This window comes from Eretmochelys imbricata, chromosome 1 (assembly GCF_965152235.1).
Source record: "Eretmochelys imbricata isolate rEreImb1 chromosome 1, rEreImb1.hap1, whole genome shotgun sequence".
NCBI classification, from domain to species: Eukaryota; Metazoa; Chordata; order Testudines; family Cheloniidae; genus Eretmochelys; species Eretmochelys imbricata.
The window spans coordinates 237,797,461-237,933,931 of NC_135572.1; the positions used below are offsets into that span (position 1 = coordinate 237,797,461).

Here is a 136,471-nt window from a genome sequence, read left to right on the forward strand (position 1 = left end):
TAAGAGCCATGTCTGTCACAGGGCCTCTGCCTGCTGTGAGCTTAATCGTTGTATCTGCTCCCAGAGGCACATTGTAGCAGCACACCTGTGCTTTTCACAGCTTCAAAGGCTGTGCTGGAATATATGTTAAGTGCCCTGTTCCGGCTTCCTCCTGTGTTTCCAGCAATGCTGGTCTGAGGGGGGGGGGCTGGCTGTCTGGCTACACTTTGTCCTCACCTATAACTATTTCACATTTGGGGACAATGTATACCTTCAAATCAGCGGCACTGCTATGGGTACCCATATGGCCCCACAGTATGCCAACATTTTTATGGCTGACTTAGAACAACGCTTCCTCAGCTCTCGTCCCCTAACGCCCCTACTCTACTTGCGCTACATTGATGACATCTTCATCATCTGGACCCATGGAAAAGAAGCCCTTGAGGAATTCCACTCTGATTTCAACAATTTCCATTCCACCATCAAGCTCAGCCTAGACCAGTTCACACAAGAGATCCACTTCCTGGACACTACTGTGCTAATAAGCGATGGTCACATAAACAGTCTCTATGCAAAAGAATAAATGGACACAAATCTGACCTCAGGAATCCATAACATTCAAAAACCGGTAGGAGAACACTTCAACCTCTCTGGCCACTCAGTAAAAGACTTAAGGGTGGCAATTCTGCAACAGAAAAGCTTCAAAAATAGACTCCACCGAGAAATTGCGGCGCTTGAATTAATATGCAAACTAGACACCATTAATTTGGGTTTGAATAGACTGGGAGTGGCTGAGTCATTATACAAATTTAATCTATTTCCCTATGTTAAGTATCCTCACACCTTCTTGTCAACTGTCTAAGTGGGCCATCTTCATTATCACTACAAAAGTTTTTTTTTCCTCCTGCTGATAATAGCTCATCTTAACTAATTAGCCTCTTACAGTTTGTATGGCAAATTCCACCTTCTCTGTATGTGCATGTATTTCTTCTTACTATATGTTCCATTCAATGCATCCGATGAAGAGGGCTGTAGCTCACGAAAACTTATGGTGTAATAAATTTGTTAGCCTCTAAGGTGCCGCAAGTACTCCTGATTTTTTTGCGGATGTAGACTAACACGGCTGCTATTCTGAAACCATACATAATCAGGTTTGGCGGAATTCAATTTTTAAAATAATTTTGATCCATTTAAATTTTCATAGGGGGGTGAAATTATGGGGTGGGGGAATCACCCTTATGTAAAATATACAAAGTAAATATCCCTCAATGAAATCTTAGTATCAGCTCCGCCCGCCTTTTTTCTTTGCCTCTCTGTAAATTCTGAGGGTGGGGGATGAGAATATTTTTCCATGGGGCGGTGTGTGTACGATGACACGGACGTTAACTGACAGCTCTCGCGTCCTTCCACGGGGCCGTGTGTGCGGTGTTAAAGCCGCTGCTGGCAGCGGGCTGCAGGGGAGTCAGGAAGGCTTTGCGGAGCGTGAGGGTCTCTTCGCAGTGGCCCGGGAACGCGGAGATGGGGCGGGATAGATGCTGCAGACGGGGCGACGGAAGCAGCCTGAGACGAAGGGACTTGCCCCCCCACCACACTCAGCGGCTGCGGGGTGGGCGCCTGACGCCTCGGGTCTCCAGCTCCGAGCGGTGCTATGGCTGGTTCGGGGGGCGGCGGCTACTACGAGCGCAAAGCGAAGGCGAGCGGGGCGCCACAGCGCTGCGTGGGCGCGGGGGGCAGCGGCCACTAACGGCTGTCAAGCCCCCAGGACCCACGACGGCCAGTCGGGACGCGGCGCGGCGGCTCCGGCAGGCTCCGGCTGAGGCCTCTCAGCCTCCCCCAGGAAGCGCCAAAAGGTTTGGGGGGCGGGGTTTCCATCTCCCTCTGCTCCATCGTCTCGTGGTGTAGCCCGAAGTCCCCTGGCTCCGCCTTCGCTCGGCCGCAGGGTAAAGTGGCGGTTAGCGGGCCTTGAGACGGGGGCTAGGCGCGCGCGAGCAACTCCGGCCCCCCGCCCAGGAGGAACGTGGACGGCGCTTTCCCGCGCAGCGCCCCGCCCCCTCGCTCTCGCGCGCTCAGGCCCCGCCCCTCGCGGGCCGGCCCGCTCAGCGCCCGCCCCATCCGTCTGTGCTGCGTGCGTGGGGTGTGGGTGCGGGCGGCCGGCTCCTTCGCTCTCCTGCCCTGCCGCCGCCGAGAGCGGCCCGCCGCGCGGCCCGGCCATGTGCGAGCCCCGCAAGCAGGACATTGTCGCCATCTTCAAGCGGCTCCGCGCCGTCCCCACCAACAAGGTAACGGGGCCGCGGTTGGGCGGGAGCCGGCGCTGAGGGGCGGGGGGAGCTGAACTTTGTTAGTGACACGTCGCACTGTTGGGAGCGGGAGGGGGCGGTGCCAGCGGATACCTTCTCCCCCCCCCCCCATCGCTGTGACTGACCAGTGGGATCATGGGGGGGCCCCTCTCCCCCCTCTGGCACCGATCCACCATTGCTTCCCCCTACCTGCTGTGGGCAGCCCTTGCAGGACCCGTGCTCGGGGAGCGGGGGGGTCTGTCATCACGGAGGAACAGCCTTTTGTTTAGCCTGGCGGGGGCGGAGGGATGGTTGCTCTCTACAGGGGAAACACAAGGGAGGGCGAGGGGCTGTATAAGCTAAAGGATGATGTTGGCATAAGAACAAATGAGTGTAAACTAGCCCTGAACAAACTCAGGTTGGACGTTAGAAGAAGGTTTCTAACCACCGGGGGCGTGAGGTTCTGGAACAGCCTCCCAAAGGGAGTAGTGGGGGAGGCGGAGGCGGGGAGGGGGAACCATTTGATTAGTTTTAAGTGGGAGCCGGGCACTAATAAATTGGATTGTGTGGTGGGGGGCAGGGTTCACTTCCGGTTTATGTCTTATGTTCCTAAAGCTCATACTTCAGGGTTTCAGTCAGCCTCTGGCTGGTGTCAAAAAGGGATGTCGCTGGCCTCCCCCAATTCAATGTGTGTGTATGTTCAGTCGAACCTCCGAGTTACCAACACCTCAGGAATTGAGGTTGTTCCTGACTCTGAAATGTTTGTAACTCTGAATAAAAGGTTGTGATTGTTCTTTCAAAAGTTTACAACTGAATATTGACTTAATACAGCTTTGAAACTTTACTATGCAGAAGAAAAATGCTGCTTTTAACCATCTTAATTTAAATTAAACAAGCACAGAAACAGTTTCCTTACCTTGTCAAATTAATTTTTTTAAATGTTCCCTTTACTTTTTTTTAATAGTTTGTTTAAAACTGTGTATTGCTTTATTTTTGGTCTGTGCTGCTGCCTGATTGTGTACTTCCAATTCCAAATGAGGTGTGTGGGCTGACTGGTCAGTTCATAACTCTGGTTCATAACTCTGAAGTTCTACTGTGTGTGTGTGTGTATATATAATATATATATATATTTAATCTCCTTCCTCTGAAGGATGAGGGATGGCCACGGCTGCAGATGGGACATTAGACTGGGAGGATCAGAGCTCTGAGGTGGCACCGAACATGCTCTATCTCTTTCTCTCCCGCCTCGGGTTCTTGGCTGGCTGGTTCTTACTCACATGCTTAAAGTCTAAGTGATTACCACATGTGGGGTCCGGAAGGAATTTTCCCCCAGCCTAGCTTGGCAGTTGACCTTGGAGTTCTTTTTTTTCCCTTCATCTGCAGCATATGGTGCAGGTCACCTGCCAGGATTTTCTGGGTATGTCTCAATCATTTCCCTGTTATTGCAGGGCTGTCTGGCACTGGTGCACCTAGGTCCCTCCTAATCTTTCCCTGTGGCACCTAATAATCTAGTCTACTGTGGGCTGTAATAGTTTGGTCTAATTTTGGTTGTATTTAGTACCCAGACACTGGGTGGTATTGGTGGTCTGTGATGTACAAGAGTTCAGACTAGATGACCTGGTGGTCCCTTTTGGCCTTAAAAGCTAGGACTTGATAGTGTGACTGAGCTCAGCGTATGTCCAGAAGACACCCATCTCATTCCACCTGTAAATTGTTGTTGTTATTATTGCTAGGTCTGTGACACTCTCCTCTCCCCCATGCACAAACCTCCCCTGAGTGACTCACCCCCAGCAGGGCTCTTGTCAAAGCCTCCCCCTGCTTCACTGCCCCTACTCCACCCTCCTGCCCCCCAGTATGAGGAGACTTAGGATCTAGCCCACATCCTTTCCCCCCATCTCTCCTTCTGGGAAGGGGCAGGCAATACAGGCTCCATCATTATGTTTTCAACCCAATTTACCACGAAGGAGTGTTGCCTCTCCTAGGGAGGGAAACCAGCATGCAGCCTGGGAGAGGTGAGTATGGGGAGCAGGGTGCTCTAACCTCTTGCACCCCAATCTTCCCCTGCTTCCAAACAGCTGTTACTTTATGGATAGAGCTTCCCATGTTCAGGACAATCACAAATGAAACCTCTCAATCCCTGTGTGAGGTGGGTAAGTAGCATCATCCCTATTTTACAGGTGAGGAATGGAAGCAAAGAAAGTTTCAAAACAGAAGCTATGGTTAGACTGCAGTGGATTTAACATCTGGTCTCTTTCCTGAAACTACTTGAAATTAATAAAAGTGGCATCATTCTTTTTGTAGTCCATAAATTGTGCTGTTGTCTTATTGCAAATTACTTGGACCATTGTCCAATCGGCACTTTGTTTCCTCAGTGTTCTGAAGCATTGTTTCATTTTGTTGATGCCTTTGCACTAAGATGTTCAATTAGCTTTTATAAACTATGAAGAAAACTTTATTCACTAAGAATCCCTTCAAAACTATGACAACTAATTTCATTGGCCTTCATTTGCACCTAATGAAAGGAAAAATCCAAATATGAAAGATGTATGATTTGTAGTATAATCTCAGAATATTCTTCACAGTTTTCTCATCAAGTATTGTTTTATGCTTTGGCCCTACCAAAATAGACCAGTGGTTTTCAAACTTTTTTTTCTGTGGACCCAGTTGAAGAAAATTGTTGATGCCCATGACCCAACAGAGTTGGCAATGAGGGGTTTGGCGTGTGGGAGGGGCTCAAGGCTAGGGCAGAGGGTTGAGATGCAGGGGTAAGGGCTGTGGGGTGGGGCTGGAGATGAAGGGTTTGAGGTGCAGGAAGGGGTTCTAGGTTGGGGGGGGTTCAGGGCTGAAGCTGGGGTTCAGGTCTGGGGTGGGGCTGGGTATGAGGGGTTTGGGGTGCAGAAAGAGGTTCCAGTTTGGGGGGGGGCACATGGTCAAGGTGCGGATTTACCTCTGGCGGCTCCCAGTCAGTGGCGCAGCCGGGGTGCAGAGGCAGGCCTCCTGCCTGTCCTGGCACCGCAGTCCATACTGTGCCCCAGAAGTGGCCAGCAGCAGGTCCACACAGCTGTCGCCCGCATGCACCCCACGCCTCCTCCAGCATGCAGAGACCGTGCTCAGGGCAGGGGCAGGATGTGGAGCCCTGTGGCCCCCCCGCCTAGAAGCCGGACCCACTGCTGGCCGCTTCCGGGGTGCAGCGCAGTGTTGGAGCAGCTAGGCACTAGCCTGCATTAGCTGGGCAGCACCGCCGATGGGACTTTTAACATCCCGGTTGGCATTGCTGACCAGAGCTGCTGGGTCGCTGAGCAAGGCGACCCAGTGCCTTTTGAGTCGCGGCCTGAACTTTGAAGAATGCTGAAATAGGTAAAATTAAATGCATATGTATCCTGGAACTGTCTGAGGCATGGATTCTGTCTTGTTACTGTTTGTAAAGTGCCTAATAACATTTTAATTCTATATGAAAAACAGTAGTAACATGTTGAGGCCTATATGATTCAACATTTTGGCCTAATAGTCACCCTAACTGGTATGCGCTGAGGAGGGTGAGGCCTTGTCTTCGAGGCCTTGCCCTACAAGTCGAGTCCCATCCACAAACGCTTCCTCAACTTGTATATTGTGGTGCTTTTAACTCAGGTTGGCTGGTCTGTCAGGCATAGACTAAAGCTTGAATTAGCACAATTTGTTAGCTGCTGACACAACTATTCTGTCATGTGGACGCAGACTAGCTCCACTCAAATGCAGCTAGTCCTCCAATACCTACCCTCAGTTCCCCCCATGTGCCCAGAAAGGACAAACAAAATCTAACCCAATACATTGGGAAAAAGTTTATAGAGCAGCTCAACTTACTTTGGTGCAAAGAACTTTCAGAAATATGCCTGTAGAAGAAGTCTTAGGGCTACATGAAAGTGAGGGCAGTAGCTGAAATGTTATTTTCTTGTATCGCCTCAATTACTCAAGTTAGGCTAACTCAAGAGGAGTATCTCAAGTTTTGTTAACTCAGGTGACGTTGCATCTCATTCACTTCCAAAGACAGAGAGAAGAAGGGGGAGAGGGGAGGAAGAATGACAATTCATTGTCCGAACAACTTTCCTCTGTGTGTGTGTGTGTGTGTGTGTGTTGAAGTGCATAATGTTTCAGTCTTCAAAGGTAACATAATTTTGTTCATTTATTCTTTTATTTTTTGTTACAACTTGTCCTGTGTCCTCTTTTTCTAGGCATTTCCTTATCTGTTCTCTCTCCCTCCCCCCCGCCCCCCCCCAAGCTTTCCCTACTTTCTTTCTTGTTGATTTTTTTGCTGACATGAGGAGGAAGCGCAAGACTTGGAAAAGCTGCGTATTTTCATATTTCTTACTAATGTCCTTTGGCTGTACTGCTGCTGTAAATATTAAAATATGCAATTTGGGAAGAACTTGGGTATTGTTGGCATAATTTATTACAGCCCTCCCAACCCTGAGCAAAATAAGCTGTACTGGGAAAACTGCATCTACACTAGAGGCTTTTGCTGATAGTTATGTTGGTCATAGATCACATCTCATCATTCCCCTGACCAGCACAGCTATGGCACCATGTCTGCACTACCATTTATGTCGCTCAGGGGTGTGAAAAAACACTCCCCTACATTTTGCTGGCATAAGTGATAGTGTGCATAGTGCTAATAGCTACTGCCACTGTTTGGGGGTGGTTTATGTCGATGGGAGAGCTCTCTCCTGTCAGCATAGAACAGCTACATGAGAAATCTTACAGTGGTACAGCTGCATTGGCACAGTTGTGCCGCTGTAATTTTTCTAGTGTAGCCCTAAGTCTTATTTACTTAAAATTTTTGTATAATTAAGTAATCCTTTCAGCTAAATATTTGATTTAATTTACTGACCTTTCAAAAATTATAAAAACCTCAAAGCAGCTGGTGTTTGTGTTGTCAATTTTTGTGTCCCTGTTCAGTGCTACAAATTAGGGAATAACTAATCTCTTTAAACTGTAAGTTTTTCAGGGCATGGTCTGTCTTTACTTTTGTGTATAATGCAGTTCCCATTGTCAATGCGTCACTAAAAGATCAGAATAATTAATTGCCTATATTTGAAGAGAGCAAAAGTTTTGTAACAGTCAAAATAGATTATTTATCAACACTATATGTAGTTTGATATATAAGTTAATTGTATTGTTTTAAAATTAATATATCTAGAGAAGATATTACTCGGAGGGATGAGTGCCGAATTCAGTTACTCTGCTCAACTCCTTAAGTGCCACACCCACCAAAATCTCTTAGGGCTACGTTTAGTGTATTTCCATATCAGGTAGTGGTATATATCATTATATATACAGAGATGGTACTATGTAAGTACTGGTTTAATAAATGTGTGTTGCAAGACACTAAAGAGTTTATCTGAGTTATCTGTTCTCTGGTGCAAACATGCTGATTATCTGATGTTTGCTTTTTCAGAAATGACTATTAAGCTGATGAACAGAAAAGCTTCCTTTAAAAAACATTTTAACATCCAAAATCAGTGCAGTAGAAACAGGATTACAAGCAAAACTTGAAATAAAGTAACTGAGAATGATGTTATGCTTTAATTACCTGCTAGAATCTAGATTCAGGGTTCTGCTTTCCTTGCGAGAGTTGACAAATGTCTGCCCCTAAAACGGTGTAGGGAATACTCTGCTCTATTTTTAGGTGGAAATGATTCCATAAACTAGTTCAGAAATGCTAGTTCTAATTAAAATTTATATTTATTTCCTGTCGCAGTCCATGCAAGTTGAGAATAAAAAAGAGTTCAGAATGCTGAGCAAAATGAATGTGAATATTGTTTTAATGAGGAGGATGATTCTACTTCTGCAACAACAGTGGTGTGCACAGTGCCTAATACCTAAGATGCAGTGTCTACAAAATAGTAGACTTCACAAAAAGCCTTCAGAGGCTTTTATACATTGTTTCTGTATACCCAACTATTTCCAAATTATACATGAATTTTCACAGAGGACACAGTAAAATGGCCTGTTCATTTAGAGCTAGACCCTGCACCAGCAAAGACAATGAACTTGAATGCACTGCAATAGTCAAATTTACAAGATGATGCAATCAGTTTTAAGATGATGCAATCAAGAAAGCTATAAGGGAACAAATATTTATAAATCACATAGAAAAATGGAATATTTTGGACTACGTATTATGTTGAACTTTTAAAACACTTTGTTTAAACATAACTGCTTACTGACATTCAGATATTTTTCTCCTATGTTCACTGGGGTAGGTTGTTAGAGATTAGGACCCAGAATAGAGCTATAAATCTATTCTGGTGTCTCATGTTTAGAAATAAGCAGGTTGGTCTTATTAGCTTCAGCCCAAGAGTATAAACTTTTTCTTTCCTTCCGTTAGAAGGAATTGGGGGTGGTGAAACAGGAGATCTTACAAGAAAAAGTCTGGAAATAGCCAATTTAAAAGGAAGTCCAGGCTAATATTTGAAATTTTTATGATAATTTTGAATTATTAAAAAAAAAGAAAGGGGATGAGTTTTGGATATTAAGTCTGTGTTGATAGCAAGATTTTTTTTATAATGTGGCATAATTAAGGGCATGACTGCACTACAGCCTCTATAGCAGAACAGCTACAGTGCTGCAGCTGTGCTGCTATAGTGCTGTAGATTAGACAGTTCCTACATCAACAAAAGGGATTTTTACACTGATGTAGTTAATCCATCTCTCCAAGAGGCAGTACTGTAGCTAGGTTGAGGGAAGAATTCCTCTGTCTAGTTAGTTGCTTCTAGAGCAAGGCTTAGGTTGACCTAACTTTGGCACTCAGGGTGCGAAATTTTTCATAGCCCCAAGCAAAGTATTTAGGTTGGTCTGATTTTTAAGTGTATTTTAGGACTTAGTCTATTTGCAGTAAATGTTTTAAAGGAAAAAGATCTGTAAACTTCGTCGCTTCTGTAGGCTGAGAGCATTGCACACATCAAGGGCTTTTTGTGTTCCTCCATTTAGTCCTCCCACAAGTTCTTTGTGTGCTACTCTCCCATCTCCCTCTGTTTCAGGGACTCCCTGCAATCCTCCTCCCCTAAAGCCAGGGTCTGTGCCTGCCCCCTCATTATCTCCTTCCTCACCATGCCAGGGGCTCTGTGTTTTCCCTATGTCTCATTCCCCCTGCCATTGTCTCCCATCCCCTCCCCCCCCAATGCAAAGGGCTTTTTGTGACTCCACATTCCCCTATGCTAAGGACTCTCTGTGCCTCCACATTTCCCTCCTTTCCCTCCATGGCAGGAGCTCTGTGTTTTCCCAGGGTCTCCTCTCTCCATACCATTGTCCCCCATTCTCCTCATTATAATAAGGGCCCTAAGTTCCTCTCTCCCCCCCCCCCCCCCGCCCCATTTCCTCCTCCTGTCCATGCCAGGGGCTCTGCGTACCCCTTTTCCCCCCCATGCCAGAGTCCCCAGTTATTATTCCCTTGTAATGAGCTTTTTGTGCACCCCTGTCACCCCTGTCCCCTCCACCATTCTTACAACGTTCTGTCTCGGAGACAAGTCATTCAGGTTGTGTTACTGTAAACTCTGTTGGAAGGATGGGCCAAGCTGAGGTGTGGGGTATTATGCTGAATGTTTGTGGCTGCTATTAACCAGTTCTTTATCTATAGACATACTCCTGAGCTGGTAGGAGCTGCTGCTTTTGCTAACCAGATGCAAAGGGCTCTGTTTGTGTCCCATATTCCTCTTCTGTTTTTCACCAAAATCTGTACAGAGTTATGCCCACTGGTGCTTAGAACATTCCCTGTAATCTTAGAATTGAGGTTCAAAAGTTATGTTACAGACAGAGAAATGCCATCAAGTTGAGTGTGAGGGTTCACTTCCTTCAGCCACCAAAAAATAAAAGTCAGGATTACTGAAACAAAACATGAAAGCTGAAATATGAAACTGAACTAATTTTTACATGCAAATCCTGAAAAGATGCACAGGCCCAAATCCTGCGTAACTTGGACGGAAGCAAAGGAATTCTCCCTTCAGGCAAGAGAGTGGCTGTATGGCACTTCTGCCTGCTCACTTCTATGTTATGGGGAACCAGAGGATAAGTGCAACAACAGATCCTCTGGCTCTATTCCCAAACAAACACATTAGGAGCCACAGTGAGCTGGGTTATGCAATACATGGGGAGAATGCTCCCTATGTTCAGCAGAACCATACTGGTTTTGCTGTCAGGAACCCTTTGCATCTACAGGGGAAAAGGAAAGCATGCAGGACATAGTTACCAGCAATATTAACTGATGGTATATAAACTAATTGAGAAGAGAATAGACCTAGTTGGTATTAAACACGTTATCTGAATCACTTATTACCATGAAGAGAGAGAATGTCCTTGAAATGCTATTCCTTAAACACTTGTTTTTAGTAACATAGAAAGAGTTGTAACAGACTTATTCTTGGGCTATTTTGATATGGATTCTCTTAAACACGCATGTCGCTTGTCTCTTTTAAACACAAAAGCTTCAGAATATAAAAACTAAATGGTTGATAGGATAAGTTGATTGCAAGGAAGTGTGTTACACTTTTCACAAATATTTTTAACAAATAGAACATGATGATGTTTAAGATTCTATAATATATGTATTTGTATGTTGCCAGCAGTGTGCTAGATGCACTGCAGGTATGCATAAAGACAAATTCTCATCCCCAAGTATTTTACAATCTATGTAGCTGCTTACATTCTAAATAGATGGAATGAGTAAGTGTTCGTATGAGTGGAAGTGACTACTTTATCATTAAATATATTGAATTTAGGGGTTCCTTAGAAGACAGTGGATTGAACAGACTAGGAGCCAGGAGTTTCAGAATTCTAATTCTGCCTGCTCTTGATTAGTTGTGAGAGTTGGGCAAGTTGCTTAACCTCAGTTTGTTTCCCCATCTATAAAATAGGGATAATATAAAATAAACTAGTCAACCTGTGATCTGGGGATTAATTAGTTTTAAAATGCTAAGCACTACATAGGTATTGATAATTAGTCAAAAAGTATCTTTTAGTGGGAATTGATTAATTTATTTGTTTATCTTTTTTAGGTGTGTTTTGACTGTGGAGCCAAAAATCCTAGCTGGGCAAGCATAACATACGGTGTTTTTCTTTGTATCGATTGCTCAGGGACCCATCGATCACTTGGTGTTCACTTGAGTTTCATTCGGTAAGTAGTTAGCATGATTCTATGCTAAATAAGTGGTAAGATTTGTTTCTAGTATTTCTGTCACGACATTGTGGTTCTTCAGAGGCTTTTATTGTGGACACTTATTAATGAGGGAATGAGCTTTTCATTCTAAGTTACTGGTTCACATCCATCTCATGATGCTACTGGCTGAAAATTATCTTTGTGTTTGTTCAGGCAACTGGTATAAGCTATGCTAGCAAGAGCACTCTTTTGCCTGTATAAACTGCATCTTACACTAGGGTAGTTTGCAGGTGCAGCTGTGACTAGACCTTTGACACTGAAGAGTTAATTACAGTCTTGGGAGAAATTCTTTGCTAACCCTGCCTTACCTAAGGCTAACATGAGTTTTATGGACAGCCAAAGAGGTACTTTGATTCTTGGTACTTGGTACTCCTGGTGACCACCGACAGAAGGTGGGTAGTGTGGGCATGAAAAACCGCAGTAATTGCTATAGTGGCAGTATGTCAACTTAACTTAAGTTTGTAGTGTAGACATGCCTTGAGTTAGTGGATTATTGTACACAAAACCCCTCCAAGTTTTGAACTGTAATATTTATTACAAACTGGTAGTTTTTTCTTAAAACAACTTTTAAAAGATGTTTAAAATTGTTTTTGAAAATAACATTTAAAATGTTTCCTCTGCTTAGATCTACGGAATTAGATTCCAACTGGTCTTGGTTTCAGTTGAGATGCATGCAAATAGGAGGAAATGCTAATGCCGTAAGTATATCTTAGAAATGTTTTTCTTATTTCAAGTATTTGCTTTTCATGTTTAACAGCTTCACACTTAGCTTCATTGCTCATTTTATGTGTTAGTGAAGCATTCAGGGATGAAGGAGTTAACTCCATAGCCCCCTAGAATATTTGTATATTTTTTGTGCGTTTCAAGTTTAAAATAATGAATTAACTGCTGCACTCCTAAAACTTTATACATCGTGTTGGGAAAAAACTAGTTTATATTGAAATGGGGTCATGACAATACGTATGCTGTTTCAAGAGATTTGCACAGACTTCAAAGGCATAAGATCAATAAATGTGTCTCTCTTAGAATTCTAGCAAAACACAGAAAAGATATCCTCATGCTTAAAATAAGCCCTGGCAAAAACTCTCCAAGAGCAGAGAGGCAGTTCACAACTCATCAGGGTGTGTATGGGACAAGCCCAGCCCAGCCTCACAGGAACAAAGGACACTGGCCTAGGCAGCAACAAAAGAATCTGTTAGACTCTCGAGGGAGTCACCCAGCTTCCTTTGGTCAGTTTGGAACTGCAATGAGGTAATGCTCACCTGACTATGAAGTGGGGTGCAAAACCAAGAGGGAAGAAAGGACATGATAAAAGTGAGAGACATTTGCCATGCGCTCTCTCTCTCTCTGTCTCCTACCTGCATCTACAGACATCACACCAAGTGCTGATCAGACAGGAGAGCCTGGCTGAAGAGCAACCAGCCAGGCTGTGGTGAGAAGCATCTAAGTTTGTAAGGACATTGAAAGTGTTAAGATAAGCTTAGAATGCATTTTGCTTTTATTTCATTTGACCAAATCTGACTTACGTTTTGACTTATAATCACTTAAAATTTATCTTGATAGTTAATAAATCTGTTTGTTTGTTCTACCGGTGCGTTTGGTTTGAAGCAGCTCAGAGTTTCCCCTTGGGATAACAAGCCTGGTACATATCAATTTCTTCACTGAATTGACAAACTAATATAAGCTTGCAGCGTCCAGCGGGCATAACTAGACACTGCAAGATGGAGGTTCCTAGGGTTCTGCCTGAGACCAGAGATATTAGCTAGTGTCATTTGGTTACACAATCCAAGGAGCAGCTTACATGCCAGAGGCTGTGCGTGAACAGCCCAGGAGTGGGGGTTCTCACAGCAGAGCAGGGGAAGGCTGGCTCCCAGAGTCAAGGATTGAAGAGATCTAGCAGATCACCGGTCCAGATGCCACCAGAGGAGAACGTCATACTATATATGTGTGCAATAAAAGTCCATGTCTTGAAAACAAAATAATCTTTATTAATTCAAAGTAGGGGGGAGGGGGGAGAAGAGGAGGAGGGACAGGGAAACTGAGGCACCAGGTTGGGAGATGTGCATGAGAGAGAGAAACAGCGGTCTCAGCAGGGTTCAGACTATGGGGAGGCACAATACAGAAAAGCAGGACACGTTACTGTGGGTCATTACTAAAATGAGTTTTCAAAGCCTCCCTGAGACACATTGCTCCACGCTGAGCTCTTCTTATAGCCCTGATATCTGGCTACTCAAAATTAGCAGACAGCCTGTCCACCTCCAGGCCCCACCCCTGTGGAAACTTCTCTCCGGTTGCTTCACAGAGCAAGCAGCTATAACCATGGGGATATATTTTTCACTGAGGTCTAACCTAGTGAGCAAACTGCACCAGCGGCCCTTCAAATAGCCAAAGGCACATTCAACCACCATTCTGCACTTGCTGAGCATATTGTTGAATATCCAGTTGTCCGATTTCATGAGCCATGGGAGTAAGGGGTAGACTGGGTCTCCCAGGTTCACTGTTGGCATTTCAATGTTACCAGTGGTGATTTTGTGGCCCAGAAAGAAAATCCCTGCTTGCAGCTTTCTGAAGAGACCTGTGTTCTTCAAGACACACATGTCATACACCTTCCTGGATCATCTCATGTTGATGTCGGTAACAAACCCCCGGTGATCCACCAGTGGATGCAACACCACATAAAAACATCTCTTTCTGTTTATGTACTCTTTGGTAAGGTGATCTGGTGCCCAGATAGGGATACGCATGCCATCTATCGCCCAACAGCAGTTATGGAACCCCACTGCGGCAAAACCATCCAATATGTCCTGCACATTGCCCAGAGTCACTACCTTTCTTAGCAGAAGGTGATTAATGGCCCTACATACTTGGATCACCACAACCCCCACAACAGAATTACCAGCTCCAAATTGATTTACCACTGACCGGTAGCAGTCTGGCGTTGCAAGCTTCCACACAGCAATCGTCACTGACTTATCCACCGTCAGAGAAGGTCTCATTGTAGTGTTGCTGCACTGCAGGGCTGGGGAAAGCTCTGCACACAATTCCTAGAAAGTGGCCTTGCGCATAGGAAAGTTCTGCAGCCACTGCTCATCATCCCATACCTTCATAATGATGGGATCCCATCAATCAGTGCATGTTTTCTGGGACCAGAACCTGCACTCCAATGTGTTCAGCTGCTACATGACAGCCAACAGCAACTGGGAATTGTTTAGTTCCATGACTACCCTCAGGGCTACTTGAAGGACATTGCCATGTTCCATGCGGAAGTTCTTGCAGCTCTGGAAAAACCACAGGATAAGGCATGTAGTGTTTGCAACGCTCGCCACAGTAGTGCACAGCTGAGCGGTGTCCATGCTTCTCTGCATATGGCGTATGCACGGCTAGACCATCCTTTTGAAAAAAGGCGTGAAATATTATGGATTGCAGATGAAATCAGAGGAGGGAGAAAACTGCGTTATGGGACCTGGAAATTATGTTTCCAGTCACCCCTGCGAGAATGTTTTGGTCCCATAAGGCACTGCAAACCCTTCCCAAAACTCCCCTGTGACAAGTTGCACTGTGGGATAGCTACTCACGGTGCACTGCTCTCTACATAGATGCAAGTGCTGCTAGTGAGGATGCACTCCATTGACAGAGTGTGGTGTGGACATGTACAGCTGACTTAATTACTGCGGTGATGGGATGTCGACTTAAATCTGTAGTGTAGACATGCCCGTAGGTTTAAAGCATTTTCAACTACACATGATTTTTCCTAGAGAAGTTTTTAGACTAATTATAAAATTTCAACAAGGATATTTTCTCAGTTCTTTGCATAGGTTTACTTAGAAATTTTTGCTGCTGTTCTGGTTTTGTTTGTTTGTTTTGGACAGGTGGAAGGGAGGTGAAAAAGATCACCTTACACTTAGATTTATTGCTCTGCTAATACAACCCTACATTCTTCTTTACAATGTAGGTGTTTTCCTAAAACATGAATCTTTTACATAGTTGGTTTTCTTGAGATAAGAATTACATTTGTACCAAACTGGTATGTTATACAAAGGGAGGTTTCTTGGTCTAGATAAGACAGTCTTTTGGTTTCTGTTTCCATGGTTACAAAAAGCAGAAACCTCTTGGAATTCCTTTAACCGTCCTGAACATTTTGTCATATAACTAAAACAAACAGGTGTTATATTTTCCAGCATTTTGGCTATAACCTACTTGTATCCATATCTTTATACTCACTAAAGGTACAAACAAGTTTTAATAAGTTAAAAAGTTACAATATATTAATATCAGTTTTGCATTAATAATGAGGTCTGTTCAACACACACTAATTAATTTAAACAGTTTTAACATTAAAGGTTCCCTGATTGCAGCAAGACAATCCCTGTTGAAATCTGGTCTCTTTTCTGGTCTTACTCCAGAATAAAAATAGAACTAGTCCACTAAACTAGCTGTGCAACAGTGCAAAATCTATGAAACACTATGACAACTGCAAACGTGCTAACAGGAGATTTTAATTTGAAAAAATATTCCGAAAAATCTCTTCACGCATGTTGCAAAGAACCCTAGTCCTGCAAGTAACTATGGAAAGAAAGGAATTGAGAAAGCTTGGGACCAGACAGCCTCTTACAACCATGACTGAATGTTCTTGGCTATACAGGACACTCATAATCCAATAGGCACTGCTCTTCCTCATGCTCTCCAGCCCAGTTGAACTTATCTCCATACGTGGGAATATGCAAACACCATCTCAACAAACAAATCTGATTACAGAATATCTTACTAAAATAAAAGCTTAAAGGAAAGAAAAAAATCGTTATTCATTCAGACTTCATGAATGGTGACAGTGGAGCTCTTCTAATATGAAAACTAATCTATCAACCTACGTAAATTATAGTGGTGCATTCCAAAACTGCTTGAAAGATCTTGGTTTGGTGAATCTGAAGCTTTGAGACTTTCTTCAGAGCACAGTTATGGATGATAAATAATGCAATATTAGTAACAGGTAGAAATGTTTGCCAACCTACTATAGCTGAAGGCTGGATACAGAGTGTAAGAGTTTCTAGATGGGCTAACAAATCCGGCAACTGTGCTTCAGTCTTAACTGTAATCGGCTCTAAGCCCAAGATTTTCAAAACTGTGCCCCTAAAGTTAGACTCCTAAATACATATTTAAATGTCCAAATTGCCTGATTTTTGAAAGTGCTGATCACTCATCACTTAGCAGCTGCCAGTGACTTTAATGGAAATTTCTGGGTGCTCAGCTCTTTGAAAAACGTGGCCATTTATTCAGGCCTCTAAATATACAGTTACAAGCATGACTTTAGGCACACAGTTTTGAAAAAGCTATTCCAGGAAAAAGAACCTCAGAAGACTATACTGATTTTCTAACTACCCTAGATATTTCTAGGGAGCAAATCACTGTGGTAGCTGAGGTTCAAGATTAAACTGCAACTACAGTAAAGAAATAGCAAAAATTAATCATAGTCCAAAACAGGAGTTGGTAAAAAACAAAACAAACTTCATATGAAATATGACAATGCAATTTAACAGAATTTGAGTGCAGCTATTACAGAAACCAAGTTACCCGAAAAAATTTTAGTTCATTAGCTACGGTATTGCAAATTTCAGACAGTAACTCATATTAACTCATAGATAATGAATTTACAAGGGCCCTGTTGGTACCAATTGAATTGCATAGAAGAGTTCTTGGCATTGCGTATTAGATGACAAAACACAAATTTTGAAGAGATAATTTTTAATATTTTCCCTTTACCACATCTGTATTCATTTAACTTTAAAAACTGAGCTTTAACCAACAAAAGTAAAGCACATAGAAGCAAAAGTAAAAACTAACCTAATTCTTTTGGGTATTTGCCATTTCTTTAAAAAAGACCTGCATTTTTGTCTTTTGATTTTCTTAGAATATTAGGATAGCATGAAATGTTTTTGGTTATTTTCTATCATTTGTGTAATCTTTGAGCACAGCTGATTCTTCCCTTCACTAAGGCCAAAACATATGGAAAATTCAAAGTTCTGCTTTGCTGGTACAGCCACTGGAAAGCAGATAGCTACTTTACCTCAACTAGTTTTTTTAAAATAAAAAATAGCATATTAGAACATGTGACCCCCAAAATATTAATTGGAATTGCATACTCACCAGAGGTTCCTTCCCTGGCATCATGCTTGTCCCTGCTGCTGTGCTGTGACTGGCTGCACTGCTCTGGGATTAAAAACAGCTCCTAGTTCTTTGGGACAATGGATCCCTCTGCTTGCCTTTCTCCCATTCTCCTCCTCTTCTTCCTTATCCAAGACCACCTCCTCAGTGTTGCTTGCAGTGGCCCTGGACTCCGACTCCTCCAAAGTTTTGATGCAGCTCTTGGGTGTCGTGGTGTGGTTGCCACTGAGAATAGCATGCAGCTCCGTGTAAAAACAGCATGCCTGCAGTGCTGCACCAGAGTGACTGTTCACCTCCCTTGCCTTCTGATATGCCTGCTGCAATTCCTTGATTTTCATGTGACACTGCTGCGTGTTCCTGGTGTGTTCCTGGTGTAGCCCTTCTCCCCCTGTCCTGAGCAATCTGCTCATATATGTCTACATTTCTATGGTGGAATCGGAGCTGTACCTGTACAGTCTCTTCTCCCCGCAGACTCAGAAAATACATCACTTCCTGTGTACTCCCAACGTGGAGCCAGCATGGTCAGCTGGGCAGGCGGGCTCTCTGCGCCAAACAAACAGGAAATGGAAATTCAAAAGTTCACGGTCCTTTAACAGGGGAGGCGCTGTTCCCTGTGTAGCTGACTGTGGGCAGCAGAGTTGAGAATGGTGACTAGAGCGGTCACAGCGGAGCATTGTGGGACATCTTCTGGAGGCCAGTTAAGTCAATGTAAGCAACGCAGTGCCTATATTGCCACCATGTCGATCTATATTGAATTAAGCACTACGCCTCTTGTGGAGATGGAATAATTAAGTTGACGTACCAGGTGAGTTACTTCGGAAGAAGAGACCTGGTAGTGTAGATACAGGCATTTTTAGGTTGACATAAGGCAGCTTACATTGATCTAACAGTGTAGTGTAGATTAGGCCTATGTTTATTTCTTATATGTTGCAGTGGCAGATTGTTTTGTTTAGTTAAAATACTTGCAAATATGCCAGTGTCTAATGTAATTTCTTAATATCCTTGCTATAAATGGTAACATGCTTTAAATATCAACATAGAATTAACGATTTTACTAAACTAATTACTAATGTAAGAAATCATTTAAGAATAGAATGTTTATATTAACAGGGAATTAATTAATTATTAGTAATGCTCAAGCAACTCCCTCATGCAACTCAGGAAGACAAGAATAAATCTTCAAAAATTGTTACAAAGGATCAACAACTTGTTTAAATAACTCTCTTAGAAAGACTTTACATAAATAATTACTAATTTCAAAAAACTATTTTGAAACAAAAAAAATTTATATAAAAGAACAGGAGCGTTTGGGCTTTCTGAAAGCATTGTATTTTCTGTTGAACTGTAATAAAACTGAAGTGCTAGCTCCAGAAAATGGATTGAACAAAAAGGAAGAGTTAAAACTCAAAGATGTTGTGAGACCCTCCTGCCCCAAAGACAAAAGAGATACAACTGTCAAGAAAGAATTATAATTGTAATGCATATATCATTAACAAACTACATCTTCATAAGATGAAGAGGCTCTTAAGGACAGCTCAGGAAAGTACTGAGCCAGTGAAAGAATGACAGCAACCAACTCTGAATCTAAACATGCATGAAAGAGATGTTTTCCCATAATTTTCATGAAAATAGGAAGGAAAGGGTATAAAACTGTGAAGTGAGCACCTCCTCCATCTCACACATACTGCTACCCTGCTTAAACGGCAAGCATTCCACAACTCATCCTGTCCGTCTCTAAAAGTAAGCTAATACAGACAGCTAAGAACAGAAAAGACTCAAGAAGAAACCATACCCAAGGAAAACCTACCCAAGACTTCAATGTGGATTGGTGAGAAGTTAATAAAAAAACACTGCAAAGGGATTATATTTGAAATTCTTGTAATGATTTTATTGGGCTATGGAAATGCTATTGTAACTCAAGATACTAACATTTTCTCCTGTTAATCACCTAATGGTTAGACTATGTCTAACTCAGCGCACAGTCAGCCTGTGGAACTCCTTGCCTGAGGAGGTTGTGAAGGCTAGGACTATAACAGGGTTGAAAAGAGAACCTCCATGAATTTATCCAGTTAAGTCCATTAATGGCTATTAGCCAGGACGGGTAAGGAATGATGTCCCTACCTCTGTTTGTCAGAGGGTGGAGATGGATGGCAAGAGAGAGATCACTTGATCATTACCCGTTAGATTCACTCCCTCTGGGGCTCCTGGCATTGGCCATTGTTGGTAGACAGGATACTGGGCTGGATGGACCTTTGGTCTGACCCAGTATGACCGTTCTTATGTGTTCCTGGAGAGAAGGACCAGTCTAACACTGGTAAACAGAGAAATAGTAGGATTTAACTGGATTTGAGATTCTTAATATTTGTAATTGACCTGTCTCAAGACAGGTGCTTAAAGTAACAAATTTCAATATTTCTTTTGGTTTCATAGGATTTAATTGAGATTGTTTGCTTTGCCCATCTATAAGCTTGCTGGCTATTAATAAAACCTAGACAACCTTCCCATAAACCAATTATGTCCTTATACAAATAGTTTTTAAGCATCTAAGGTACTAAGTCTGGTTTCACAATAATTTTGGGAAACAATATACCTTGGTCTTAATTAACTAAATGAAGAATACTCCACAGATAGTATTGTCAAAGGTGTAATCTCTGCTAAAAGCTCTCCACAGAGAGACACAGAGAAAGTGGTTACTTCGGTTAAAATCTCTGATCATTTGGGTTGTTTTGTTTAATATTTTCTTTTCTATTTTTTAATAATAAAATAGCCATGGTTAATAACTGCCATTACGTTGCTTGGTTTTTAATCATAGTGTTCTGCAGGAGTTCTTTTACAAATCTTATGTCTATCTATGGGGATGTGACTCCATTTTAATCTCATGAATAGCCTTTATCAATAATTCCATGTTTTGATTTTTGGTTTTCCATGATTTGGCAATAAAAGAAATAAGTAATGAGAGCTGGCTTATAATTTCTTGTTTCTTTGAACTAAATATTTTTGTATGTAGTGATGTTGTAGCCATGTTGGTCCCAAGATATTAGAGAATCAAAGTGGGTGAGGTAATATCTTTTATTGGACCAACTTCTGTTGTCTCTTACCAACAGAAGCTGGTCCAATAAAAGATATAAATAATTTCAATAATTTTTAAAATAAAATTATTTGGAATCTAACCATTTAAAATTACCTCGTTCTGTCCCACAAATATTTAATTCTGTTTCTCATAATATGCATGTTTTTGTTTATTTTTATAGTCTGCATTTTTTCAACAACATGGGTGTATAACAAATGACACCAATGCCAAGTACAATAGTCGTGGTGCGCAACTTTACAGGGAAAAGATTAAATATCTTGCAACACAAGCAACAAGGAAGCATGGTACTGATGTAAGTAATGCATTAGATCATTCATTTTAATATAAAATAATTGATTTTCTGGCTCCAAAGTAATTTTAGATTTCTAAACAGTAGCCAAAATGTAATGTGAAAAGTGGTGTTTGTTTTTGTAGCTAAGTAAATACAAATTGCAATGAATCTGTGGGGCTAGGAGATGAAGTACTGAAACTAATCTTGTTAGTTGGGGAGGGACGGAAATGCTAAAAAGTCAAGTGTGAGCTAATATTGTCCCACAGTTTTGGATTAATTAGGTGAGTACTAACTACCGTGTTAATAGTTATCAATGCTAGAAAAAACCTTACAGATTTAATTAAAAAGATGTAATTTTTATTGTTTTTAATTACAATTATTGTAGTTACGAAGTAGCACATTTATGAATTTATGTAACTTTAATGGGAAAAGTGCCAGTATTTTTTTTGTAAAGTGTATGTCTGTTGCTTCTTCTGGAGTTGAACCCTTATCAGTTAATAGAGCAGGTGAAAATAGTACAAAAAGGGATGGTCAGCAAGGGTTATGGAATGCATACTTAAAAAAAATACATTTTGGCTTTGGTAATGATATGGGGACTTTCTTTCTCTGGGTCACTTGTTCAAATCCTGCCTAAGCTAGTATAGGAGTAAAGTTATTAACTTATTATTCTGTGACCTTTATGGAATAGACTGCTAGTTTTAGTTTTCTAGTCCACAAAATTCAAACTGCCATGAGAAATGACTTTCTTATCAGTTGTCCCAGGGTGTAGGCAAAGGTTTAAAGTTCTGACTTGCAAGGTCCTGCAATGTGCCAAAAGCCTTCAGCCTTCTTTCAAAATCAGTGGGGAGTTAAATATCAGAACCGTGCCGATTGAGCCCTTAAATGTGATGGAAACTTTGGCACCCTCTTGTTCTTGGGAGTGAGTGGGATGATTCCTTCAAAGTAGGGCTAAGCCATATTGAGAAAGTTTGGAAGGCTTTTTGCAGTTGTCCAACAGTCTTGTGTTTTGATTGTTATACTCTGATTCAGAATAGGAATATTAGGGAGGGAAATGTAGATAGCTGTGAGATTTGGAAAAAAATAGTGGGTTTATCTTATTGCATCAAGCTCCAGGGCTGTTAAATGTTGTTTGAACTGTTGCCCACAAAGGTCGTAGAGAGGCATTTTCCCCAGGAGGAATTCAACAGTCTGGAGGGAAACTGCTTTTCACAGTGGGAAAAGAAAGATTCATTTAAAAATCAAGTGGGCTTAAAAGACAACAACAACCACCTCCCTCCCCATGTATTTATCTGGGAAAATCAGTAGGTATCCAGCCTGAAAGTTATTTCTTAAACATTACCTTATGCTTTCCTGTAATCATCTTAGATTGCTACTTAAGGTACTTGGTGGCTTTTTAAAATTGCATATAGCATAGCTACACCTGCACAATGATAAATAATTTTTTGGGATTCTGAATTCTTTAAGGAAAACAATGTATCTCTGAACCTTTGAACAATTCAGTTTAAAATTGTACATATAATTATGCAGAAGTGTATGGCATATATAATAGGTATGTGATGTAAGATATGTTGAATATGAACAAATTGTTGAAACTCTAGAACCTATTTTTATTATTTAGTTCAAAGTATGTTTGTTCATCTCAGTCAAATGCTACACTTTCATTACATTATAATTAGCACATTAGGTTTTGAAAGCACTGTATCAACACTTAAAAGACCATTTTTTCAATTCTTGTTTTTATTAAAAAGGTTCAGGGGATAGCTCAGTGGTTTGAGCATTGGCCTGCTAAACCCAGGGTTGTGAGTTCAATCCTTGAGGGGGCCATTTAGGGATCTGGGGCAAAAATTGGGGATTGGTCCTGCTTTGAGCAGGGGGTTGGACTAGATGACCTCCTAAGGTCCCTTCCAACCCTGATATTCTATGATTAGCCACTCATGCACCAGCAATAGAGTGGCTCCAGCCAGTCCCATCCATCTCCCCAACCTAGGGTCCCAGGACTGTATCGTCCTGCCCCAGTCAAAAGTGTAAGTTTATTACCCTGTCCGCTCCTTCCTCAATTTGAAGAGAATATGCACAGTTTTGGGGAAGGGATAGCTCAATGGTTTGCGCATTGGCCTGCTAAACCCAGGGTAGTGAGTTCAATCCTTGAGGGGGCCATTTAGGGATCTGGGGCAAAAATTGAGGATAAGTCCTGCTTTGAGCAGGGGGTTGGACTAGATGACCTCCTGAGGTCCCTTCCAACCCTGGTGTTCTATGATATAAGGTAACGGGTAGGAAAAGAGAACCAGCCTTGGACAGTTATTGGAGTGGGACAGCAGACAATGTGGAAAATGAAATGTTGCCTTTGGGATAAAAGGCTGTGTCATGAATCTCTCATTGTCCGTGTGCCTAAGATCAATTTAAGTCCCAGTTTTAAAAAAAAGTTTCATTTTTGTCCTGTATATTTGGAAGAAATTTTAAATATATTTGTGTAATGTCAGATGGAAACTGAAGTTCTTATCATATAATTTTTTTTTCTAGTTGTGGATAGATGGCTGTGGAATTCCGCCTGTGTCACCCCAACACAAAGAGGAGGATTTTTTTGCATCACATGCTTCTCTGAAGGTATGGAATATGCTGTACATAATTCTTACATTAGTCTTTTCAATTGCTTATTGTCTCAGTGTTGTTAAATGTATACTTTGTGATAGTTAGACACTAATATGTGAAATACAACTCTTTTATAGGAAGGATGCTAGTCTGACAACAGTTTGGGTTGAAGCTACTTTCCTATTTATTTTGTGATCCATAGATGCTGTACTTTTAGTCACAGTAAATTTGTCAGATGAGATCAAAACATTATAACTGATTAAATTTCCCATAAATTTATGGTAAATCAATAAGAGCGCAATAGCTCCTAGCAAATATTTAGAAGTGGAAATTTTCCTGAAAAAATAGAATCTCCAGAATACTTATTTGATCTTTATAAGAGCTAAAGTATTGTACTTCACACTAAAAGAAAAGGAGTACTTGTGGCACCTTAGAGACTAACCAATTTATTTGAGCATAAGCTTTCGTGAGCTACAGCTCACTTCATCGGATGCATACTGTGGAAAGTTTAGAAGATCTTATTATACACACACAAAGCATGAAAAAATACCTCCTCCCACCCCACTCTCCTGCTGGTAATAGCTTAGCTAAAGTGATCACTCTCCTTACAATGTGTATGATAATCAAGTTGGGCCATTTCCAGCACAAATCTAGGTTTTCTCCCCCCCCCCACACACACACACAAAGCAGGAGAGTGAGTTTGTGTGGGGGGGGAGAAAACCTGGATTTGTGCTGGAAATGGCCCAACTTAATTATCATACACATTGTAAGGAGAGTGATCACTTTAGCTAAGCTATTACCAGCAGGAGAGTGGGGTGGGAGGAGGTATTTTTTCATGCTTTGTGTGTGTATAATAAGATCTTCTAAACTTTCCACAGTATGCATCCGATGAAGTGAGCTGTAGCTCACGAAAGCTTATGCTCAAATAAATTGGTTAGTCTCTAAGGTGCCACAAGTACTCCTTTTCTTTTTGCGAATACAGACTAACACGGCTGTTACTCTGAGTACTTCATGCTGTCACTATTCTCTTTTAATTTTAGTTCAGTTTTCAGCTGAATCTTAGTCTGCCTCACTTCTTCTGTGCCCGATGCACCTTTCTACAGTTTCACATAGAAGTGATAGAGGCAACATTCAGTTCAGTTGTTACAGCTTCAGTAGCGTGGGCAGTATGGTAACAGAAAAATCCAGATGCCTGGACTAGAAAGCAGTTTTAGCAGCTATGATCTTAAATTTGTAGTAATTTGATATTATTACAAACGACATCAAGTATTGCCATAGTAGAATGCCCAAAGAGACAAAGAACCTTTCAGAAGGTTCAAGCATATTTCTCAATGGGGAGAGAAAGATGATAAGAGAAACACAGCAATGGTCAGTTTCAGTTTTCCACAGAAAAGTTAGCAGTGACTGGATGACTACCATAGCAAATATCAGTGTAAGTGGGGTAGGATCTCAGGCTAAAACAGGAAAAGAACAACTTAAGAATCATTTAAACAAGTTAGATGTGCTCAAGTCAGCAAGGCCTGATGAAATACATCCTCGAATACTTAAGGAACTGGCTGAGGAGAACTCTGAGCCATCAGAGAACTTGTAGAAGATCAGAGAGATTCCAGAGGACTGGAAAGGGGCAAATATCGTACCTAGCTATAAAAAGGATAAGGACAAACCAGGAAATTATAGACATCAGCTTGACTTCTGTATGGCAAGATAATGGAGCAAATAATGAGTTTGTAAAAACCTAGAAGAAAATAAGGTCATAATTAACAGTCAACATGGACTTGTCAGAACAAATCATGTCAGACCAGCCTAATATCATTCTTTGACAGGGTAACAAACCTTGTGGGTAGGATAAGAAGAAGCAATGGGTGTGATATCTCAACTTTAGTAAGGTTTTTGATATTGTCCTACATGATCTTCTCATAAACAAATTAGAGAAGTATAGCCTACATGAACATTCTATAAGGTGGTTGGATAAGGGTACTCAGAGAGCAGTTATCAGTGGTTCACAGTCAAGCTGGAAGGTCATGTAGAGTGGGGTCCTGCAGGGATCTATCCTGGGTTCAGTTCTATTCAATATCTTCAAAAATGATTTGGATAATGGCATAGAGAGTACATTTATAAAGTTTGCAGAGGATATCAAGCTGGGAGGGGTTGCAAGCATTTTGGAGGAGAAGATTAGAAGTCAAAAAGATCTTGACAAACTGGAGAAATGATCTGAAATAAATAGGATTAAATTCAATAAGGACAAATACAAAGTACTATACTTAGGAAGGAATAATTAATTGCACAAATACAAAATGGGAAATGACTGGCTAGGAAAGGCAGAAATGACCTGGAGGTTATAGTGGATCACAAACTAAGTATGAGTCAACAAGGTAATACTGTTGCAAGAAAAGCGAACATCATTCTGGGACCTATTAGCAGAAGTGTCGGAAGCAAGACCCGAGAAGTAATTCTTTCACTCTGCTCAGCCCTGATAAGGCCTCACCTGGAGTTTTACTCCAGCTCTGGGCACAACACTTTGGGAAAGATGTGGACAAATTTGGGGAAAGTCCAGAGGAGAGCAACAAGAATGATTAAAGGTCTAGACAACATGATATACGAGGAAAGATTGAAAACAATTTGGTTTGGTTTGTCTGGAGAAGAAAAGACTGAGTGTAGGGATGTGGTAGCAGTCTTCAAGTACATAGAAGTTGGTTATTAAGAGGAGGGTGATAAGTTCTCCTTATCGACTGAGGACAGGACAAGAAGTAATGGGCTTCACTTGCAGCAAAGGAGATTTAGGCTAGACATTAGGAAACAATTCCTAACTGTAAGGGCACTGGCACAAATTACCTAGTGAGGTTGTGAAATCTCCGTCACTGGAGGTTTTTAGGAATAGATCAGTGCAGCGGACTGGACTAGATGACCTGCCAAGGGTTCTTCCAGTCCTATATTTCTGTGATTCTCTATTGACAGACTAGCCCTTGGTATGCAAAATACCCATTCCTTATCAGTTTGCTAACGTTGGTATTAAAGTTGTTATAGTATAATAGCGTGCACAGTGCTTTACAGGCAAATAAAAAGTTACCCTCGGGTGCTTACTAGCTACATTAGCTAAAAAATGACAATGAAAATGACAAGACTACACTGGGTATAATTTTGGGGGGAATTTAAGGAGAGGGAGATGTCAGCAGTTAGTAATGGGTAGGGCTCAGTGTCTATCACGGAGGTCGCTGATTCCGTGACTTTCCGCGACCACTGTGACTTCTGCAGGGGCCTGTGTGCCTGATCCCAGGGCTGCCCAAGCAGCTGACTGCGGGGCCAGCTGCTCAGGTGGCCCCCCAGGGACAGCCACACCAGCCACTGCTCCGGCCCCCAGAAGCTGTTGCCGCTGGCCCTGGCCAATCCCACCCCAGCAGCACCCCTCTCCTCCCCCCCGTCACTCCCCCAAGATTTAATCACAGGTATTTTTAGTATAAGTCATGGACAAGTTATGGGCCATGATTTTTTGTTTATTGCCCATGACATGACCGTGACTTTTACTAAAAATATCTGAGACTAAATCGTAACCTTAGGAATGGGGCAGTACTGCTCTTAGAGTGCAGTTTCAATGAAAAGCAATTCTTTTACATTTTTTCTCAATTTTCACTTGAAATTATTTTTTAAATTAATTCTTACTGTATTTATAAGGCTTTGCAGAAGTTGTGAATTTTTTAAGATGGGATTCAAATGTATCTGGCTGCATGATTTTGTGGTTCTTATCACCATTAGTACCTGAGTGTCTCACAAACATTAATACATTTATCCTTATAATATCTCTGAGAGGTAGGGAAGTATATCCTCATTTCATAGATGGAGAACTAGGGCAGAGTTTAAGTTGCTTTCCCAACACCACCCAGGAATTCTGTGGCAAAGCCAAGAATTTAACCTAGCTATCCTGAATTCTGATTCAGTATCTTAGTGACAAGACTTCCTGGGGCTGCAAAATAAGTGGAAGAATTCTAAGCATAAAAGTTATCATGGAAGATGATGTGAAAACAAGAGTGGAAGAAAGGGGCTAAGGAATACTTGGGCAGAACCAAAGAAGAGAGCAAGAAATGAAGTAGAGTTGTAGATGGGAGTAGAGTTGTAGAGATCCTTGAAGCTTAGGACCAGAACCTGGAATTTGACGTGGAAGCCAGTAAAATAATTTAAATAGAGAAGTGACATGGTCTGAACAGGAGAAAGAGATGCTTTTCACAGAATGTTTTTGGATGGCCTGTAAAGGAGGGACTCCAGAGAGGAGCAGGTTGGCAGTAGTCCTTGCAAGAGATAATCAGGGCATTGACAACGATTTTGACAATAGGGTTGTAGGAAAGCATTAATTTGAATTGTAAAGGAAGAAAAAGCAGGAGTTGGTGACAGGTGCATTTTGGGGAGAGAGCATAATAAATTATGCCAAAGTTGCAAGCCTTGCTGGTGGGTAGGATAGTGAAATTTTCTATCACGAAGAAGAAGAGAGTGTTGCCAGGAAAAGATGAGATGGCAGCTCAATGTCCAAAATGAAACATTAAGAGAGTTTGAGATGCAAGACTACAGAGAAGGGAAGAGTTTGGGAGTAGAGCAGTAAATAAACTGTGCAGCTTTTCTGTAGCATATAATCTTGGTCAAAATGGAATAACCAGTGTGGAATAACGACAGACGTACTGTAAAATATAATAAAACAATTATACCCTAATCTTTAAGTGCTGAGCCCCCTCACCTCCCCGCCCCCCATCCCTTTGAAATAAATGGGAGATTGCAGATGCCCAGCACCTTACGGAAAAATCAGGCCATTAGTGTTTATCTTCATTAGAAGCAGCTGTTTCTGGTAAATTTAATTGCTCCCCTATGTGGCTTGCATATTATGGTTGTACCTATTTAACAAAAAAAAGTCATTACTAATTGAGGGCAATTTTTTAAACAAAAACTGTAGCGACGATATGAGAAATCAAATCCAACAGTTACCCCAAAATGTGTCGTACTGAAAGTGCTAAGATCAGTCACTGCCTTACTTAGTCAATGCAGATACTATTTGTATTTTACTTAATGCATTTTATTTTCTGTACATTTTTATTCAGTAACTTCCTTTTCCTCTTGCAGGTGAGTAGCACAGAATGGGCATCATCGGAGCCAGTTTTTCAAAAGGAGGTTTCTTCAGAAATCATTCCAGAATCTAATGAAGGTATGGTTCATCCTCCATTAACAATAAACTAAGTTTACCTCTGTGTTGATTTTAGTTTCTAATGCTACTTATTATAACAGTAACAGCTACTCACCATGTAATTGTGTTCTGCTGGAAATAATTTAAGAAGCCTTTGGGTAGGTAGGGAACACTGTGTAGAGGGGTCATGCTGTGCTGTACAGGACTGTACAGTGTTAGAGGCACTTAAATTTAATTTGAAACTCCTTGGGCCAGATTTTACTCTTTGATCCATTAGACTTGGTCAGGTTGGGAATTACTGAAATCATAATGTAAGTCTTACACCAGAAAGTCATTGTAATAATGTATTTAAACATTTAAAGATATTTTATTATTAGTTAGCAGTTCATAGGCTACTAGTAGATTAAAATTTGATGTTGCTAGGATACTCGAGGGCTTTTTATCATAAATCAAGTAGCAGATTAATTGTCTAAGATTTTATTTTTATTTTACTTCACATTTGTTAAGTGAAATATATGGATAGATTTTTTTTTCCAGTATAGTTTTGTATGTGGATTCACAAAACTATTCTGCTTATGTAAATAAAAAGTATATTGATTTTTGTTCTGTACCATTACAAATCTGAATTCTGTATTTTAAGAATGCAGACAATGACCTGAAACTCAGCCAGAGACTTAAGCACTATTTATATTGAGAACTAAACCTTGTTAGCAGAACTGGCTTTAAATATGATTTAGAAGTGGCTCAGGCTAACTCAGTTTGTCTGGTCTCTGTGAACCAGCCATTACATTTTCTGTTTTCCTACTAAGAGCTGTAAACAGGGAAGGGATTGTTATGCCATGTCCTGCTGCCCAAGAAAAACATGTTAACTTGAATCAGTTTTAAATAGGTTTTTAAAATCAATTCTGTTCAAATGCATTTTTCCTGATTGTATCATTCTGGTTTTCCCATATTTGGTTACATCCTTGCGATAACACACGTGAGCCAAAATTTTCAACCTCTGGTCCCTGGAATTTGCTAATTTTTACTTCTGTATCTTCCAAACATATTTCAGACTTCTAGTTTTCAGGTTTTGTAGTCCAAGACAGACACTGGAATTTTGAGCAGTTACAATCACATACAAATTATCTCAATATCACTAAAATGTCCCTTCTACCTGCTGTTTTGTGAGTCACTGGTAATGTTACTACAGGAGAAATGTAAATTTAACTGCACATCAAGCACTATCATGGCTCTGTGCAAATACAGAAAATTGCAGGGAAATGAAGGGAGAACCAGGTTTAAGAATGTGGGCAGGGAAGTTACCTTAAAAAAAATCTTTTCTGAATACACGACCTGTTCAAAACATCCTAATAAACATACTTCTCTTGTTCTCAATTTTTTTTTACATTTTTAGGTGAACCAGACCACGGACCAAGTGTTGATTGCCTTAGTGTCTCACCAAAAGCTGCATTAGGTAATGGCCCTAAACAGATAGATGAACAATATATTTTATTCCAGTACATGTTGTTAAAGAAAATGTTGGGTTGGGAAGAAATGTGCAAGTCTTACTTTAATATTTATGCACATGGGCTACTGAAACAGATTAACTTGTAATATAACATGTTAATACAGCTGTTTCTGTTAAACAATGTATGACACTTAAAAAGTGATTTTTACTCAGTGCTTTTTGTTTTTATTTCTCATTTTAGCCGAGTTGCTGAATTTAAATGCTGCAGGCATCGCACCTAACAAAGGTGATCATTAATGTTTTAGACCTCCTGTTGGGCTGCTTCAGGTTCCACACTTAAGCACACAGGTGGAATAGAGCATTGTACTGTGATTCATGGCCTGCTATTTACATTAAGCAAACACATGTTTCACTAATAGGCTTGTCTGTCTGTCTTGAACATAATTTTTGCTCTCTTTCCAGCAATAATTTTTAGTTTAAAATAATTTTCTAATTTATTGCAGAAAAAGTAATATACATTTTTATCAAGTAGAGTTCATAATTTAAGCAACATTGCAGAGCTGTATCTTACAGCATAAATGAAATAGTTGTAGGGTAATTACTTGAGGTAAACATAAGAAATTCAGTTTTTCAGAAATGGAAGAAAATATTCTCAGAAATATATTATAGTTTTTATGATGATTTTAGTATGTCATTATAAAAATGATGGTATTCACATAGGGGAAAGTGTCTGTCCCTTCATGCTGAGTGAAAATGGCATTCTGATGTCAAGAGTAGAGCAATTATTATTATATAAAATTTTTAATACTATATTTACATGGCACTTCACAAGTATAAAGACATAGTCCTTGTACCAAGGAATTTAAAAGCTAAATAAGTCAGTAATAACAGAAAAGTTACTAGTCGAAATGGACCGTCTTGAAATGGAAAATTTCATTCAGTATATATTTACAGAAAACTTGTATTGCAGTGGAAAGCTATAGTACAAGAGCAAGTGACTCAAACAAATTCTAGCCCAAATCATTCCTCCTAGGTTCACCCATGGAGAGGACTCTGCATACACAGGTCTTTGTGTGTCGTCCCCCCCGCATGTCTCTCTCTGCCCTCCCCCCCGACTCCCATCTCTCTCTCCATTAAAATCTCTCTGTATTTCCGGGGTGCATGTGGAGAGAGAGTGTATGCTGAGAGGGTTGGGGCTGGGGAAGAATGGGGCCCAACCAGAGGCATACACATTGTCCAGCCCCATGTAGCTTAGGCAAAAAAGATAATATAGACCATGCTACCAGGGAGAGAGAGAAGAGGATGCTGGAGGCTTGAGCTAGTGCGGAAGCACTAGGTTTTGTGTGGATGGATTGGCTCTTGTGGATCACTGAGTCTGCCACGTTTACAGGAGTTGTTCCTGTGACTTATCCCCCCAGCAGAAACAATATTCTCTTCCCCCAACCCTGGAAGGGATGATCCAGGCTAGTATCTTTAAAGTTGGGTTTGTTTATGAATTGGAAATTAGTCTAGAGTATAGGAAAGGCATATTCATCCTCCCATCCAAATATATCTGAGTGTCCTCATTATTGAGTGATGCAGATTCTGCTGCAGATTTATACATAGAAAAATACTAGGCAAAAATAACTTCATTAAAAAAAATCTTCACAGCATTATTTGGAGCTGGAGATAGGTCTGTAGCTAATAAAACGTTGAAACAGCAACTATGTAATAAAACATGGCACACCTTCCAAAAGTTAAATCTTTTGGGTACGTATAACTGGAGCTAGAGAGATCATACCTGCACTTGTTCTGATTGAACTAGTGCACTAAAAATAGCAGCATAGCCACGGCTGCATGAGCAGCAGGACAGGCTAGCTGGTCCGAGTGCATACCTAGAGTTTCAGACATCTACACAAGCAGTAAATTACACCTCCAGCTCCAATGTCCTTATAGTAAATGCAAGTTATTATGAAGGTACTATTATTATACTGAGATTTGAAGTCTTTGGTCAAAGTGAGTTTCAGTTCGTACTTGGAAATTATTTGTTAGTACTTAGTTAAGTTTAAGGAAGAGTAGTATGCCTTAGGGTACATGTTTTTCATATTTCAAGGAATATGTGCCACAGAATTAAAATAAATGCCTTTACATTTATATTGAACACTGAAAGACCACCTGTTGCCTATAATTCTCTGTCATGTAAGATGGCTTCCAATTAATTTAGAGCTTAAACAAATTTCACAGTGTACACAAACATTCATTGGAAATTCAGATTATTATAGTGAGAATAATCTGAAATTTCCTATTATGAAAGTTATATGCTTTGGCTTAATGTGTCAGTCACTGTGAAAGAGTACAAAATTTTCTTCACTCTGTTTTATTAAAGTCTTATGAACAAAAATCTACTTTTTAGGGATTTGATGGACGTTATGCAAAGTAACTTCACTTCATTTCCACACCTCAAAATTTAGTATTAACACTATGGTTGAAGTTTTCAAACCTTAGGTGCCTAAAGTTAGATTCCTAAATTGATATTTATGCACTTAAATAAAAACAGTTAAATGAGCACTCTAAAAAAGTAAGTTTAAAAAGGCGTTTAAATATAGATTATAAATCACCTAATTTTCAGAAAGGTTGAGCATCCACAAAACCCGGTGATGTCCACAGGAGTTATATATGTATGGCCACTGTTAGAGACAAGATACTGAACTAGGTGAACCTTGAGTCTGATCCGGTTTGACAAATCCTTTGCTCCTATTTAGGAGTCTGATTTTAGGCACCCAGGTTTGAAAATTTAACCATAAATTGTAAACACTTACAAACAGGAAAACAAGATACATCAAACATTAAAGTATAGTGATTCAGCTAATTTCTTCATATAGAAACTGCAGTATTCTAAACCAGCAGAATGAACTGCAAAACTTATCATTCAAGACTTAAATTGTGGAAATATGCATCTGCAAGTATTGGATAAATGTAAAGTTATATGCCAAAGTAATGGTTGTTAATTTTTGCAGAGGGCACCTCCATTATAAAAAAGAAGCAAAATCAAGCGAAAAAGGGGGTAAGTTTTGTAATTAATACATATTTTGGCCTATATCATTTTTTAGAATTTTAAAAGTATTTAAGCAGCAATACAGAATTTTTTTATCTAAGTGGTTTGTGCAATGACTGTTTTGTATCAGCAACAATATGCATCACTAAAACAAATAAGAAAATCTGAACTATGACAAAATATCCAACAACCTTATAAACAAAATGGTCTTCTAAACTCTTGTTCAGATGCATTTGTTTCAATGTTTACTAGTAGTAGTATTATAGGGTGGAGTACTTTATCATCTATAAGTCATTTTCTGATTTCATACTATAATACTGAGCACTTACTGAATCTGGATGTACATATGCAATTAACTGAATTCAGTAGACATTTCGTATACATACCCAAGAGCAGAATTTACTTTGTGTATGTATTTTATCATGTTCATGGTTTCAATTACATTTAACATTTGCCCCAAATCCTGCAAATCGCTGTACGCAAGTGCACCGCCATTGAAGCCAGTAGAGCTGTACTTCGGCTCATAGGTATATCTGCATTAAGTGAATTAGATGAGCAGGGCCTAAGACTTTTTATGACAGTACTTTTTATGTTAAAAATAGCTTTACCTCCCCTCCCCTCCCCCCCCCCCCAAAAAAAAAAAAAAAAGCCTTCTGTTCTGTGTACTTCAGGGTTTTTTTTTAATGGATACAGATAAATTTAATGCAAAAACTAACAATGAAATGTTAAGGTTGAGAAATTAAATATATGAGAGCTAGGAAATTGCATGTAAGCTCCTATCCCAATAACAGCTGAGTCTCCTTTATATTTTATGGTGTTCAGTATAGAATTTATCACAATAGTAACAAGGTCTGACAAACTGCAGGATGTTCACCAGGCTGTAATTGCTGTTTGGGAGACTAAATAAGTTCCTGAAAATCAAAGGGGGGCCGAGAGCAGCTTTTAGGAACATATTGTATGGTCTTCTCCACTCTGAATTTTTATTACTGATACCAGATTCTGTGGAATCAGGTACAGTACTTGATTCTTTTATCAAAAATATACTAAACCATAGGACAGTTAATATAGTTACCTATAGATATAAAGCCTTTCTTTTTTTTTTTCTTTTTAAAATAAAGCTTGGTGCCAAAAAAGGTGGCTTGGGAGCCCAGAAGGTGAGCAGCAAGAGTTTTAATGAGATTGAAAAGCAAGCACAAGCTGTAGATAAAATGAAGGAACAGGAAGATCTACATGTCAGTAAGAGAACTGAGAGGGAAGAACCATTGTAAGTATGAATTACTTATGAAATACTTATACAAGATAAAACACAACAGTTACTTTGTTAGATTTATCTATTAACATTTTGAATAACACCAAGTACTATTTGGTGCAAATAAAGCTTCAGTTGATGTTTGTATTTTACTGAAATAATGTAGCTTATATGAGTTGAAAAGTAACTTGCAGAAAGCTGTGTTTAAAAATAATACCAACAACATGAGAAACTTTTTTTGGCAATAGTGAAGAAATACAATGAAACACCATTTCCTGTTTCATCTTCTATTAAAAGCAAGGAATAGTTTGAGTACTGTTACCTGTACAAATCCATGATCGAGTGTGTCAGGCACATCCTATATCTTTATCAGAACCTTCTAAAATACTTTTGCCTGTGGGTTGCCTCATGTGTATTCCATAGGTAATGATCATTGAGACCCAAAGCTATATAAGGAGTTATGTACCCATCCTGTCCCTTGGTTCTTTCCAGTTGAAACCTCTGTAGCTTCTTCCTGCAGATTTCAGATGGCTATATGTTTTTCTTTCATTATTTCTAGTTTTATGGTCATTCTCAACAAAGTTAAATATATTTAGCAGTTGACTTGTATATTTAGCAGTAAACATGTACTGTTGCAAAATGAAGTCCTCCTTTTCCTGGAGCCAAGGGCGCCCTCCTTCAAAAACCCATTGGGAGTTCCCCAGGTTGTTTGTAGCCTATGGGGGTCATCCAGAATTCAAATTACCACTTACATAGGGCTTGTCTTTGCTGCAGTGTAGCCCAAGATATATCTCAAGTGTTATCCCTAACCCCGTTCCCATCCGCACGCAGAAATCTCTAGCTCAAGTTTAGTGGTGCTTTAAACTCAGATTTTGCTGTCCCATCAGGGTATGTTTACACTGCAGCTAGAAACAAACCTCCCAGTGTGGATAGATAGACAGGAATTACTATTTATCTATGGAGCTTGAGTTAGCACACTAAAAATAGCAGTATAATTGTTGTGGCTTGGGCTTTCAAGTCCACTTGACTCCCTGAGTCTGAGCTCGAGAGGCTAGCCCAAGTTGCTGCAGGAGCTGTGATGTCCACAGTGCTATTTTTAGTGTGCAGCTCACACCACTAGCATAGGTCTACCCTGGCCGGGGTGGATTTGATTTAAATCACTAGTCAGGAAGACTTGATTTAATCATGGATTTCTTCATAAAAGTGCATTCTTGTTGGATGTTATAACCTTGATACATATTCTTCACAACTCAGAGATAGATATAGATGTAGGTTTCAATTTTAGAAGGTACACACTATACATTTTTAAGTGATTTATTTTGAAAACTTTTCAGATTAGTTTTACAGCTATATCAGGAAAATGAATGATTTTTTTTGGTTATTTAATTTACCAAAGGTAATTGAAGCAGATATTTATGAAGTCATTGGGAGGTGAACTATCTCCAATTCAACAGGTTAATCATTAATATTTGAAGGATTTTCTTGTCATGCTGTATTAGGAGGAGAACATCACCAGACAGACATTTAAATTGTTTTATTTAACTAAAACAACATTATGTATTCTGGATTTTTTTTTTCAACAGCAAACATAGAATATTTTAACAAAACAAGCATTTGAATTTAGTTAAACATTCAAGTTTTTTAAAATCAGGTTTGTTTTTGTTAAAATTGTTTAAGTAAAATAGTGAAATGAAATATATTTTAAAAAAAAATTAAATCGACAATGTCAGCCAGGTGAACATGAGAAACTTAAAATATTGGCTTCTGCAGCTAACTCAGTCATCTTCATCTTCATTTTCCTGTTTGTTCATAATCTGGAAAAGAAAAAAAGCTTTCCTGCTTTTTCAGGTCCCAAATGATTTCTCAGTTTGGAATAAATTAGTCCAAAGGAAGAAAATATCTTTCTATGCCGGCAAAAGACGCTACTGCTGTTAAAAGTGAGATTATCACTTCAACAGTCTCTGAATCCAAGTGCTTACGTGACTTTCACCAGTTCATTGGTGTGACTTTCTTTAAAACATCATCAACAAACATATTTCTTGAATGGTTCACCCTTAGCTCTGAAGTTTATTATAGTTGGCATTGTGGAGGGATGATTGCTGGATGTCCATGTCCTAGCCAACTCCTCTTCTTGAGCAGTTAAGGTTTGACCTTGGTACCGAGTATTGAGAATATTTGCAAGAAAATGAGCTGGAGATAGTGCTTGTCCCATTCGTTTTTTTTAATGCTTGTATTTTAAGATCTCACTCAGTTCCTTCCAAATTTCAACAGCGTCAGCAATAAAACAGCTATTTCTCTGCATTTTGTTCAAGGCTACAGAAATAGGCTTCAGGGTACTCGGCATGTGTTCAACATTTCTCTTTAGCACAGTGTTGAGAACTTTGTGAAAGTGCCATCTATTTTTTCACGATTTTGTTCACAAACTGTCATGCGGTTAGTCCAGTTCTTGATATAGTGCTCAAAACAGTTCACTACTGAGTTTCATGGCACATCTTGTGGGAGAGTTAGCTTGATTCCTCCCACTTTTTTCAGAGCAGCTGCTCCAAAGTGGTTGTTATGGAAGTATTTTGCAATTTCAACAACGTTAGCCTTTATTTCTGGAACACTGAAATCTTTGGCTAGGAGGTGCATCAAATGAGCACTGCAACCGTATGTTATTAGCTTGGGACTCTTCTAAATTTCTTTTTATCTTGGTTACATTTGCAACATTGTCTGTGACCAAGTTGCGTACTAGACATTTGAATTTTTTTTTCACAGTTTGTTATAACTTTTTTCTTGTAAGTATTCTGCTGTGTGCATTTCCTGATGTATCAATTGTTTCTGTAAGGGAGACGTTCCCTTCTTCTGTTGTCACACAAGCACATCCAACAGGATCATTGTGGACATTGCTCCACCCATCAAGACTCAGGTTAACAATTTCACCCTCTAGACCTTTTGCACACTGCTCAATTTCTCTTTCATACACTTTATCCATACAATTTGCCTGTGACATCTGCTCTATTGTATGGACCGTATCCTGGTCTTAATGACTGAACCATGTTAATTAAGTGTGGGTTCTCAATCATACGGAAAGGAGAGTTTGTTGCATAAACAAACCGGGCAATTTTTTATCAATTACCTCTCTATGTAATCTGCTGGTTCTTATCACAAACTTATCTATGGCAGTTTCTGGATGATGGAATTGTTTTTCTTTTTGCTAAAGGTGATAGCCACAGTATATGTGACATACATGATGTGACTGAAATACTATCATTGGCAGCTAACTCTGAAACTATAGAAAATGATGGTGATCTTGAAGGTGGATAGTCTTCAGAATCCCGTGTGTTGAGGATGGATTCTCCTAAACAAAATAAGTCAATGCAGTTATTTAATTATTATTACCATACTGCTCATTTAGTATTACTCATTGCATTCACAGACACTCAGTACTACTTTAAAGGTGAAATTGTAAAAGGAAGTTCTGCCTGTTTCGGCTATTTATTTTTAATCACAACTGCATCTAAAGTGATAGTATATAGAATAACCACTATATTCTTTGGTCAAACATGAAAATTCAAGAATAGTCCAGAAGGAAGACAGGCAGTCCTTAAGAAAGAATTATGAAATAAAAAAGTTTACCAACCTGCAGATCTTGCATGTTCAGACATGTTCCTTTCATCATCTTCAACGCAGCTTCCTCCTGAAAAGGAACACTTCTCATGATGATGTTTCATGGGTTGTTTTGGGCAACCGGGCCTTGCATTTCTTTGTTGCACTCTTTTCATTTTACGTGCATGCCTGTCTTACCCACAGGTAGAGGAACTTCATTAAAATAATGCCAAACTGGGTCTCTTTTACGGCCTGCTGCCATTATAGGTTTTCCCTTCTAGCAACAGAATGGTATGGTAGATCTCAAATCAATGAAGGCCATGCTCAGAAAGACCTCAAGACTTCTGGAATATTCTGCTCAAACAGGTTTCAGAGTAGCAGCCGTGTTAGTCTGTATTTGCAAAAAGAAAAGGAATACTTGTGGCACCTTAGAGACTAACAAATTTATTTGAGCATAAGCTTTCTTGAGGTACAGCTGCATCCAGTGAAGTGAGCTGTAGCTCACGAAAGCTTATGCTCAAATAAATTTGTTAGTCTCTAAGGTGCCACAAGTACTCCTTTTTTTTCTGCTCAGTTTCACTTTTGTTTCTACTGCCTGTCCCTCCCTTCTCACATTTCTCTCCAGACTTCTTCTCCTTGTCCAGAACTTTTCCGCCCCCAACAATCTTGTATTCATTGAACTTTCTGAAACTTTGCACTTTTAGAGAGAGGTAAGGGATTGACTCTGTGTACACAAATTTGCAGAGGGACAATAGCGTTATTTCTTACCTTTATATACTGTCTGTCTATCAACACACACACACATTTTTGCTGTTATAACAAGCATGTTGTTTCTGGAGACACAAATCCACAGTTTGAGAACTGCAAAACTAAGCATCTCTGATAGTATCTTCTAGACCGGGGTGGGCAAACTTAACATCTGAGTGGGGAAATTGCATGCAGGACCATGAATGTAGGGCTGGGGTAGGGGATTGGAGTGTGGGAGGTGGTGTGGTGTGCAGGAAGGGGCTCAGGGTAGGGCAAGGGGTTGGGGTGGAAGAGGGGTGTGGAGTGCTGGAGGGGACTTAGGACAGAGGTGTAGGGAAGGGTGTGGAGTGCAGGAGGGGGCTCAGGGCAAGGGGTTGGGTGCGGGGTGCAGGAGGGGTTTGGGCTGTGGGCTCCAGCCCGGCGCCCCTTACCTGGAGCGGCTCCAGGGTGGCAGTGATGCGCACCGTTGCTAAAGCAGGCTTCCTGCCTGCCCTGGCCCCGTGCTGCTTCCGGAAGCAGCTGGCACAACGTCCCTGTGGCCCCGGGTGGGGGCAGAGAGCTCCTTGTGCTGCCCTCACCTGCGGGTATCTCCCTCGAAGCTCCCATTGGCTACAGTTCCCCATTCCTGAACGGGAGCTGTAGGGGGGGCAGTGCCTGCAGGCGAGGACGGCGTGCGGAGCCCTCTGCTGCCCCCCTCACTCCCTCCAGGGACTGCAGGGACGTGGTGCTGGCTGCTTCTGGAAATGGCGTGGGGCCAAAGCTGGCCTCAAGGTGTAGTTTGCCCACCCCTGTTTTAGACTGAGCACTGAGTCCAATTGTGTAGATAGAAAGATTAACCTAAATAATCTATGCAGAAGCCCCTGGAATCCCATAAAATTGGGTCCCTTATCCATGAACTATTGGAACTCATTTGCAAAACTTTTCTTAAACATTATATGAATATATTGTCTCATACTATAGAATTAGAATTTATAATCCCTTATTCCATAATGAGATATCTTTGAGCTATAATGTATCTTTATCTTTAGATAGGTTTTTTCCTCAAAAAGCATTTTGTCAAAAAAATCTGATTTAAATAAAAAATATCCAATTTTTTTTTTTTTAAATCATTGATTTTTATCCATCCTGACCCTGGCTGGGAGGCTTACTACTGGCTGCAATATAAACATACCTTCAGAGGGTATTTGTTGTGAAGCTCATGTAATGCTGATGCTTGAGCTAGTAATGCATTGGGGATGCAGCTACAGGCTACAAGCTTGAGTTAGCACAACTTGTTAGATGCCAATCCAATCACTCGGTGTCGCTCAAGTATTATGCCACAGTGTGCCAGCTCGGACTTGAGCTTTGTTAACTTGAGTGTAATAACTTGAGCTAACCGTTTTAGTGAAGACAGACACACAGTGTTATCACTTTGTTTCCAAACTTATAATCTTGCACTGGATCTTCGCTCCCATGGGCTTTAGGGCACATTCTACTATCTTTAAGGCAACTACTGAATTTTGTCTCAGAAACATCCCTATGATAGATAATAGAGCTGCTACCTGGTGCTCTGTCCATAACTAAGAAGCATGAATCTCTGTATATGTCTTCTAGTTTTGATAATGAATTTGGAAGACTCATTATATTTTTATTTAGTTATCTCTTCCTCAGGGCCAGTATTACTGCTTGCCAATCTCCAAGTGTGACTCTGTGAAGATGGTACTTAATGAAGGAAAACAGGCTACACATCTGTTAATGAGGTTCTTTAGATGATTGCCTTCACAGATCTGTAGGACCCATGCTGAGTTTCTACTTCTGTGGAGTCTAGGTAATGGAAGGATTGGAGGGACAGGGCTGAGGCTTTGGCCCAAAGAGCTTGAAACAGTGAGGAAGCATACATGTGACCCTCGTGGCCAGAACCCCCTAGAAACTTGTGGCAAAAAGTGTGGGGTGCACACACATGCCCCAAATATGTGGATCTTTGTAGGCAATCTTGTCTCACCCAGTTATAGGCAAGTCTTCTGTTTTTTTTCCTTAAAATGCTTACTCTTTGATTTGTAACCTCTAGGTGGCAGTGCATACAAAATTTAGAGAAGCATGAATATACTTTAACTCACACGGGGCTCCAAACAATATCTCTGCTGAGTTTAATTTAAAAATTTGGAAAAATTCAATAGGACTTCATAAAATAGCTACAATGTAAACATTGCTTTCAACTCACAAAAGTTTTGAGGAAAAACCTGTACTCTTTTTTAAATGTAGTGCATAATTTAAAACTCTTGTGTACAAGATTTCTAGGGTTTTAATCCTTTCTGTCCTTCTGTTCTTATTGCCCTCTGCAATAGAGTGGATAAGTGGACTTATTCAGAGCCATCAACATGCTATTTATTTTAACCAGAAGCAGATCTGAAGGTTTGATGTTGCTAAAATATCCTTGATAAACTGTGCTCTTCAGCTCAGTCCTTAAAATCTTGGTTGGTTGGTCTTTTAAAAATTAAAGTCTAGTAGAAGTTTCAAATTGAACTTGGCACAACCAGTTTCAGTTGCCCTATAATAGAGCCTGCTGTAAATGGGGGAATTAATAAGAACTTAATATACTTGCCTGAAAGATATGCCCTGGTTTGAAGACACGTATTTTTCTTATTTTCTTGGTTTCATTAATGCTGTCACAGAGATGTAACAGTAAGTCTTTTTTATTTATAATTGCAAAAGTCAAAATGCATGTTTTTAAAAGTGAAAGTTTTCTCAGCATGTAAAAACATGCATGGCTTCAGAATGGATAATTCCAAGAAAAAGCTCCCTTCGGTTACGTTTACTTCTAATGCAGTTTTTTTATTTCTTTTGTTATATATCCATTTGCCTAACTATCATAACTGCTTTAATTTCTATTGACTGTTATTTATACACCTTTTTCATGTCTTCCATTATGGAACACTTTATTCAGTGAATTGTAGACTTAAAGGAGTACATGAAGGCTTAAGAAACTTGCTTTCCTTTATAGATCACCTTCAACTTAGTGATTTTTGGCCATTTTTTCAGATTTACTTTTGTGCATATTGACTTTTCTGGGATATATATGTCCATATACAGTTTTAAAAAGAGTTAAATTTAAATGTTAAAATGTTAAGGTAAGGTTGACTTTTTAGTTTTAGCTAATGTACTTGTGGAGAGAAAGTGACAGTAATCAAATGTTTAAGATTGTTTTCTCTCTGAGAGATGTATGTAAATATCTCACTGTTAGAACTAGTAGGTTTTATATATTTGTTGAGAAAATATACTTCAAAGATTTCATTCTGTAATTTTCTTGTCACAATCATAATTTTAAATGTAGTTTGACGTTTTCACTCTTTATTATTTGAAGAAATATATCCATCTGTGTAAGATTATAAGTCGTATAAAGATCAGACCTTTGCCCCTTTGTGTTTTTAGGTGATGCAGTATAACTATATTCAGGGATATGTACATTTATGCCTTAAAAATGTACATAGTAAGGAGTACACTATTACTGTAGCTAACCTCATTGCCACAGGAATACAATTTCCCTGATGTACCTTAATAATTTTTAAGGGGGCCACTAATATGTTTTAAAAGTATTTGCATTTATTTTAAGTGTACCTGTGCTACAAGATTTTAAATGTTACCTTCGTGGCTGAGGCAAGATATTGCATACTTCTGCATTTTGGCACTCTTTAACAGCACTGTATTGCTTTAGGGAATGTCCTAATCAACTAATTATGGTTTATTTAAATCAGCAGTAAGGGTTTAAATTGAATACATAACATGGAGTATTGTAATGGCTTGTCAGCATTCTTTAGCATCTGACTGGCTGGTATGCATTTATATTAAAAACCTCTTTGAAATTGAAAACACTTAATGTGCACGTACAGTATCTAACCCTCATGCTGAAATATCTGATTAAAACTTTGTAATTCATTTCCATTCTAAGATCTTCTGTGTAGGGTTTGTCTTAGTTGGTTTTTATTATAAACTTCTAAGCACTGGGATTTGAAACAGAGGCTGATCACATTCTTAACTGCCGATGGTATAACAGTACTTGCTATCCTGCTACTTCGTTTGTATAATCCAAAAATGTGGAGGCAGCATGATTATGTGTGGAAATAAGAGAGCCAGAAGGCAGAACCAAGTAAAGGAATCAGCGTTTAGAAGATGGCTTTTGAACACATACTGGAGAGACAGTACTCTTTTAAAAATTCTGTGTATATGCCAATTACCAGGAAGTCATATCAGAATACATCATCACAAAAGTGACACTAGATAGTTGAGAAGACGTATTGATTCTGAGCCCTGACTTGAATTTAGTTGGACTAAAATTCCATCAGTCACTTTGAGTATGAAAAATGTATATTTTTCATCACATAATATCCAGATTTTCAAAAGGATGGCTGGCTGTCTTCTTTGTGGGTGAAGTTCACACTGGTGTTTTACATGTGCAATTGATTTGTGGTTGTGAATCAGTTAGAGAGGCAGGTACCCTAATTGACACCTATAAATCATTTTGTGGGTACAAAAATACAGGAGAAATTTTTGAAACTTTATTCTTAGTTCAAATACCTTTGTTCTGGAAAAAATAAAAAAGGTTTAATTTTAAAAGTTCTACTTGATTTACATGTATACTAAAACAAGTTTGTATAAATGTGATCTTGCGTATATTAGGATGTGCACTTGCTTGAATCTCACTTTGCATGCTTAAGTAGACATATGCACACACTTCCCCATTTACATAATTCCTCCTCCCAGGAAATGCAAAAAGTACATTAAGATAACCTTATCGTTGAGATTTTACATGAAAAAGTTTGGACTCGTGGGAGAATTATCACAGCAACCCTAACTTTCATATGTTGCTTAGGTTAAAGGGTTAGTCAGTAGCAAATACTGTTGTTAAGGTAGCACAATTGTTCCCACTACAACACCCTTTTCTGCAGCCCAGCATCTCCCACAATTCCTGATATCTGGGCTGCTCTCCTCTCCGCTGCTCACAGAAGCAAATCAGAGTTTTGGAGCTGCATGGACTGGCCATGCCCCCTCCGTTCCTGCCTACTGTACATTTCTCTGCCTCTGTGGCAGCACAGCAAGCAGATGGCGGTTTTTACAGCTCCTGCCTTCACATCTGGGAGGGGGGGACCTCTTTGTCAAAACTTGTGGCAGTGGTGAGCAATGACCCCTTCTCCCTTCAGGCCAGTTTTTTTAGCTGGGCAGTGGAACCCCCGTCATCTCAGCTGCAGTGCCTGCCTCCTGGCTCCTTTTGACCTTCCAAGTATGCTAGAGCAGCCTAAAAAGCACTAAATGACATCCAAGTGGTGTTCCATCAGTAAAACTGCCCTTCCAGGCTCAGCAGATGGTGAGTTGTGCTCAGACTGCACCAGTGTTATGTCCCTAAGTCTATGTCCTGGGGCTATGGGTGGCACAGGTATGTAGGATCCCATACCCTTTGGAGCAACTGCGACTCTGATGTGGGAAAAAATGGATTAGGAGACTATGGGCAGAGTGGGGACAGGCTTCAAGGATGACAAGGGGGACCCCAGTCAGCTGATTCAGGGGGTAAGTCCCAAGGGGCCTCTGGAGAACAGAGAGAGCAGACTTACAGGGTCACAAATCCTGTCCTTCACAAGTCCTAAAATGGGTCCTGAGTCCCCTGATAAAAGAAGTAGGGGTTGTAGGAACACCCCATCCTTCCCAGTTTGTCCAGAAGGGGTCTGGAAGTTGTTCCTCTCCTGGGGGAATGGGATCCAGCAGGGGTGGACTTGGAAAGAGATCTCCCGAGAGGATTTAGGGCCCTCAGCAAGGCTAGCTGCAAAAGGCCTCACAGAAGGTGCAATGGAGTTTGTACGCTCTCTAAGGAAGCTAAAAAAGCTAAAAAATCAAAGAAAGCAAAAACAGGGAACAAAAAGTGTCGAAGATCTAGGACTCTGAGTCTGTTGACTCCTCTTCCACTTCATCCTTCACAGAGAATGGTGAATTGTCAGGCTGTGACTCCAATCAGAATTGGGGAAAGACTCAGTAAAGGTTGTTTTTTTCCCCTGAGAAATTCAAGGCCAGGTGCAGCAAGGTTGTATCCACTATTCAGATTCAGTCTTAGAAATAATCTGGAGAGTAAGCCTCTGAGCAAATTTCTCCCCTCTAAATCCTCCCCTGAAGCTGCAATTTCCCTACACTCCTTCAAGGATATAGTCAGGGATGAATGGGATAATGAGATTAACAGAAATTCTCTCAACTTCTATAGGATTCATAAACCAAAAATCCCAATTACTGAGATACTAAAGGTTGACACTGACTTGGCATCCCTGGCTAAAGGTATGTTTATCCCCTCAGAAGGGGAGTTCTCTCCTGATGATTCCCACAGATAGAAAAATGAGGGCCAGAGTTTATAACAGACTGATCACATTCTTAATTACAGATAGCATAACCAGCTACTTTAAAGTCTTTGAGGCCTCCTCTGCTTCTTTCAGGGCATCCCTGGCAGCTGCTTGATTTGCAAGGACATCTCTCTACTGTCTGGAAGATCTCAGAGCCCTCAAGGATAGCTGTCACCCTGACTTTCCCTGATAAATGCATTCATTGCTGACGCCTCAATGGAGGCAATGAGATTCTCTGCCAAAGCCATGGCCTCCAACTCAGTGACCAGGTTCCATCTATGGCTCCATCACTGGAAGGTAGATAGCTGTGCGAAGCAGGTGTGGTGCTCTACCAAATTCACGGGAGCCCTGACTTTTTGAGAGAAGCTAGACAAGGTAGTGGCAGGCAGTGCTAAAAGATCTAAAGAGTACCTTCCATGCCTTTAAAAGAAAGGACAGACTGGCCTTCATCCTCTCAGAAATAGCCGTGAAGAGACAGCAGGTTCTCCAGAGGAAAGCTGTGGAACCGTGGCTCAGAAGGAAAGGCCTGAGGGAATCCGGTCACTCCCAAAGCCTCTTTATGTCAAAGACCACATTGGTCTCTGCCTGAAGCTGAAGATTGGAGGCAAGATTTCCAGTGTCCTGGAGGTATGGGTTGCTTCAATCATGGACCAGTAGGTCACGTAGACAGTGAGTCAGGGATACTCCCAAGTCACGGGCTCCACTCCATGTGTTTTTCATCCAGTCTGCCATATCGAATGACCCTGCAAAGAATGGTCTAATCCAAAATGAGATTTCTGTCCCCTGGGTATGGGAGAAAGAGCGCGTGTTCCCTCTGAAGAAAGATTCTCAAGGCTCTTTATAATTCAGAAGCATACAGGGGGAATCTGAGCCATTCTACAGCTCAAAGGGTTCAACAGGTTGATGAAGAAACCAGCGTTTCAGCCTGTTTGGTGTCATCCCTGTCCCTAGGGATTTTCTGACATAAGTGGATTTGACAGATGCATACCTCTGCATCCTGATCAAACTGTGCCATTGCTAAGGTTTGCCTATGGCAGGAAGCATTTTCAATAATAGACTTTCTTGTTGTTGGTCCCCAGGTATCTTTACAAAGCTCTTGGTGGTAATCATAGCCAGACTCAAGTCACAGGAGATTCACCTGTACCACTTCCTGGATGACATTTTTAATCAGAGTTCGATCCTCAGCAACAGCACACACAGCTATATCCTGCAGAATTGTGGCTTTATTATCAACACCAAGAAAAGCTCCTTGATTTGGTCCACCCGTATAACTCATTTGGGAATGGACATACACCTTAGTAGCCAAGGATATAGCCATCTCTCGAGAAGTATCAGAAGAGTCAAGATCTCACGTTGTTTTGGAACTGCAAGAGGCCCACTACTACACTGAGCCTTCAGCTACTAGGCCTCCTAGTATTGTGCACAGAGATCACTCCATGGGTGCATTCACACATCACTTGACTTCAAGGCTTTATCTTAAAGATATGGGACAACTCCCCAGAGTGCATGAAAGATCAACTGAGGGTTCTGACACAGGTGCTCAACTCCTTAAAATGGTGGTCTGCCCAGTGTCCACCTGTATCCCTTCCAGATCCTATGATCCTCACAACCAATGCCATTGCAAAGGGATGGGCTGCACACCTGGCATTCCAAATGTTGCAAGGCATCTGGAATTTTGGAGGAAAGGTCCCCAGATAAACCTTCTAGAACTAAGAGCATTCAAGCTGGTGCTGTGAAAGTTCCCATCCAGCCTTGAGGGCTACCATGTTCATCTTCGAGTGCTTGCTCATATAGATTCCATTCAAGGTGTGTGCGGACCCACGTGGTGTTGGAGATTTTTGCCTTAGAAATATCCATAAGATCGGCAGCGGCACTCTCTGGTATATTAGGTGCTGCCGGCCTTACTCCCTCTCCTTTCCTTCTTACCGCCCGTGACTGTTGGTCAGAGCGCCTCATCTTTCATTGCAAGAACATTAGAGGTTAACAGCCCATTGTTGATCTTCCTGGTATATAGTTCTTAGGTAGTTAGCCATTTAGTTAAGTGTTAGTTCTTAGTTTAGTTATTAGAGTCACGGCTAGGACTTTGCCCCAGAGTGGGGCATGCCCTGTTCTCTGGGCTTCAAACCATATTCATCATGCATATTTATTAGTGACCCCCACAGCAGCTGTTTGAAGTGCTTGGGGGAATCCCATATACAGGACAAATGCAGGATTTGCAAGGAGCGGGATATCCACTTGAAAGCCCTCCTCATGGAGGCTGCACTTTGGCCGGTGTCGGAGCCACTCCCAGCACCTCGGCATCAGTGTGGAGCATCCCCGCAGGCACCAGGCTCCGCCCAGCACCATTCCCCGTCTCCAGTGCCCAAAAAGTGGCAAAAGAAAAGAGGCTCCCCGGCACCCATCTAAGGAGGGGAAGGGGGCTCTGGGCAAAGGACCTAGATCAGGCCACGTGCCGCCCCAGAGCTGCAAGGGGATATTGCTACGGTTGGACCCCCTAGCCCAATCAGGGATCCACTTCCAACTCCTGGGAGCAACAGGGGACCCTGGCTGCTACTGGGACCTTTGACGCCTGAAGACCTTATGGACCTGCGAGTAATACAGACGCTGCACCAGGTGCCGGACATGGCTAAGGCCCTGCAATCCAAGGGCAGGCCTGCCATGAGACTCCCCTCAAAGAGCAGTGGAGTGCCATCAGCCCCTGGATCATAGGCGTATTTCCCTGTCCCTGCAACCTAGAACCCCGGCCGCGCAACCTCGGTCTCCGTCACCGCACTCTCCTTCCATGAGGCATAGAACGCTGGAATTGAGGCACCAGTCTCTGTACTCTCAGTACTACCCAGCCTCTTGCCAGAGACTGCCCCAGTGCAGGTCCCTATCGCATGGATGATCTCCCAGGCATTGGTCCCACCAGCGCAGGACTGCTTGTCATCACGGCACTGATCTCCCATCGCCCTGGTACCATTCAATGGACAGACACTGATCTCTGCCCTCTAGGCATTGGTCTCCGACAATGGTCAGCTGGTGAACACAGGCTTCCACAGCCCCACCTTGGTCACTGGAAGGGGTCCAAGTCGGAGCTGGAGTTCAGCCCCTTGCCAAGAAGGCATGGATCTCCATTGGCACCAGAAACTGGCACAACATCCATGGCAGTGGTGTGGCAGCAAGGCCAATGGCCTGCTCAATGGCCTTGTTGGAACCTTTGGGACATGCTGATGATGCTGGTTCTGTATTCCCACCACTCCGACAAACCACCACCACCGGCACCGGGTTCAGAGCACCGTGCAGAGGAAAAAGGACAGAGACAAGGGGTTTAAGGAACACTGCCCCTTGACTTCCTGTTCGCCTGCTCAACCTGGCCCTTCAAGACACCAGGTGGGCCAGAGACAGGCATTTTGAGGGTGTAGCCCAAAGATATTATGTTGAGTACCCAACGGTCTGAGGTTATTCGCAACCATGCGGACCACGTAATCAGGATACTGAACAACACCTTACAGTTCTCGGCTGCCTCCCATCCCCCTTCCCCATCCCTCTTCAAGGACCCTTCTCATGAGCAACTCCTCGCCCAAGAGGTAGAGAACCTCTTACGTCTGGGGGCAGTAGAGAAGGTCTCTCAGGAAATGAGGGGGAAAGGAAATATCGGGAGTAGAACCCTAAGACTGGGATGCTGCCCTCGACTTGAAGGACCCATATTTCCATATCTCCATCTTCCAAGAACACAGATGATTACTCCGTTTTGCACTGGGCTAGTGCCATTTCCAATTCACAGCACTGCCCTTTGGTCTCTCATCAGCCCCGAGAGAGTTTACGAAGTGCATGGAGCCAGTTGTCACTTACCTGAGGCGTCGGGTTGTCTGAATTTATCCGTACCTTGACTATTGGCTCAGTGAGGGCTGTTCCCGGGATCAGGTGCAACAGCACCTCGATCTGGTTCCTCTACCTGTCACGATCTAGGTCCTTTAATAAACGAGGAAAAATATACTTTAATTCCAGTGCATCACATAGAGTTCATTGGGGCAGTCCTCGACCCCACTTGGACCAGAGCCTTCCTCCCCAAGGTCTGATTCCAAGCCATGACAGACCTGATCTCTTACGTCCGAGCCCATCCTCTCACCACTGCTCACGCATGCCTGAGGTTGGGGGGCCACATGGCAGCCTGTACTTATGTGGTCTGGTATGCTCAGCTTCATCTCATGCCTCTACAGGCGTGGCTGGCATTGGTCTACATCCCCAACAGACACAATATAAACCATGTAATCATGGTAATCACTGCACCACATCCTGTTGTCCCTCGCATGGTCGTTGAATCCCGTATTGGTGTTGGAGGGGGTCCCATTTGCGGCCCTATACCCATTGGTGACCTTGGTCTCCGATGCCTCAGACCTGTGGTGAGGGGCCCACCTGGGTGATCTCAGTATGCAGTGGTGTTGATTGAGTCACAATCACCCCCTCCACATAAACGTCAGAAAGCTCAGAGCAGCTCGCTTGGCCTGCCAGGATTTCCTGCCTCATCTGAGGGGCCGGGTGGTTCAGATTCTGACAGACAAAACCACTGCTACATTCCAAGTCAACAAGCAAGGTGGAGCCCGCTTGTCATTCCTTTGCCAAGAAGCTCTCTGGCTATGGGACTTCTGTGTTCAGCATGCTATTCACCTTGCAGCTGCGCACCTCCCCAAGGCCAGGAACATGCTGGCAGATCACCTCAGAAGGACCTTTTGGTCTTGCCACAAATTGCCTCTCCATCTGGATGTTGTCAGCATCCTCTTCCAGAGGTGGGGGACTCCCTGGGTGGACTTGTCGCGTCCAGGCAGAACAGGAAGTGCCACGTGTTCTGCTTGATTCTGGGGATTGACGGAGGCTCCCTGTCAGATGCCTTTCTGCTCCCATGGTCGGGGGCCCTCATATATGCTTTTCGTCCAGTGCCATTAATCCACAGAGTCCTCATGAAAATCGTGAGGCGAAGGTTATCCTCATAGTGCTGGCTTGGCTGTGCCAGCACTGGTTCGGCATGCTCTTGCGGGCCACTGGCTGGACCTGGTGTCCCAGAATCACGGCAGTCTTCTGCACCCGAACCTGGCAGCATTGCACTTGATGACTTGGCTGCTTCATTGTTGAATGCGGAGGAACAGGAATGCTTGGCCCGTGCCCAACAAGTCTTGTTGGGCAGCAGAAAGCCCTCCACCAGGGTGACCTACATGGCCAAATGAAAGCAGTTTACGTGCTGGACCTCGGACCAAGGTATTTGTCCCGAGCAGGCCACATTGCAGTTGAACCTGGACTACCTTCTGTATCTCAAGCTCCAGGATCTGTCTCTTTCATCTGTTAAGGTCCATTGGGCCGCAATTTTGGCCTTCCATCTTCCTCTCCAAGGCAGGTCGGTTTTTGCTCAGTACATGACAGTCAGGTTTCTGAAGGGTCTGGAGTGACTTTACCCCCACGTCCGGGATCCTGTCCTTCCTTAGGACCTGAATCTTGTGCTGTCATGGCTCATGGGTAAGGCTTCGTTTTAGTCACGGGTATTTTTAGTATAAGTCATGGACAGGTCATGGGCGATAAACAAAAATTCATGGCCCATGACCTGTCCGTGACTTGTGCTATATATCCCTGACTAAATCTTGGGAGAGGGGTGGCCCGGGAGGTGCTGTGGGTACTGGGGGGCAGGTGGTGGCCCTGAACCCCCAGCTGGTGTTGAGGGGGGTAGTTGGCGGGGCTGGCAGGCTCCTTATCTGGCTCCATGGCAACATCCCCCTCGCTCAGCTCCTTGGCGGAGGTATCCCAGGTAGCTCTGTGTGCTGCCCCCTCTGCCCGGGAGCTGCAGCCAATGGGAGCTGCAAGTGGAGGCAGCATGCAAAGCTGCCTGGCCCCGCCTCCAACTAGGAGCAGAGCGATGTCACTGCTCCTGGGGAGCACCTCCCCCCCAAGTAAGCACCACCCAGAGCCCTAACCCCCTCCCGCACCCCAGCCCTGAGCTCCATCCCATACCCAAATTCCTCCTGGTGTTGGGGGGGGTGGGGGACACGGTGGCCTGAGATTGCCCCAGCATCAGTCGGTGCGGCTGGCCCTGGGGGTCACCCGAGCTGCTCAGGCAGCCCCCAGGGTCCACCATCTGGCTTCTGCAGAAGTCACGGAGGTTATGGAAAGTCACAGAATCTGTGACTTCCATGACCTCTGTGACAAACTCTCAGCCTTACTCATGGGTCCCCCCTTCAAGCCTCTGGCTTCCTGCTCCCTTCTCCTCCTCTCCTGGAAGGTTACATTCCTGGTCACTATAATGTCTGCCCTCAGGGTCTCTGAGATTAGGGCGCTTACCTTGGAGCTGCCCTATATAGTGTTCTACAAAGACAAGATTCAGCTGCATCTGCACCTGGCTTTCCTGCCCATGGTAGTTTCACAGTTTCATATGGGCCAGGACATGAATTTGCCAGTCTTCTTTCCAAAACCTTATAGGTGGGAGGAGGAGTGCAGATTGCACTCTAGACATCAAGAGGGCGCTAGCCTTCTACATCAAAAGGACCAAGCCGTTTCATAAGTCAATGTAGCTGCTTGTCACGGTGGCAGACAGGATGAAATGTCGTCCAGTATCCACTCAGAGAATTCCATCCTGGATCACTGCCTGTATCTGCTGCTGCTATGATCTGGCGAAAGGGCCTCCACCAGCAATTGTGACCTCCCATTTGACTAGGGTGCAAGCCTCATCGGCGGCTTTCCTGGCCCAGGTGCTGTTCCAAATATCTGCAGGGCCGCTCACCTGGTCTTCTCTCCACATGTTTACGTCTCATTACACACTTACCCAGCAGGCCCAAGACTATGCTGGCTTCGGTAGAGCAATGTTACAAGCCACACAATTATGAACTCGGAGCCCACCTCCGGGGATACTGCTTGTGAGTAACCTAGAATGGAATCGACATGAGCAAGCTCTCAAAGAAGAAAAAACGGTTACCTACCTTTTATAATGGTTGTTCTTCAAGATGTGTTGCTCATGTCCATTCCATTACCCGCCCTCCTACCCCTCTGTCAGAGTTGCCGGCAAGAAGGAACTGAGAGGGCGTAGGGTCAGCAGTGCCTAATATACCGATGCATGAGTGCAGCACTCCAAAGGGCGCCACAGCCAACCCTATAGATACTGCTAAGGCAAAAATCTCCGACAACTGTGCATGTGGGCATACACACACCTAGAATGGAATGGACATGAGCAACACATCTCAAAGAACAACAGTTATGAAAAGTAGGTAACCATTTTTTCTGATTAAGTTGGACAGTGCAGCCACGGTCTCATATGTGAACAACCAACAGGGAACAAGAAGCGCAGGGCTACACACCAAAGTAATGAAAATCGTGCCGTGGGCAGAGCATTCTCTCCCTCAGGCCAGTTCACATAAAGGAAGACCTAAACCAGAAGGCAGACTGGCTCAGCAGATGCAAGGTGAACAGTTTGAAGTGGTGCCTGAATCATGAAGTCTTAGAGTTAATTGTCCAATAGTTTGGCCTGCCCTCAACTGACCTTTTTGCAAAGTACATGGCTGCCAAGAGATCCAAAGTAGTTCACCAGAGAAGTTGGACCCAAGATCCATGGGGACAGATGCCATATCACACACATGGCTACAGCACCTCCTCAGTGCGTTTCCACCCTTCCCATTATTAGGGAAGGTGGTCCAGAAAATAACAACAAGAACAGGCAACAGTAATACTGGAAACCTCATAATGGCCTAGGAGACCCTGGTTTTTGGGACCTGATAGAGCTGAAATTGGGACCACCATTACAGCTGTGAGAGAGACAAGATGTCCTCTCACAAGGTCCTCTGCTTCATCCGGACCCAAACTGGCTGCATCTAACAGCCTGGCTATTGAAAGTGAAGCACTAGTATTGTTGAGTCTGTCCACCAGTCATCAGAATGCTTCTTTCTTCTAGAAGAGTATCGACCTTGAAAGCACTCCTCCATCTAGGCCAAATTTTGCAGCTGGTGCCAGGAACATGAGGCACACCCTAGAAGTCCTGGAATTCCAGCTTTCTTGAATTTTCTGCAAGAAGGTTTTGACAAAGGTCTCCAGCCCGGCACCATTGCACATGAAATGTCTGTTCTTAGCAGTGTGATGTTCAGTTAGCCACACTGGCAACTGAACCTCTTTTTCTCAAGTGGGACTTATACTGAGAGCTGTGACAGACCATCCCTTCAAACCACTTACATCAATGTCATCATTTTATTTGTCTATGAAAACTTGTCTTCTGAAATTCATCATGTCTGCCAGATGAGTGTCAGAATTGGCAGTGCTCTCTATGCAGTAACCTTACTGCATGTGTCATGAGCACAAAGCGGTGCTCAGAACTCCAGTATCGTTTATTCTAAAGGTGACCTTTTCTTTCCAAGTTTCCCAAGGAGTGCTTCTACATTCATTCTGTCCAAGGACACAGCATCCCACATTGGAGAGGTGACCGTCCTCAGGTATCAGAAGGGCTATGAAAATTTACCTCAAATGGAAAGAGTCCACAAGGAGATCAGGTACCCTATTTGTATCCTTCCATCTGAAATGCCAGAGACTCGGAGCCTCCAAGTCCTCTATTGCTAGGTGTTGTAGAAACGTACAAGGCATCAGAGATTCTGGTTCCGTGAGGGGTCAGGCACAGTCCACATGATCCCTGGCAACCTCATGGGCAGAAAGAGCTAATGCATCCACAGTGGAAATTTGTAAGGCGGCCACCTGGTCAAATGCTGTCACATTTATGAAGTGCTACAAGGTAGACTTTGTATCCTCTGCAGAGGCATACTTCTGGCAGGAAGGTTCTGCACACGATGGCCTGGATTATGATTTTGCTTTTTGAACAAATATTATAGATGGGGAGGGATACCATTTTCTTATTTCTGACCTTTTTGTAACCCTCCCTACATCTGTTTGCTGCTCACTACTTTCTAGACTTCAAGAATTGTGGGAGACGCTGAGCTGCAGAATGGAAAATTTCTTTCTGATAATTTCCTTTCTGCTAGCATTGTCTCCCACAGTTCTACCCACTCTGGATGGTGTATGAGTCGAGTCAAATATTAAGTGGAATCATTATCAGGCAATTATCATCTCTGGAATATTTGTTATTAATGATGTTATGCAGGTGTTACAGTTTGGGAATAATTCTATAAAGCGGCCTCAGGGGGACATGGCCCCATGGCTCCAACACTGATTTGCCTCCATGAGCTGCAGAGAGAGGAGAGTAGCCAAGATGTCAAGAATTGTGGGAAACGCTGCTAGCGGAAAGGAAATTATCTGTAAACAATTTTTTTTTCTGTTTTACCTATAACGTCCTGAAAAATTCCTTCATTATGGCTGAAACTTTCTCTAATTGGTCTGCTTAAAACTGAGTTTGTTGATCAGGACACAGTGGTGAATGAAAAACAGACACGGGGTAGATATCTTTATTAACTTAACAGTGGGGAGGGGCACTGTACTTCCACCCTCTCTCTCATACCAGGCATTTGAGTGGATCCAGTGTGGAGTCACAGGGCTCTCACCATGTAAGCAGTAACTTGTGGTAGATCCTCTTCTGCCTAACCCCTAGGACTCATCTCACTTCTGAATCCTGTTGCCACCCCCCCATCCCTCCCATGTGGGATAGAGGGTACCAAAAGGGACCTCAGTTTGACTTCATGTCTCCCCATCTCCTTACAGCAAAAGGTCCATCAGACATATCCCAGTTCTCATTTACTTCTTTCATTTTAGCCTTTATCCATACTGGACATCGCCTGCAAGTTTTGATGAACTAAACACTTCTGCATTACCTCCTAATATTTAAATTTCTGTTCTTACTCCTTTTAACCTAAACTGTATGTCCACAATTCTGCGAGGGGGACAAAAAACTTTCCAGATTCTGTCAATTTACCGTCTTGGGGGAATTTTTTTTTCTTGATCCTAAAAACAGGTAATCCTTTGGACACAGCATCCTGGAAATACAACTTGATATATACCTCAAAGGGAGGGAGGGTGCGGCAGCAATCACAGCAAGATGGCTCCTGGCTGCCTGGGAAAGCTTTAAATGGGGGGAGGGCAGTCGTGAGATCCAATTAGCCCCCTTAATTGCTTTCAGGTGGCCAATGGGAGGCAGAGAAGCCCCTACCCCAGGCACACTCCCACATGCAGTTTGAGGCGCAAGGAGTGGCAAAGCTAAAGTCTGGGTGTGAGCTCTCCCCCTTCCTGGTTCAACCAAGGCCACCCATCCTCCACACCCACTATGATGTGGGAGGAGCAATTTTTTTCCTTTTTATGTAGAGGAAAAAATTTTCACCCGTCTATTTCAGAGGATAAAGAATACTTGTGGCTACACTTTTTCGAACATGTTCAAACGCTGGTATATTTGGATGCTTGAAACTTGGCATACAAACACTCCTTAATGAGAGCATATGGTAAAAAAAAAAAAAAATTTGGGGTGGGAACACATATGGGCAGACGTAACAGAGGAGAACTGTAGATCGAATTTTCACAATACAACAGTCTAAAGCAGTGGTTTTAAAAAAGATTTCTGGCAACCCAGTTGAAGAAAATTGATGCCTGCGACCCAACGGAACTGGGGATGAGGGCTTTGGGGGACGTGAGGGACTCAGGGCTGGGGTAGAGGGTTGTGGTGCAGGGGTGAGGGCTGCAGCGTGGGGCTCCAGGTTTGGTGGGGGGCTCAGGGCTGGGGCAGGGGGTTGGTGTGCGGGCTTACCTCACGCGGCTCCTGGTCAGTGGCACAACGGAGGTGGTAAGGCAGGCTTCCTGCCTGTCTTGGCACTGCGGACTGTGCTGCGCCCCAGAAGTGGCCAGCAGCAGGTCTGGCTCCTAGGCGGAGGCGCTCAAGCAGCTCTGTGTGGCTCTTGCCTGCAGGCACCAGCTCCCATTGGCTGGGAACTGGCTAATGGAAGTGCAGTGCCAGTGCTTGGGGCGGGCAGCGCGCAGAGTCCTGTGGCCCCTCTGCCTAAGAGCTGGACCTGCTGCTCGGCACTTCCGGGGCACAGCACGTTGTTGGAACAGGTAAGGACTAGCCTTCATTAGCCAGGCAGCACCGCCAATGGGACTTTTCATGGCCCAGTTGGTGGTGCTGACCAGAATCCCTGCAAACCAGTGCCTTACATTCCGCGACCCAGTACTGGGTTGGGACCCGCAGTTTGAAAACCACTGGTCTAAAGGTGTGCAATTCGAAACAGTCCACAATTGCCTACTTTCTGACCTGTACATCTATGTTTAAACACAGGTTGAGGCACTGGCTGTTCATGCTGACCCTTCTGTCCCCTGGCTTTCTCCTCTAGCCACCTTATCTACCCAAAAATAGTATGTTTGCAATGATTGTAAAAACTGAATGCATTAATACTGAGCACTTAAAATAAATCAGGAAATGCAAAAGTAAAGGTTCCTACAGCAGTGTTAATTTGGCCATATTATCTTTATTATCAAATGGAGTTTTCTGTTGCTTTCCTACTAACGTTACTGGATGGGGAACAAAGGGTTAAGAAGTAATTTACATTTATTATACATCTTTGTATTTTTGTTTTAGTGTATCATCTTTACGATTGGCCTACAAGGATCTTGAAATTCAAATGAAAGAAGAAAAGTTAAATATAGCTGGTAAAAAGAAAACTGAGGTAGAAAGACTTGGCATGGGATTTGGCAGCAACAGAAGGTATGTGAAATTCTGTAAACTGTATTAAAATGCTTTTATATAGCCCTATAAATTTACCCTTGACTTTATGCATGTTTTGATGAGGGTAATATAATTAATATCACAGGGATCAGAAAGGAAATAGAAAATACATAATTGACCAGAGCTATTTTTAAATCTATTGCCGAAGAATCTGGTATTTGCCATTCTTAAAAGCAGGATACTGGACTTTATGGCCTGCTGGTATGGTAAATCCTATATTGTGTACAGTGCATCTCACATTAACCAAAACAGTCAGCTAACTGAAGTTTGACTTTATGTTCCCAAAGGTTATTGTATTGTGCCTCTCCACCAAATTTCTTCTCAAGTTAGCTGACTGTCCGGGAGCTAGCTGGTATGCTTTTACTGAGCTCCAAATCCTGTAAGCTTAGAACACAGCTCCTGTTCAGAGCTCCGAGTCATTAAAAAAGCAGGCTTAGCAAGCTTTAAAATCAGAAGAGATGGCCGGCATGTTCACAAGCTTGCTTGACAGTGTTAGAAAATATACAGTGCAGACTTCAAAGCTTCCCCCTCTGTCCCCAAATCTTCATAGATTTTGGATGTCCTATATTGGTAAGCTTTCTAATTCGTACACATTTTAAAATATTTTACAATTCAAAAGTATGGTTTTTGGATGTTACCTGAGATCTTCAAAAAATGAGGGTTGCAATTTGCTTGAGTTAGAATCATAGAATATCAGGGTTGGAAGGGACCTCAGGAGATCATCTAGTCCAACCCCCTGCTCAAAGCAGGACCAATCCCCAACTAAATCATCCCAGACAGGGCTTTGTCAAGCCTGACATTAAAAACTTCAAAGGAAGGAGATTCCACCACCTCTCTAGGTAACCCATTCCAGTGCTTCACCACCCTCCTAGTGAAAAAGTCTTCCCTAATATCCAACCTAAACCTCCCCCACTGCAACTTGAGACCATTACTCCTTGTTCTCTCATCTGCTACCACTGAGAACAGTCTAGATCCATCCTCTTTGGAACCCCTGTTCAGGTAGTTGAAAGCAGCTATCAAATCCCCGCTCATTCTTCTCTTCTGCAGACTGAACAATCCCAGTTCCCTCAGCTTCTCCTCATAAGCTCCAGCCCCCTAATCATTTTTGTTGCCCTCCGCGGGACTCTTTTTTTCCAATTTTTCCACATCCTTCTTGTAGTGTGGGGCCCAAAACTGGACACAGTACTCCAGATGAGGCCTCACCAATGCCGAATAGAGGGGAATAATCACGTCCCTTGGTCTGCTGGCAATCTGCTGCTCCGACTTATAGAGCCCAAAATGCGGTTAGCCTTCTTGGCAACAAGGGCACACTGTTGACTCATATCCAGCTTCTCATCCACTGTAACCCCTAGATCCTTTTCTGCAGAACTGCTGCCTAGCCACTCGGCCCCTAGTCTGTAGCAGTCTATGGGATTTTTCCGTCCTAAGTGCAGGACTCTGCACTTGTCCTTGTTGAACCTCTTCAGATTTCTTTTGGCCCAGTCCTCTAATTTGTCTTGATACCGGCTGCCAACTAGACATGGAGCCATTGATCACTACCCATTGAGCCCAATGATCTAGCTAGTTTTCTATCCACCTTGTTGTCCATTCATCCAGCCCATACTTCTTTAATTTGCTGGCAAGAATACTGTGGGAGACCATATCAAAAGCTCTGCCAAAGTCAAGGAATATCACGTCCACTGCTTTCCCCTCATCCACAGAGCCAGTTATCTCATCATAGAAGGCAAGTAAGTTAGTCAGGCATGACTTGCCCTTGGTGAATCCATGCTGACTGTTCCTGATCGCTTTCCTCTCCTCTAAGTGCTTCACAATAGATTCCTTAAGGACCTGCTCCATGATTTTTTCCAGGGACTGTGGTGAGGCTGACTGGCCTGTAGTTCCCCGGATTCTCCTCCTTCCCTTTTTTAAAGATTGACACTACATTAGCCTTTTTCCAGCCAGCCGGGACCTCCCCCGATCGCCATGAGTTTTCAAAGATAATGGCCAATGGCTCTGCAATCACATCCGCCAACTCCTTTAGCACCTTTGGGTGTAGTGCATCCGGCCCCATGGACTTTTGCTCGTCCAGCTTTTCTAAATAGTCGTGAATCACTTCTTTCTCCACAGAGTGTTGGTCACCTCCTCCCCATGCTGTGCTGCCCAGTGCAGTAGTCTGGGAGCTGACCTTGTTCAGTGTTGTACTTAGTTAATGCTTTTTTTTATTTGTTTATTTTTTTATTGATACAGTGGCATTTCCCATTCAGTAATCTCAGACATGCAAACGATAGAACAAGAAACACCCACAACTACAAAACCAAGAAAAAAATACGATGAAGATGATTCATATTTTTCTTCCCCTAGTTCAAGGTAATGTATTAAAGTTTTTGTTTTGATGTGGTAAAAATATTGATATAAAATCAAGACAAGGCAGTGTTGCACACAACTCTGCATCTGTTATGGTTTAGAGTGAACTCATTTAAATGGAAAATTTGCAAAACAGTTGATTTTAATATCTCAGTGACAAATGTTTATCAATAGTACTTTCATTTTTGAACCTTTCTACCATTTTAATAAGTGAAGAGTTTTGGGCGGGAAGGTAGGAACCGTTGATATTTGTTTCTGCTGATTGGTGCTGTGGTTTTTTGGGTTTTTTTCCCATCTATTTTAACTTGGGCTTGCTGATGGGTCTATTTTATATGTTGCATTATTTTTTAATTTGTGTGTGTTTATTTGCAAAGCCAGTTGACATATGTAGGGGATGGGAAAGTCTGATTTGGTACCATTTGGGTCCAGTGGGTTCTGCATCATGTTAGCTTATTTTCTTTCTTCACTTATTGGTCCTCTTAGCATGTGTAAACTAACTCTCAAACCTAACAATAGGCTTCATATTAAAGTCTGACACTAGAATGCTGAGATTGGTTGGAATAAATCTAATTATATATCTGGGTTGTCAAACATGGAAAACTTACAAATATTTCAGATGTATCGCTTTCATATATTGGTAAGCTTTCCGATTTGTTCACATTTTAAAATATTTTACCATTCAAAAGTACGTTTAAAAAAAAAAGTAAAGTATTGTTACATTTTTGTTCAAAGCACGTATTTAGTGTGTTAGATATTGCTGTCACTGGAGAGAAAAAAAGAGCAAGTCCTAAAGGCCTTAATTGCTATGAAACAGTTCATAAATTGAGGTAGGAGCAGATAGTGCTTTTATAAATCTTAAATATTGGGTTGCTGCCAAAGAAACAGGAAAAAATAGGCTTTGAAAAATTGTACCTAGTTACCTGCAGACTGTCAAATTAAAACACAAAGACTTTAACGTCACTTCTTTGTAATGTAATCACTAGTGGTAGAAATGCAGGCATGGTGCCAAATACACTGGCAACAATGCTGTAAAATAAAACATGACCCATTTGAATACTTCTGTTTGTCCCATGAAAAGAGCTCTAATTGCTCTCAAATTATTCATTAGTTCCCTGGCAGTCAAATTATGAATTATGGAAGAGGTTTTTATATCTTTGTTCAATAATTAGAAGATAAATCATGACCTAGCTGTTTGTTTTTTGTATTAGTCATGGTAATAGCAAAATTTAATTGAAATTGGTGTACAAACTCTCTCACTTCAAAGAGAATATAGCCAGTCAGTTAGACTTTGAGGTTTCTACCACAGTAAATCTCCTTCGTTTTTAGCTATAGCTATGAAAAAGAGGAAGATTATTTTAATGTTGTCTTAATATACATCAGAAGACAAAATAATTTAGCTGGAGATCAGGTCGACAATACATATCTGTAATATAAGGGTAAAATCCTTTCAAAAATTGTAGTCTTCAAAAAAGAAACAAATCTAAACAGTTGAAAGTCTAGAAATTAAGTTAAGGTACCAAACAACATGGGCATTCCCTTAGTCTTTTTTTTGTTTTATTCATTAAATATTTGGCATTCATTGGGAGTTGAGGAGCAGAATACTTTGCACAGTTGTGAAGCTCCACAGGGCAGGAGACTAAGGGTGCAAGGAAATGGGACTTAGGAACTCTGTCATCCTTGGCTCCTCGCTCCCAAGCCAGTCTCTGAGTCATCTTCTCTGTTCTCCCTAATCTTTTTGTTGCAGCCCCTCACTGCTTCACATTGTTCCTTGTACCCTGTCCCTACCAAGCCTCTAAAAGCTAGAGAATTGGCTGATAGCCTCAGTAGGGAAGAAGAAATGATGGACTTGATGTGGCCTCTACTGTTGTCTACTACAGTTCTTGCAGTTATATGCTTCCCCCTATCCTGGGGGAGCAGGACAATAGGATGCATATAACTCAGAAGCTGATGTGGTAAACCAGAAGGGCTGCAAGATACACTGATATTAAGCCCGTGGAGCTTGGAGCTCTGCTGTCACTCTAAACTGGTGGTGGGTAGAAACTTAGAGTTTTGTAGGAGTGACATAGATTAGGAGACGTGGGAGTCAAGCTACTCGTTGGGCTCTGTTGTGCTGCTGAGGATTGCTGCCTTCCCGCAATTTACTTTATATATGATACTGCATTGTAAATCCTAAACGCTAGTGCAACATTTCTCAAATGCGGCCACCTGTGGATTTTTTTTTGCATTCATGACAGCCTCCAAAGCATGGGTGGAGATTGGGGACGGGGGCAAAGCAGCACCCCCTCCCTGCAGCGCCTAGCTGTTGCTCCTGAATAGCTGTTACCAAGGGCAGTGAGATGCACTGCTTTGATGTTTGTGCTGGTGCTGAAGCAGGGATCAGCACCCTGTACCACGCAGCCTCCCTGAGGGTTCTGGGAAACACCTCTGGAGACATGTGGGGCTGGTGTGCATGGTGCCAGAGGCAACTCTTGTCAGTGGAGGCGGCTGCTCCCCTGGGCAGCTTCCCCACTCCCACCCAGCTGGGACACAGAGAACTTGGGTCTCTGCAGGCCCACCTTCCCCAGAGTGTGCTCTTGCTGAAGGGCTGCGGGAGGCAGGGGCAGAGAGATGGGTTTGTGAGAATGGTCACCAGCAAGAGTTGGCTTCTTACAGTTCTCATCTGTGTTTAGCGGTGGTAATCTATACAGCAGAGAATCTGCTCTGGTTTAGTTTTTAACATTTCTGAAAACACCTAACTGGTATTCTAATCTCTGCCCTGCAAAATACCCATTATTTTAAGTTTTTTAGAATTAGATGTCAGTGTGAATCCCACTGTAGACGTGTGTGCATACGAGAGAGGGTTGTGGGGTGTTTTTTGGTCCGTCCCGCCCCAATAGCAGTGTCTGTTGGGGCCGTGCATGTGCCCTGTATCTCCTTGTGCTCCTGTACAAGGGTATAAATGGTAGGGTGATTGTGATCCTACCTCAGTTCCCTCTTACCTGGTGTGACAGCAAGCTAGCACCTGATGATTGTCCGACTTGCTAGCTCTTAGCTCAGGCTAAATTCCTGCACATCTTCAAGAAAACCTTCAGAACTACTTTCAGTCTTCTACATCAACTGCCATGAACTCTTCATCTATCCGAACTGAACTCTGCAGGCAAATTCCCTGTAGGCCACTCCCTGCAGACAGACTCCCTGTACAGGGCTTCTTAAACCTTCAGGCTTTAAACCCTGTTCATCCTACACGAACATGTAAATAGCAAGGTGTGAGACTAAAGCTCCATCGTTTGGAACAGTCCATACAGGTCTCATCAGACCCTGAGGAGACAAGCTTCAAAGTTCTGCTAGCAGGTCAAGCCGGTTTCATCCAGTGCCCTGTCAAGCAGACAAGTGACCCCAAAGCCTACCACAGGGAAGACTGCGCTGAGTAAAGACCTGGCGCTGAGGGGGCCTGCACTGAACACAGAGGCAGAGACTGCATGTAGACCTCAGTGTCTTCCCATAAGGACAGGCATTTCAAAGCCTCTGAAGGTAAATCCACCAAGTCATGGACGGTTAGGAGGCTTGGGGAGAAGGAGCAGCGTATGGTGCAACAGAATCCTCCAGCTATGATGATGCAACCCTCTACATCAATACTTGCTGGAGAGGATACGCCTAGACGAGAACTAAGACAGACATTAATGCAGAGACTCATACTGGTACAGATTTTGTTACTGAAAACACGATATACTTCAGTGCCACCCATGGAGGAGCTCTACTCCACTTCATCATCTTCAGGGCATGCATTCACCTTGTCTTCCAGTGGGATAGCCCTTTCTCCTGAGGTCATTGGTTTCAATTTACTTTATAGAGTTCAGTATCCACCAGCTCATCAAGAAGGGCATTAGACTGTCCAGTACCTAGCAAGCTAGCCAGCCATATTCCTGTTGCATGCCACCGAGGCCCTATTGGGGATACTTGGGCCCACCATTTCAGGCATCCAGAAATTGGTCTCCACCAGATTTGAGGAAGAGGTCATTCCCATCAACGTCCCTGGCCAGACTACCTATGCTAGAATACCAGGGAGAGCCAGATTCAAGGATGGAGCAGCACCAACACTCTGTATCACTGCCAAAGGATCCTTTGTCTTCATCACATGACAAGGCAGTATTGTTAGCATTGGTACTATCACCGGATGACTTTAAAGCATTCCAGGAGCTCTTTGTGAGGATTGCTGAAATTCTAGAAATTGAGATGTCAGTCATATTTGAGAAATCCCAGAAGCTATTTAACATATTGTCAGCTTGTTCAGCCAGAATTGCTTTCCCTATAATGAAGGACCTGGCTAAGGTCATGTGGCAGACGCTGTTCAGGATAAAGCCCACTGGGAAACAAGTTAAGAGGAGGTACCTCCCACAGGGTTTGAGTTTTTCTATACTCTTCCCAGTCTGGACTCTTTTTAATCATGTTGGTAGTATAAGCAGAGTATTCCCAAAGGATAAGGGCTACAAGGCATGTCCTGGTACTCCTGTGCTTGCGTATAGCAGCATGTGGCTAATTGCGGGGTGGGAGGGTCTTAGAGCCTGGGCTCCAGCCCAAGCCCAGAGGTCTACATTGCAATTAAACAGCCCCACTGCCTGAGCCCAAGAGATCTGGCATGGGCCAGCCGCAGGTGTCTAATTAAATTTTAGACATACCCTCAGTGGCCAAGATGACCATACAGACAGCAATTGATGCTTCTGATGCCACAGCCACATCTGGATGCCAAGTATTGGAGAGCAGTACTTCAGTCTCTGTTTGATACAGCTGAAACTACTCAATCCCACTGTCCAAGGAAGACACTGCTTGCCAGTCGTCTTCAGTGGTATCCACGCCGATCACATAGTGAAAGAAGAAAGAACAGTTACTTGCCCTACAGTAGTTGTCATTCTTTGACATGTTGTAGTCGGTGTGGATCTCACAACTCACTCTCTGTCCCTGATTTTTTGGAGTCCTCAACAGCAAAAGCTTTGCATTTCAAGCCAACTGAGGGAGGGTTGCTGCTGCTCCACCCTTTGTGTCCTTTCATGGGAGCACAAGGTGGCACAGGGCACACATGTAGACCTGATGGACACTGCTCTTCAAACTCCATTCCTCCCTCAATCCCCCTCCCCCTCAAAAAAACCCCACTCCGGTCTTAAGCATGAGCAACTACGATGGGATCCACAGAGATTACATCTCAAAGAACCACAGTTACTGTAGAGCAAGTAATAGTTCTTTTCATATCGTACCGGTATTTATATATACATTTCACACATATGAGTAATAATTTTGCAAAACCTTCTTAGATGAAGATGTATTCTTCCATAAGGAGAAGCACTTACAAAACATATTTAGCTTAAGTTTCAAAACCATTTGTAACCATTTGTAGGAGTTTTGCCTAGTTTAATCTGTTAGCTCTTGCAGTCATTAGTAATTACGGAATAGCTGGAGTGCTTTGAGTTAGTGAAATAAAATTGAAATCGGACATTTTATTCAATACTTTTCTTTTTTCATTCAGGTACTTTGATTCTGCAGAGTTGAGGAGCAGCACTTTTTCTAAATGGGATGACAATTCAGATGCTTTTTGGAAGAAAGAGAGTAGTAACAGAGACACTGACACATTTCTAACTTCAAAAATTACAGACTATGCAGACAGGTATACAGAGATAACTTGTACTAACTTCAGTACAAAGAGCTAAACGTGCTCATTTAATTTATGAGACTAGTCCTGATGACTTAAATGGTACTGCCTGTGAGACTAAGACTAGCAGGATTTGGCCAAAACTTTGATCGTTAGTATTGAGGTTTCCTTACATATGTAGCATGAGTTTCTTCTGTTTCCCTGTGTAATTTTTTGTCATTGATTACTACTTATTATATGTTGACTATTTATTAAGTGTTCAGCATTGTGTACAAGACAGTCATTCCCCCAAAGAGTTTATAATCCAAAAGACATGCACAGAAGAGAAGCTGCAATGTAAGACGAAGTAAACCTACATTGTTTCTATTTTTTTAGTTTTTTCTATTTTCTGATCCTGCCCATTTTTCTTCTGTAGACCTTCTGCCTCATTCTTTATTTAAGTTGGACACTAAATGAATGAATTAGTGATGCACTTGTACAATTGGGACTAGAATTTATTTAATATATTTACAAGTAACAGATTTGTTTTTGTTTTTTTTTAAATTGGTCTAAAATAAGTGTTTGTTTTCCACAGGGAAATATTTTCAGTTTTATAGTCAACGACAACTGTAGTCTGCAGCCTTCTTTTTCACTTTTGATTTTAAGTTTATTTAAAAGTTAATTTTGCACGTCTTCATTTATTGACACATCTAACCTGCATACTAAATGAATAACCATTCTTAGAAAATAACAGAATGTGATCCTATAACTGAGGACTGTAGCAAAATGCAATCTTAACATTGACATTTTCTTACTTTAGAGTGTTTGTTTGTGAAACCTTGACATTCTTTTAATGTTATATTTTGTAGAGAATTCAGAAATTTAGTTGCCAGTGAGATGTGGGAAGGTAATGATGGTTCAAAGGATTATGAACGTCTGTACTACCACTAGGCTACACCTGCTGTAAACAGTCTCTCATTTTGAACATTATTTTTTTACATGTTCGCTTTGGGCAGAGCTTAACATAAATGTGGGTTACAATGTAACTTTTGAATTAATTAATCTAATCCTTCTTGACACCAGTTTTGCTTGCTTTTGAATAAATCTCTTTTGAATTAGTTCTTCTAATTCAAGCCAACAAAACTCATTCAGTTCAAGTTATAATCAAGTAGTATTTACCTATCTACCTATAAAATTATCACTGAAATATTATGGTTCTGCCACTATATCAATTTTTTTAAAGAAAAGTTCTTTATATTTCTTGTTGTCCTTGTTTCATATTGACTTGCATTTAAAAAAAATATAAAAAACTAAGTACTCTTTTTTTTGTTTTTGTTAAAAAGAGATCTTGCTTTCTGTTCAATCATGTTATACTAGATATAATTTATAGGCATTAATGCATTTTTTTTAACTTTTAGGCCTACATCTCGTCGTAAACCTGAATATGAGCCACCTTTAAGCACAGATGAGGCACAAAAAAAATTTGGCAATGTCAAAGCTATTTCATCAGATATGTATTTTGGAAAGCAAGACCATACTGACGTAAGTACAAAAATTTCTATGCAAAATAAACATATTTTTGGATGCTCAAATATTCTGTGATGACTTTAGAAAATTGTGTTACAGTTACTAATAATGGGGAGGGTAGGTAGCTCTGATTGGCTAACGGTCAGAGAGTAGCTTGTCTTTGGGGAGTTTGCAGAGACATATGGATTTTTATCTGTGTAAACGAGCAAGACGTCAATATACTGTTAGTGATGTTTTATTTTTAATTCTTTTCTAGTATGAAGCTAGGGCTCGTCTAGAGAGACTTTCTGCAAGTTCCTCCATAAGTTCAGCCGACTTGTTCGAAGAGCAAAAGAAGCAACCAGCAGGTATTAAAGGAAGGCAATGAGAAAAACTAAAACTCCATTGTATAAATGTACTAAGAGTATTAGTTTCCAGTTGCACTGTGTCAGCAATCTAGCTCTCCCAGTTTCCTACAAGATAAAGTATATATAAACTGCATTCTGTGCTTAGCATTTATTACAATTCACTCACAGAACTAGAGGGGCAAGTTTAATTATAAAAATACAAAGAAACTCACAATTAAGATTTTTATAACCTTCGTGAAGGCAAGTAACTTAATATTATTTGAAGCTGATTTTATGCCATGTGTCTATGCAAACAATAGGCTATGACTTGTAAAGATTAAATCCTTTTATCAATGGAAAATGATAATGTATACAAAATAACATTAGGAAGTCAAGTGGTCCAGTATTTTCTGATATCAGGTAGATTTATATGGCACCTTAATCATACTAAATAGATTTTTATCTCTACATTTGATAAAAGTCATAAAATCATTATTGAGGGAGTAAAAGCAATCATAAGTGACTCAGGAAGACCCAGAACGCTTAGATAGAGTAGTTACTAGATTTGAAATTGTTCTTCCTTAAATGCCTTAGGGCATATGTGTGTTTAACAAGATACTTACTACTAGGCAATATTACTTGCTTAGTTGGGCTTCTGTGAAGAAAGTTATGCAATAGCCCAGTCCATATTATCTCAGCCCTGCCCTGCTTGCATTAGCAAGGTGCAGTAGCAGGTGGTGTTAGTCATAGGTAGGGTTGGGGGAGAAGGCGAGAGATTAAAAGGGAAGGTATTGGATTGGCTGAAATTTAGGCTGAGACATAGTTGCAGCCTTAGTACATGGTCATTCTAGTCCAGTTATGTATTTGACCAGTCAGTAGCATGGCATGAAGCTATAAAAGACAATGAGACATCAGAGCATTTTAGTGCTCTAATTAGTTGGGTTTCAATTCTGTAGCCAGTGGGGAAAGGGAGGTAATTTTTAAAAAAATTGTTTGAAGAATAGTTAAAAATCTATAAGTAATTATAAATATAGTCTAGAAAAGTGAATGATACCCAACATCCCAATTTTACTTTAAAAAACAGCCACACAATTCAGTTTCAATATCTTAGTAAATTGTAGAAAATTTAAAAAAAAATCAATTTGTCTTCATTTTGGCTCCAGTGAAAACACATTTGATATTACAATGGCCTCACTGAGTAAGGTATGCACTGTTAATTTACTGGCTAATGCAGCAGTGTCACTTAGCACAAATTCCCAAATTGAATTTTAGTCAAAAGCATCTAAATTCAAGCAACTTTGAAGACTCTTGATAGGAAGGAAGCCATAGTGCCTAACTTAGAACTATGGCAGTTTACTAATATCCTCAGTATAGTGTGTGTATCTGTATGTATGTGTGTGTGTGTGTGTCTGTGTGTGTGTGTATATATACATATATATATAAAGAAAAATTAAAGGGACACTAGCTTAAAAACCATTTTTCCCCTGAATTTTTAACCTACAGTATTAGTGTTAGTTTGTCTACAATTACTATAGCAATTAGAAGGGGAAATATTTTTTTCAGTTTGTTTTTGTGCATTTAACCACACTTTTTGTGGAGACAATTTCATGTTTCCCCCTCTAATCAGTTCTCTGTGTGGTTTATGTGAGGGTCTTATACAGCAATGGAGGGAGGGGATGGGAAGACAATAGAAAAATATGATTGTAAAACAAGGATTGGGTTAGGTGTACTGTCTGAAACTACTTTTAACTTACGCTTTAAAAATAGATTCAAATTCAGGTTGAAGCAATCCTTTTAAATATACTATCTTGTTTTAAAATGTCTTGTAGATACCAGTATTTGAGTACAGTACAAACTATTACATCTCATGAAGATGCTATAGCATACATGTGCTGTGAGTGCATTCATTACTGACCACTTGAAAAATTCATATGGATTAGGGCGCTCAAGGAAGTGCATCAGATAAAGATGAAATTTTGTTGCCAAAGATGATAGGCTTTTACAGATTCTTTTCGGCTGGTATCACTAAGAAAATAATAAAAGGAGGAAGATACTGGAACAAGGTAGTAGCTTCGCCTCTGCCAACAATGGATCCCTTGCCATGCCCACAGTCTCTGAGGCAGCTTTATTGTAGAAACTTATGCAACAACAAAACAGTTCCGGTACCCACCCTGGGTTACAGTTCCTGGGGAATTTTCCCCTTTTCCTTTCAGGTGCCCATTATCTTCCCTCCTAGGGGACTCTGGCAGTCTTGCTGTGCCCGATTACTGCTTCCCTGAACAGTGCCATCCAGGCTTTTCTACCTGGAGGCCCCTTTTCAGAACAGTTCCTCCCAGGTTCCCACTTCCTCCCCTCCTAGGGGACTCTGGCAGTCCTAGCTCTCCAGGGGTCCCTATTCCCATGGAGCAGGCAGTGTGAGAGCCCTGTGTCTGTACTCTCTGCCTCTTTCCTGGCTGGCATTCAGCCTGACACACTCAGTCTCCCCTTCACTGGGTTTCTCCTTCTCTCTAGTCCCAGATACTCTCTTTTAAAGCTCATTTGGGTCAGCAGATGAGGCAGAGTGCACCCGCTTAAAGGGCCAGTATCACCGTGTGATATACTGTAGTGATTTGTACTGCCATTTTTAATTCACACAATAGTCAGTCTGTTACACATGCATCCCTCAACTATGGTGGAGAGGTAGTGTCCTTATCCTTTGAAAATTGCCTAACTTTGAGAAGCACGCAGACAGTGATTCTCTATAAAATGAAGGTAGTATGAAGTTCAGAAATTGGCAAAAAAAAGCTACAGAAATTCTGGAGTCCTTGCCAGAATAAAGCACCATTTTTTAAACTCAAACATTCACTTTCATGAATAGCACTTAGGGTTTATCGTAAAACACTTTCAAAGTGTTTGTTCTTGTAAAAAAAATCTCAGGTTAAATGTCTACATCTTTTACAAAACAAAAATAAGAGCTAGGAAAGGCTACAAGAACAGCCTCTAGTGTAATTAATTTCAAAGTTATTGATTGTCAATGGCACTAAATGGTGAAGTTTTACTGACAAAAATGCAAGATGCTTCCCAGAAAGCCATGGGAAAAATTAAGTTGCTTAAGATATTAATTTACATTATATCTGGATTATTTATATTCTTTGGGATTTTCATTTTTATTCATTTGGTTTTCAAAATTAGAAGACCAAAGGATATCTGAAGTGACAAAGTTCATAAGAAAGTAAAAATGGCAGTTCAGAAATTTGGTTATGTCTTTGCTACTGTTGTTTCAGATGGGTCTCACAGGTATAAGTGAAACTTGAATTCATATCACAATGTTGGTTTGATTAAAGAATCTGCAGAATTCAGGTCTGGTGATACCACTGTAGAAACAGCCAGTGCTGACCTTAACGGCAGTACAGAAAGCTGATTATTGAAAATGACTTTGCATCTTTCACTGCAAATAAGTTCTGCTATCCTGAACAATTTTTAATATTAAATACCAACCTGCATCACTAGTGTCTTAGAAATTATGGGTGGGAAGATACCAATTCAGATTATGGTTGGTCCCTAAAACAGCTATGGTGTAGACTTGCCATTAGAGATAATGAGGGTGTAGTTTTAATAGAAAGTTTGGCATCTTTTGCCTTTTGAGAGTCTAAAATAGTGACAAATTCATGCTGAATAAAAGGAGCAAGAATTTTTGCAAGCAGTCAAAATAGTTGTAGGGAAAAAGCTCTTCTCTTGAGGAAAGAATAAAAAAAATTGGAGGGATGATATCTGACCACATTACTCGTAATGGTCTGAAAGTTTCTCTTATAGGACTGCATCTTTTTCCTTGCTGCCCATAAGGTATCATTTCACTGTAGTGAAAAAGTGAGAAAAGAGTGTGTTTTGCAGCCATAGGAAAAGGATAAGGAATGATGATGAGGCATGATCCACAGATAAGGAAATTTGAAATTGCACTTTGGCATATAACTTATTTAATGTGCATTTACCTTATAAGTTACATGCCACAGTAGCAAGCAACTTTGTTTTGTATTTTGAGCTATGTTAGTGTAATGTGAAGCCCATAACTGAAGTACCATAAAAATATTTGAGTTTGATATTGTTATGCACTGAATTTACAGATTGTTCAAAAGTTTTATGAGTGTTCGCCCACAGTGTTTCTGAAGTATGTTTCTGCCACTCCCTTTGTTTAATCACTACGAGTCTCAGTGTGGCCTTTTGTAACACTTTGGGCCAGACCACTGGGTTGTCTATACCAGCATCAACCCATTAATTTCTGATTGAGCTACCTGATTGTCTTGTTCCTATCACTTCTGACTTTTCCTGTAAAAGAAACAGTTGAAAAACTATGCCTTTTGAAGAAGCGGAGTTCAGCTGTTTTGTATTGAGCACCATGTGGAGCTACCAACAACTAGAAAAGTCTTGGAATGGATGTCACATTCTGAGGTGCAGTCCAGACCAATTAAGAATTGTCACATTTTACCATGTAACCCCAAGAGCCTCACAATGCCTTGCTACTGTGGTTTTCTGCCTGGGACGCTCACAGTCAGCAACAAGTATGCACTCTATGTATTGGACAACCCTGGTCCAACACTTTGGATCCTGGAGCCTGCCTACAATACCACAGATTTCTACTGGTCTCTGCCAGTCTTGGTTAACAACTGGTAAGGAAATGCCACACTCTCTCCAGCCCCAGTTTTCCCCCAAAATGTGTGTTCTGAAATGTCCAACCTTATCTTGGAACAACCAGAAGAATGTTAAGGTCCATTGCTCCTTTAAAGAGCCAGTATTCAACAGTTTGTTACTTTAACTGGAGTTAACAAAGAGTTGAGTTTAAACACAGCACTGAAGTGGTTGGCATTAAAAATAAAACAAGTTTGGTTACAGAGATAGATCTTAAGTGAGTATAAGAATTAAAGTGAGAAATGATTACAAGAGAAATCAAGATAAAATGCTTTCTAGTAACTAAAATTTAAGCTAGATTAGGTACAAGGTAAAATTCTCGTCATGTTTCCATCAAGATGGCTGACCAAATTCCTGGGTCACGATCTGTCCTCCAAAGTCAAAGGGCTGGCACCTTTGTTGTCTTAGGGGAAAGATAGATAACGTGGGGTTCTTCTTCAAGGAGCGCCCGTCTAGGTCGTAAAATTGCTTATATTCCCATCTCTGTTTATCCCTTTTGACGGTTTTCTTTTGTCTTCCTGTCCTTAATTTTTTTTAATCGGTAAATATTATTTTGTCACCCCCCCCCCCCACAAATGGTGACTGAACAGCAACCTTCACCTCAGGCATGCCTGGTTCCCCTGGCTTTAAACGTTGCCTGACCTGCAGGCTATCTATTGCTGTATCGGATGGTCATGCTGTCTCAGGGAAACCCATATACCACAGAAGTGTGCACCCTGCAAGAAATTATATGCCAGGACACTGAAAGCCAGGGACCTCCAACGAAAACTATTAATGATGGAGAAATCCCTCAGGCCAGCCTCCGACCCAGAGTCCAGGACTCCTCCTGGCCAACGGTCTCCAGCAACAGCCTCAGACAAGAGCTCCACACAGTGTCTAAGGACCCTGCATCTAACAAGGCGACCAAACATTGGTCACAGTCATCGCCTCAGAAAGATCCCCTTAAGAAGAAGCGATCTCCTGGCAAGAAGTCTGCCCCGCTACCGACGTCACCGAGAACCTCGGATGAGAGGCACCAGGAATGTCTGGTACCGAGACATCCCGAGGAGCCAAGGCGCTGATACAGCCAGGCTCTCAGGTGCATGAGCTAAAGCTGAGCTCCCTAGCTCGGCATCAACAGTGCCGAAGAACGCCTCGGCACCAGCTAGTGTAATGGTGCCACCTGCTGCATATGCACAGCCTCACGAGACCTCGGCACCAGCAGAGCATACTGTGCTGCCCTCCACGGCACCGAGCTTCCCAGTACTGCAACCCTTCATGGGACAGGCGGACCTGGCAGACTCCTCCATGCTGGGAACATCCCTCTTCGGCACCAGTGGTACCCCAGTCAGACCAGGACCAACCTGAATAGGCACTCCGAGCAGATCTGCACCTCCATTATCTAGTGATGAGGATAAAGAGAATGATTCAGGTCTTTATACCCCTTGTAATTCCTCCCCGAAACCAGGACCCTCTCACCAACAACCAACTATGCAAGGACAAAGCTGGCAGGCACAACCATGGATACCACCTCCTGTTGTTATGCCACCCAGTTGGCCATAGTAGGACATCTACAGAGCCCAAAATCTTAAACTCCCCAACCTACCAGCATCAGGTGCAACCCGGTCCCCTTCACTCATGAACCCCCCACCGTTGGAGGCCCAGGAGGAAGAGGGAGAGGAGCCAGAAGAGGATTCTGAAGGTGTCACACTGCCACCCCCACCCATATTTCATTCTCGTCCCCAGATGAAACAATTATGCCATCACTTCCCATCACAGGAGTTGATTTCAAGTCCTTCCAGGACTTATGCAAAAGAGTTACAGAATCCCTGGACATCTCTTTAGCAGAGCTGCCAGAGACTCAGCATAAACTTACTGACATCTTGCAGGCATTCCCATCAACAAAAATAGCTCTGCCCATTAACACTACTCTAATGGATCCTGCAATGATAGCATGGCAGACACCGGCCACTGTCCCACCCTCCTGTAAACGCTCGGACAGAAAATATTATGTACCAGCGAAAGGGGCTGAGTTCTTATTTACTCACCCAACTCCAAATTCACTGGTCGTAGAGGCAGTAAACCAAAGGGGAAAACAGCACCAGTCAGAAACCACCAGTTATGACAAAGACTGGAAAAGGCTTGAGCTCTTTGAACACAAAGCCTGTTCCTCAGCCTCACTGCAATTTCACATAGCAAACTACTCTATTAGTGAAATACACCTACAACTTGTTTAATAAAATGACATCTTTTATTGAACAAATGCCAGAGGAGTCAAAGGAGCAATACAAAGCTAACATTGCGGAGGGCTCCTTAATTGCCAAAACAGCACTGCAGGTCTCCCTTGATTCTGCTGACACGGCAGCTCGTTCCATCACCACGTCCATGGTCATGCGTCGAGCTTCATGGCTCCACCTCTCTGGGCTTCCTAGGGAAGTACAAGTCACAGATGAGGTCCTGCCCTTTGGGGGACAAAAATTATTTGCAGAAACCACAGATCCATCCCTACATACTTTAAAGGACTCGAGAATCACCTTGAAGACAATAGGTATTTACGTCCCCCCAAACAAGAAAAAACGGCAGATTTTTATACCCAAAGATTCCATCCCACCCTGTACTCCCAACCCGAGACAATATGACTAACACCGCAAGCAAACACAAGCAAGGCGCAGGCATAACCAGGATCAACCTGCCACATCTCAACCATCAACATCCCATCAATCATTTGAAGTATTGGTCAAGGGCTCGAGACCTCTGTCTTCTCGCATGCCAGATTATCAGATAACATCCACTCTCTTTGGAGACCACCTGCTACCACACTACCCAGTCTGGAACAACATCACTTCAGAAAAATAGGTGCTGGAAATCAGCCAGAAGGGTTACTCTATCCCATTTATTTCTACTCCCCCACCCACCCACCTTCCCTATCCTTCTTCAGGGACCCCTCCCACAAGACTGTGTTGCAGCAGGAAATAAACCATCTCCTGTAACTAGGAGCCGTTGAAATAATACTACTCCAACACAGGGGAACAGGGTTTTATTCCCGTTATTTTCTCACACAGAAAAAGAATGGGGGCTGGAGACCCATTCTGGACCTACGCAAACTCAATAAATTTGTAACGATGCAGCCCTTCAAAATGGTTACCCTAGCAACCATAATTCCAGCATTAGAGAAAGGAGATTTGACCTACAGGATGCCTACTTTCACATCACCATTCATCCAGCACACTGACGATTTCTGTGCTTCACACTAGGCCATCAACATTACCAATACAAAGTACTACCCTTCAGCCTGTCCACAGCCCCATGGGTATTCTCCAAAGTCTTAGCCATCGCCACAGCTTACCTCCGCAGGCTAAGGGTAATGATCTTCCCATACTTGGACGACTACATCATAAGAGCACCAACACAACAGATAGCAGTACAAACACAAACCACATTAACCCTCTTCACCAACCTAGGGTTTCAAATAAAGGTTCAAAAGTCCACCTTGGTCCCTGTCCAACAGCTAGAGTTTATAGGGGCCTATCTCGACTGTCTTGCAGCACAAGCAAGATTATCCCAACAGCGATTCCACAACCTAACCAGGCTGATAACAATCAGACAGCCCCCAAATGTCCGCTAGGGCCTGCTTACGACTTCTTGAGCATATGGCTGCTACAACTTATGTAGTCAAACATGCCCGACTGTATTTGAGATGCCTACAGGCCTGGCTCCACGCCTGCTGTATACCACACAAGCATTCCCTTCACAAACGGTTCACTATACCCCGGAGAGAGGAGGATTCCCTCAAGTGGTGGATAGAACTGCAAAACATCTGTTCAGGGGTCACATTCCAACAAAAAGCTCCCACTATAACAATCACCACAGATGGCTCCCTAGTGGGATGGGGAGCCCATCTGGACAACAACCCCATCCAGGGACGCTGGTCCCCAGCAGAAACCAACCTACATATAAACATTCTAGAAAAGTATGCAAACACTTCCTTCCGCTTATCCGCAACAATACCATCCAAGTCCTCATGGACAACACAGCCTGCATGTTTTATATAAACCAACAGGGCAGAGCTCGATCATACCCTTTTTGCATTGAGGCACTCCACCTAGGGCTATGGTGCATATCCAACAATATAGACATTTCTGCAGCTTACCTGCCAGGACTTCAGAATACCATGGAAGACCATCTGAGCAGACACTTCTCACAAATCCATGAGTGGGAGATGGACTACCGAACCCTCGTGACCGTATTCAACCAGTGGAGGTTCCCTACTGTAGACTTATTCACAACAGCTCACAATACAAAATGTCCTCAGTATTTCTCCTGAGCGGGGCTGAGGCACCACTCACTGGGCGATGCCCTCCTCACAATATGGGAAGCACCACTAATGTACGCGTTCCCGCCCGGAACTAAGCCGGGTGTTACACAGAATCAGACAGGACAAGGCCAGGGTCATATTCATTGCGCCCACATGGCCCAGACAGACGTGGTTCCCATACCTAACACAGATGGTGGTGAAACCTCCTCAAACCCTTCCACAACTTCCTAATACAGGAGGCTGGCCGCATCATTCACCCCAGCCTAGCGGTTCTCCATCTCAAAGCCTGGTTACTCCATGGCTAATGGGGCTGGATCAGGATTACTCTGAAGAGGTTAAAGGTATTCTCTTGAATAGTCGCAAACTGAGCACACGCAAGACTTACACTCATAAGTGGGTAGGTTTCTGCACCTGGTGCGAGGCTCATCATAAGTCTCCTCATTCTGCCCCTCTACCCAGAGTCCTGGACTATATATTAGGCCTTAAAAAGGCTGGCCTCTCCAATAGCGCCATAAAGGTACACTTAGCAGCCATTGCCTCACTACAAGTTAAGGTAGATGGAACCACGATCTTTGCTTATCCAACCACTAAACAATTCTTAAACAGCATGACCAACATCTATTCTCCTCTAAAACACCCTACTCCTATATGGGACCTTAACCTCATGCTACACATCCTCATGGGCAAGCCATTCGAACTCCTTGTGACTTGCTCACTGCTACATCCATCAATGAAGGTCTCCTTCCTTATTGCAATCACTTCAGCAAGAACAGTAGTGGACCTAGGGGCCCTAATAGCACACCCGCCGTATACCACATTCTATAAAGACAAAGTCATCCTAAGACACCACCCTAAATTTATACCTAAAGTAGCCTCTTCATTTCATTTAAACCAACCCATTTACTTACCTGTGTTTTTTCCGAAACCCCACGCCAACACTGGGGAGGCATCCCTTCACACTCTCGACGTCCGTAGAGCTCTGGCCTTCTGCTTAGAAAGAACAAAGACATTTAGAAAATTGTCCCATCTTTCTTTTGGTCGCAGAGCAATCAAAGGGTGAGGCCATCTCTAAACAAAGATTATCTACATGGATTTCTGGCTGTATCCATCTGTTCTGTCATCAGAGCAACACCCCTGCTCCACTGGGATTCGTGCGTACTCCACCAGAGCGCTATCCATGTCTGTAGTATTCCTCAACAACATACCCATCGTAGACATTTGCAGGGCAGCTACCTGGGCTTTGGCCCACACGTTTACCAAATGCTATGCCTTGGAACTACGTTCCTCTGCCGACACTCAGTTTGGACTCTCAGTGCTGTTCACTGTTAACAAAAATACTCCGAAGCCCCTCCTTCCCTCGAGGGGTACTGCTTCATAGTCACCTAAAGTGGAGCAACCACAGGGACACTCCTCGAAGAGGAAGAGAAGGTTACTCACCTTGTGCAGTAACTGAGGTTCTTTGAGATAGTTGTCCCTGTGGGTGCTCCACTACCCTCCCTTCTCCCCTCTACTTCGGAGTTTCACATTGATTCTGAGGTATTCTGATTCGGAGTTTCACATTGATTCTGGGGTAGAGAAAGAACTGAGGGATGCTTGGCTGCGCATGCTAAGTGGTCACTCAGAGCGGCGCGAGATGGCTTCCGTGCATGCGCGGCCAACTGGGGCACTGCTACTACAAATCTCTGATTACAAGTGCAGGGCGTCAAGACACCTAATATGGAGCACCCACAGGGACAACCATCTCGAAGAGCTTCAGTTATTGCACAAGGGGAGTAACCTTCTCTTTCTTGGTCCCCTTCTCTTTTATAGTCCAGTGAATCTTTGAAATGGAGTATTCTGAAGGATACCTCCAGCTCAGTCTATTTCCAACTGTGAAGTAGTGTGACAGAATACACTCCTGTATTTACATGCTACCACACTATTGTAATAATCTTTTGTACAAAGTATGCCTTATAAAGTATCATTTGAAAACTCATTATTTGCTGTTCCGTATTGTCCTGTTAAAATATGGATGGAAAGATTGTTTGTGAAGTTATAAGATTCCCCCTGTGATGTTATTAACACATGTTCCAAACCCTACAGCCCTGCCCAGGCAGAAGTCAGGTCTGTCCTAAACAAAGGAAGCAATGTGTGCTTGTCTTAATTTGCCTTGAAGCAGTAAACAGAGTTATCAAGCAGGAAGGGAAAACAAAGGAAGTTCAAACAGGTGAAAAAAAACATACTGTTGTCTTCTTGGGTCTCAGCTGGAAATATTTTTTCAAGTGGGGGACTGAAACTATTTAAAAAAAAAAAAAAAAAAAAGAGGGACAAATGCCCCAAGGGGACACCCTCCCCCCCCTTGCCCACCTCATTCTCCACACCTGAGAAGACAAAAGGAAACAGCCATTGGACTCTAGGGGAGGGGTCCTGACCTGCGAGTTTGGTCAGTAATCTGCTGGAGCCTGGAGAAAGTTTGCTTTGCAACTAAGTTAGTTTTGTAAGTAGATACTAGTGAGAGTTTTCTCTTTATTTTTCTTGTAACCGTGTCTAACTTTATATCTCATTACTTATCCTCACTTAAAATCTCTCTCTTTGTAGTTGTTAAGTTTGCTTTACTGTTTTATCTAATCCAGTGTTTTTAAATTGAAGTGCCTGATAGCTATTTAAGATAATAAACTGGCATATTATTTCTATAAAGGAATAATGGATTTAATATATTTGTACTGGCCAGGACAGGGCTGGGCAGTACAGGACATACATTTCTGGGGGACGATCTGGGACTGGGGTGTGTTGAGGTCACCCTGCAGTATAACCCAGGCTAGTGAGAGCCCAGGTGTACCTGGCAGGCTGCCGTTACACACAGACACCTCAGGTGTGGCTTGCATGCTGGAAGGCTGTTTGTGAGCAGCCCAGATGGGAGCTACTGTAAGGCACACAAGATTGCAAGACGGGTGACACCACTACTCATTCCCCTCTGGGGTTGTCTGCTAAAATGCAAATTGTTTAGTTCTTCAAGTCATGGTACCTATGTGTATTCCACATGTGGGTGTGCATGCATGCCATGCACCTCAGTCTGGAAGAAGTGTCCGTTGACCCACACGTACATGATGCATCCCCTTGTGCTTCAAGCCGAGGGTATAATAGGTACAGTGGGTTGACGCCTCTTTGGTTCCCTCTAATCGCTGCACGGCCTGAGTCAGAAACTCCTGTTCCTTCACACTCTTAATTTTACTAAGAGAGTGACCACTCCTTGTTCTGTGTACCTAGTTGCAGATAGTTGTATATTGTCATTTTAGTGATCTATACGTTAGTGTAGTTCTTTCCCTGTTTGGGGAACATTCTCCACCTGGGGACTATGCCCCAGATTCCGTGATTTAAAAATTGTGTCCTGCCTGCACTCATTATCTGTGAGTGACAAACTCCAGAGGTGCCTCTACTACCTCGGCAAGACACACATTGTGGCTTCGCCTCTATAAGTACTTGATGGAGGAAGCCATTTTAGACTGAGGGCATGTTCTGATCCGGGACCGATGGAGCCCCCGGTACAGCGACCATCATTGGTAGTGAGAGCCCCTCTGATCACCCTTTATGCCCCTGGTCTGTTGGTACTGAAGACAAAGGACAAGTACCGACATTAGAGTAAAAAACACTGTCATGAGCATAAAAGCAGATCCCTATCATAGATTGCTCCAACGCACAGCGTTTCTTCCCCAAGCCAGGCCAAGTTGGGTGAGATATTGTGCGCGGATCCGACTGGACCAATGCCCAAGCTTCCACATGTGGAGAGTAAGGCTAGGTTCAAATGGGATCTGATGGTACCAATAACTGCCATGGTACCCGTGCGTCTGGAACACTCACCTGTGTGTGCCCCCTCCTGCCAGTGCCTCTGCACCTCCTGGATAGTATGGCCCCACTGACACCACCTAGGTCCTCTGACATTTCCAGAGGTGCACCACGGACTGCTAGATGCTGTGAGCCTTTCTTGTTGACAGCACTGAAGCTTACAGCTCTGTGGGTCCTTAATCTCATCCTCTCTGCCCTCATGAAGCCCCTCTTTGAACCGTTGGCAACGTGCTCCCTCTCCCACCTCTCAATGAAAGTGACATTCCTGGTAGCCATAACCTCAGCCACGTGGGTAGGTGAGCTAGCCGCCATGATAGCAGATCTCTCCTACACTATATTCCATAGGGACAAGGTATCGCTACGGCATCACCCTAAATTCCTCCCAAAGGTAGTGTCGGAATTCCACCTATACCAGTGCATCCACCTTTGAAGCAAAACACAGGAGCTGTTTAACAACACACAGCAAGGCTAAATAACAGTTTAGGAAAGGAAATCAATAGTATTTGTATCCAGTTGAAACTGCAGAGGAATCTTATATGTTGGCATAGTGTAATTGCTCAACTTGGAATGTGGAGTGTATGTTTTTAGAAAATAGCAGGTTTGGTAGGAATATGTACAAATTCTCAAATGGACATTTGAAAATATAAAGCAAGATGAGTCTGAGTAATTTGATTAATTGTTTTATATCTAAAGGTTACTTTTAATTTTTAGAACTTTAGTTAGTATGGACATTCAGACATTCATGGGGTTGGTGTTCAATGTAGTAGATACTGTATTAAAAATAGCATGTTTTGAGAGCTATTATCACTATTGCATGTTTTTTATTCCCTATATAGGAAGTTACAGTATTGCAAATGTCTTGCCTTCAGCTCCGGATATGGCTCAGTTTAAACAAGGAGTGAAATCAGTGGCTGGAAAACTTTCTGTTCTTGCTAATGGAGTCATGACTTCTATACAGGTTAGTAAATTAGGAAAGTAAGAAATATTAAAAATAACGGGATAGATATTGAAGTCTTGTCATGAGGATTTATTCACATGATTCCTGTTAACTCCTTAGGGGGGAAAAAGTTGATTGTTTTTATATAATGTAGCTGAAATGTCAGAGAATTTTCATAACAGATGGTAAAATATTTAAAGCTTTTTATGACTTTCCAATTAATTCACTTTTCTTAGAGAAGTTTCCATGGGTACAGTTGAGACTTAAAAATGACTAAAATGTTCCTTTTCTTATAGTAATTGAACGTGCATTCTATCAAGCATATTTGTTGCTCATATCCCATTTTAGAGTAACTAGTAGTAATTTAACTGTTAGGCTTTTGTCTCTGTAATTGACGTGATAGAAAAATGTACCACAGAGTCCCGGATGGAAGGACCAATATTTTTCAAAATAGACACTGAAACTTAAAATCCTAAATTCATAATTAGGCACCTAAGTAAGAGGCCTGATTTTCAAAAGTACCAAACGCCCATCAATTCCCATTGAGCTCAGATTAAATTTTTGAAATTCAAGAGCCCAATATTAAGCTCTTATTTTTGAAAATCTTGGCCAATTTTCTAAATGTGGTGACTTTAAAAATTAAACCTCACTTACTTTTAATGAATATTACCATATTTAATTTATCTTGCTGTGGAAAACATGCCCATGAGTGTTTTGTTCTTTTTTCTAGGATCGATATAATTCTTAACCAGTTGCATATCAACATATTTAAGTACACTAAAGAAGAATTTCTCTCCAGATATGCCAGTGATCGCATTGCTGATTGAAATGAAGGCTGCCTTAAGGCTGTAGAATATTTTGCAAGTTGTTTTGCCACTTTTGTTTACCATGTTACTTTCTGGTTCTTGGAATTTTTGGACTGTCACTTTATTTTTATGTAGCAAAAACCTTGTAGTAACTTGTTACATCACTTATGCTTTTGTTCCTTTATAGTGTTGTATCTTCCAGTGTCCTTAGTGTTAAATACAATACCTCTCTCTCTCTCCTCCTCCTCCCCCTCCCCCCCCCAGTTGGCTGTGGGGCTGGGAAGAAAAAGGTGGATATAAGGGCGCTTACATGGAAAGATGAGACTTACTGATCTGAATCTCTGCATCTGTAGTCATAAACCTCAGGTGCCACATGTATACACAGTTTGGCTGCTCACATTTTTGTGTCTTGTAGAAACGAAATCTTAAGTTAAAAAAATCATACATTGAAATGGTATTTAGTGTATTATAGCAAAATATAGGACTTGATTTGGACCTTTGCTTGTCATGAAATAGAAACTCTTGAAATTCATGTTGTTCAGCATTAAAATGACAAGGGAATATTACCTTGAGAGCATTATTTCCTCTAGAAAATCTTTTGTTTAGGGTGAGGTATGAAATATATAAATACTCAAGTAAAAAGGTAACAATCTTAATTTTGTCATGGGATCTATTTATTCATAATTTTGAGAATTATTAAAAAATTGCAATATAGTCTCCTTAAGTGCTCTTAAACAATCAGTATCGTGTACAAAATGAACAAAATTCAAGTATACATAATTATAGGGACAGATAGAGTAGTTTAATTGACTATTTAGTTTTGTTAGGTATTTTTAGAACAATCTTAGTTTTTTGATAAATTACGAAATATGTGAATAAGAAAATATAGTGGGGCTGTGTTTTAGACAGCCTGGAATTTGTCACTGACAAAGTATTTTGCAAATTTTGTGGATCTAAAAAACCCCCAAAATGAGTTTCCAACTGATTCTGTTCTATAGCTTTATTTCTTAAACAACTCTCAAATTTGTAAACTGCTAATGCCTAATAAAAACCATTGAAATCAGTTGTATTTTTCTTACATACATGTATGCAAGAGGCCAGTCTTTAGTTTCTTAACCCACCATGCATGTTTGGTTTCTATACTAATGCTGTGCTTGCTGTTTGGAATTAGTCTTTAATTAAAATAGAGTGAAGTGGCCATTTCATATCAGTTTGCTATGTTTATAAAGAACACCCACTGATTTGGAGTGGGGGAAGGAACCTACAGTGCTAGTAGCTTTGTATATTAAGATTTTAATCTAGACACATCTGGACACTACATTTCCTATCTAACTAACCGAATTTGATTCAAGTTCTTCTTTAAATTTAATCTTTACTTGCTGTTCTGTCTGATACATCCTGATTTATTAATCCAAAAATCCTTTATTTTTTATAAGAGCTGAACACAGCTGGGCTTTTGTCCTGATTAACTACATAGCTTTACTTTAGTAGACAGTGTTGTTGTTGTTTTTTCAGCCCTGATATCTAGATACAGAAGACTTGAACTGCTTCTCTAAATTCCGCCTCATGTTGTATAAGGAAATGCCATATTTGAAACACCCATGCATAAATATTGGTATTGATGAGGTGTCATTACATGAATGAAGTGATTATTCACAGTCTTGGTTCTATGGGAAGACTGGTATGTATATTGTGAGGAACGTTTTTTTTTTTCCCTCATGTGCTCTGTAGAAAGAGCAAATCACAAGTAGAAAAGACTGAGAAATTATAAATAAGGATAAATGTAACCATAACAAATTACAGGTAATGTCTGTTAGACTAAAACCCCTCAGTTATCTTAAAAGCAAACATACCATAGAAGAAAACTGATTTGCATTCTTCCTGATAGTTAAAAAAGCAAAACAAAAAACAGTAATGTTGTGGAGGGAATTATAACAGGGGTGGCCAAATTTACTGTCCCTCTGAGATGCATACAATAATCTTCAGAAGTTTGAGAGCCACAAGAAACACACAACCTTTACATGTGCATTTTTAAAAATATTAACTTCCTACTTACTAGACCATGGCTAATTACTGCTAAAGTTAGAGGCCTTGTGGGTCTAGATCCAGCTCTTCGATTAAATTTTTGAACTGTCGATGAGTCTTCCTATTTGAACAGATGAAACTGACAATTTCTAGGATCATTTTTGTAACATTTTCATACTTGAAGTATCTGCCTGCAAGATGTTCATGATGGATGATACAATGAACAGGGAGAAACTCCGGATATTTGGGATCGCTTTTCAAGAGTCTGGTAAGTCCTACCTTTTTCCCCCACTGTTGCAGGTGCTCCATGTGTTGCAACACTGACAAGTTTATCCAGCAGTATGTCAGCATTTGTCAGTGCTTTGTCAAGTGCATTCTTTACGTCAACTCCGCAGGTTGTTTCTTTTAGTGCCACCAAGACCAGCGTTTTTTCTTTCACAATTACATCCACAGAAACACAGTGAACAAATATTGTTTGCTCGTTGTGGTTTATCTTGTATATCTGTGGATTTGTCAACAGCTAGGCTGTATGGTAAAGAATTCTTTAGATCATTTTGCATCTTGATTGCAACATCAGCACTGATCTGGGGAGCTACACCTCTCCACAGGGTGGTGTGAAATTGGAATTTGTTTTATTAGTCATTGAAGTTTTGTGTTACTTAGACCTAAAAGTGAAACCACTTCTGCAATATTCTTCTTAACAAATTCTTCCTCACAATATGGACATTTAGCATGAGCAATATTCCATGACATAACAAAACTAGCTTAGGTCATTGTGTCAGCTTCCTTACTGAATGCTGAAAGTAATGTCTGACTGTTTTTAGGCGTAATTTTAATATGGATAGCTTGTTTTTCCTTAATTCTGTTTCAGGAGGGTATTTAGATGAAAAGTTGTGTTTCATTTCATAGTGATGTTTCAAGTTGCTCGCTTTGTGGTTAGTGAATGATGCATTGCAGATAAGGCACAGGGGTTTGCCATCTTTAACCGTGAATGCAAAATCTTCTTCCCATTCTGGCTTAATATTTTGGTTTTCTCCTTGCATTTCTTACAATTTGAAGATATCATTGTCATCCACGAAATTAATGTAGGATTAACATTTAAAGCTAAAACTATACAAATGTGACCTTTGAACAGTAAATACAGCCTGTATTCTGCAGAATATCTGAATACAGAATGATGCAAGTTCCTGAAATAATGTGCATGTGTGAGCTTCTCTGTCAGTCTCATTCTCATGCCGTTGGGTTCACCAGGGCTTAAATTCTCTTGAAGTACTTCCTGGAGCCCCCCATGCATGCCCCCCCCCCATTCTCCACCTAACAGACTGAGGCGCCAGGGTGCAGAAGCCCTGAGCCCTGGTGCGTACCGCTGCCCCATGCAGGGCTGAAGCTCTGAGCCCCATCACACACGCACCATGCGTACGTCTAAAGCCCTGAGACTCTCCTCCTCATAGGGGAGAAGTCCCTAGCCCCACCACCCTGCCACAGGGCAGAAGCCCCAAGCTCCCCCCCCCCAGTCTGGTAAGCAGAGAATGGCAGAGGACACAAAGGGGATTCCATGAGCCGCTCTTTACCTGTAAAAAAGCCGCAGTTTGGCCATACCTGGAATATAAGCCTGGAATTTTACCAAAACCTTGTCTAAAGGGCTGGTAGAGATTCAGTATTTTTAGAGAATCTTTGTCCAACTCAGGGTATGTCTATACTACCCGCCGGATTGGCGGGCAGCGATGGATCCAGCGGGGGTTGATTTATCGCGTCTAGTCTAGACATGATAAATTGACCCCTGAGAGCTCTCCCGTCAACTCCTGTACTCCACCGTAATGAGAGGCGCAGGCAGAGTCAACGGGGGAGCGGCAGCAGTCGACTCACCGCAGTGAAGACACCACGGTGAGTAGATCTAAGTACAGCGACTTCAGCTACATTATTCACGTAGCTGAAGTTGTGTAACTTAGATCGATTCTTCCCCCCGCAGTGTAGTAGAAATCTATTCCAGTGCTTAACTACCCTTATAGGTAGAAAGTTTTTTCCTCATATCTAATGTAAATCTCCCGTTACTACTTGTCCTACCTTCAGTGTACATAAGGAAAAATGGATTTCCCTTCTCTTTATAACAGCCCTTAGTATACCTGAAGATTGGTATCAGGGCCCCTCTGTTTCCTTTTCTTAAGACTAAACACGCCCAGTTTTTTAAACCTTTCCTCATAGGTTAGTTTTTCTAAAACTTGTATCATTTTTGTTGCTGTCCTGTGGACTCTTTCCAGTTTGCTTACATCTTTCCTAAAGTGTGGCACCCAGAACTGGGCACAGTACTCCCAATGATGCCTCATCAGTGCTGAGTAGAGCAGAACCATTACTTCCCTTCTCTTACATACAACACTACTCCTGTTAATGCCTCAGATTGACAATTGCCTTTGTTGCACCTGCATCATGCATATTCTTGATGTCTAACGCAACATATCCTTTCCTTTTTCCATGCCTGTCTTTCCTGAACAAGCTATACCCCTCTATACCAATATTCCGGTCTTGAGATTTATTCCACAAAGTCTCAGTGATGCTAATTAAGTCATAATTAACTTATTTACTAATATGTCCAGTTCTTCCTCTTTATTCCCCATTCTCCTTGCATTTATACAGTGTACAGTCATCTGAGATGTTGAGCAGATTCCTCCAGGGTTTTTCCTCTTGTTGACCCTATTATTTTTCTCCCTTCCTTCCTCCCTCCCCAGCCAATATTTAGCCTTCTGTTAAAGTCACCTTTTTTAAACCTCCCTGTGGACTTTTGTCACTTGTTCCCCATTGGAACCTAGATTAAAGCCTTCTTCACTAAACTGGTGAGTTGGTGTGCAAAGTTGTCTTCCCCTTATTGGTCAGGTGGACCCCATCTCTCCCCAGCAGTCTTCCTTCCTGGAGGCAGCATATGCATAAGTGCTTTCCTGAATCAGGGCCTTGAGTACTGACATATACATTGTCATCTTTAGGTTTGAGTTCATTTAGTGAAATAAATGAGTCAGTTAATGTTTCTAAGCTATTGTTCTATACTGTGCAGATTCACTAGACAGCATTGCATCAGTTTACAATGGGGTCACATTTTTAAGATTTTCTTTACAACCTTGTAGGATAGAAAAAATTATGGATGAACAGAAATTTAGATAAGGAGCCAAACACTGTGACAAAGGATAGATTCTACAGCAAATTCCATAGTAAGAGAATTATAGAATACTTGGGGTTCTGGCTTTCAGAGGTTCCCTAACTGTAAAAATTCTCATTTTCATTTCCCTCCGCTCTGTGGCATTCTTAATTAATTCACAACCATACAATATACAAATTTATAGGACTTTTTCAGCACCACACTTGCCTCTGTTATCCCAGAGCTGAGCCATAAACTGGCTATAAGAGAAGCTGAAATATCTGAGATTTTTCTCCTCAGCTCTATTCCTTCCTCTCCTCATGCCTGCCTCCCTCCACCCCAAATTCTATACTGTTTTGGGGAGAAAAACTTCACAAAAATTAATTTCAGTGGTGGGGGGGGAGGCCCTTCTATTATAGGAATCCAGCCACTGATGTATTGTCCAAAGTAACAAGAGTCCAACAGCTTGTTTCATAAACTATTTTGTATAAATCAGCAAGAGTTGAAGACAGACAGACTGAGGCAAACCTGCATGTTTAACTTACTAGAACTTTAGTCAGGGGTCTTCAAGGCTCCATGTATAACAGAGATGAAAGGTTCTAGAAATCTCTGAAATGTGTTTTGATTGGTCATTGTTAATTTTAAAAGGTTGCCACCCTATTTCTTTGGATATTATCTTAGTGGGCAGGGCATGGACTGGAAGGAGTCAGCTTTACGATCATGGCTGCCACCCGCACCATCTCCTGGGACCATGAGATCCATTATGCCTTCATTGGGCCTTCATCATCCTGATCCTAAGTTAGGAACTTGACTGGATCGGGTCAGAGAGAGGGAACCTACAACCTTGCCACCTCCAGCTAGAATGAGAGATTTGCATTTCTGCTGTAATCCCTTCCGTTGGGTGTCATTTCCACCCTCCATTCCCCTTATTTCTTTTTCTTTTATGTGTTTTATGTCTTTCTGTATGTCTTCTGTAAAAGAGTCTGGCTTAGCTAGCCAAGATAGCTCCATCTTTTGCAACACTGCTATGAGCCTTTGTTCAGAGAGGCAGCTAAAAACAATGCCTAAAACAGCCTGATGCTGGCTCAAGTTTGCTGCGTTTTGGAATGGGTGATCAGACCATCTTCTGACTTGTTTCTCCAGCAGCAAGGTTGCAAGTGAAAGTTAACACCAGAGACAGAAGGTCTGTTTTCTCTCTTTGCAGGTCTTTTTTCTCACCTTTTGATGTGTTTGTCTTCAAGGAAGCAGGATTAAATTAAGTAATGACAAATCCCAACTACCTAAACTAACCTTTTCATTCTTCACCAAGAAGGATAGTAAATACCATCTTTAATACTATCTAAAAGACTGTCAAACAAGTGTTTCTCTCTATAAAAGACTGTACAGCTAAAGGGGAAAAATGTTGTTAAAATAAATCCTTACTTAATACTTAACATTTCAAATCATTTCATTTTTGTTGGTTTTTTTTTTCTGTCTTTAATAAAAGATTTTTAATGGGGGTAAGCCATTTTCAGCAATAACTTGACATCAAGCTCTGGACCATACTTAACTGTTTAATGTTGTAATAGTGAACAAGGGTTTTAGTTACATTTTAGTCCATGTTGGGCCTGAGACATCCCCTTTTCAACACAACAGGTGACACTAAGAACTATCTATCTTGCCTACACTCTCTAACTCCCTCTTATCAATGCAGTTCCACTTTCATGGTTTTGGTGGCAACAGCATAGCACTTCTAACTACCCAAAGCCCCAACATTTTAGAGGCCATTCTGAGGGCTTGCAAGCTTTCCAAAAGCAAGTATGTGCTGTGTGTAGTCATCCTCAGGAGTTTGTCAGTATTGCAGCCTGCTCCCTGTGCCCCTCCCCAGTGTTGCTCCATCCTGCTCTTTACTAGAAGGTAAAGGGTGGGGGGAATAATGCTACAGATCAGCCTACTTGCCTTCTCGGGCCAATAAGGAGCAGAACAGGCGAGGCTGGGGACCACAGAGTTCCTCTCAGAAGGAGCTGGTAGCATTTTACAGACTCCTGGGGTGGCAGTCAAGTCAGGTCTGAGGGTGGTGTCACCTCCAAAGGAGAGGGAGTCATTAGAGGAGGGGAACAAAGGAGGGATGATTTGGAGAAGCACTGCCACAGAGGGTAGGGAAGGAATGAGGAAAGAACCAGATTGGGGGAGCCACCACAATGTGGTGAAAAGGAAAGAAGTGTGGGGATACTCAATGGGAATTGGGAGAAGGCAGAAGAGACTGGAAGGAAGATATGCCCCCATTTATATGTAAGATGAGAGAGCAGGGGCCCCCCTGAAAGCTACCTACCAAAGGTGCACTAGAGATGGTAGGAGGTCATTTGGTCTGCCCAAGAATATAACTGGTATAAGGAAAGTTATGGTCCTATTAAGCAAAAGGGGGAATGGTGGTTGTTGGGGGGCCATGCCATGGGGCATATTTGGCTTTAGATGAGTATCTAAATGTAGGATTAGAGCTGGTCAAAAAAAAATTTGCAAAAAAAAGTTCAAAATTTTTTCCATTTTATAGGATTCAAAATAGACTGAATTTCTATTTTTTGTGAAATTTTCCACATTTTAACGATATTTTTATTGAAATTTTATCCTTAGTTTTTGAAATTGTTAAATTTTTCATTTACCAGTTCTCTTACTGAAAATGGAGTTTTGTTAAACAATTTTTTTTTATTTTGAAAACAATATTGATAAAGTCAAAGAAAATTTTACAAAAGGTGGGACCTATGAGTTGCTTTTTTCAAAAAATTTGTTTTTGAAAAAAGGCCATTTTTCAAAACAACACCTCTGTGTGCAAAGTATTTGACCAGCTCTACTTAGGATCCTTCTTGGAACCAGCTGATCTGTGATCCTTTGGGACTCTCCTACCCATGACTTTACATGCATGTAACTTTGGTGTGGTTTGCATGCTGGTACATGTTTTTGCAATCCATTTGTTGTGATGGAATACTGTAGTGCAATGCATGAGTCTGAAAGCACCGAGTACTGATTTGAGGACTGGTAGGAGAGAAAGTCTTTAAGAACAGGCTTTGAAGTTAAGTTAATGTAAATGTATTAAATAATCAAGGCTGCACTTGAATGCACTCACATTAATTCCACACTAATGAGGCCTAGCACAGGGAAGCCCAGCCATTATCAGATCTCTGGAGCAAGGAGGGGTCCATTTCAGGGAGGGATCTGGGGCCTGTTACTAAAGGTAAGAGACAGAGAGAGTTGGAGGGTACCAGGGGTCTCTCAAAAGATTTAATAAATTTGAATAAACTGGAAGCATCCAATCTTTAGAGGTTCATTGATTGCTAAATTAAGCCATCCCTCAATCAGTTGGGCAATATGTTTGGTATGTGGTAAGTATTTTTAACTGTGTGCAGCAATCCCATGTAATAGTAGTTTGATAATTTGATTTGCTGTGTACACTAGCTCCCAAAAGAAAATCAACATGCTTTTCTTTTTTTCCATTATGTTGATGATCTCTTTCTGCTTCATTTTCTGGTAATACATAATCTATTTATAACATTTACTGTTTGCCTTGCATGTCTTTTCCTCTGGATCGTATCAAATTTACCTGAATTTGTAATAACTCTTGAAATAATAAAAACAAAAATGTCAGTGCATGAAGGTCCAAAAACACTTGGTAAAATCTGTGGTCTTTCTGATATACAGGTCAGAAATTTGATCGGATGGAAGTGAATAGAATGCATCTTGTGTCTGACCGTGGCTAATTCAGAATTCTCCATTTACGTTCTAATAGTAACCTGCATATGCTACCTTTTTATCTTCAGCCGCTGGTTTTTCTAATGTTTAATGGTACCCTATGCCATTCTGTCTTTTGTGCAAAAAAACTCTGGGAATTGAATGAAAGCAAAGCTATCTTGTCGATGCAAAGCAGCAGTGGAAATCAGTAACTAAAGGAAAAGGAGGACTTGTGGCACCTTCGAGACTAACAAAGTCTCTAAGGTGCCACAAGTCCTCCTTTTCTTTTTGCGAATACAGACTAACATGGCAGCTACTCTGAAACCAGTAACTAAAGGGTAAATTCAGACCTTTTTATAAGCAGGTGCAACTCTAAAAGGGTTGCAAAGGGAGTATTAATTTGCAGCATCTGATCCTGCATCAGTAAACTGCTGCTGCAGAGCTTAACACATTAAACACTTGCCTACATACAGAGGTGTACTAACCCATTCCTTAGTTTTTAGATAGTGTAAATGCAACGTCAACTCACATAGGAAATAATCTGAGTTTCTCAAACTTTTGGAAGGTGAGCCCCTCATCAGGAAAATGAAATCAATTCTTCCCGCTCGCCTTTCCGACTTTGGATGAGTGAAATCCTGAGTCCACTGAAGTCAATGCCACAACTCTGATTGATTTCATTGGGGACAGGATTTCTCTCCAAATGATGTTAAAGGCCTATATTTTAGATCTTCATAATATACTTCCTCTCCTTTCATGTATGTTTTGATGAGCAGTGGAATAAGTAACAGTGTTAACACAAAGTATCAGCAGTGACATCTGACTTAACTTATCAAAATAAATCGGAGAGTTGACACCCTAGAGATATTTTTGGGCTCTCTGCAAACTCAGGAAGGTGTTGCAGTAAATACATGCTGGTCATGTTTTCAAAGATTTTTGTCACAGCCATAACAGTTATAGACTAACTTTATAAATATATATATAAGGAAGCAGAGGTTCTAGAGAACAATTTGAGAGCTCTGTTCAGAATCAGGGACACACTTTGAGAAATGTTAATCTAGGACATCCATAGGGTTATATACATGTATCAGTAGGGCTGACTGCACTTCTGGTGCTCAAACAATAATAATACTCATTTGCCCAGTGGAGTTGACAGAATCTGAAAGTCACTGTCGCATTTTTATAAATACATTTGAAAGTCCGATTCTCTGGAATTAAGAGTTCCACTGGAATGCAGAAAGGATTGCTAGAAATCTCACTCTAAAATCATGCTGGAAGAAAACAGACATCATTAGTCATGTGAAAGTCAGAGGGAAAACACATGTAGGCCCCATTTAAGGGCCTGATCCAACTTCCACTGAAAATTGAAAAGCTTCTGTTGACTTCAGTGGGAGTGGGATCAGGGCCGAGGCAGTGGCAAAACTTCCTTTATCTTTAGTGGGAGCAGAATAAGGTTTATAATGTGAAATGATAAAATGAACCCACAGCTCGTATTCTTTTTAGTGTAATTATATTTAGCAACTGCTGAGGTGGCTGTTTGTTGCAGTTGATAAATGAATCTTATGCCTAATAGAGGAAAACCCTAAAATGTGTTAATGTTAAGAGTTTAAAAAGGCACTGAAGGGTAGCTTATGCCCAAAATAGAAGTTCTTTGAGTGCCTGCCCACACAGATTCCAGGCTTGGTGCATTATGTGCCCCACACGTGCAAGATCGAATTCATTTTGAATAGCAATGTCTGCAGGGGCCACATCTAGGCTCCCGTTCCCATCAAAATTGTTTCCTGGTTGTCTGTCCCTGGTGCATGGCAGCCAAGGAAGAGGTCAAAGAACATCAGTGGTGAGAACACTAGGCTCCCAGAAGGGGTGGGAGTCTCAACCACCTCTCTGTTCCTTATTACCCATGGTGCAAGACAGAACCCCACCATATCCATGTCTCTTTGCCTGCAGAGAGGTTAGTTAGAGCTGTTGTTATTTAGATAAGTTTAGTTAATACCCTTTGATAGGAAGAAAAAAAAAAATCTTTTACTTAAGTTCAGGACTTTGAAAGGGTTACTTGCCCTTTCCCCCTGTCCACAGGCTTAAATGGCCAAAGTCAAGTCTACAGGATTCATCTTGGAAATGCCTATCAGTGTCAGACATTCAATATGCCTCTTATGCCTAGAGAAGGACATATACGCTGCCCAATGTACAAATCTTCTCAAAGTGCGCCCAGAAAGCTAGAGAAAAGGCAGACTTACCCACACAGATGTTTCTAGGGGCTATCTTCAGATCCTGGCAAGTAACTTGACTGACCCACTCCACCCAGTCACTTACACTCCTCTGGTGCCCCAGCAATCTTTTATGTCACTCCAAGCTCATGGAACACTCAGAAGTCCTTCTTTGCTGCTCTGGCCTCAACTCAGGAAGTGAGCCATAAGGAACACTGCCCCAAAGGCCAGGGAATGCACAGATCTCCCTCAGTCAGGAGACAAAGTCCTCCTCCAGGGCTCCATGTATATCTAAAGTGAAATTGGCACTGATGGTCGCTCCGCACTGCTCCAGTACTCTCAGGGGGCAGACTGCTCTCTGCCTCTGCACTGGATAACTTCTTACCATTGGCATTGACATAGAGAAAACCAGTGTCAGGTAGTGTATAAAAGTGATGTTTTTTCGTGTTAAATAGAAATGTGCTAAAATGTAAGTAGAGAACAGGTTTTTGGGCCTAAATTTAGTTTTGACAATAATGAGGGCTGTTAAATTGTGGGTGAAATAAAGTAAGACAGTAAGAGGCAACTTAGAGATATATTAGGCTATAACCCCAGGTCATTGTAAACCTGTTTGGGCCTAACTGGTTTTAACAGGAGTTCTAAACGAAATGTGTATGTTTTGGAAGAATGCTTTCTGTATTGATAGTTATTGAAATGGTATTTATGCCATTAATTAAGACAATGTTTAATATAGCCAATGAGGGAGTAGAAGGTTTTTTAATTATGGCAGCACAAGTATAGATATGGTAAATGTCAGGCTTGATTAATTAAGGGGTGTTATTGAAAATGATGAAGTGAGCTGTAGCTCACAAAAACTTATGCTCAAATAAATTTGTTAATCTCTAATGTGCCACACGTCCTCCTTTCCTTTTGCTCACTGGATCTGTATGTTCCAGGTCTGAGACGACAACCGTCCTTGTACAGATACAAGATGCTACCCTCAACAGTGCGCTTCAGGGCCACCAACGAGCAGGAAACAGTCTCGCCACTGATGTTCTTTGACCTCTTCCTTGGCTGCCATGCACAGGGACAGACAACCAGGAAACAATTTTGACGGGAATGTCCAAAGTCCAGCTGGACTACCTATGGATCCATTCCCTTCTATTCAGTTTGGCAACTGCCTGTTTTATTTCAGAGAAGCTTGGGTTGTGATTGCCTCAGACCAGTCTCACTACCACTATACAATCCTGCTCTTTGGCTTTACCACAGCATCAAGCGTATTTTACCATGGGTTTTGTTGCCGTGGCAGTTCATCTAAGGAAACTAGGGGTTTAGGGTTATCCTTATCTGGACAACTGGGTAATTCAGGGATTGCCCCTGCATCAAGTCAGAGATTCTATACAAAAGACTCCAGTGCTCTTCACTTCTCTGGGCCTCAGAGTCAACAAAGACAAATCCACACTAATGCTGATGCAAAGCACTGAATTTATAACGATAGTGTTACATTCCAGGCTACCAAAGGCATACCTACCTCAGAGATTCCAGATTCCGGACCCCAGCCAATGACAGATGTCGTAGGACAGCTCTGTGCCTGTTCCACGATGCAAGTGAGAGAACCTGCATCAGTCTTCTGGGACACATGGTGGTGTGCGTGCCTGTCATGTAGCATGCCAGACTTCAACTTTTTCCACAGCAAGGGTGGCTGAAATCTGAGTATCTGCCCAACACACACACCATGGACAAGGTATCTTTCCCCATAGAAGTCCTGTCATTGTTAGATTGGTTGACACAACCAAAACAAATATGCAGAGAACTTCCATTCTCCAACATCCCTTCCATTAAAGACTCTAATTATGGGTGCCTCCACTCAAAGGTGGAGAGCAACCCAGATCAGCTTCAGATTCATGGAAAATGGCTGGCTCCTGACACCTCCCTCCACACCAACATGCTAGAACTTGGAGCAATTTGCATGGGAAGCATTTCTGCCTCTCCTTTGGGGTCTCACAGTGCAAGTGCTTACAGATAACATCACAATGATGCATTAAATCAACAGGAGGAGCCAGGTCTTCCCTGCTACATTAGAAAGCCATACACCTATGTTTTTGGAGGATTCACCATAACATCCCACCATAGCTCTCCATCTTCCAGGGCTTCAGAATACCCAGGTTGGTTGCCTCAGCAGAAATGTCTCAGAGAATCACAAGTGGTCCTCAAACTCTGTCCCCTGCACTCTCTTCCACAGATGGGGATGAAGGAGCCTCAGGAGGCTGGGATTGTTTTCATTTTCCTGAAGTGGTACTTGACTTTCAAAAATTTGGAGACTGTGTGTTAGTATACAAGAGCCAGAATGTGAAACCAGTCTAATTTCATGGTCAAACTGAGTGAAATGCAAAGAGGCAAACAAATGGTATAAAAAGTGTTAAATAAGTTAGATGTTTCTCTTGTGTCTGGTTTAATCTAAGATGCTGTTACTAACACAAGTAAGAATAAATGTTTTAAAATATATTGAGGCAAATGAATTCCTGGTATGACTCAATTGAATGGAGTTACAAATTTGGCCCATTAACTGTAGTCTCTTCTGTGTCACTTTAAAATTGGTGGTAGGGTCTGTGTGAAACCTGTGACAAATAATCCAGACAGGCTACAGGTGGCTTGTTAGAAATAATTCATTATTATGACATGTCTATATCAATTTATTAACTCCATTTTTGTTTCTGAACACCTGCTATATTTTAACCTCTATTTTGAGTATAACCTTTAGTGTGGCTTCGAGCATTCATTCCAAACCAGAAACTTGGCACCATGCAAAGACTGTATCTGGGGATCAGCGACAGAGCTATCAGCATTGGACAGCTCTTCCTTTGTGGTACAGTGGGGTTGCTACAGGCAGAGCTATTGACTTTGAATGACTCTGCCCAGAAGCCAGTGAGGGGTTGGAGCATGGAAAATGCCCAGCTGAAGAGCAGGAAAAGGAAAGGTGTCAGAAGCTATTTTAAAAAGAGAAATGCTCTAAGTCAAGGAAGCTATTTAATCACCAAAAACAGACAACCCAAAAGGAGGAGTGGAGGTAGGAGGAACTTTGCCTCCCTTAAGGACTTGGACCTAACCCAGAGACTTACAAAAGGGGGTGTGATCAGACTGAGGGGAGTTTGTAATTAATCCATGGATCTGTAATTCTTATGCTTCTCAAGAGTAAAGTGGTGGTATATAAGAAATTTCTTGGCTAAGCCTATGTTGCCACATTTCCCCTGAAGGGCATAACTAGGAAACCAGAGCTCCAACGACCAGGTGGAACCTAGCTGGAATGTGTCTAAGCGACTGGGGGCTTGGGCGCACTAAGGCACTGGTTCCACTGTCTAGGTGGCAGACTGTATTGTTCCACTACACAAGAAGGGTGGTGGACACAAAGTCTGCACCTGAGAGTGTGCCTTAGAAGAGTGGGCAGTCACTACCTGGATCCGGGGGGGGTTAAAAGCTTACGGCGTTCAGCAGGTGAATCCACTCGTGACAGACTGTCTATTCTGAGAGATATTTATGTAACTGGGAAATGCAATATAAACGTATTATGTGAAAAGGAAGTTCCAATTAAAGAAAAACATCTCAGGAAAACAGGAAATGTTATTCTGGAAGAAAGAAAGATGCCTATTAATAGAGGGGAAATGTACGCAATGTACTTTACAATCAAGTCTTTATGTGATAATGTGAGGCAGAAAATCTATAGTAAATGAGACCGGTTAGGCTCTCTCAGACCTGTGGCGATGGAAAAGTCCCATGTTAAATGGAGTGTGCAAATACCACCCCGCCGCACGAGATGACTCATTGGACAGCTGCACAATTCTTAGGAAAGCATATGGAGGTGGAGATACCATCAGGCTTTCAGTTAAGGACTGGATAATTTATGAGAATAATAATGGAATAAAGTCCATATCACTGGTTTGAATCCAAGCTGGGTTGGTGGTGACTGAAAGCTCTTTCTATTTGAAGACTACGCACTAGCTTACATGAAAGTAACTGGATAATCAGCCTAGATTTTTTATACCACACCCATTTCCATTGTACTTGAGTGCTTCATCTATTGATTGCATACTTGTTGGCAGCCTCAGTGGAGAGGGCTGAATGGAAGTGGAGACAAAATTCCCCTCTCTCTCTGAAAGGTGGTCCCTGGCCTTCAGGGCTGAGCAAGTTGATGAGGGACGTTTGCATGGAGGCTACCTATACACTGTGAATGATTATTGGAAGCTGGGAATGGGCGACAAGGAATGGATCACTTCATGGTTACCTGTTCTGTTCTTTCCCTCTGAAGCACCTGGCATTGGCCACCATTGGAAGACAGGATACTGGGCTAGATGGACCTTTGGTCTGACCCACTGTGGCCGTTCTTACGTTCTAGAGCCAGAAAGATGGCTCCACCTTAACTTCCCCTCCCCTGCATTCCTTGGACAGCCAGGAATTACTAACATCAGTGGCGTTTAGGAGGGTGTGTTAATCTCCATACTTGTCAAAAGTTCGGGGCTGCCAAGTGTCTCACATTCCTGCATGTCTCATCCATCCAGCAGAGATGTTGGAGGGCAGTGGGCTTTGCCTAGAGTTCTGTCTTTTAACCAGTAGAGCCGCAGTGGCACATCCTCCTCTTGCTCCCTCTGCTAATGGATCAGAGCCAGAAGCAAGCCCCTAGGACTGGGAGCAGGCTGCTAGTGCAGCAGCAGAAGATAAAGCCGCCCCAGTAAACATCCATCCCAGGAACCGCCTGTCCCTCAGGAGACACAGCTCATTCTTCTCTTAAAAGATTCAGCACTCTCTAATCTATAGGAGCCCCCACAGCTGCCCAAACACCTCCTTCCCTCACCCCAGAGTTCTGTGCTACCTCTCATCAATACCAGCAGTCCAGAAACCACCCCACAGCTTCCTACTCAATTCCTCCACAGACCCCTTCAGACATTCATTCATCTGCATCAGCTTCCCCTGCTGGGGAGGGGTGTCTTGACAGTAAGCTTAATTTATGGGCATATGCAAATTATTTGCAGATATTCAAATGATCTTGTTACATAACTTCCATAAAACATCACACCTGGAGCAGAACAAAATTAGGTACAAAAGTCCTGTGTTGGATGGTTCCACTCATGAACCCTGCTGCGCTCTCCACATCATGGTGCATCATGACAGAAAACAGGTCACTTAGTTTTGTTTGTGTCAAAATCATTGGCTTTCTCACTCTCCTGATCATGTCTTTTCTTCTAACACCAGGTCACTCCTGCACACACACACACACACACAGCCAGCCAGCCAGTGTACATACAGGAGTGGCCACATCAACACTTCCAATGTAGGCATCTATATTTACATGAATAAAAGCTCAAAAAGTATGGCCGCCCAAATGTTCATGGAAAATCAACATAAAAAGAGCTCTGACTGCAGATGGTTTAAATCACTTGTTGGATTTAAGAAGCCTATTTGTAAATCAGTGTTTTCACTGTCTGCCCAACTCTTCTTCTGTGGTTTGGCACAGTACCTGTTTGCAGTCAGTGGAGATGGCCAGACTCTCCATACATGTCGTGTTTTTAATGTTGTTCCTTTAAGGATCTTTTTTGATCTGCTTCTAAAAAGCTGGAACATTTGCTTTTTCTTTTCAGAGGCATTGATTATAAAGGCCCAACCAGTGAACTAGGTCAGGTTTGCAAAGGTACATAGGTTTAGGGGGACAGAAAATTATAATTTTTTTGTCATGGCTGCAATTAGCACCTACTTCTCTTACTGTGGAGTATTGAAAACTGTATTAAAATTGTAAGCTATCACTTTAAGAGCTCAGGGCTTTTTTTCCTGGTCCTGCTCAAAGGCTGCGAGGCTCAGCGGGGAAATGTGTGATCTGGGCCCAGCAGCAGTCAGTCTGCAGAAAGTAAGGCAGGATGAGTTGTACCTCTCTGCTTTAGGGAGTTCTGTGGGTCCCCTACAAAATGCAAATGTGAATAAACAGACACACAGTGTCCAGCAAAGTGACAGTGAAGAGTCATAGGATGTGGCTGCCACCAGGCCTTGTGGGAACAGGAGAAAACAGGGAGCAAGTGGGTTTCCCTGGAATTGAAAAGGTCATATGCTCACTGGAAAGTGAAGGCAAGCCCTGGAGACTAATATAAACCCTGTCTGGAAAGTCCAAATGCAAGAAAAGTTCTTGTTTGGTATAATGGCAGTACTACATGAAGCTCCAAAATGGCCCTGCAGAGGATCTGCAAACTCCAAACAAGAGGGAGTAGCCTGAGAATATTTTAGAGTTGGAGAAAAAAACCCTACAGTACAATGTGTGCTATTCTGGAAAATTAATATAGAACTGTAATTTGATAAAATATAATTGCACAGTCATTTCCTATGCCTCTGCTGAGTTACTACAGACAAGTCCATAGTCAGTTACTTGCAGTAGCTTGCTCTTTAAAGAAAGGACCAACTCATTATGGCTTATTTTAGTTTCCTAAACATAGAAGATCCCTGTAAAAATAAGGCTCAATTCTGCAAGTTGCTGGGTGCTCTCACCTCCCATTCTCCTTCAGTGAAAGCTGGGATGTGTGGTTTTCACCTCCTGCTGCAAAGGGCTCAAAATACTTGACATGGCAGCGCCTGTCACAGGATGCCACAATGTGTAATTAGCATGTGTGGATAGCACACAGCCACGCATCTTACCCAGCATGGTTTGTGGCTCTCTGAGTTTTCCTACCTAGGCTACTACTGGTGACTGCCACTTTTTCACCTGAGCTGGTATGCCAGGTTTCACCAGGGGCATGTTGTGTATAAAGGACCTGATGGCTTCAAAGGGGCTCAGTGCAGGCATAAAGGTATACAGACTTGGGTGTGATTGCAGATTTGAGTCTAATTTTTGAAGTACACTTATGTGGATCTGTATGTCCATTTTTACTATTAAATGCAGCCGATAGCACTAAATATAATTAAATGACTGCTGGTAGCTTGTGTCTAAGAGCAGCGTACAGCTGAACCAAATGCTTGTGCAGCACCTATCATTGTTATGAAGTCCTGCCCTGGTTAGCCTCTACGTGCTATCAAAATATTAATGTTAAATTCTAATAAATATATAGTTAGGGATAACAAGCCCCAACTGGGATTGGGACACCATTGAGCTATTCAGTACATACACAGACAACTAACAGTCCCTGCCCCAAACTACTTACAATCTATATAGACAGGACTAATGGTGGGAGAAAGGAAACATTATTCCCATTTTGTAGAACTGAGATTAAGGGCCTGATCCGAAGCCAATGGAAAGACTCTCATTGACTTCAGTGGGCTTTGGATGAGGCCCAGCGTCAAACAAGGATTCTGTGGCAGAGCCAATGATGTATCTATGCAAAGTTAGTATGTGACAATCCTACCGAAACAGAGGGAAAAAATTAATCTAACATGGAAAAGATGAAAGAAGAACACAGCTCTTTCGCTAATGAATCAAAGCAATGCCAACTAACTTCTAATGGAGGAGCAGTGCGGTCAGTAAAAAAAAAAAAAAAACACACACACACACACACACCACCACCCCGGATTGCAAAAATCACTTCCCATCTTTTTGGATCAAAATTTGTCTTACAGACTAAAAAGAAATTCCCATCCCCTTATCCAAACAAATCCTTAATGTAATTAGAAAATAAGTTTAAAAGACATTCCAGAGATAAAAGACAGATTAAATGCATTAGCAATACACAGAGCCCAGAAAATGTATTTACGTTGGAGTCCAGTTCCTGTGGTTCAAACAACTCAGTTATCTGATCCCCACATACATTTTAGTAATTTGAAGAGAGATTGAAGCAAAGCAACAACCCCAGGAAAAGGAGAACAAAAGCAAAGAACAGAATGATGTGGTTCTGCAGAAATTATTAGACAGATGGAGGATTCAGGGGTGAATGCCACTATAAGGGAAGTGTCAGGACCAGCTGGTAAATTTAATGCTGTTGTGAAGAGGCAAATTGGATCCTACAGTTTTTAGTACAAATAAGATTTAAAAGCAAAATTGACTTATGCCAGATGTACACTAGAAACTTTTGCTGGTGTACTAATATCAATGTAGGGGTGGGATTATTTTGGTGACACTTTTGTACTGGCAAAATCCCAAGTGTAGATGCAGTTATAATGGCACAAAAAGTGCTTTTCCCCCAAACAACTTATTTAGCTTGCCAAATCAATATAAACAATACCAGCAAAATCCCTCTCCCCTTTTATTGGCCAGTATAAGTTACATCTACATACACTAGGAGGCTTTGCTGCTGTTGGGTTGGCAATCCTGGCAAATCTTTTCTAATGTAGATGTGGCCGTAGTTAAGAGAGAACCGAATTGTGAGCAGCTAGAGGAATTTTATGCTGAACACGCCTCTGTTGAAATCAGGAATGGCTTTGTTTATGGAACTGAGCCAATGGCTTCTGAGAGCCAATCTGAAGTTCTGGGAAAGCGAGACCAGTGCTTTACACACTGAGAGGCTACAAATTAGCTCTTAAAGGGGCTAATAATGAAGGTCTGGGTTTCCTTGTGGTTCAGAGTGAACAAGCCACATCCACTCTGTGTGTGTGGATGCACGTGTTCTTGTATATGGAGAAGTATGAATCTGTGGCGCTCACAAAGTAACGACTAGCCTTACTTAGACGTATATCAATATCCAGGTCCTAAAATTCTGGTTTGTTTTCAGCATTAACAGGCTGAAAGACGTGTCAAACCTCAGTTTGACAGTTAGGTTCAACAACAGGTAACACTGTAGAGTAAATCTCTCAAAAGTATCTTGTCATTAAATAAAACCAAATGATCACTCCAGTACAGTCAGTTATCCAATGGTATAGCTAGACCACGGGTGTTTTTCAACATGTTATGGCCCAGCTCAACGGCTGTGGCTGTTGTATTTCAAGGCTTAAAGTTTATCTGGATTAATCTCTAATTACATATAAATTCAGACTTGTGGTTGGGTAACTCCAAAGTGATAAAAAGGAGATTTCAAGATCGTAAATTGAGAATAAAGAAAACAGGAATGGTTATGATTTGAAAGTACCATCAATATAAGTCACAGAATTCATGCTGGAGGATTTCACCCCAGTTAAAGGAAAAGGTAGAAGTTACAGTGCAAGAGTGTAAACATGGTCTATGGCCCAACTCCAACTCCATCAAGTATTTAGGTGGCCTGCAAGACCTATTCCATTTCTCCATAATCTAAGCTTTCATTTTAAAAAATAAATATATTGCTGTCACTCATGGCTGCAGAGACTTTCCAACCATGAACTGCGTGTAACCAATGCCGTGATGTCTGCTTGAGGCTGCAGAGAACCTGAACGTACGCCTACACTGGGGCTGGAAGGTACAATTTCCACCTCAAATAGACATAGCTGTGCCCTAGTTCTGATCAAGCTAGCATGGTAAAAATGGAAGTGTAGCCATGGCAGCATGAGGATTAGCTGCCCTGAGTACAATCCCATCCAAGACCATGGGTGTGTACTTGGGTGGCTATCCCTTCTTGCTGCTGTGTCTACACTATTATTTTGCGCTAGCTCTGTCAGCGCTAGTGTGGCTATCACTACTCAAGCTGGAAATTGTACAAGTGTAGACATACCCTGAAACAATAGCAAAGAGGGGTGAACTCCCCTGTGCTTTATTCATCTCATTGGCAATTAAACTTTTAATACGGGATCTTTTATGAAGGCAGTTTAGAGAATGTGCTTTAATGTGCAAACTAGGCTCCTTAATGATGACAAGGGAAGAAGAGAGAAAGGAACTTGGTTATAAGGGAAGGTTTAAAAAAAAAAAGTGCTTAGTGAGGCAACATGCTTGTTGGAAGTAAATCGGAAAGTGTGTAAGAACTCATGACTCAGATGCTAGGTAGCCATTTGGAAGACTGAAGTGGCAGAGTGAAATCTGGCCCTGTTGAAATTAATGGGAGTTTTGTCATTTACTTCAGTGGGGCCAGAACTTTACCCAAATGTCTAGTTGGGAAGTTCAAACCTTTCCAATAATAACACAAATGCAACAGCACATGCTCTTGCTGAACACATGGTCAAAGAGGCCGTGCTTAATTTGTAATGAAAGAGGCACAAATTAAGCACTGAAAAACAGGGCTCAGAGCCTCCAGACATTAATCCCTCATGTAACTCCATTGACAAGGACCAGATTTGTCCCATGATTATTGATGTTGTTTTCTATGGTAGTACCGAGGGACCAACTGAGATCAGGCACTGTACAAAGATAGACTAGTAGACAGTCCCTACCCCAAAGAGTTCACAATCTAAATAGACAAGACAGACACAAGGTGGGGGAACAGGGAGTGAACAATGTGTTGGTGGCAAATGTCATGTCAGGGCTACAATATTTTTCTTCCTCTTTTTTAAAAAAATGTGTTTTGTAGGTGTATCGTTGGGAGGGGTCTGTCTACCCTTCTCTCTCACAGTTTAGCTGAAGGGCATTTTGAAGGAGAGAGAGATTATGTGGGAGAGTGAAAAGGTTTGAAGGATGGGTGTGGAGTGAAGCTGAGGTGAAGAAACAAAGGGAGGGGTGTCATAAATATAAAGGGAAGGGTAACCACCTTTCTGTATATAGTGCTATAAAATCCCTCCTGGCCAGAGGCAAAACCCTTTCACCTGTAAAGGGTTAAGAACCTAAGGTAACCTCGTTGGCACCTGACCCAAAATGACCAATGAGGGGACAAGATACTTTCAAATCTGGAGGGGCGGGGGAGGGGAAACAAAGGGTTCTGTCTGTCTGTGTGATGCTTTTGCCAGGAACAGGTCAGGAATGCAGCCTTCCAAATCCTGTTAAGTTCGTAAGTAATCTAGCTAGAAAATGCATTAGATTTTCTTTTGTTAAATGGCTGGTAAAACAAGCTGTGCTGGAAGGAATGTATATTCCTCTTTTTGTGTCTTTTTTGTAACTTAAGGTTTTGCCTAGAGGGCTTCTCTATGTTTTGAATCTGATCACCCTAGAAGGTATTTTCCATCCTGATTTTACAGAGGTGATTCTTTTACCTTTTCTTTAATTAAAATTCTTCTTTTAAGACCCTGATTGATTTTTCATTGTTCTTAAGATCCAAGGGTTTGGGTCTGTGTTCACCTGTACCAATTGGTGAGGATTATTATCAAGCCTTCGCCAGGAAAGGGGGTGTAGGGCTTGGGGGGGATATTTTGGGGGAAGACGTCTCCAAGTGGTTTCTTTCCCTGTTCTTTGTTTAAAACACTTGGTGGTGGCAGCATACTGTTCAAGGACAAGGCAAAGTTTGTACCTTGGGTAAGTTTTTAACTTAAGCTGGTAAGAATAAGCCTAGGGGGTCTTTCATGCAGGCCCCCACATCTGTACCCTAGAGTTCAGAGTGGGGAAGGAACCTTGACAAGGGGCAAGAGGGGATGGAAGCAAACAGCCCATTTGTATATAGTCAACACTGTTGAAAATCCTCTGATGATATCAGTATCAAGTTGCAGTACCAGCTTCAGTCTCTGGAACCCCAGCACCGTCTGGACCTAGAAACTGCAGGGAGAAGCCAGCCAAAGGGTCAATCAGCCCCCTGTATGGTAGGAAACTTTCAGCTAGCAGTTCTAACAGATATTTCAATTGTTAGTGTTCATGAGACTTCATTTCAGAGCACTGGGGAGGAGTATGGTATAGGTGAAGGTCACAAAACTTGTAATTTATATAAAGCTACTGGTTTTACAGCAGCTACCGATGTCTACTGAGTCATTTTCTCAGAGGAGTATAATCAACCAACGGATAATGGACTGATAATGTAAAGAGAGTGCTGGCCTTTCATAACCTGCTGGAGAAGGGGCTTTTGGCACCAGAAATGTGAATTCTCTCTCCTACACTGCTCTTGTCATTTCAGTTGCGCTTTGCTGAAATTCTTGCTTACCCTTTACAAAAAGGAAAAGCCAATTTGTTTTTTTTAATTCACCCCCAGACTTTTTCACCGTTTATTTAGTTTATTTCGATGGGAGAAGACAGTGATGAAAGCCTTGAGGTTCCGTGCTCCCATTGTCTTACGGTTCCTCCTTCCTCTGGCTCAGTGTAAGTGGGGAAATAGTCCTGCTATTGTGGGGAAATTTCCTGGGTTCTGCACTACCCCGGTGAAGTGGGCTACCGAAAGGATCTGAGTCCTTGCTCCCACTTCCTTAACCCAGAGGCCTCTCTGCCCTTGAGGACTCCCCTTCCACTCTCCTGTCTGGCACAGTCCTCGTAACCCCAACAAGGCTGGGCCCAGGATTCCTGCGAGGCTCGACCCCCAACCCTGCTGTGGTCACCTAGGACAGGAGCTAGGGTGTCCCCACTCCAGGGTACTCTCTCTGCACTGGGCACTTCTCTGACCCACTGACCATTACATACAATTTAAAGCAAATGCAAGTTATTTAATCAACAATTAATTTTAAAAAGCATAAGGAAAAATGGGAAAGGTGAAAGGAAACACATCAACCTGCTCGGTGGCAGGGAACATCACAAACAGGGTCTCTGGAATCTCAGGGCAGTTCACAGTCTGTTCCTTGTAGGTCCCAGGCCTCCTCCTCAAGCCCTGGCTGTGCTGCGGGGATGCTGTGGGTCAGACACTTGCTCTGGTGGTGGCCACACGCTCTCAGGCTCTCAGTGGTAGGACCCTTCTTCCCAGTGTCGCCCCCGCCCTGTCGGGGTTACGATCCAAGCCTGGCCTGCAGAGCCTCTTGGCTGAGGTGTCTCCCTGTGCTGGGCCCCCAGGGTCCCCCTCGCTCTCCCCAGCTGCTCACCGCACCCAGCTCCGGACTGCTCCAACCCCAGCTCCACCACTCTGTCTCAGCGCGGCAGCTGCTGCTGCTCTGCCTCCAGCTCCCTGGGCTGCTTCTCTGGCCCCTCTGGCTCTGGTTGCTGCAACTCTGCTCCCAGGACAGGTCTGCTCTGCAGGCTGCTTCTGTGACTCTGCTCCCAGCACTGACCTGCTTCCTGGGCTGCTCTTCTGGCCCCTCTGGCTCTGGTTGCTGCAGCTCTGCTCCCAGGGCAAGTCTGCTCTCTCTGGGCTGTGCCTCTGGCTTTGGGGCTGCAGCTCTGCTCCCAGGACAGGGTCTGCTCTCTCTGGGCTGCTTTTCTGGTCCCTCTGGATCCGGCACAGCTCTGCTTCCCAGCTCAGCTTGGGCCCCTGCTTTCGGCCCCACTCTGTCTGACTCAGGCAATTCCAGCTCACACCGAGGACGGGACCTCCCTGGCCTCCTGACTCCCTGATTAGCCTGCCCGCCCTGTCATTCAGGCTGTCCTAGAGCAATGGCCTCTCCCCATTGTTCCTGGGGACTGTCAGTCTCAGGGTCCTGATTCCCCATCAACCCTTCCCCCTTTTTAGTACTGGGAGCTAGCAACTGAAACACCCCCACTGAATGTTAGTAAGGGGGCAACAGTCCCCTTACATCAGCAGCTCTAGGGCAAGAGTGAGGCACATTAGCAGGACACCAGGGGGGTTGCATTGGCATCTGCTGCTGCCTGTGCGCTAGTTGTCGCATGGATAAATCTAGACCTTCATACGCCAGAGCTGGCAGTGGGCTGCCTCTCCGGTTGCTATACTAGTCCCCACGCTCTGGCCGCAATTGAAAAGAAAAAAAAAAGGGGGGGTGGGTGAGAATTTTAAATTGACACTTTTACATCGACAAACTGAGTGTCTCAATGGAGCCAAAAAATTAACAGCTTAAGTCTAGATTTTATACCACACTGGGATGAGAAACCTGCTTATTGCAGGGACAGAAGGAGGAGGGGCCCCTGAAAGAAAAACTTGACACCATGTACAGTTCCCAAGGCAGCTGGGGGTACTCAGGCCATTGTTTTCACTGAGTTTGGAATTAGCCTCTCTCTGCCAACCTGTTTCGCCACTTCTTAGTTTAGCTCATAACCTTCCAAGGAACCAGCCGGACAAACTGTTCCTGTAATGCGAGACCAAGGTGGAAAAGCAGGTAAGATTTCCCTCCCGGTTTTCATCAGTTTGCTTTGGTTGTGCAGACTTGGTGTGGCAGAGTTAAAAAGAACAGCTTTGGCTCTGATATTCTTGCTTAATTTTTTGATTCGATGTGGTGCCTTTTCACTTCAATGTCATTGGGGAACCCATCCAGTCAGGTGTGTGTGATCACATTTCTTGGGAGTCCCCTAGCAAGCTGCCATTTGCAAATAAGCATTTAGAACCCCTCCTTTTTTTTTTCTTAAGAGAGTTGCTTTTTTTAAATGATCCTTTACCATACATAACACTGTAATGTACATGGCAATGAACAGAATATTTCCCTGCCCCAAAGAGCACATACAATCGGCATTCAGAGTGGAGTCTGCATATTTTGGCTTAACAGTGGGTCAAATTCTCTGCTGATGTAAATTGTCACAGACTTATCAAAGTCAGTGGAGTGGCTCCAATTTGCATCAACTGGGCTTTCCCACCAGTTTTCCTTTTCCAGTCAAGCCTCAATTTGTTTAACAACATATGCACCCGTTCTTTGATCACAGGAGAATTGGAAACAGCCTTCTTTCTCTTAGTATTTTTTTAATTTGCCACCATAAATAAAAGGAACATAACAGAATAAATATAGACAAGTAAAGAACTGGGAACTAGGACTCCTTGGTTCTGTTTCTGGCTCTGATACTGTGAGAGGTTTGTTAGTTACAAAGGACTCCACATCTGCAGTCCTGTAAAAGTTAATAGAAAATAATATCCTTTCCATATGGTTTATGGACCACCCTACCGAAAGTAACTGAAAATCAGATTCCTGCCTGACAATTCTATAGGTAGTTCGAAAATGTATAGAAAGAAACTCATTCTCTATTAAATTCTATGGGCCAAATTCTGGCTGCCAGCCCAATTTCTCTGGCAGCATACACTGGCTCGAGGGGGGTCACAACAGCCTAAGGGAGAATTCCCCAAGTGCTGGAGTGGTGGAGGACTAGTGTATGCAACTCTACGCTGTTCCCCCTCACAGTCCACAGTATAGAGAATGAGAGAGACCCTCAAAGAAAGAGGGAGGAGGAGAGTTATAGGAGACACCTATCCCAAAAGGGAATGAGGCTGGAGACTAAGTGGGGAGTGAGGCAGTGACTGTGGGTGATTAAAGGGGAAGATAGAAAAGGAAGGAGAGAGGGTTGGGAGCCAAGTGTGGGAGAATCCAGGAAGAGGCCCCTTGAGGGAGAGAGATCTGAGGAGGAGGTGAGAGACCTCAGTGAGAGAGACTCAACGAAGGGACCTAGAGCGTGCGTTAGGGCAATAAAGATGGAAGGAGCAGAGGGAGGAAAAGAAAACCTCTGGGCCACCAAGCCATGGCAGGCAATCATGTCATACCATCCCATTCATAAATAAATTTGTCAAATTTTATCTTAAAACTAATCGAGATCATTTCGGCAGGGGTTTTTAACCTTTTTATAGAGCCTATTATAGAATACATCACTGCTTTCGAATGCTCTAGGCAGATTTGGAAAACCTATAGAAAGGATCACAAACTTCGGTGGATGAAGATTTAAAAGGGTAAAAGGGTCAGCATGTGTAAAGAGGCTGAAAAAAATCCATAAACAGCCAGGGGAGAATTCCCCTCACACTGGCACTGTTCTCTGAGGAATTCGCCTTACAAGTCCTGGCATAGGCAATGTGCCATGGCAAGGCTGGGGACGGTAGCGGCATAGTTTACGGGGCTGTAGCACACAATGCTGCAAAGATTATGGGCTGTGCTGTGGCCCACAGGGCATCCTGAGGAGACTGCTGTAACTTAGACTGCCAGGAGTGTCTAAATTATACTGGGGGCCTCTCCAACTTCCAGAGCATCCTGAGATCAGGAGGGCACAAAGCTGACTTAAAGCCACATGAGCCTTCCTGATCCCTGGGCAGCAAGAATCTTGCCTCAAGTTTTTAGAGCAACGGGCATGGAACCCTAGTGCATTTCAGTCACACTATGTATTAAAGTTCCATTTATAAATATTTTGCAAATAATTAACAGATGTCTTAATAAATGATGACACAATTATTATGTGTTGTACAAGAAATCAATAGGTTGTGTGTTACCATGGATGACCGCCATCTTTAATACATGCTACTCATGGATGACATACTTATAACATCTAATAAGCATAAACCTTTTATAAATAGAACCTTATAATAAAATGTTATGTACATTTCTAGAGAACCCTATAGATTTTCTCTTCCATAAGATATATTGTAAAAGGAGACACTGGATATCCCAATGAGATTTAGGATATGTCTACACAATCCCTGCAGTGTGCATCCCAAACTGAGAGGATAGGCTTGGGCTTAGTAGGCTCATGCTTTCACTCTAAAGGTAGCTGTGTAAACAGCACTTTGAAGTTGTGACTCGGGCTGGGGCTCGGGCTCTGAAGCCAATGGATTGGGGTGGGCTTCAGAGCCAGATCTCCAGCCCGAGCTGCAACTTCAAAGCAATGTGTACACAGCTAGCTTTAGAGCGAGTGCAGGAGCCCCGCTAGCCTGTGTCTATCGCTATCAAGGGTATGTGTAGACATACCTTAAGGCTCCTAAGTGCCTAAGCCACTTTTGAAAATGGGATTTAAATACCCTAAGTCACTTAGGTGCTTTTGAAATTTTTGTCCATATTCTTCCCCAAATGAGAATCTTGCATCCATGTTTACTTGATACAAGATACAGAATCTTGATACTGTTTAGCTAATGCTAGCTAGATGACATTAATAACTAGCCATATAGATTGTAGGCCTGATCCCATTGTGGGTATTGGGCATGCTGGCAATGTAGAATTAGAGGGTCTATAACTGGAGCTGTATAGAACTGGGGCAGTTTTGCTCTACAGGGGTTCAAACTAGTATTTTTCTCAATTCATGTGTGTTACATACTCCATCCCCTTTTTGTTTTAAAAATGTACAAAATCATGATTTTCCCTTGATTTTGATTCAATACAGTGAATTGTCCCAGATTGTACAAAAGATGTATGAAATGGAGCCAATCTTTCAGTGAACTTGCTCTGAGTCTTGAGTTTAAAATGAAATCCTAAAGTTTTGTAGTGGCTTTGGATTGCTTAGTGACTGTTTCCTATTACTCACAACCTGTTTAATTTTTAGATGAAATTTTGCATCTCATTAATTCATTATAGCAAGTGAACTTCTGGGAGAATTACACACACAAAACAAAACTGCCACAGTTTTTCAAAGAGACATTGTTAAGGGCACAAGAGGAAATATCCCACTACGCAGGAAAGATAGGAAGTACGGCAAGAGACCACCATGGCTTACCCAGGAGATCTTCAATGATCTGAAACTCAAAAAAGAGTCCTACGAAAAGTGGAAACTAGGTCAAATTACAAAGGATGAATATAAGCAAATAACACATGTAGGGATAAAATTAGAAAGGCCAAGGCAGAAAACTAAACTAAACTAGGTGGAAACATAAAGGGTAATGAAAAAAAATCTACAAATACATTAGAAGCAAGAGGAAGACCAAGGACTGGGTAGGCCTTTTTACTCAATTGGGGGAAGCAATAATAGAAAATATGGAAATGGCAGAAGTGGTAAATGACTTTTGTTTGTTTTCACCAAAAAGTTTAGTAGCAATTGGACATCTCACTTAACGAACGCCAGTGAGGATGAAGTAGGATCGGAGGCTAAAATAGGCAAAGAACAAGTTAAAAATTACGTAGACAAGTTAGATGTCTTCAAGTCACCAGGGCTGGATAAAATACATCTTAGAATATTCAAGGAGCTGACTGAGGAGATGTCTGAGCCATTAGTGATTATCGTCTAAAAGTTATGGAAGACAGGAGAGATTCCAGAGAACTGAAAAAGAGCAAATATAATGCCCATTTATAAAAAGGGGAATGCGGACAACTCAGGGAATTATAACCAGCCAGCTTAACATCAGTACCCAGAAAGATAATGGAGCACATAATTAAGCAATCCATTTGCAGACACCTAGAAGATAAGGTAATAAGTAACAGTCAGCATTATATATTAAGAACAAATCATGTCAAACCAACCTAGTAGCTTTCTTTGACAGGGTAGCAAGTCTTGTGGATAGGGGGAAAGCAGTAGATGTTTTTCTTGACATTAGTAAGACTTTTGATACTGTCACACATGACCTTCTCATAAACCAACTGGGGAAATACAACCTAGAAGGAGCTATAAGGTGGGTGCATAACTGGTTGGAAAACCATTCCCAGAGAGTAGTTATCAGTAGTTCACAGTCAAGCTGGAAAGGCATATCGAATGGGGTCCCGCAAGGATTAGTTCCGGGACTAGTTCTGTTCAATGATTTAGATAATGGCATAGAGAGTACACTTATAAAGTTTGCAGATTATACCAAGATGGGAGAGGTTGCAAGTGCTTTGGAGGATAGGATTAAAATTCAAAATGATCTGGAGAAATGGTCTGAAGTAAATAGGATGAAATTCAATAAGGACAAATGCAAAGTACTCCACTTAGGAAGAGACAATCAGTTGCACACATACAAAGTGGGAAATGACTGCCTAGGAAGGAGTACTGCGGAAAGGGATCTAGTGGATCACAAGCTAAGTATGAGTCAACAGTGTAACACTGTTGCAAAAAAAGCAAACATCATTCTAGGACAGAGGTTCTCAAACTGTGGTCCGCGAGCTCCATATCAGGTGGTCTGCGAATAGTTCCCTCTAAGATGCACACCTGGGCGGCTGCACACAAAAAAATGAAAGGCCACCCATCTAATTAGTGGAGCCGTGCAGGCGTGGCTCCACTAATTAGATGCCTGGAACCTGGACAAGATTCACATGTAAGGTAAGGTGGTAGCCTGGGGGGGAATAAGGGGTAGGTGGGAGGGGGCAGTGGGGTGAGAAGAGGGGGTGGTGGGAATTTGGGACATGCAGGGCTGCAGTGGTCAGAGAAAGAGGCAACTTTCCCCAGCTCCAGGGCTGCAGCTGCCGGGGAGAGACCCCCCCCGTCCTTCCCACCCTCAGCTCTGTGGCTGGTGTGGCGGGGGAGAGACCCCCTCCTCCTTCCCAGCCCTACCTTGGGGGCTGCTGTTGGGGGGGGGAGAGAGGGCACATCCATCGCATTAGAAAGGTAAGACTACTGATATTAAAATATGAGATCATATTTATTTGTAGAACCAAAAAAACATTAATTATTATTAAGTTTATTTTTATACAGCGCTTTTTTCCAAAGCGCTTTGCAATAGTTCGCTAACTGTACAAACAACATTTGGAAAGATCATTAAGTGGTCCGCCGAGACCCTCAGCAATTTTCAAGTGGTCCACACAAAAAAAAGTTTGAGAACCACTGTATTAGCAGGAGTATTATAAGGAAGACACGAGAAGTAATTCTTCCTCTCTATTCTGTGCTCATTAGGCCTCAGCTGGAATATTGTGTTCAGTTCTGGGCACCACATTTCAAGAAAGATGTGGACAAACTGGAGAAAGTCCAGAGAAGAGCAACAAAAACATGACTTGTGAGGGAAGATGGAAAAAATTGGGTTTGTTTAGTCTGGAGACTAAACATGAGGGGGGATGGGACATTACAATTTTCAAGTAAATAAAAGGTTGTTACATGGAGGAGTGAGAAAAATTGTTCTCTCAACCTCTGAGGATAGGACAAGAAGCAATGGGCTTAAACTGTAGCAAAGGTGGCTCAGGTTGCACATTAGGAAAATCTTCCTAACTGTCAGGGGGGTTAACCACTGGAATAAATTGCCTAGGGAGGTTGTGGAATCTCCGTCATTGGAGATTGTTAAGAGCAGGTTAGACAGACACCGGTCAGGGATGGTCTAGATAATACTTAGTCCTACCATGAGTGCAGGGGACTGGACTAAAAGATCTCTCGAGGTCCCTTCCAGTCCTACGATTCTGTGGTTCCCAAAGCAAATACATGCACGTTAAAATATGACTAGTAGACATGCAAAGTAGCATTTTATCAGTATTGTTGCCATGCCCTAGAGTGACACTGCGAATCACATATTTAAGTGGTGTCACCTCTGGAATTTGAGAGGGTGGATATATATTAGCGACATGCTGCCTTGAGTTTTTCTGTTTGTGTGACCCCTTTCTTTGTTCTTGTTATGGGGTTTGATGGCGTCTGTAATTAATAAAGACAGCTCTAGAATGCCTACAGGTAAACCTAGATCACTTAAAGACTCCCTGCTAATGGGCATACTTTGCTCACCAGTTATGCCCCTCAAAAATTTGACAACAGTGAAGGCACCTGGTGTGCTGAAACCACTGCCTGCTATGTTGACCAATATTGTCTTTGTTTCTTTGTAGTCCCCCTCCCCTCTGTCTCTGTCCCTGTGTGTGATCTCTCATCTTATAGAGCGATTGTGAAGTCTTTGGGGCAAGGGCAGACTTTTTGTTTTGTGTGGGTACAGCCCCAGCCAGGATGGGCATGGAGCCTCTAGGTGCTACAATCAAAGAAACAAATAATGATATAATCATTTCTAGACATGGTGAGGACCTCATTGGGTAGCTTCTCCATGCTTGCCAGGGCTACAGCTGAATTCCTTTGGAAAATCTTCCTTCTTAACAAGTCTGGCACAGGTCGATAAGGAATTCTGTGGGAGAAGTGTGTGAGGACAAACATGACAATCTGGTGCACTTTACATTGTAGGATTGGTACCATGGCTTCTACCGCTCTGTCCTGTAAAGAGCAACAGATCTTGACCCTGATTCGGTGGGTACCCAGACAACCTTCACATCCCAGCTGCCATATGGCAGCTTGTTAGTAAGTGGTGGGCCGAGCAGGTAATGGAACGTTAGCGCCACCTATGGGGGATCCGATTGGCAGCATGCCCAGCCTCAGTGATTGAGCTAGCTGTGCTATTTAAGCCTGAAGCAGGCACAAGAAGTTGTCAGGGCAATTGGGTGAATTCCTGGCTGGCTGCTATATTGGACCCTGCCTTCTCACCTGAGACGTGCTTGCCAAAGACGTCTCTGGTTCCAGCTTCCCTGTTTTCCTTTGGGTTCCTACCTTGTTCCTGGTCCTGGCTACTGATCTCAGCTCTGATTCTGCCCTCGGCTAGGCTTCCAGCTGCGGCCTGGGCTCTGCTCCTAACTCCAGCTCCGACCACTAGGTCTGATTGCCCTAGCCCCAGTCATCACATATCCTTTTCTATCTCTGCTTGTTAGTATTGCTATATTGCTATTGTGTGCACCTTCTAGTCAAAGTTAGAGATCTAAATAGTTAAAGAACCATCATGTCTCTACAGGACCTATCCTTATATAACTCATCTCAGTCATGACATCATGATTTACTTTTGTTATGCATATCTTCTTTGCATTGGAAATAACCCGCTGAATGACATTTTCCAGATGGTTTAATGTTCAGTGGAAGGAGGCTCACTTGGAAAGATTAGAAGCAGAAAGAAATGCAATTTGTAAACCCACACATAAATTTTCCATATTACTTTAAAATTGTTCGGCATTGATCTTCATTAACTGGACACATGGATGGGAGGGCAGAACACTATTCAGCTAGTCGCTATTCCAGAAATATCATGATGCCTTAAATCAAACAACTCTTGAGACACGTGAATTGTGAAACTATTGTAATGCTTCCCATGCGGCACAAAACACAGACAAAGAAATAAATGATCACAGTTCTTGAGAAAGTACAAGTGGCACTTCAAACATATAGGTTAGTTATTTAGATGGCTGGTGAGTCATTTTGCCTGACTAGTAAAAATTATGTCTGCGCATCCCTGGGCAACCAAAACAAGTTGTGTTTGAAGTCTATAGTGGATCAAAGTGAATGTTTTAAATCTGCCTGCTTCTAAGCTATACACTGCCAAATATTTCATAAGCATAAGCTTATGCCCAAATAAATCTGTTAGTCTTTAAGGTGCCACCGGACTCCTCGTTGTTTTTGTCGATACAGACTAACACGGCTACCCCTCTGATTTTTTGAAGATCTATGACAGTCAAACATCCTCTTAACTCTTGGTCATACACTGCTTACAGGGAAGTTGTTTACTAATATAATCCCTTCTCATTGTTTTATAGAGTCTGTCAGGGTACTTTGTATAGTATGTAATCCCTAGTATGAAAAACAACCAAATCACTTATGTACAGTAATTAGAGCTGTTTGGAAAATGTTCCCCCCCAATATCCCATGGAAAAATTCAACTTTTAATTTTAAAAAATGTTGGTGAAAACATCTGAAAATCAAAACATTTTGGCTGAAAACCATCAGGTAACCACCCAGAGTCATTAAAAGGGCGTACTGTGACCCTAATGACCCAGGTTTACCTGGTCAGCCGTGCAGCCACAAGTTAAGGATTATAAGGAATTTCCCCAGATATCCCATTCTAGGTGTTTCTTCTACACATTTTGAGTGGGCAGAGGCAGTTGCAGTGTGACTCTGAACAGAACCAGAGGCAGAAAGAAGATGCTTCTCAGGCTGGCTGGAGTGACGGGTTTGGTTTTTACTGAGCAAGGAAATGCATCCTTGTTGTTTTTGTTTCTACCATATTCAGGGAAACAGGACTTTGTGTGTATTTTTTGTAAATAAAGAGATAACACCAAGAATGTACCCTGACTCTGTGTTGCCGATTTCTCATCCAACAGAAACCACTCTGCAAGGCTCAAATTTCACTTTCCGGCTGAGCCACGGGGGCAGCTGCACATACTGCTCAGACACTTCCACGCATCCTTGGCATATTTAAGTGCACTGTGAAACCTAAAGTAGTGACCAGCTTTGCCTAACAGAGATAGCTTTCAGATAGAAGTGGAGTAAAATTGATTCAGTGCCTGTGGACTTACTTTGGGGTGGTCTTTTCAGACAGGAGGTTGACCGGTAATCACCTATTTGTCAGTGCTTTGGGTGATTGCCTAGAACAAAGGTATGTCACTATCATGACAGATGTGGGACTGCTCTGTAATAACTTTATGAATACCATGTATGGCCTGGTTATCGCGATGTTTACTGTATGAGTATGTTGCACTAGTTTAAGAGCAGATTGTTGGAAAAACTAGCAGGAAGTGAAATAATAGCTCAAGGTAAGCTACAACCTGGTAAACAGTCCATGGTGGTTAAGAGACAATGCTATTAACTGTGGGGATCCTGGCTCCAGGTTACGAGGATTGTTTGGCCAGTGCTGGGGGCCAGCTGATCAAAAGGACTATAAACATTTAAAAAGACTGTGTCCAAAGATCAAGCAGTTGTTGATAAGCTGTTCAAACTGACACACACACAGAGATGCCATTGGGATGTCTGAAGAAGTTAGGCCTTTTTAGACTTCCATCAGGAGTCAAGAAGCTTCTAGGTAAGATAGACATGGGTATAGACTGTTTTGTTGTTTTAATTTTTTCCCCTCTTATGTTATGCTTTGTTCCTACTGTTAAGATTAAACAATGCTTTGGTTTAAGAAGGCTGTCGGGTCATTCCATCTACTGGTCACAGACTCCTGAGGGGAAGAACCCCAGGTGAAAAACCCAGTCAGAGCGACAAGGTGAGCATGGTCAATACACGGGGCACTATAGTTCAGGGTGTGGTCTGAGAATGGTGAGAGACCCCAGGAGATGTGAAGGCACTAGGCATGAAACCTGACGGGGGCACCCAGAGAGGATGCAGCTAGCCCAGTAATGGTTACAAATATTTTTTTCAACTGTTCTTCTTTAAAACAGATCATAAGCTCCAGTCATATAAGCTATTGCAGGCAATTGGACCTCTGCATCCACATGAAGCCCCATAAAAGACAGTGCGGTTCCCTGAGCATACAAAGGTCCAATTGGCTGGGCACAGGGATCTGTAGAATCGGGACCATAAACAGAACATATTGCCCACGGGTACATATCAATGATACAGTGTCTTGTGAAGGATTGTTTCACAATATTGATTTATATACCCAAAGCTAGACATATTAAATGCATCAGGGCTGAAATACGATATCTTTGCACCCTTGACTTCTGAAGTATCCTGAGACTGCTAGCAAAATGCAGCATTCCTACTGAGTGGTTTAAAGAGTCAGTTTCTACTCCCATTCAGAGTCAATACAACAAGAGGCCTGGAAAATAATATGCTTGTTAAAATTGCATCCGTCAGTGTTTGGCAGGTGTAAACACCTCTTCGCAAGTTAGCTCTCCCCAAACAGATCATGTTGCTGACACGGCTGTGGAACTGTAGCTGCATTTTGTTTTAATTAACTCCGCTGGCTATTCTTCGCTATGAAGCCAGAAAAAGTGAATGTTCGGAATCATTATTGAGATTGCTCTTTTCATTTCTGTGTCTTTGCAAGTGAATTGTGAGTTAGCATAGGACTGGCAGTCTCTTCAGCTTTATAAGAAGCATCTGATGTGAGAGCCATGGGCTGATTAGGGAGAACAGGTCAGGCTTTTAGACTGACCGGCTGATGTCCACAAAGGTCCTCGAAGATTCTGGACTCATGTCGCTTATTAAAAGAAACATGACTCAATACAAATTTTGTAAGTTTTAATAAAACATTTAAACAAACAAAAAATAAAGTCAAGAAAACATCATAGAATCATAGACTCGTAGGACTGGAAGGGATCTCGAGAGGTCATCTAGTCCAGTCCCCTGCACTCATGTCACCAAAGTGAAGCTATTCTTACTAATGTTAAGCAGAATAAAGAAATATAACTATGAAATCAAGGTCAAATCAACAAGTTAGCATCAGTTTTGGATTAGAATTAAACAATAAACTGAGTTTAATCATCAAATTAGTTCTAAAAATAATCCTTATCTATTCTAAAGAGGACTCTAAGAAGGTGACTGTCCATTTAGATATAAATCCTCATTAATGAATTTTACCAAAGTCAGTCAAATCTATAACTTGCAGCTGATTAAGTGTCTTAATAGTGAAGCACAATTATTTTTTGTTGTGTTCTGTGAAGGCTCTTATATTGCATTCTGTGACATTGCACTCTATAGGTTTATGGTAATATGCTTATGAGGGTAAATATGACATAACTGGAATATGCTTTGGGCTAGATATGCCATATAACATATCTCTGCAAAGGTTATGATCTACTGAATATATTCATCCTATTTGTATGCATGTATCATTTTTATATCTGAAGTTATGATATGCTTTATGCTTGTATTTAAAGTGTGTTTGCTGTAGGAAACACACAAGGGAGGTTTGGCCAACATATTGTGAAGGGGCTATTCAAGTAACTGGGAGTACTTAACTAACAATGGACTTTGGGAGACGCCGATCCACATCTGAGCTTTCCTGGAAATGTTCAAACTAACATGTAAACCATTGCGTCAGCCTGCAAAAAGCTGAAATATTCATGGACATGTGAGTTGCCCAGGTGGCTACAAACTCCATCTTGTTGCTGTGATTTTGCACAGAAGAACAAAGGGGTTTCCGCCCACAAGAGAGAGAATATAAAAGGCCCTAAAAGCCTCTCCATTTTGTCTTCAGTTGGCTCAAGAGATGGCCTCTCCACCCCAAAGAGATGCCTGAAAGAAACTGGAACAAAGGACTGTAACTACAGGGGTGTGAGTGATTGCTGGACCCAGGCCATAAATTACAATGTTGGTCTGAAAAGGATTGTACCTGAGATAACATCTAGGGTGAGACGTTAGTATTTGTAACTAGATCCTTAGTGTATTAAATTAGCCTTGCGTATTTTGTTTTATTTTGCTTGGTAACTTACTTTGTTCTGTCCATTATTACTTGAAACTACTTAAATCCTACTTTTTATACTTAATAAAATCACTTTTGTTCATTAATTAACCCAGAGTAAGTGATTAATATCTGGGGAAGCAAACAGCTGTCCATATCTCTCTATCAGTGTTACAGAGAGCGGACAATTTATTAGTTTACCCTATATAAGCTTTATACAGAGTAAAACAGATTTATTTTGGGTTTGGAGCCCATTGGGAGCTGGGTTTCTGGGTGCTGGAGATAGGAGTACCTGCTGAATGGTTTTCAGTTAAAGCTTGCAGCTCTGGGGATGTGGTTCAGACCCTGCGTCTGTGTTGGAGGAGAGTCTGGCTCAACAAGACAGGGTTCTGAAGTCCCAAGCTGACAGGGGAAATGGACTCAGAGGTAGTTTCAGCACATCAGCTGACAGTCCCAAGGGGATCTCTGTGGTCGAACCCGTCATAGTGGCATAGTCGAGCAGGACCTGTGCACAGCTGATTGCATTGAGACACTGGTAGTGATTTTAAGTGAGTTTTAAGTGTGGTGGCTGGAGAACAGACAAAGTGGTTACTGGTTTGTTATTTTCTGTTTGTTTATTTCGGGTGAGGGAAATAAGCACAAGAAAGCAGGAAAATGACTACCAGCAAGACAACTACAAAACTAGAGCTGGCCAGACTGGAAGCAGAAGAAAAGGCAAAGGGCCGCAAGTTTCAAATGTGGCAGGCAGAAATGAGGCTCAAAGAAGCAGCTGTAGCCAGGGAAACCATGGCGGTGCAGACTCACGCTCAAATTGAAATACAGAAAGCTGCTCACCAAAGAGCCATGGAAGCCCAGAGGTTAGCCCAACAAGCTGCTCAAGAAGAGAGGCAGCTAGCCCTGGAATTAAAAGACAGAGAAATTCGGGCCCAGATTGAGACCCAGAAACATGAACTGGCTGTTATGGAGTGGAAGAGACAAAATCCTTCAGCAGCTGGCTCCTTTTCCCCAAAAATGCATAAATGGGAGTGATTATTCCCACAGTATGATGAATCCAGTGATATTGCCGAATATTTCATCACCTTTGAGAGAGTGTGTACTCTCCATCTGATTCCTGAACATCAAAAAATGACTACTTTAGTTGCAAAATTGACTGGGAGAGCTCTGGACATATTTAATAAGATGCCTATTGCTGGTGCTTCAAACTATGGTAAATTTAAGGAACTGGTTTTGAAACAGTTTCAGATTACACCTGAAAACCTACAGGGTTAAATTCAGGAGTCTTAAGAGGGGATCTAGATTGAGTAATGTGGCTTATGTAAATGAAATGAGAGATTTGGTAGACAAGTGGGTGAGGGGGAAAGGCATTACAAGCTTTGAAGAAATGTGTGATTTGGTTCCTCTGGAACAGTTCCTGAATATGTGCAGTGATGATGTAAAACAGTATCTGTGGGACAACAAGGTGAATGCAGCAGGGGAATTAGCTGGGTTTGCAGATTCTTACGAGGAGTCACAAGCTGCAATTAAACATAAACCACTGGCAGAGGAGTACAGGGTGGGTGGAAAGCAGAATCACCATCTTACCCTTGGGAAAAAGGAGGCTGGCTGTTCACCTCCCCATTTCCCTGTTACTCGTCCCACATCTCCTGTACAAGCAGAGGAGCCCCAAAGGTGCTCTCATTGTAAGTCCACTGAGCACCTGAGGAATAAATGTCCTTGGCTGAGTGGGAACAGCAGGTAACACATGAAGCTGCTGTTTCTCAGAGCACAGGGGTATCTCCTCTTATCACACAGGATTTGTAAAGGTTGTTTCTACACAACCAAGCAGTGAGCACATGCATGCTGTTAAACTTAATGGCAAAGTGCTCCAAAGTTTAAGGGACATGGGTGCAGAAATTTCTGTGGTCAGGAGAGACCTGATCCAGGAAAAGAATTGGTTACCAGGAAAAATGGCACAATTAGAATTGGTGGGAGGTTACAAAGTCCTTGCACCTTTAGCTAAGGTGCACCTGGAAACTGGTGATTTGCAGGCTGACCTAACTGTTACAGCAGTGGCACACAGTTTTGCACCGTTTCTACTGGGGAATGATTTCTTCGATGTGGCAGAATCTGTCCCAGGCTTTGTTAGCAGCAAGAAGGAATCTGGAAGTCACATGGACGGCTGGGGGAATAGGAGAGCGTCTCTTTAATGCCTCTGTAGCTGTGGCGAATGCAGCTTTGGGGGCAGGGATGGTTGTAACCAGTTCCTGTAGCCCTGGGGCTCAAGGCAAGTCCTTGTGGGAAGGGCTGGATAGAGCCAGCTCCTGTCCTGTAATCATCTCCCTAGGGGAGCGGGATGCTCCACCTTGTAACCGGGAGGCCATCCCAGCTGCTGACTGCCAAGAAGTTGCAGGTCAGCAGGGGACAGGTCCTGCCCTGGGGTGCACAGAGACATGTGTCCCGAGAGTGAAAGTTGGGGTCCTGGTGACCACTTCAGTGGGAGCAGACCCCAAGGGCTCTGTAGCTGGAAGCAAGCCCAACCTCAGTGGAAGACAGGGTGGGGTGGGGGGGATTTTGCTGGCAGTGAAGGGTGTTGGTAGTCGTGAGCCCACAGCTAAATCAGGGTCACCTTCCCTTTTAGGGGACACAGGAGTGTCTGCCTCAGAGGAGCCCAGAAAGGGAAGTCCAGACGGAAGGTGAGGAGGGACAGGAGCAATGTTCCCTCTAATTTTTGACAAGCCGCGTGCGCAAAAAATTTCTTCTGTGCAAATTGTGCTTCTGTGCAAATTTTTGTGTGTGTGGTGTTTCGCCATGTGCACAGGGTTTAGGGTCTGTGTGCTTGCGCACACAGCTTAGAGGAAGCAGTGGACAGGAGGGTCTGCCCACCTTTTGTAGGGCGGCTTTTCCCCAGGAGGAGGGTGAAGGATCTGCATCTGAAATGCCAGACCCCTCACCTGTGGATCAGGTTTTAAGGGGAGACTGGGGGGTCAGATCTCCTGGAGGGGTGAGTCCACCCAGCTGACCTTTTGGAAACAGAGAGTGGGGTAACCGAGAGGATCTCACCAATCCAAAGCACTCCATTAAAGAATGTCGTTTCTGCTACCCTGGGAGGAGATAACACTGTCTCTTCAAGGCTGGAAGAAGGAAAACTTTGTATTTGGGAAGCTTCACGAGGGGATGCGGTCCAACACAAAGAGATTCCAAAGGGAGGGGCTCAGGGCAGGCATGGTTGCTGTGCACCCTTTCCTTGCCAGGACCCCAAACACATACCTGAATTAAGAGCCTTCTCCAAAGAGACAGAAGTACCTGTATCTGAACACCTACCATGGTACACAAACGTCAGAGCTAATTATAAATAGGTTTGGAAGGATCAGATTTTTTTTTTTATCAGCACAGTAAATGTCTGTTTCATTTTACACACACAGATTGATCAGAAATATTTCCATCAATGATGACAGAATTTTTTAAAAAGCAAATTAAAAAATGTTGTTTGAGAACTTATGAGAGTTTGATGTAAGAAGACTCGCTGTGTATATTTTAACAGTGATGTTGACAACTGGTGTTTTTAATGGTTATAAAGCTTTAACTTTTTGAATCTCAACAGCTATTGTCATAAATAATCATCTAACCCACTCCCATAATTTTGATAAAAATTGAACTACATATTGATATTAGCCATCAACATTATTTAAAAAAATTGAATTCTGCCAAGTCTAATGATAAAGCTTCCTTCTTAGAATTCTTGGGTGGTTGCTAACCCTTTTCTCTCACTCCTAATAGAGATATTGTACACAGAGTGTAGTAGAACACTCTTGATAAGGAGAAGTTTGACAACTCTTGTTTACCAGAAATTACAAATGGCTATTTCAAGCTTCTCAGGACTTTTAAACATAAGCACAGAACATACTTGAAATGAGTAATTTTATGAAACAATACTTAGAGCTGTTTAAATCTGAGGAGCTCTCTTTCTGATGCCTTCCTTGTATGGGCTTTATGGGAGCTCATGCACACAGCCACACTTTTACCACCTAAAAATAAAAACCCTAAAAAGGCAGGGACATCTCCAGCGAGAGAGACCAACAGAAAAAAGAAGTTACTAAAGGTACCGTGGGGTTAGCAAATTCTTCAGCTCTCACTGTCTTCTGGGCTTTAGTGCAGCAGAAGCTGGAACAGCAGCCAAGGAACCAGCTGAGGATGCTCTGCTGGCAGAACGCTTTGTGGTAGCAAACCTAGGCGCCGACTTCCCCGCTTTCCCCTGGGTGCTCGACCCCACCTCTGCCCCCGGCCCTGCCTCTTCCCACCCCTGCTCAGTCCCAGAGCACCCACGGAGTCAGCACCTATGGTAGCAGACCTTCTTTGCATGCAGCAAATCTGGGTGAAGGCTGGCAGAGCCAGTTTGTTGATGTCTTGACTTCCTCCCTTCAAGGTGGCTGGTCTTGAAGAGTTATGGCACGTCAGTCTCCCCTCAGCTGCTTTGTTGATCCAGAAGGTAAGGTTTCTAGGCTTTACCCTTGATTCTTATGGCCTGAGGACTACACTAACTCCACCATTCCTTTGGACAAATCAGGTGTGAAGCCTACCATGGAGCCACGCAACTTAGTCCAATTAGGTTAGAATGATGTCATTCTTAGCTAGCGTCATTTTGCGGGGAAAGCCCCATTTTTAAATCAGCAATTTAAAAAATATTCAGTGTTCTACAGACTCCAGAGACTGCATTCCCACGCCCCCTGTAAAATATGAGACCGCTTTTGAGGAAGCTGGCATGGTCTTATCTGGGTTAAAAGGTTTTGCAATAACATTGTGTCTTCAATTTATGGAACGTTCAAAATAAAAAATAACTAGTGCAAAACCCACTAGTAGCAAAAGCAGTAAATCAGTTCAGCTTCATCACTTTCACAGTAAACAGGCATTTTACAGTAATCTATTTTGGAACTGGGCTATAGATCAACCAGCTTATCTTTTGGGATTTTCATTGTGATAGAGAAGTTACTTTCAATAGGAAATCCTCTGGAAACGTTACATTTTATGGTGGGTCTTTATTCCCATATCAGCTGTTCCTTTTTCACACTGTGCTGAGGCAGAAGTACTATAGTCACTTGCAATTAGAGATTGATCAAGATCTGAAATGCAGCTCTAGAGCTGAACTGTGACTGTGATTTTGGTTCAGCCTATTGGAGATAAGAAATACAGTGCCATATCTGGTGTTCAGATCCATGGTCTTTGGAACCATCTTGAAGATGATCAGATTTTGTGTTTACATTCAGATTGGATCAGTTCCCAGATCTGGAGTTTGGAACCAGGCTTTTGATTTGGGTCCATCTCCACTTGAAATAATGCACAACTCAATCATTTCAGTGCTTGTAAATTAGGAGGGAAAAGATACTTAGGTGGCAGTGTGGTTAGGAAGGATGCACAAGGGGTTGGGAGTCAAGAAGTCTTGAGTTCTCATCCCAGGTCTATCACAGTTGCTGTCTGGGCTTGGGAAAATAACTTCAACTGTCTACCTCAGTTTCCCCACTGAAACAGTACTGCCAACATTTTATCTACCTACCAGGGTTGTTGTGAAGATTAATTAGCTCATGTGAACAAAGTTGTGAATATGTAAAGCACTAAATAAATGCTCAATTGAAAACATATAATAATAATACTTAGATTTAGTCCTTCTGAATAGTCCTGCATTGGGATGAACTAGCTAATTTCATAGGTCTTTCCCTTTTAGGCTGACCAGATGTCCCAATTTTATAGGGACAGTCCTGCTATTTGGGGCTTTTTCTTACCTAGGCACCTATTACCCCCCACACCCTGTCCCGATTTTTCACACTTGCTGTCTGGTCATCCTATTCCCTTTCTAATTTCTGTGACTTCTACAAACAGTTCTGTGCACCTCCTGTGCCTGTAAAATTGCAATCCCCATTCTAATCTAGTCAGGTTTTTATACTATGCCAATCACTGTGGTGCCTGAGTGACTGTAGGCTACAATTCTTTCCACTTCCATCCCCTTTCTGGCACAGATCATTATTTCCTAATCACTGGGAAATTTTTGCACTAATGTGGAAAAAAGTTCATATTTTGAAAAGCTCAGGTGAGCTGGCTGCAATGCAACTGTTTCTGCATGTGCTTCCACAAATTGTAGTGAGAACAAAATGGATGGTCTTGCAATTTCGCCACTGGACTGAGACTCAGCAGCTCCGGATTCAAATCCTGGTTTTGCTACACACTTCCTGTGTGACCTTGAGCCCATCACTTAATATCTGTGCCTGGGTTCCCCATATGTCAGATGGGAATAATGTTTCAGAGTGGGTTAAACCTCTCTGAAATTAGCATATGTCTATCATTGAACATAAATGTAGAGAAGCCATTAAGCTCCTTTTGTAACCAGGTCACTAGAACAACAGGAGTACTACACAAACACAGGCACGTTATCACCGAAAATGAGGGAAATCTAGACAGAGAGGTTTCACTAGCTGTTGTTTTGTGAAGGTTTGGGTGCTTGCGAGAGAAGCAGGGGAAAATACCACAGAGAGACAGACAGAGAGCGCGTGCACAGCAGGGAAGTACTAGACAAAGTCCGAATAAGCCCTGGGAACATGGCCCTGAGGAAAGCTAAGAAGGAGAGAGAGCTTTTGGGCTAAAATGTTGACTGGAAAAGGGGCTTGGAACTGTGAGTGAGGAGATTGTTTCTTGTTGTTTGATTCCTTCAGTAGTTAGAGAAATAGGGATTTATGCATTCTTTGTATATAAACAGGATTGCATCAAAGAAATACCTCCTCCAAACTGGAGCAACCCTGGCCACTTCAACTTTTTGGCATACCACTCAGGTTGAAAGGGGTAACAATATTTCCTTTTTCCTATTCTTTTGTCTGTTCAGACTATAAGCTCCTCAGGGCAGGAACTGCCTCTTCCTACATGTTTAGGGTCCCCATTGCACTGGGAGCTGCACAGTCATGTGGTATTAATGTAGTGCTGAGGAGTAAGGGTCCGTTGCTAGAGCTCAGGATGGGATGTCTCAATCTCTCTCATTTGTTGTACCAAGCATCCAAGCCAGCTGTTCATTCGATCACTAATGAATATGTGGACTGTGATACAACCTTTTTTGCTGAATGTACAACTTCAGAGAAACAGGTTGCTCTGCTGTGCGTACCAGCCATTTGTTCCTTATCAACCCAGAGGCTGCTGAAACCACTGATAGAGAAAATGGTCAATTTTAAGGGTATATTTGTGACAGATCTGGCAATTTCCTGCAGTATCCATTGTATTAAATGCACAGATTATGTGTTTTTGTGGGTCAGGATTGTATGCAGTCTCTCTAGCGGGGAGATGGGATGCAATCCCTGGAAAGTGCTATAAACTTCCAAGGACTACAGGTGAACAATGGGCCAGACAAGCATTGACTTTTGCGACAAACAGTGTCAAGTGGTTTCCCTGGGGAATCTCTAGGGGGAGGTGAATGCAAATGCTCCATCTCTGGTTCTGCAAAAACCTATCCTTTCGGGGCGGGGGCACTGTCTGCTCATTATGTGTTCCCAGAGTCTCAAGATCAAAGGCCCAGGCTGTATACATGAAAGACTGACCTACACATAGGGTGCTAGTTCTGAGCTAAGGCTGTTGTGAACTTGTAACCACAGAAAAACTCCATGGTGGGGTTTGAAGGACTGCTCAAAGCCCTTGTTGGAGTTGAGGGGTGATCTCTGGTAAGCTTATTAGCACATACGTAGGTTCTTTTAATGTTTTCTCTGTAACTTTTTCACCTTAAGAATAAATGTGCTTGCCTACTAAGGGCTGTGTGGCAACTTATAACTGTGGGTAATTATACTGATCATATCCTTTGGAGAGAAAGCGGAGTGGATGCTGCTCTGTTTAGGCAGTCAGGCTTGCTGGGGATATCACAGCACAGAGGTGCCGTCTTTCCCAGTTCCTCAGGGGGTGCTCGGCCCCCGCTCAACTCCTGGCCCGGCCCCCGCTCCACCCCTGACCCCAAGGCCCACCCACACCCCGCCCCTTCCCACCCTGTTCCACCCCTCCCCCTGCCTCGTCTTGCCCCCTCTGCCCACCAGCGCCTCCTGCATGCCACTGAATAGCAGATTGTGGCAGGCTGGAGGTGCTGGGAGGGAAGGGGAGGAGCTGATTGGTGGGGGCCCACTGGTGGGCAGGAGGGTTGTGGGGAGGAGGAGGATCTGATCTGTGGGGCTGTCAGTGGGTGCTGAGTACCCACTATTGTTTTTTTTCCATGGGTGCTCCAGCCCCAGAACAGTCAGGGAGTCAGTGCCTCTGTCACAGCATAGCCAAGGAACTGTGCAGCCTGAAAAACAACCACCCCCAAATGGTCAAGCATAACAGAGATACAGCTCTCCACCCATCAGAGGTGAAGGTTCAGGTGCTGGGAGCAAAGAATAGGAGCTCTCAAGGGCTTACGGAGGGAAAATATGTGCAGCTGCTTTGAACTGTGACAATACTATGCATTCTATTTGTTGGGGTAAAAAGACACATCCAACACAAGACACACAGGATAAATGGAAGACTCTTAAGACTTAGCAGGGGAACGGTAAACCAGCTGCAGAAGAGATGGTAAATGAGGAACCGGAATATCCATACAGTGCTGAAGGCAAGAAAAGCTCAACAATATGGACATTGCTGGAAATACACAAAGGAACGACTCCTATTTCATCTCCCCAATAACCCCCGAATTACACTTGATAGATGTTCCATGTTGACAGTAGCTGCAGTGAGCTGGTTTTGTGAGTATTAGTCCTGATGATATAGCCCTGTGCTGCTACACTTGGCCTCTGACTCATGATGGATCTCTCTCTCTCTCTCTCTCGCAGCTGGAGCACAGATCTGCCATGAATCTTATTTGCAAGGTCTTGAGTGCTTTTTCCAGCTGCTGCTCCAACTCTGCCTGGCCAGCTCCTGCAGGACTTCTGACTGAGGCGCTACTGTTTGAGAAATCGGAGAGGGAAGAAAAGACAGAAGCACAACAGGAGGAGACGATGGGTGATTAGAGAAATGTTATGACAAGACACAAAGACGGGGAGATCGTAGAAAGGGGTGCAGCGGTGACAGTACAAAAAGAAGAAAGCTGGAGAAAATCCATCTTGCTTGGAAGAGCACTTTTGTCATAGGTAGGGGTGCTGCTGTTCGGAAAGCCAGTACAGGCACTGGGAAGTAAAGGTGCCACAGGGAAGCAAAGCTGTTGAAAGGCCCTGGAGAGGGAGAGAGCCAAAGAGGACACATTTTGGGATGGCAAAATGCTCTCACTTTGCATCAGTATTTCAAAAGACTTATAATTTCCTGCCACCCAGCTTTAGGATTCAAGGCCCCCAGGAAAGTCTTTCTTCTGCCTAACCGTTCTCTCCCTACATTTGATTCTCAATAGGCTGCAGATCCTGTTTCTGTCTTAAACGCACCTCTCCCTAAGGAGGTCTAATTTAAACTGTTGAAGGGGAGGGGCCCAATGTAATTACATTCCCTCTGCCATTTCAACACAATACCGCATTCTTCTTTCCCTTCTTTCATTGTATAGAGTTGCTGTGTACTTTTAAAGAGCTGTTGTGCTCCCCCCCGCCCCCAGAGGTGGCTGCATTTCAATGGAGAGTCCTGTATTTTTAGTTTATAAAGCACTTTGGCATCTATCCAGCAAAGCATGTAAGCACATGCTTAATTTTAAGAATGTAAGTAGCTCCACAGAAGTCAACTGAACTAACCACATGCTCAAAGTTAAGTACATACTTAGGTGCTATGCTGGATCTGGATCTTTGTGCTAAACAAAGCTATATTAAAGAGTTGAACAGCTCTTGTATAGGGTAACTATGGACGTACAACTCTCAAGCTCTCTGGGATACATAAAGATGTGAAATATTTTTGTCATGTATGATTCAGGATATTTGTGAGCTATCTGACATAGGGTATATCTGTGTGGTATCTGCTCCAGGGCTGAATGCTTCTGCTTCTCAAATTAATCTTGGCAACTAAATTATCTTCTCCAATTCTATAGTTTATCCAACTATTCAAATAATATTTTCAAAATGGTACAAATTATTTTCACTTTGCATTCATAGATAGTTCAAATGAACAAGAACTATTTTAATGAAAAATCTCTGAGCTCCCTAAAACTCCAGGGCTAAGAATAAACCATTTGGATGCTCTCTGGAATTACATTAGCAGTACACCTTGAAATGATGGCAGGAAATCGATAAAGATCCAGACAGTTTTTGAAAATGGATTTTCTTGATTCAATTAGGAGTGTTTGCCTATGTGTAACATAACAAAAAAACCCTAAGTTACCTTTGTTTCCCATTAGTCTCAAAACGTCTTTCCAGTTTAATGATATTTGCTTTCCAAAGACTGTGTGTGGGACAGATTATTTTCCTCCGGTAGCTGGCGGGTCACATTGTTCAAGTATATTATTAACTCAACATATGTTTATGAAGAAAGGACTGAACGAAGCAGTGGTAGCAATGAAGCCCCACAAAGAAAATCACTTGTCAGTGGGAGCACCTCAAAACCTGGTCAGATTTAAAGGGGCGGGGGTATTGGAACAAGTGGACAACCTGTCACTGGAGGAGAAATCAAACCTGAGAGGAAGGATGGGCCAGTGTTTAGGTCATTAGCCAAGGGACTTAGGCAACTGGCTTCAATTCCCTGCTCCACCACGGACTTGCTGTCTGACCATGGGCAGGTCTGTGCTTCAATTCCTCATCCTTACAATGGGAATAATAGCACTTTTCTACCTTGCAGGGCTGTTGTGAGGAGAAATACATTAAAAATTGTGAAGTGCTTTAGGATCTAATGATCAAAGCTCTATATAAGAGCAAGGTATTGTTTGGGCTTGTCCTGGGCACTTACGGAAGTTTGTTCCCCAGATAAGTGTGTTGTGTCAAGACATGGTTTTTAATCACATTTGTCTTCATTTTGCATTGTCAGGTCTGAGGTACGAATCATTGCAATATACCACAGGGTGGTAACCTGTTGGTAAAAGCTGGAGCCAAAATTTTTGAACCTAGGGGCCTAAAGTTAGGCTCCTAAAACCATGTTTAGGGGCCTGATTTTCAGGCATTTACAACTTCCATTTACACTATAAACTTTAGTCAGCAATTGCTGGCCCTGGGGCCCGACCATTTGGTACAAAATTTGTCCTTCCAGACAGTGATTGCGAGGATCAATATTAAAACTGGTCAGGAATTTTGTGATAAAATACTTTTTTCACCAGAACATGTCCATTTGTTGAAACTGAAACTGCCTAGGAAGGTTGATTTTGACAAGTGTCCTAACTCAAAAGAAAATTTTGGAAAAAAGAAGTTTCAGGTTTGTTGAAATGTCCCATTTTGACACTTTCCAAATGAAAAGTTTTGGTTTTTAATTCAAAATGACTTTGCTTTGAAATTTTTACTTACCTTATACTATAAAAAGTTTTTAAAATTCAAAATCAAAATGAAACATTTTGAAATGATCAAAACTAAACATTATGATTGATCTGCTCTGATTTTTTTTTTCCGGATTATCAAGTCATAGAAGTTTTCGAGATGGTGACTTTTCATCCCATTTCGAGATGGTGGCAAAATATTGAAATCTCAGAAACTCTTGTTCCACAGGAAAACTGTTTGCTGCTGAGGCCTAGTCAACATTGCATGCTATGAGATTTCCTAATATCAAAATATCAACCACCAATCCAGCGCAATGTACTTTGCATCAGGATATAAATTTGAGTAGCCTTTGGGGCTCCTATAATTTCCACTGGGGATTACTCCCATCCTCTGCCAAAGTCATGATAAGGGAGATGTAAAGTTGGAGTAAAGCCACCTTTGACCCTCCCTACACCACAGTTCTGCACTGAATAGAAGAACTGGAGACTTTGTTCTGACCACATGAAAGCACTTTCTGTGCAATAATATTTCTCCTTTTGGGGTTTATAATTTTCTAGCATTCTGGGAAGATAGCCAGGTTGTCCACCTGGTGCGATACCCCCTCTATCTCATTTCATTTTTGATCAAAGAGACTCTACTTGGTAAACAAATTATTTTTAATCCTTGTTGCCACTGATGGGCAAAATCTATCACACTCCCCTACGTGCCGAATATTAATCAATACCCAGAACGTTGGGTTAATGTTTTTAAAAGGTTTTATCCATAGCTGCCAACTTCTTCATTTAAAAAAAACCTGTCTGGATAGCGGCTGATCATCCTTATTTCTGGCTGCCAGCAACACCATTCCGTGGATAATCCCTGCCGCCCACACACAGAAATTAGATCAAGAAAATGTTGAGCCATGAATCCTTTCCAATTTCAATTGAATTGTGGCTGAACAGGAATACAATCTTCCTGGGAACATGATACTCAGATTTTATTCGTTAAGGGTCTCATTCTCACATCCAGCTCATACTGGAAGTGGGGTGGGGAAGAGTTCATGCCCCAGCTCCGGAGATGGAGAGATGTATTATTTAAAAAATGCTGTTGGTCTCAATCCCAGAGGCTGAGAGGCAGGTGTGTATGGGGGAAGAGCAGGTCTGAGACACCTTTGAATCTGCTGCCACCTGCCAGTTGAATGCGTGTGGTGACAAGCTACCTCGAGCCCATCAGCTGAGACACAAAGAGCAGCGGTGAGTTGGTGGCAGTGGACAACACCAGTGCATCTTGAACCTTCTGTTCTCTGTCTGTGGCACACAATAGCTTCATCTCTTGAGGGCTGTAGTACTTTGGTCTAATTCTGGTTGTTTGGGCTTGGTGTGGAAAGGGCTGGGTGGTGTTTGGTGGCCTGTGATATATGGGAGGTCAAATTAGATGATCTGTTGGTCCCTTCTGGCCTTCAACTCTATGACTCTGTGCCCAAATGGCTCCCAGTAGTTCAAAGATTGGAACATGTGGGGGAGAGAAAAGCTACACCAAGGCCATGATTACACTAGGAGAATAAGATGTGTTTTTGCAATGAAATAGCTAACACATTATAAAATCCTAATGTAGGTTAAGGCAAGATGAAGATTCACCTCGGTGTAGTTGGTTGAGGGGACCCTAGGCCAGGGCCACTCCCTAGACCAAATGGTGCACCAGGCGAGGAGCATCTTTGGTGCCCCCCCCCATTTTAAAACTTTTGAATGTATAGCCCATTTTTTATTGCATGTGTAGCCCATTTCATAACTTTTTTGCATGAGTTGCATGCATGATTTATTCCTCTCAGATAAGATGATAAATTTTCATGCTAGAATCTGTAAATCTGTATTTATTCATGACTTATATAAGCAAATAAAAAATAGTTTCTTCTAAACTTATAGAAACTTTTTAATTTTAAGACTAACTGAAATGTGCTAACATCAAGAAACTGAACTGTGTACCAACATTGGGTGGACCAGTATTAAACAGTGTTACAGTAGATGACAGCCTTAGAATGTTAACCCTAGTCCTTTAGTTCAAAAGGTTGTTTTTCTCACCTTTGCCCTCGTGAACTGAAGCACAGCATCAGAGAGATCCAAAGACTGGCCAATGGCATTTTCAAGCAGTAAAATAGCAAGCGATGTCGGTCTCTTGTTAGCCATTGTTGATTGAAGATCTGTTCTAATGAGCCTGAGCTTTGAAATGAAAAGCTGTACTCACCACTTGTGACTGTGACCGGCAGCGTGAGCAGAATCCTCAAAGCTATCCACACATTAGGAAAAGTCTCCTTCAGCTCTTCATGATGAATGAATTGGAGAATTTGGAGTGGAGAGTGCTTCCCATGTAGCAAAATGTGATGGATTTTGTCCAGTTTGACATAGAGGTCGTTATCATTGATGTTCAAACAGTCCCCATGTGTCAGTGTCCAGTGAAGGACTATACAATTGTTCAAGAGTATTTTCCTGTCCACTGACAGCTTACTAAGGTCATGCAAAAACTCCCAGTTCTTTTCATGGCGCTTCATTTGGCCGAACCTTTCTTCAGTGCACACTGTAGCAGTGTCAATGAGTGAGCAAAAAACCTCCCTCTTGAATTTTTCTTCCGAGCTTCCCATCACCTCGTCTCTGCCCTCATAACCAACTACCTCTTCTTCCATCGAATATGAGTTTCCTTGAAGACAGGCTCAACTCCTAAGTTTTCCACCATTTCTTTGGCAGCAGTGATGGCATCTTCAAATCCGTTGTCTCTGTAGGCCACAACGAAATCAAAGCAGCTTCTCATCAAAGTAGTAGCGGTTGTGATGTCCATCAAATGAGTTTGTATTGTCTTGCTTACAATGTTACTTAGAACAGGATATCATGCCAAACCACAACTGAGACTAGAAATTTGAAGTCAGGGATCTGGTTTGCCAGGCATTGAGCCTGGTGTCAGATTCTGGCCTTGACTTTACTTGATTGCACCAGTTCCATCAGGGCATCGTAAACCGCAGTCACTTGGTACCTCACTGGCCTTTCCCTGTCAATACGGCTCTTCAGTGAGTGTCACTTAGCAGCTTCACAGTCAGATTTATAACACTGTCCATAAGGATCTTCTGCCTGATAGCTGATGCTGAAAACAGGACGTATATCCTTTGCAGTACTCTGAAGAGAGAGACTGAATCTAAAGATGCTGCTGCTACCTCTGACACAACCATGTTGAGGGAATGGCAGTCACAAGGCATGAAGAAAACTCTCAGATTCAGTGCAAGGGTCCTTGCCTGGACACTACTGTTTCTTCCCTTCATGTTCACACTGTTGTCATAGCCTTGGTCACAGCAGTCCTAACACTTTATTTTATTCTTATTCAAAATGTACATAAACAGTTCTGTTTAGGCCTTTTGCAGTAGAATTGTCCACAGACCAGAAACAGATAAAGTGTCCCTTTGCTTGGATACAGCCATCCCCATAGTCAACAAATCTTATTGTAAATGACATCTTTTCACTGTGACTAATGGCGGGAGTACAGTCCATTATTACGGGATAGTACTTTGCTTTGCCGAGCCACATCAATATGTCATCAAACATTACATGTTAAGCATGGGAAAGAAGTAACAGTATTTCTGTTATATTGTTGCTTAGATATAGATTTGATAGATAGCTCTGGCATCTCATTAAATATGTCCTTTATTAGTTGCTACTTATGACTCTTCAAATCTTAAAACACAAATACATTTTCACAATTACACAATAAAACAAGGTTCACTATATCGCAGCTGGACTCTCACTTCACTTCAGTTCGTTCTTGTATCTCACTGACTGACTGGTAACCCCCTGTCCCTTATATACCCATGAAGTCATGGCTGACAACATTCTAGGAGGTTCAGCTAAAATGTAGTTCTCAGAAAGTCTGGAAGGTTCCATGAGATTCTACAAAGGTCCAGCATATTCTAGGAGGTTAGTGAAAAATGAATCCACCCATGGAATATCTGAAACATGTTACTTCAAAAATTCTATTTTCTCTTTTGTTGCTAATAACAAAACAGCACCCCAAGCCCAGTGCCCCTAAAGCCTGGCACCCTAGGTGCTCGCCTAGGTTGCTTGCCCCTAAATCCAGCCCTGCCCAAGGCTCCTTGCTAAGGTCATCTTGTGTCTCTGAGCTACTCCTGGTCCTGCACCCACAAGCCAGTTCAAATCAAAACTTCCATACCAGATGACAGGAAGGAGCAGAGTAGGGAGCTATAAGAAAAGGAGGAATGGGCTGGGAGTGTTTACAAATGGTCTCTTGCACTCATTGATTGGGAATGTGGAATTGGCACATGGGGAATTTTTAAACACAGAAGTGGTTCTGCCCTTTTTCTGGGTCATTCCTTGGAGGATTATTAGCACAGTGCTAACGGGCCAATTTCTTTATGATGGTGGTGGTGGCTAAATATACTAAGTGTGCATTCATCAGCCCAGATACATGCACCTTGGGTGTGCTATAAAACAGATATATCAGAAAAAGTGACTGTAAAAATGGCAACTTCCCAGAAAACACCTCTGTTTGCTGCATTTTAGTTTAGTGACAAAAAATAAGCTTTTACTATTATCTACTCTATTAATACAGCTCCTTATGCAGTGCTCTGACATTGTAAATACTTGAAAGCTGTATCTCTCGTCTTCCACCTTCTCTTCCCTTTTGTATCTCCTAGCTTGCACTGATTTCTATTGGCATCCCAGTTATCAGGATCATTCCACCAGATTTCACTAATTTAATTTTTTTTCACTAACCCAATCACATGTTTTAGGGCCATATTCTGTTCTCCATTTTTGTGTTATAAATCTAGAGTAGCTCCAGTTTGGCCCACTAGTTCTCCGTGAGGACTGTGTTCATGCAAGTTTCAGACTTTAGCCTTTCTGATCACCTTTGCTTATATAGATCCACTTTTATGTAACAGAACGAAACACAATCTCTTGGGCTGATAATATAAGATGTTTCCCTAGGGTTTTGTGTGCATGTGTGTTTAAAATTTCAGGAAAATCTCTCCAGCCATTTTTGAATTAAGGAAAAGTGGGAGAAAACCCCACTTTCCCATTGTAAAAATCTAACCGCTTTGTATAAGCCATATAGCCCTTGTATAGAAAATATCAGCTGAAAAGGTGTTCCAAAAAACCTGTGTTTAAAACATTTCAGACTCTAGTGTGTGTCTTTAATTATGTTTTCTAACAAACTGCACACCTTCTTTTTGGGGGGGGGGGGCTCTAAATTAATTGGTACAGTCTCTTTAATAGGAGGTTGATTTGAAATTTTTTGAGGCTGAGAGATTTTTTCATAATTTGCATGACTTTGGATCTAAACTTTATCAATAACTCTCTTATGACTCTGGAAATCACTGCTGGAGACTATCAGGATGAGTGTGAATCTTAGCACCTTCAAAACAAAATGCAAATCCAGCCTTTATACAATAGCACTGCAAAAATAAAATTAAAACAAAATCTGGGTTCTGCTGACTTGAGGGAACAGAAAAACATCTTATGTGCACTCTTCATAATTTTTGAGTGGCACTCGGATACTAAGGTGATGGGGTCATCTAAGATCCAAGACAGCCACACAAATGGAAGATTCTCTAGAGTGAGGGTTGAAAATAATTTCCATTCTGAAGCCCTATTTTTGGCCTCTGTAATTTTAGCTTGGAAAATCAGTTTGGCCTGAAAAATTACTAGATTTACTCTGATGACAAAACAAAATAAAACAAAACCTACAACGTTTGAAGAAAATTCATCAAATGTTAGTTTGAGCTATTGGTCATTTAAAAAAAATTACCCTGATTTGATATGGTCTTTTGCCTCCCCCAGGCTCAATGAAACTTGTGTTACTAGCCCTTCAAACTTTCCTTATTGTCAAAAGCTACAGAGCAGGCCATAGCTGAAGAAAAATTGTTGTGATCAAGCAATGTTATTAATAATATATTGTGTTAATTGCTTTGGGAGGTGAATTGATGAGAGTTTTGGGCTCAATCCTGTTCCTGTTTTTTTTAACCACTGATTGCAGTGGGACCAGTATTGGGTACTCTAGATTTTTCAGAGCATGCTGTGTGATAGCAGATTAAAAAGAGCAACGGGATATTCAGGGTTCCAGTCCCAGTTCTGCAAGCATTTAGTTTATGAAGTGGTGGTAGCTTCTCCATCGTTAATGGTGCAGCTCTGGTAACATTAAGAAGGCAAATTCTGATCCCCTTTGTTACTCAAGGAATCCTCATGATCTCAGGATTTAGGGTTAAATCTACCTGACAAATAGAATTTGTTCTGATAACTTGGAATAAATGAGAACACATCATTCTTGTGATTAAACCTTCACGCACTTTTTTTTAGAAGTGTGTAACATTTCTTTGTCTTTATGTTTCAGCCCAGTGATATCAAATTGAATTACTATATTTTATATTACTATGTTGTTATCAGGTGATTAGTGTTTACAGGATCACTATTCATATACCTAAGGTGTGGTCTACTCTTATGAACATGACAGGGATGTGATTTCTTTTATTTTTATTTTTTTTGCTGACATAGTTATACTGGTAAAACCCCTTGTGTAGATGCAGTTAGATGGATGTAAAAGTGAGTTTTTCACCACCTGGAGTACCATAGCTATGTTGACCTAAATTCCAAGCATAGACCAGCCCTTGTAGTTTAGATTACTGAACAGGAATAAACTATATTGGTATAAGCACTTTTATGCTGGTGTAGCTGCATTTACTTTTGATACATCAACCACACTAGACTAATTGAGAAGTTTAGTTCAAGTGGCCAACCTTTTAAATGTTGACAAGCCCTTGGGGTTTCCAGGATCAGGTCCTTAAAGCTAGACAGACCTGTCCCCACCTCATTTTCTCCCTGTTCATGTGCTCTCACATAGGAATTCACTTCTTGGCATTATAGTGCTGATTTTTTCAGACAGGCGCTTTAGGAAGTTATCCAGGCTCTATTAATATCCCCCAGCTAACTTGTTTCCATGACTGGGGGGAAGATTTCAGCAGTATTCATTCCAGCTGCAGTTCATGCCAGGCAAACAAGCTGATTAATACGTGAGGGTGCTCACAACCCTGACAACACAGTCCCTGCTGCTCTAGTCACTTCAATGGAGTTATTCCAGTGATGAATTTGGCCCAGGCTGCCCAGTAGCTACAGGGTCTGGCTAAAGCTTCACGGGGGTGGTTGTGATTTTTCCAAAGAGCTAATCAGGGAGGAAGTGAAGACCTAAAAAGATAGGAGAGAAGAGACCCCTTTCCCCCTAAGGAAGAGTGAAGCCAATTTAGGATGTAGAACAGGGGTAGTCAATTATTTTTTTGTCACTGTTCTAATTGCATGGCCAAGGTATAGTGAAGATCTCGATTCCAGATAAAATCATAATAAACCCCCCAATAATAATGATAAGTAAATAAAGAGATGGTGGGGTCCCTTCAAAAGCCTCTGGCTCTCTGGAGTTGGCCCTTGATCTGCCTGCTGCCTACCTTTCCCCTGTAGGCC

General features: G+C 42.3%; 1 protein-coding gene across 4 annotated transcripts; it reads left to right on the top strand.

Annotated features, from left to right (window-relative positions):
• Positions 1-2,082: 2,082 nt before the first annotated feature.
• ARFGAP3 (ARF GTPase activating protein 3) lies at positions 2,083-82,169 on the top strand. 4 transcript variants are annotated; one of them, XM_077826041.1, is made up of 17 exons: positions 2,083-2,258; positions 11,282-11,400; positions 12,068-12,140; positions 20,853-20,984; positions 23,484-23,567; positions 28,653-28,734; positions 30,110-30,169; positions 30,405-30,449; positions 33,160-33,206; positions 34,316-34,461; positions 56,644-56,769; positions 59,017-59,136; positions 64,631-64,768; positions 66,151-66,274; positions 66,516-66,606; positions 80,200-80,321; positions 81,031-82,169. In XM_077826041.1, exons 1-17 carry the CDS (start codon positions 2,190-2,192, stop codon positions 81,046-81,048), a joined length of 1,596 nt encoding a protein of 531 aa, XP_077682167.1. In that variant the 5' UTR covers positions 2,083-2,189; the 3' UTR covers positions 81,049-82,169. The 4 variants fall into 4 exon arrangements, with proteins under 4 accessions (XP_077682167.1, XP_077682183.1, XP_077682157.1 ...); XM_077826031.1 differs by lacking the exon at positions 2,083-2,258 and adding an exon at positions 3,530-3,672; XM_077826057.1 differs by lacking the exon at positions 30,405-30,449 and having other exon boundaries at positions 2,084-2,258.
• The last annotated feature ends 54,302 nt before the right edge of the window (positions 82,170-136,471 follow it).

Coding starts and splice junctions, on each gene's coding strand:
- ARFGAP3 (XM_077826031.1), top strand. CDS start 3,559: ATGTGGGGTCCGGAAGGAATTTTCCCCCAGCCTAGCTTGGCAGTTGAC. Junction 23,568..28,652: donor CATCACATGCTTCTCTGAAG/GTATGGAATATG, acceptor TTCCTCTTGCAG/GTGAGTAGCACAGAATGGGC. Junction 64,769..66,150: donor ATTACAGACTATGCAGACAG/GTATACAGAGAT, acceptor TTTAACTTTTAG/GCCTACATCTCGTCGTAAAC.